Genomic DNA, 103,049 nt, shown 5'->3' with positions numbered 1-103,049 from the left:
CATTTGTACAATCAGGATGGGAATTCACCTCAATCAACTGCTTGATCTTGATTTTAATTTACCATAAAAGTTGAGAATTTAGGTTTTAATTAAAAAAATGTTGAAGCGGTTTTAGTTAAAAATTATTATTTTCATAAATTTATATTAATTCCTATTTTCTTTTTTTTAAATGTTTTGGATTTTGACAAAGATCCGATATCGAATTGGTTCTAATCAGGATCACCCATGTCTTCATCTAATAAGTACCCGATCTGATAATATTTTAGAAAGTATATAAATTGTATTATATACTTTTTTTTTTTTATCAAGAATATTAATTGTATTATATTCTCTCTCTCTCTCTCTCTCTCTCTCTCTCTCTCTCTTATCGTGGGTATCCTCACCTTTTAGGTGGGACTAATCCCACGGTCACACGCACCGCCCCCTTAAAAAGTCCTAAGTGAAGTAAATTGAATCAAGAGTCAATTGGACCTAGATAGTGGTCCCAAAGAAATTTTGTGGGGTTTCAAACACTTAACCTATTCTTCCTAACGAGCTTATCAAGGCTCAGCTTGCCACTAAGCCAATTCCTTGGGATTGTATTATACACTCATATTAATAGAAAATATGGACACACAAAAATAATCACAATTTTGAATAATCTTGATATTATTTCAATCATGGAAATAATATTTCTCTCCCTTATCCCTTAGAAAGAAAAAGAGAGAGAAAATCTAAATATAAGTGCCTTGTATCTTTTTTCTAGCATCTATAAAATTCTTGCAACCCAACCAAAGGAGTCAAAGATTCCAATTGACATTGAGGTTAGAATGAAGAGTCCCCACGTGACACACTAAATCAACTCTCTTGACGTGACAAGTTTGAGAATAATAGATCTGTACTTCTCGAGATACACATTTTTATGGGAAAATACAATTTTGTATCTTGAGATGTACAGATCCAAGGCTCCCGAACTTGTCACATTAGGAGAGTAGATGTAGTCAGATTATCACGATTCTAGAATGAAACATAACCAATATCTCAGATGTGTGCATGGAACTGATCCACAAAGGCGAGATCCAAACAAACATTTTGAAGAAAACTGAGCTGATTGCTAATTTCTAACACTTGGATTTGAGAAAAAAGTTTCATCATGAACAACCCAATACGGAAGTTTTCAAGTACACGGTGAAAAAACATATTATTACAAATCACCAATCAAACTGAATTTGTGGTCCACAGTAAACATTTTGTTCTTAAAAGAAGAGATGAAGTTCCAATCCAAATCCTTTAGAAATACAAGTTTGACTAAACCTTCTGGTATTATAACCATCAAACATTTAATTAATCAAGACCATTCCACAAATAGACATAAATCATATGATAATGGTGTATAAATAAGTTTCATCTAATGATTTCTTCAAAAGAAACAATTCCAATCATATGATAATCATGATCGGGATACTTTTTCTTTTTGATAATCCATTGATATATTGAAATTATTTTGGAGGTTAAATCAGATACTCTGTTTTAATTTTGATGTATATTCAAAATAGATAAAATAAGATAAATTCTATTGGCACTCCAACTTTTACTTATTACACCCCAATTACACCATTTAAAAAACAACTATGAAAATGAAAATCCACCATCTTAAATAATCCCTTTAAAAACCATGTTGACATCAACTACGATTGTCTACTTCAAGCTCTTGATGTTGATGTCGAGCTCCTCGCTCTTTGATATCTCTCCATCATCAAAGAGCATAAAATATCGTTCTTCCTAAAGTGAGAAAGATAATCATTTCTCACCCTATCATTTTTTTTTAATATAATTTAGTTGAGATGTAATAAGAAAAAAATGGGGTGTCAATAGAAGTTTTCTAAAATTAATGGAATGCTCAAAGGTGTAGTAAAGAAAGAAGACAAAAAGATCCCATTTTCGTTCATCAAGACAAAGTAAGGGATGGTTGCATGTATGTACGTAGGGCCATTCAAAACTAACTCCACACATATATGTGACTAAACAGACCAGACTAAATAGAGGGGCCAACCCCATGTTTTCTTTTTCTAACACTAGAATAGTCGTAGACCACCAAACACATAAATAAAAACAAATTAAATAAGATTTTAAAATGTAGTTGAAGTGGGTATCTTCAACCAAAATCCAAGCCCTCTCAAAATATTTATTGAGGTTGTCATTCTATTCATCTTGAATATATAAGATGGGAAGTGTAAGAGAGTAACATTAGAGATGTAACCTTAGATTATTATATTATGTGATAAAAAGTTATCAACTTTCCTTTCATGACCAACTTATAAGTTTTTCTTTCTTTCAAAATTACAAGAATGTGAAGATGGGCTTCTTTCAGTTCACAAGTTTTGGTCCTGTGTTGACAATCCCATTTTCTTCTTTCTCTTGAAGTGACAGCAAATGGATTAGATTCAGGGGATCAATCAAGACAAAGTGGATTTGATGAGCTGCTCTTAGACAATCTAATCTGTGGCCTTTATGAATAAGATTGATTTATAGGCTGCACCCAATGTGGTTGGATATAATGATACCCTAAAAATGGGTATGAATTAACCTAACTCTTCTTATAACTATTATTAATAATAAATAAATTAAATAAAAATTCAAATTAAATAATCAGATTAGTGTCTTTTACTGCTCAATTTTTGTTGGTAAGATAAACTTGAACCCAACACATCAAAATCAAATTGAGCTAGAAGGGGGTTCAAACTTCAAACCACTATATAGATATTTATTGTATTCTAGTTATGGAAATCAATTAAGAATTAATCAGGTTTCTGTGATTAATCAATTAAGAAAATTAGTCAGATTGGGATGCAAAAACAAAGTCCATTCTATCTTGAATCAAATCATTCTCTCATCTTATTTAGCTTTTAAAATATCCTCTTAATTTTGATACAACCAAGTGTCTAATGAGTTCACATTGTTACAGATCAGAAGCATATAAGTGCTCAAGTACCAATCATCTTCATTAAATTAAAAAAAAAAAAAAAAATCCATCTTCATTCATGATTTGAACTTGAATATCTCATGTTAAGAATGTGCAACAAAACCAATTGGATGGTGCAAACCCTAAATAAGAAGATATCCAAAGGAGTCGTGAATCATTCTTGTGAACTTCATTTCTCTCCATTCAATTTTTCTCTCTTTTTTTATTTTTATTTTTAAAACTTGAGTTCTTCTTTATTGAGGTTGTCCACCACTCAAACACATGGTAGATCCATTTGCATCGTAACCATTATAGTACGATCTACTCAAATCCACATCATTCATGTTAAGTACATGGATTTCATGCATAACACAGTTTAAGTCATTTATGAAATGATGAGAATTTACTCAAATACAATTGGAATATATAACCTGGACATCCAACAGAGGACAACATTGGATAGTATATCAAAATCATGTTTACACAACTTCTTTGAAGTATCAAAATGGCACCCATTTACAATATTAATTATTCACTAATGTTTTCACAGGCCTAGTAGCAATGGCAATAATTATCTGCAGTTGTAACACCAAGAAGTTTAGTTGACAGTTCAATCTCTGTGCATGAAGGGATCCAAGGTGCTTGATTCCATGAAATTACTTTAATAAAGTCTAGCAAGTCATTTGATATGCCTCCTTTATTAACCCTGAAACTTTATGAAAACATATTATTCCTCTTTTTGCTGATAGAGCAGCTCCAGGTCCATCTTGTCTCTTTTTTACAATTTTCTTTGTCAAAGTTATCCTACTTTAGTTGGTTTTACACTGCTTTGCGTTCAGAAAAAGGGCGTTACGGGAGAAGTTTTTAATCCAAAAACAGCACAAGGGGGAAATACAATATCTACTTGTTTTGTACCCATGTTTCACCAGGATTAAAGCACCATCAAAATGCTTAACAAGAGGGGAAAAAAGGGCGCCATCAAAATAATTCGAGTATAGAACTACGTTTATATGACCCCACCTTATAATGGAACATTTGACTAATGTGCTGTCAGGACGTCTACATCTTTGATCGACTTGCACACGGGCCATGTCAACCACTATTTTGCTTATGAAGAACTTGCTTGATTGGATGATCCCAGTCTTCCAATAATCCAAAAGAATGTGATGCATCAGATGGGTAGGATCATCCAATCAGGTCAATTCCTAGGCTACGTGATTTCCTTGCAGAGCAAATTGAATGGTAGGTCCCTAGGGTTATATCCGTCAAAGAAATGATGCGCCTTTTGAACCCCCATCCTAACACATGTGCAAGTATGATTTAGGGACAAATAATTTATTATTTCCAGGAAAAAAAAATTGGAGAAAACTTACATAATATCTTTAGAACTTGTCAAAGCATTAGCAAGTAGGAAGGGTGTTATGAACTGCTTTCATTGCCTCTTGTCGGATGCATGAAAGGTTCAATTTAATCTCCCTACAGAGCCTTCCTTCCACAAGGCTGACAGGCAACCATAGTTTTGGCTTGACATCAACCATGTAATAAAGGATTGTCTGAAATCCTTGCTCTACACAAGATTCAATGCCTTCATGTCTTTCATTGTAGGTCTGCTCCACCCATCCGACACTTAAAAGCATTAGTCCCGTGGATTGAAGCATGGTAAATTGAATATGAGAGATGGGTGTGCACAATTTCAAGTAACAAATGAGCATCATGACCAGAAACTGCAAAGAAAATTCCTTACCTGTTCTATGGACCATTTTCCTTCAAAGGTTTGGAAGTCACCCTGAACCATTTTGAATTCAATATCTCGTCTTTGACCACAAGGAATATTCTCAAGATCTTTCTCATAACAATCTATTATTCCTTTGGCATCAAATTTCAGGCCAAAGGCCAAGTTCTGCTGTCCTATCTGTTTTAAAGAAAACGAAGTTTTCAGCTTTCACATAGAGGAAGAAATTGCAGGGGACAAAAAAAAAAAAAAAACAGAGAGGGGGAAGGATATATAAAATAATAGCAAATACTCCAAATAACTCTTCCTTTGAAAAAGCATTTTCTATACCTGTCCAAACTTGACAAGTTTCTTTTCAACCAAAAGTGTTTAATGTAGGAGCATAATATTACATTAATTCTGAGACACATAGGATCAAAATATATGATTTGGAATCATTACCTAGATTTTAATTAAGAATCATTATTCAACCCTAGCTAGAATTTAATTATTACTAGCTAGATAAAGTTTGACAAGTTTCTTTTCAACCGAAAGTGTTTAATGTAGGAGCATCGTATTACATTAATCCTGACACATTGGATCAAAATACATGATTTAGAATCATTGCCTAGATTTAAATTTTAATTAAGAATTATTGTTCAACCATAACTAGAATTTTATGATTACTAGCTACAGAAAGTTATAAACTAGTTACATTGTAATAGGCATCTCCTATTTTATTGTGAATAGGTTTAGAAGAAAACTTAAGAGGGTTCTATAATACAGTTCATCTTCTATATCTTATCCCAAATATTGTGGCCACAAAATGTATCCTATTGGTCTTCAGCTCTAGCTTAAGCCATACCTTCAATTAAAGCATGTGTTTTCATACATTTTATACTTCTTCCATCCACATCATTTCAGCCTTCCACTAGGTTTCTTTAGAGCCTTCAATTTTGCATCAAAGCACTCTTTCTCACAAGTTTTTGTTGAGTGTACCCAAACCATCTAAATCAACTACCCTTTATTTTATCTTTGACTGGAGCTCATGTACTCATTTATGATTGTCTCACCCATCTCAACATCCTTATTTGCTCCTCTCATTTTGTGAAGTCTATAAATACATATGTAATTCCATTATGTTCAATCAGGATAGTGAACATTAGGTGGTCAAGAAGCATCATTTTAATAATTTGAGTAAAGCAAAGATGAGAATGTTGAGAAGGATATGCAAAAAGACTAGGGAAGATAAAATTAGAAATAAATGCATTCAGGAAAATATAGGAGTAGCACCAATAGGAGGTGAACTAAGAGAAAATCGATTGAGATAGTTTGGGACTATTCAACGAAGGCCAATTCCAGCCCCAACAAGAAGAGATATTCAAGTTGAAGACCCTAAAAGTGCGAGAGGCACACCCAAAAGAACGTAGATGGAGTAGTGAAAGCAGATATAATTCATTTTCAATAATAGAAGACTTAGCTCTAGACATAGTGGAATAGAAGAACATGTTTCATTTAGCTAGCCCCAAATCTATTGGACTAGGCTTTGAGAATAGTGATCTTAAGAAGGGGTTCCATTCAAGAACTAGTCATTTCCATAAAAAAACACCATAGCTTGTTTAGATCCAATATATATATATATATATATATATATATATATATATATCTATCTATAAGGAGCTGTTCGGAGGCCCTAAAGAAATCCAAGTTTTTATGACCGTTGGATCTTGCAAGATCGAACAGTCTCGAAATGTTTGAACCAGTTGTTAACAGCTTTTTGTCAAAATTTTCAGATAATTAAAAGTGAACCCTACCACTTTTTTTTAAAGATCTCTCTCTCTCTCTCTCTCTCTCTCTCAAGTTACAACAAAAAAAAACAGAACCAGGGGTACGATCCTCGTCTTCTTCACTTTGCCTCACTCGAACGAAACTTTCATTTTCGCCACCCCTCCCTCACTCGAACAAAACCATCTTCTTCTCCACCTTCCCTCACTAGAACGAAACCCTCGTCTTCTCCATCTCAAGATTGAGTTAAGAGATCATCTCAAGATCGGACCTCTGTCTTTCTCGATCTCTCAAATATACAATAGAAAACCATGGATCAGACTTTCCAAAAATCGTTAAAAATCACTCCTCAACCGATCAAGCTTTTGAACGGTTGACCGACAAAGGTATCTTTCTTGTACTCTCTTTTTAGAAAGTTGGTTATGAATATTTTCTGAGTAATTCTTCTTCTTTATATTTTCTTGGTGAGGAAAAGATTTTTGTAAATAAAAGTGGAGTCCAGAACTTATCAATATTGCATGAATTTCTTTCAACTTCAAAACATCATTTTTTTCATTTATGCTCCACTTGAAACCCTTTTTTTTATTTAAGTTTCAAAGCCTACCATGAACCTTTCTCCTGCATTTATGACAAATTTACTCTAATACACCTTAATCAAAATTAGATGATGCAGATCCGTCCTTATTAAACTTAAATCACTCATATTTGGGTTGGTACTTCTTATGTTTCACTATGGATAATCCATTTTCTTTCTGTTATAATCTAAGCATATCATCTATCTTCATTTTCACAAAAAATTATATGGAAACAATGGCTGTTTGTTTCATCCTTTGATTCACATAAGTCGGTCATTGAGATAATAGAAGAACTGAAGAAACTTTAGCAGAGTACTGAACTCTAACACCCTTCATTTATTTGAAATATTCTATTTTACAAGTATTTAGGATGATAAAGTTTTATATCGTTTTTGTTGGGAGTAGACCTGGGATTTACACAACGTGGGAAGAACATCATAAGTATACAAATGGATACAGAGGTAGTTGTTTTAAAGCGTTTGACACATTTAAAAAAGCTGAGAGGTATTTATTGGTTTACAATCAACTTCACCATGGAAACCCAACACAATTCCCTGAAGACAGGCAAGGGGTAGGGAAGAAGTCACAAATCCTTCAAGAAAGTCAAGGGCCAACAAAGAGATTGCATAACTGTGAATGTCCGTTGCTTTACATAATTTTTCTTTTTGTTGTGTTTATGTTTGTGTTAATGATGTATAAATTTATCCAATAGAAGTTTATTTGTTGGTAGTGCTATTTAAAAGACTAAATGTGATTAATCTTTTGTCATCCTAAATACTCTATTAATGGTTCAATGAATGGTGAGTCTTTTGTCATTATGAAATGGAGAATAATTTTACTATTTCTTTGTTTTTTTATTGCACTTTCCATATTTTAATTGATGGAATATAGGATGATCAAAGGGGAATGGACTGGGTTGCCTATAACATTTTTCTTTTCTTTTTAATATTTAACTTGGGGTGTAACAAGTAAAGTTGAGTTGCCAATAGAATTTTTTTTTTTTTTTTTTTAATATTTAACTTGGGGTGTAGCTTCTACCGAGAGACCTGGAGCTTTGCGCAAAAAAGATGAGAGAAGGAGATGGTTGCGAGAGAGACAGAGGTTCGATCTCGATCTGGAGAAGACGAGAATCTTGAGATGGAGAAGACAAGGGTTTTGTTCAAGTGAGGGAGGGTGGAGAAGACAAAAGTTTCGTTCGAGTGAGGTAGGGTGGAGAAGACGAGGGTCAAACCCCTGGTTCTGTTTTTTTGTTGTAACTTGAGAAAGAGAGAGAGAGGTTGAGTTAAAGAGAGAGATCTCTTTATTAAAAAAAAGTGACAGGGTTCACTTTTAATTATCTGAAATTTTTGACAAAAAGTTGGTAATAGCTGGTTCAAACATTTCGAGACCGTCTAATATTGCAAGATCCAACAGTCCTAAAAACTTAGTTGAAAACTTGGATCTCTTTAAAGCCTCCAAACGACTCCCATATATATATTTTTGTGTGTGTAGAATTTCTGATCTTAGATCCTATTGATTTCCCAGGACTTTAAAAAACCCACATTCCCTGTTTACACTTTCCTACTTTCTTTTTTTCTCTGGTGCACACTCCTTACGATGAACACAAGACTGATAGTCTAATCAATTTCAATGGTATTTTCCTTACAACAAAATTCAATGAAATGGGAAATTCTTGAGTAGTCTACTTCCCTTCAAATAAGGAATCCCCTTATCTTATAGGAATTCCTTGGAATCCATAAGAAATTTACTTGTCTATGTATCATTCCATTTGATCTTTTAGGTACCTACTTCACCTCGGCAGTTATGTCGTGATGCCCTTCAAATCAAAGCCTATATGCGATGGATAGACTCCTATAACCACTTGATCCAATACAGCATGTATTATCTATGGCGCTATTGTATCCAGCCAAGAAGTGGTTTGACTTTGTAGTCGCCGTTTAAAGCGAACAACCAGTTCTAGGATACTAACTCAACAAACCCAGGCTAAAGCACATGATTTGTTTAAGTTGTTGCCAATGCTTACAGTGATGCACTGTCGAAGTCCATTCAACGTGCTACAGTGATCAAATCGGATGATAATTGAATAGTAAAAACAACTAAGACAACCCCGAACAACAAATTTTTTAACTAATTTCTCTCACTTGGTTACAATGTAAATATGTGTTAGCTACTAAGAACAAATGTTCAAGTCGTACCCCTAGAATCTGAATACTAATTAACTGAAAAAAAGTTTCTCAAGACTTGAAAAATCCAAATTCAAAACCAAATACCCCAGAATTCCAATAGAACTAGATACAAAGAAAGGGCGGATAACTAATTACCTGAAAAAGTCTTGCGAAATTCTCTCTCTTTTCGAGTAATTCACTCACAGCCAAACCAGGAATAAAATCAGACAATCCCTCGTAATCCGTCAATAAGTTCCAGATAGTTTCAAGACTCGCATCAATGGTAATTTGAGAACGAATTCTGCGTGAGTTCTTGCCAAGCTTTTCGATTTTGATATCAAAACCATCGATGGAGATGGATTCGGATTCGGATTCGGATTCTGAGGAAACCAAGATGTCAGACTCGTCATAGTTATCATCATCGACCAAAGGGAGATGAAGCTCTGACGAATCAGAGATTGAATTAGATATAAAAAGAAGCTTTGTGTGAGAAATTAGGGTCTTGGGGTTTGAGAAGAAGCTAGGGTTTATGATTTTGATGGGAGAGAAAGGGGCGCGATAAGGCCGAAAGAGTGGAAGGGGTAAAGATATCGGAGATGCGTGCATTGCGTTTATCTGAAACTTATCAGTTGGTTTTAAACGGTCAATGGAAATATAATAAACCAAGGGGAAAATTGCTAATGAATCCGCATAGGGATTTCTTTCCAAAACTTCAGCGTTATGTTGATGGTCCATTTTAGAGAACATTTTCTTTCTTGACGCCACCAACCCCTTTTTCTATGATTAGTGAGATCGACAATTCAAATTGTTAAGATCAACCATTCAAATCGTTGGTAAAAACCTTTGATCCAATCAATGAGAGCAAAGCTTTTATAACTGTAAATGGTTGATTTTGATGTTTTGTTTTGAAGATAAGCCATTAAGATCAATCATATTCAAATCATTGAAATAAAGAAAGAAAGATTTTAGTAAATAATTCGTTTAGATACCGCCCCAAAACTCAAGTCAGATCTAAAAACATGTCTTTTTAGTAGGATTTGTTAAGTAATCTACCCCTACGAAGTGATAAAAGCAAAAATAAGAAAAAGAAAATGCAACCTTTTGAGTGTGTATAACTTTTAAATGTTTGATTATCTTTCCTAACAACAAGTGACAACCACAACTCGACAACTTACCATTGTTCCCTCTATTTTAATTTAATGCTTTGAGAGTGTTAGGATACAAGCTTCTAGCCCTAGCATAGAATTGGAAACCTTTTTTTTTACAAAGTGGCACACCCTCACTTACTTGATGCGTGCGATGTGTAGGTGTTGTACATACCCCTGGACTTGTCCTTGGACAAGACCATGGTCTATGGACTAGGCAAAGCCCAAATACAAGTCGGGGTCATTGTCTACAGGGATACCTTGTCATAAAAAAAAATTAAAAAATAAGCTAGCTAGCACCTACATATCATCTATGCTACTCAAGTATTTGAACATATCATCTTTTTTTGTAAAATAATGCAGTCCCATAAAAGAAAGTACTCGGAATTTTTTTTTTTTTTCTATCTTCATTCTTTTATTCTTCTTCTAATCAAAGTTTTCTTCTCCTAAAAGGTGGGTACTTGATAATTGACAAAAGATACTCTAATGTCAAATTTAAAGGCAAAAATATCATGGTGATCAAGAAAAATATTATTGATACAAAATGGTTAAACAAATGGTAATAAAAACTTCCTAAATTGGAGGTAAGGGTAGAGTCTATAGAAGAAAAGAAAAAGGTTTAGCTTATTTAAAATGATGAATTCCTGAGCCCCTAGAAAATTGGGAATCTACCTGAAACATTTAAAGATTCTTTGATAGATATTATATAGGGTGTCAAAAAAATATAGGAAAAATTACTTAAAGGACCCTAGCAGAGGGATTTCTTTTTAATTACCCCTAAATTTTAGAGCTTCTCTTAATAGTTCATTTAGGAACACTTTCTTTTCAAATCATTCCCTAAACCCCATTTACCACTTCATTTCTCAAAAATTGAATGTCCTAACCTTTCAATCTCACCGTCTTCATCTAAAAAATTCGATTTTCGACATCCCAACCGAGTTTTGGAGACTCCATTCCTCGGAAAAGATTTAAGAAGGAAGAAGAAGTCATTGAAAGATTTTTTTAAAGCTTTTTGAAGGTGTATGTAAAAGACTAGATTTTTTTCTTTTCAATTGAATTAAAGTCAATCAAGGATGGTTCTTTTGGTTTGAAATCATCTAGACAAGTCTTTAACTCAAATTTTAGTTGATATTTCCATGTATTTTAGTTCGAAAAACAAAGCTAGGTGAGTTTTACTAACGTCAAGTTCATAACTTTTTATTGTCGAGCTGACATTTTTAAAAAATTGTTGAATTAAACAATAATAAAATGTCGAACTTGACAATAAATAAAAGTGGTAACTTCTACAATAAGTAAAAAATGGTGAGCTATTTAATTAAAGTAGTTAATTTGACAAAAAATTATTGACCTCGACAATAAATTAGAAGTGGTGAACTGGCCACTAATGAGGAACCATTAAGAAAAAAAAAAGTTTATTAAATGGACTATCAAGTTACCTCCTGAAACTTATGGACTATTTAGAAAGCCTATGCCTGGGAAATTTTCCCAAAAAAAAAAAAAATAAATAAATAAAAGAAACTTCTGAAATTTTATGATCGTACCACTCATCCCAACATACACTTAGGTCTCGTTTGATAACGCTGCCAAAATTTGTTGTCAGATTCTATTGTAAGAAACAATTGAAAAAAGATAGAACACTAAAAAGCTTATTTGATCGAGTATTGTAAAAGTATTGTACTGTTTACCAGAATTTGATAATTATTATTTGATACAACTGTTTGATTCTACTGTATTATAGTAAAATGATCAAAATACCCTTAATATTAATAATGCACCCAGAATGCACCAAAAATGACCAGAATACCCTTATAAATATATATTTATATTAAATAAATATAAATATAAATATATTAAAAAAATAATTTTTTTAAAAAAATTTAAATCAATTTATAAATTTTATAATCCTATAGAAATTTCGACAACATCTCTTCTTAAAGATTGACACATGAAATTTTTCTGATAAAGAAAATATCTACATAACACACAATCCAACATCCACATTACATCATTTATACATAACATATCCATATAACATTTCATTTATATTTTGGCATCATTTAAACATAATAATCATGGTTAATATAAGTAGTAAAATTGAAATAAATAAAAACATGAAAAATATACATCCAATAAATGCATACAAGATATATTTTTCATTCTTTTTATTTACCTTCATTACTTTATCTTAAGTCAAATGATCAGAATACCCTTAATGTTGATAATGCATCCATAGTGTACCAAAAATAACCAAAATACCCTAATAAATATATATTTACACTAAATATATATAAATGTAATAAACTTATATTAAAAAATTATAAAAATAATTATTTTAATTTAAATAAATTTTATAATTTGATAATTTTATAGAAATTTCGACAACATCCCCTCTTAAAAATGGACATATGAAATTTCTTAATAAAGAAAATACCTGCATAATACACAATCCTTTCTTACATCGATGACAACTTTTCTTCCAGTTTCATGATAGTCGCGAAATCTCTTTCTTACTATTTGCCACATTGAGACCCTTCCGATTGGTCACATTGATAGTTTTCTTGCCCAGTATATATATCCCTAAATGCACATTTTAATCTTTTCCTAAGTAACATCGTTAGAACTTATATACTAGCATTTAATATAGTTCTCTTACATGTTTTTACGCTAAACTTTGGTAATCACACATCGAATAACATTTTTCACAGTGTTTAAGAATCAAACAAACATAATCAAACATTCAGACCCATTCTTTTGCTGGACATCCAATCATTAAGTCGATTCAAAGCCCTTCATCAAAGCCAGCTTCTCTTTGGGCACGCCTCATTTCTCTCTGAGACACACCTAATATAAGTATATAAGCTTTCATTACAATGAAATTACACAGAATAACTAACTACATCCACATAAACAAAAATATGAAAAGAAAATACAGTTGTAAGCGAGAGAGAAATGTCAATGGGCCAAGGTCGATCAAACTTCGCATCGTCGTTGTCAATGGGTTCGATCGGAAAAGGGATCGTTGTTGTAGTCAATGGGGTCGTCGTTGTCGTCGAAATCGAAGGTTGACGAAAACAAAATGAGAACGAGAGAGATTGAGTTAGGTTTAGTCGATCGGACTCTCCTTGAAATAACAAAAATGAAAGGTATTTAGATCATTTCAATTCAGCTACTTTCTTATCAAACGCAAATAGCGGCACAAAATCTCTTTTTGAAACCAAAAAAGTTGTGAAAAGCCGCTTTTTGAAGCACTATCAAACACGCACTAACTTAATTTACTAATAAAAAAATCCCTCAAATAACCACATATATGTATCTCTTGGTATTTTTCAATTTTATTTTTAGTTTCATTTCCCTACCATGGAAAAAGGTGTATTTTGGTGATAGGTTCTATTTTTAATAACTTACGTTTTTATTTATTTATTCTTATTCAAGAAATAACTGGGAATGACCTTTTTATTTATTTATTATAGAGCTGCTATTGGCACCCCAACTTTTACTTATTAAACATTTACACCCCAATTAAAGATGAAAACACACTCTCCAAACATAACTAAGGTGTGACTCAAATTATAAACTCAATATTATAACACCTTCAAGCAATTTTAATAGTAATCTGGATTTATTCATTTACTGCTTGTTCTACTAAATTCGATAAGATATTACGAAGTGTGCAGACTTCTACACAAACAAGGTGATATCTTCGAGGAACTAAACATAAAACTAACAGGACATTGTAATTAACATCTGTAATTGCAGTCCATCAGGCTTGCACAAAGAATTTAAACCTCATTAGTTCTCCCTTGCCTTCTTTTGTATAACCAACACTTCGACGAACCCCTAAGTATCCTTAAAAATACTCTATTAAGTTATACAGCCTATTCTATCATACCATATGGAATCATCTACCATTACTTTCAAGCATGAAACCTTCTTTAGCACTACTAGATAGTGCATGTGCGTTGCACGTGGAATATTATATGTTTCATTTTTTTAAAAGGTAAATAAATACTTAAAAAATAATTTCATTTATTTTACTGTAGTAAGTTATCACGGCATGCAATATTACACATAAAGCCTCAACAAAAATATCAATAAGATTTTCCTTTTTTTTTTTTTTTTTTTTTAAGTTACAAAACTTTTAAAGTGAAAATAAAAGAGATTTTTTCTCTGTCAAAGATTTTACAGATTGAGGATGTAATATTCCTCTGCATTCTTATACCTTTTGCCTGTGTTAATTACAGAATACATAAAGAGTATGTTACGACACGTAATTTTATATAAGGTTGAATCTTAGAAGATATTTATTAATCGAACATGAAGTAATGCTTCAAACCAAAGACACAATTTTGTGTGTGTGTGGAGAGAGAGAAAGTTTTGAAACATTGAATGAAACACGATCAAGAAGATCTTGAAGCAGTAATTGATACAAGTACTACATAAAACTCAAATGATTCTTAATACAAACAAAATAAGAAGTTTGAACAAAGCTCAAGTAAAAAAAACTTAAATGATTAAAATCAAGTTAGTTAACCTATCAACAATACAATTTAAAGAAATGTAGCGCCCAACAAAGGGATGTTATCAAGAATCAAGAAAAAAGAATAGGGGAATTTTTGTGCAGAAGAAAACATGACTAATGGGCAGAGCTTAAAGCATTCTACTTGGTTGTAGATTCTATGACAGTGTGGTGGGGCACTCGCAGAAAAATGACTTGGAAGAAAGGGCAACACCAATGAGTCACCTAATTCTTGTTTTTCTTTGGGGGTGGTAATGCCCCTTCACTACTCACAACCTCTCTGTCCCATAGTTTCAACCTCCTGCAATAAGCATCTAATAATCTACTACTGCTTCTTTTCTTTCTTTTTTTTTTCCTTAAGCTGAATGAATTTCATCAAAACAATTATTTTCCCAAGAAAAATATGGCAAGTTCTATAAACTTCTCAAAAAAAGAAATCCGTTATAAAAAAATAAATAAAAAAGAACCAAAATTAAAATAGACTATGGTGAAAAATACATCATACAATATTTCAATAACCCAAGTCCAATTGGAATTGGATTGGTCGCACAATAGTCGGCATGCAATATGGAGAAGGGACATAAAGAAAATTCTTAATGGGTGTTATGATCCTTTGAAAAAGGAGTAATCAAGGTCACGTTTATTATAACTCATGAGTTAGTGACGATGGGCTTTAGTCAAGAAACTAATCCATGCAAGTCTAAGATTTTTTACTAATAAAAATTAATCGCACAAGATAATATGAAAAATATCCTTGTATTAGTTCACAACTTTTTGCATAACACTTTCCTTACTAACATATTAAGATTTTAAACTTTACTAAGGGTCTTTTGCTCAATTGGATTACCGCATCAACAATCCAACACCACAACACTAAGTTTATAGAATTTTGTTCTCTAGCAACCGTGAAGCATTAGATCATGTTTTTATATGCCAAGAGGCATGCACAATGACCCTTAGTAAGGGTGAAATCCTTACTAACTTGGCAAGGCTTGTCAGACTCCCAAATTTTTTTTTTTTTGTTGCTTAGTCCATGAGTTTGGTGTAGATCACAAAATGTCTAGTTAACATATTTTCACTTCTATTTCATGTAACTTCATTCTCTTGCATGACATACCATCTATTTCTTTATATGAGATAGATTCATCAGACCCAATTATCATTTATCTACATTTTATAGTTTCTACAATTATTATTTATTTATTGTTCATAAGTTTTAAAGGTTAGTTCTTAATATATTACTCATCTATATATAGTAAAATATACAATATGGTTTACAATTTGTGACATATGACAATATGCCAGTTGGTTAACCAAGAGTTCTTTTTCAAGCAAAGAAGAAAGAACTGCTCCAATTTGCACAAATTTTTGGGTTGAAATTAAATGATAATATTGCAAGGTGATTAAAAACCTCTGTTTCTAGAGTTCCTGTGCATTTTGTCATACAATTCTAATTATATACATTTTTATTTATTTTCAATGTAAATATCTCACCTCGAGTGCCCCACTAAGCATATTTGCTGAACATCTTCACAGTCTGTTGAGTAGGCCATGAGAATACTGATGTCTTGCTTATGTTTGCTAGATCATTTTTTCCTAATTCATTATTTTTCTAAGTGTAGAATTAATTAGAACATAAATCAAATACAAAAGGATTAAGGGTCCAAGAAGACCAACATAAGTAGTACAAAAAGAACCAACTAAACTACTTACCAACCCAATATCGATTTTCCATATAAGGTCCTGCTTTGTATCATTGAAAAATCCCCCAAAACAAAAATTTGTAGCCCTCTTGGTGCTTGGTTGCCCCTTTGCAAAATAACAAATTTTGTAGGTGCTTGATTGCCTAAGTATGGTGCAAATCAATGGAATTTTATATGCCCTTGTACAAATAGTCTCAAAATCAACTGTTGCAAAGAATTATAAATTTATAAATTTTATAATTTTTAGAAACTCGCAAATTAAACAACCAACTTTGTTCACAAAGACCATTCTAGGATCTTAGTACCACAAGTGCACTACAAATACAGTTGATGAGATTTACATGTCATCCATGTGGTCTTTTAATCTTTATTATAGGACTGGCTAAGAATTCTTTTATTTTTGAGATAAGATACCTTGAAATGAATAGTACATCTTTGTATTAGTGGTGCATTCTACTCCCAAATTGATAGGTTCATATTTTTATTTTTTTCACTTGTTTATTTTTTTTATTTTTTGTCTTAACTTTTCCAAGTACATATAATGAATAAATTTTGGATCCAATATCTGAAAAGTTTTTGGTGATTTAACATAACCTCCCAGATCTTGTGAATATTGGATATACCTATGTTTCCAAACTGATGAAATGTCCCTTTCTCTAATCAATTATTGAAAAATGACCTACCCTTGTTTTTAAATTGATGCTAGCAAATTCAGCTCAAAACCAACTAATAGAAATCTCATGTGAGACATTTTGTTATGTAGATGGATCTCTATCCTTACTCACTACAATCATGTGATTTCTTTATTGAAAGTATATGTGTCCAGCTTTTAGTGTGTTAAACAAAGGCATAATAAATAAATAAATGAAAAAGAATCAAATACAATATAAACAAGGACAAATATGATGACATACAAAACAGATTACTTGCATAGGTTGATCATTATTATTTCAGTTCATTTCAAACCATATCCAATATCAGCTAATGACAACGATGAGTGGGTACATTGTGACAACTATAACTCTCCAAAAATGAAAAAAATACATTTGATCTGGTAGAAATCAGGAAAATATAAAAGAAAAATAAGGGAAACACTTAGTGACTCAACCTATCTTTGCCTAGAATCTTGGAATAAAAATCCTAAGTACATAAACAAAAAATAAAATAAAATAAAATTTGGGGAGAAAATAAATAAGAGAACAGTAATCGACCAGCGAAACACTCTAGATTTGTAAGAAAATGATCCAAAATCCCAAAGAGCAGATCAAGAAAAAAAAAAAAAAAAACGTTAATGGAAGAAGTTGAGACTGAATACTTTTGATAATTTTTCTTTATGAAAAAATAAGCAGTTGTTTTTTGATAAATACAAGACCCACTCATTTTACACCTTGCTATTTCATTTACAAGAAGGACCAAGAAATAAAAACGGATCAATGATAAAAAACAATTCAAACAATAGCTTGCAATCAAGAAACAAGGATAAAAATTTGAAAGAGAATATTTCTCTGATGAATCAGATTGAAGCTTCAAATAAATTAATATTTTAAGAACCTTGGGATTAGACCCATAGCTTGCAAGGTAACCTCAAGGTCGTGGGTTCAAGTCCAGCTTACCAAATATCCTATAACCCAAATAAGAAAGAAGAATGAGTTTTTTTTAACTTTACCTCAAAGCACTCTAAAGCTTAAGAGAGAAATAGAAAGCCAAAGTGAAAATGGGGAGCCCCTTTTCAAAGATGAACCTTGGCTAAATACTTTAGGAGTACAATTAATGGTCATATGCTGCAGTGTTACCAACAGCTAATTTCTGTTTTGTTCACTATTCGTTATCTACATATTACATATCATCTAGTACCTAAAAATAGTTTCCTAGAGCTTCCCGTCTTTAGATGCACAAATTCTCCTAATTTGTCCTTTTTTATGTAGAATTTACAACAAGGAAGCATGGTGTCTACAAATTTATTGGATATACAGATTTTCGAAATGGGTCTTTGTGTGATTGCCAGTAGAAGAGCGATGAATCTCATAATCATCAATTCTCCACAAGTTAAAATTGGTTTTATTAATCTTTTAAATCCCAAATTTTGGGAAATCAGGAAAAAAAGTTTTAAGTTACAAGCTCTCCACAAAACCCTTCCAAAAATTAAATAAACACATCAAGCAGTGAATTATACCTAGTAGAATTTGGAATTTCTCAAAGAAGATGGTATTGGAGGTTTCTTCCACTTTGACTGTTGCCCTCCATTGGAAGATTCCTTCCCCATTTTTCAGATGTCTCCGACTTAATTGATCGAACTTTTCATAATAGTGGATAGCAAATATTGTTGGGGGGAAAATAGTTTGCTTAAACACAAATACAAAATTAGATAAAATTGGATTTTTGCACACTAATTCCTCCACATACATTGAAATGCCTAAGTATCTTAACAAAAATTAACAAATTTGCAAAGCAGACGAACCTGATAGTTATGGTCTCAAAAGAAGAAAACCCAAGCCTAAATTTCTTCCAATCAATGAAACCCTAAAATCAGATATTTATGCATAATCATGATGATAAAACAACAAAAATTGCAACTTCTACCACCAATCGATACCAACTTGGAAGAGATTAAGAACAAAGAAAGCTTGGAATTGAAGAAAACAAATTCAAATTTGAAACTCACAAATATTAAACAAAGTGATTGGCGAACAAATGAGAATCTGTCAATGCAAAAATATCAAATTTGAGATTTCTCAATGATCTTTTGAATATCTAAAGATCTTAGAAATAGAGGAAAGAAAAAAGAGTTAGAGAACAAACCATTATCGTTAATTTCAAGTGAGAGAGAGGGAGTATCTTGGAGAAAAAGACCTCTCCTTATTAAGAGGGGTTTCCCCAACCCTTCTTTTGAATCCAATTATGGTAGTGGGGTTTCTGCATAAAATGTAACCCACGTTGAGGAGAAGTCGAAGAGACAAACATTGAAGAGGCGCAATCGTTGAGAAGTTGAAGAAGCAAATGGATATAAAAGGAATATGTTGGAAAAAGAAGGATATTTTTGGTCAACAAAAAAAGTGTACCAATGCAGATGCTAAGAACTTTGCCATTGCAGTCTCCGCGTTCGGTAGTGCAAATGCTTGAACAGTATCGGTTCCCAAATCCCAATACTGTCTTTACGACAGGTAGTGATGACACCATCTTAGCGATGTCATTCAAGACTGATGTCGCCACCATTAAAGTGATCAAGGCTGGATTTGCAATCAAAGCCAGAATTAGAGCTCCTCACTATTTGATCTTACCATTGTTGCCTCAACTTTCTTGAAGTGAGTTATTATCGTTCACTCTTTCAAGATGTACTACTAATAAAGTTTATCTATTGACACAATCATGTGTGATGGTTCCAATCATTCTATCAGAATCATTGCACGTTTATTATACTAATTTTATATGTTTCTCCTACTTCTGAATAAACACAAACATAAATTATCGAAATTCAAGTTGATAATATTCCATAATTTTTGGATGGTTCAAATATTCCGGTGAAGATACAGAGAAATTCACATATAGATTCAAGGGATGTTATCATCTGATCATGCTCACTTTTGTTTGAGCACACACATAAAAAAAGCCACCTTTGAGGGCAACTCGCATTTTGTAGTTGCTGCACAGCTACTTATTTACGTGGGCGCCATAAATGTCTTAATCGTATTTGTTGTGATGTTCATGAATGGTTCAAAATATTACAATGATTTCCATCTTTGATCTGCATCCTTGGACCCCACACCACTATATGAGGAAAGGAAAGATACTCTGACCTGTCCAAAGTCTTATAGAACTCACTAATGGAAAACAAACCCTTACTATCAGTGTCCCACCACCTTTCATCCTCTAGATCTGTCCCCAAAGGAACACTGTCTAGGCACTTTAACAAACTTGCAATCTCCGACATCCCCCAATCGTTAAGAGATCTCCTAAAACCAAGTCTTAGCTAAAGTCTTCCTGATTCTGAACCCGAAAGCAAGAGATTGGAAGGTTCCTTTTTCTTGAGATGACAAACACTGAAGGAGACCATAACCATGGGCATGAGCAAGAATTTAAAAATAAAATAGAAGTTAACAGCTCCAATAACTCAATTATACAGAATGTCATAATATGTTCCAATGTTTTAAAAATCGGACTGGTCATTGACCCATATGATTAACCAGGTCAGTCCAACCGTTGGGTCAAACTAGTCATACCCAAAATTAAATATTTAGTAAGTGTTTTTTTGGTTTCTTCCCAAAATCTAGTAACTTCAACTTCAAAAACATGATACAATGCCACAACAATTAGATTACAAGATTTTGAGTCCTGGGAGTACTAAACACCGCCTTCTTCCATAAGGCCTATTCCAAGATATCAGATTTTCCTTTGTCTAACCGAGTGGCTGATCCCTTAGCTTCTTGGCTCCCATCTACTTAGAGAGCTATTTTACTCCCGCATGAGCCAATTGCATATTATTATCAATGAAGATGCCTTAGGCAAATTCTATGAACAATTGTAAGTTATTTATTCCTGTGGGTTAGGGGCCGCTTATCACCACCCTCACCTTTCAAAAAAAAAACTTATAGAAAAAAAAAAGAATTGAAATTTTTTCACAGTTGGATTTGGATTTGGGTTTGAATTCGAAATTTAAGAGTTTAGTGGTTGTTAATTTTCAAAGCATGGATTAAGAAAAAAAAAAAAAACATATGTTTTATTTATTTTAAATCTGGTCTAAGCATGAATTTTATGGGGTTGTAGTGTAATTTTACCAATGTAGCAATCCATTTGTGCCTATTAACTACAATTTTACAAAGTTTGATCATTTTCCATTTGTTTATAAGAGAAGAACTTAGGTCAATGGGTCATAGCATCGATTTCAAAAGACAAGGGAATCTCAAATATTCACCAAATTGTAAAGGGGTATATAATAATTACCCAAAAGTTGGACTGGCCCTTTCACAAACCCAGTTGAGTCACTGGTTAAACTAGTTGAACTAGACATGCCAATTGATTTTAAAAAATTGGGTATTTTTGGTTGACTCAACTCGTAGAAGCTAACGGGTCTGGTCTAATAGGTCGGTTCGATTTTTAAAACTGATATGTTGTTCACTCCTAGAGTTTCAAACTTCGTAAGAATCATTGACCGCTTACCTCATTATTAGTTAAATAATACTGAATCAAATAGCAATGCGAAGTTGTGAACACATAACAAAAAATAAACAAAAAACAAAATAATTGTAAAAATAGGCTGGCTCTTATATGGAAGCGAGAGAGGATCTGGAAATTTAGGCCTTGGGAGCAAGACCAGCCTTGATCTTCTGAATGGTGGGTACATCAGTTTTGAAAGCCTTCGCAAGGATGCCATCATCAATGCCAGTAGAAAACACAGTGCTAGGAACTAACACGGTTCCGGCATTTGCACTACCAAAAGCAGAAATGGCAGTAGCTGGTACCGTTGCATTGGCATTGTATTGATAGTGCACAAGTCCCTTTGGAAACACAAATGTGTCTCCTAGTTGGAGTGTTTGAGTGTAAAGCATGTTAGTGGTGTCGATGACTCCAACTTCAAGGATGCCTGCCATGACGAATAGTACTGTAAAATTCATAGTTTTTTATTCTTATTATGTTGAGGATAAGATTTGAACTCAAGATCTCTTGAGTGTTACTTGTAAAAGAGTAGTATTTTCCTTTTTTGGTGAAACATAAAAGAACTTTTTCCTTTTTTGTTTTAGTTGAAGTCAAAGATTCTCTTTACTTTATTGATTTTGAAAGTTGTAAAGACAACTCTTCTTTCTTTAGTCCCACATCGGGTAAATACAAGGAAAGTTCTCAACTTTTATATAATCCCTCTTTCTTTATTGCTCGAAAAACTGGGCCTCGTGCGCACATGGGGGCCCAAGGCACGGTGGGACTACAGCCCATGGTGTTTGGGGCCAACCTGTCAGAAAATCTTAGTGCGCATACGATGCCCGTAGGGGGGTGCAAATCTCGAAATTTAAGCCTCACGTGATAGGCCCGATTATGCTAAACTTTTATTTAATCTCAACCGTTGGTTTGTGTTTTTATCACAATCATTGATCTGCGAGTTAATGTTTTTACCGTTTGGTATTCTTAAGGCCCAAATGACGTGTCTTCATTACATTGTGAACCGTTGGGCCTGTTGTGGACCGATGGATTACTGCTTATAAAATTAGATTGTTCCCCTTTGTTCTAAAAAAAGAAAAAAACATCAAACTTTCTGATCTCTCTTTTTCTCTCCGATACAAAAGTTTGCTGCTTGTGCAAAGTTCGATATAATCGAACTCATCGTAGATCTGCTATTTTCGAGTGCACGGTTAATAGACAGTGATTGTTGAATCTTGGAAATCAGACACCTGAAACTGACTACATTGAGGATTCAATCCTAAGGGGGCGAAATTGATTTTAAGGATAGCGACTTCTCCATGCCTTAGTCACCAATAAGTTCTTCCAATTTCTTTGAGTTGTTTACATTATTCTGTTGCTTTTAATTCATTGTTTCAACAAATCAGAATAAGAATTTTCAACAATCTTAAAACCAAATTTTACCTATATCCTATTTTTGTTTCTGAACTTTGAAACATGGATTTCAAACCCGAACATGTGAAACTTGACTTGTTGAAACCAAAACCCTTTCATAAAATTTTTTACAGAAGATGGAGCCAAAAAATGCTCTTTTTCCTTGAAGCCCTTAATGTACTGCTCATACTCAAAATAGAAAAACCTACAGAAACAAACCCTAATCTGTAGAATTGGATCAAAACAGATGGAATTTTGTAGGAATTATATTGTAACTACGTGGTTTTCGTCATTACGACGGCCACAACTACTAAATATTGGAGTCGCCACCATTCAAGTTGGAAGTGGGTGTGAATGGTCACCCGAGATACATTTTTCAAAAAATGGTATTTTTGACATTTTAGTGACTCACAATGGATAAGGGGTGGTCAAACCGTGAGGTTCGGGTAAGCGACTCGGTTGGAGAAAAGGGAAGGTGTTAAGCACCCCTTTCTCCCCACCACGTGGCGGTAACCTCAAATAACTCGGCCGTTTTGATTTAAAAATTAAAAAAAACAAAGTGCCATGTGTGTGTGTGTTTTGTACCCTAGATAGGGATTCATTTTCGGCTTGATCATAGGGTCATTTCATTAATGGAAATGACCCTTTTGGACCATTAGCCTTGGGGTCCATTCATATTCAACTTGTTTAAAATAAAATGAAAAGAAAAGGGATGGTAGGAGAGGGGAGAGAAGAAGATTAGAGAGAAAGAGGGGAGGGGGGGTCTTGAACCCACCTTGAATCTTCAATGTTCTTCTTTCTTCTTCTTCTAGATCTTCTTAAGTCCTTAGTGAAGTGTGGGAGTCATATCATTTTAGAAGGTGATATAGGAGAGTAGTAGTGGTGAGTAGAGAAGATAATTTTTCTTAATGAGACTTGGTAACCCTTTTTGGGATGAGAGGGGAGGTATTTATAGATGTTTGGAGGGGGTTTGGGGGTATAATGGGGTGAAGAGTTGAGAGGATAGAGAATGGCATGATTTTTAGAGATGAGGGTATGAAATTTATAGTAAATTTAGGGGTAATTTCGTAAAGAATGAAATTGATGCTACCCAAATCCATTTGGGTAGAGTGTTGGGTGGGATGAGATGAGTGATGATTGATGGGAGGAGTGGGAGTGTAAAAGAGTTGTTTAGGAGAGGAGTGTTAGGTTGATGAAAAGGGTAAGGTGGAAGGATAGGTAATGTAAGAGATTGGTTGGTTGGTTTTTGGGAGAATAAAGGAGATGATGCCATGTGGCAATCATGATGAGAGGGTGAGGAGTGAGATTGGTTGATTGGTTGATGGGGGTTGTTTGATTAGAGAAAGAGAAATGGGTTAGTTGATTGATGATGAATGAAGTATGGGTTGAGTTGATTTTATTGGAGTGTTTTAAGGAAGATGATGGGTAAATGTATGGGTGGTTGTAGACACCCCAATTTGCACGAACCCATTAGAAAAATCCGAATTTTTTCGAATTGATTCCAATTTAGAACTCAAGATTTTCGACGAACCCGCATTGCCACGTGTCATCATTTTTCATGCATACATGTATACATGCATCATACCACATAATTTTGCATACTCAACCTTGTCCCTAACCCGGTCTAAATCCGCTTCACCTTTATATTCCAATCCGGATCCGTAACCGTTCTCCATTTACCGCCCCATCACCTATACCACAACTAAGGTCCATTTCCTAATCCAACCTAAGCCCAAGACAAAGCCTACCTTCTAACCCAAATTCAAGTCCATTCTTTTAGCCCATCCTTAAAGCCCATAGTCCATAACCCAAGTCCATTACCTAAGTCCAATACCAAGTCCATTCTTTCACACCCCCTCAAGAGATGACACATGTTGATATCTCATAAGCCCCCAATACCCAATGCATTATCTAATTGGAGAGTCAACTCTTCCTTGTGAAAATTCAAGAATGCCCTTCCCAAAAAGGTTGGTCAAATAAAAAAGGTTCTTGAGTCTTTGGTAATAATTTATAAAGTTGAGAAAACTTCCAATCATCCCCTCAAAAGGTGGGAATCTTCAAGTACATACATGGAGTTCTCCCATTAGTCCATTTCAAAATTATACTTCCACCCTTGCTTTATTTGTTATTTACAAATGAACCAAGATCTACTTTTTACCTACCATTCCACCTTTACACATGTCATTCTCCTACTCACCCTTCCAAAAGTATTTGTGTTCTCCCATTGGTCCATTTCAAATATATACATACACCCTTACTTTATTTGTTATTTACAAATGAACCAAGATCTACTTTTTACCTATCACTCCACCTTTACACATGTCACTCCCTTATTCACCCTCCTAAAAGTACTTTTGCTCTCTCACCTCTATTTATCAAAAAACCAAAGATCAAAGAATCTTTTAGGATTTCTTCACAAATGTCATCTTTACCCTCATACAAATGAAAAATCCAAAAATAAATAACATAAATCTCATGTCCATTTTTTTTATTTTTAGGGTTGGACCACTTTATCCCCAAAAGTTCTCCAAAAACTCTATAAATACCTTCATTTTCTAAGAACAATTCATGCTCTAAAGCCCCCATCTCTCAACCTAAAATTCTACCAAAATCTCTACTTATTCTCTCATCTTCTAAACTTCAACTCAACCATCAACCATCTCATTCAACTATCAAGCCTACTTTTCAAGGTTCAAGTTCACCAAGGGACAATGTGAGGTCAATAAGTAGTTTATTTAGTTTGAAGCTTGCATCTTCTTCTTCTAACCCTCTACTTTAATTTCTTTTTTAGAAATCCTTTAGGATGTAATGTATACCTTCTCCCATCCCCGGTAGATTGGACTAAGGTTCGATCGAAAAGATGGGGGTTGAAGCCCCTTTTCACCTCAATCATGTATCATATTGTACACAATGCACACACTCACCTATGCATGGCAATGATGAAGAAATGTGTCACCCTCTTGATGGGGTGAAATACTAAGTTTCTAACCATGCATACATGCATCAAGGTTGTGGCCTCAAGGGAACTCCATCATGGAGTCTCTCTAAAAGCTCAAACCTACATTCATATTTATAAATTTAATGTGACTACATGGGTCATTCTTTTCCATAGAATGCCCCTAATGTCATGTTGAAAATCAAAACCCTTTATTAAGGGGACATTTCACTCAATGCACACACCACCCTTATCATGCATTTTCATACATTTTAGTATTTATTTTCTTAAGATTTTTATAAAATAAAATGACCAAGCAAGGTAACAACCTTTGGTGGAGAGGATGGGGTGCTTAACACCTTCCCCATCCTCTAACCGGACCTCCTTACCTAGATCTTAGGTAGACCTTGCCCTTTCTAACATATGAGAGTCACTACAATGCTATGGAAAAATGGTTTTCAAAAAAATCAATTCGGATGCCCATTCACACCCATTTCCAAAAAAGAATGGTGACGACTCCAAACAATGTGGCATTGAGGTTCATGACGAACATTTCATGTCTACAGTGGTGATGATGTTAGATAATGGTGATGGATTAGGGTATGGGTGGAGATGTGGGTGGTTGATGATGTTAGAGGATGGGGATAGGTTAGGTTAGGGTAGGGTATGGAGAGAGGTGAGATGGGTTAGATGAGTTGTTTAGAGGATGGTGATGGGAGTGGGTGATTGGATGAGGGAGGTGAATGGTGGTGATGACAAGTGTCATCTTTTGATGTTGAAGGGTTGATTGGTTGATGTGGGTAATGGATAATGGGTTAAGGTTATGGGTTAGATAATGAGTTGGGTATGGGTAATAGTTAGTGGGCTTTTAAGTGTTGGGCTTGGGTTTAGGAAGGTTGTGGGTTATATTAACTTGGATAGGGCTTGTTTTGGATTGGGATTTTTGAGGGTAGGTTGGTTTTAGGTTTAGGTGGTGTGGAGTTGATTTTGGGTCAAGGATAGGGTTGGGAAATGGGTTTAGGAAAGAGTTGAGGCCTTGTGGGCCTTAGGTGGGTTTAAGATTTTTGAGGATTTCAAGGCGGAGTGGTGGATGATAGATGAAGGGTAGGTCTCCCAAGTCTCGCCTTTTTAATTTTTTAATTTTTTTCTTGAAGTTATTGATTTGAAAAAAATGCCACGTGTGTGGCAATTTGGGCTTTTTGGGCCCGTTGGAAAATTTTTTCGATTTTTTTTGGATGTGAACATGGAGCGGTGATGTTGGACACATGTGGGATGGGTCGCACCCCTTCTTATGGGCCCCTTAGACCATTGGGAGGTCTTAGGGCATTGATTTACTCAAAATTGCCATTTTTAACGTTTTGGGCCCTTGAGGCCCGTTGGCCTATTTTGTTGGAAAATTGGTATCTCAAATGAGCCAGGGTAGATGGGAGTGTGCCGAATCCTTTTAGTGGACCTACTGTAAAACCCCGAATTTTTAATTCTTATCTCGAGGAAAAAATAAATAGTGGAATTTTAAGAAAATCTTGAAAGTGGGACTTAGGGTAAAACTGTGGGACCTTATTTTGATCATTTTTAATAGAATCTGACCTCACCATTAGATTCAAAATGATCGAAAAACATAGTTTAGCCTGTAAGCACGCTCAAATGCGAGTCCAAATATAAAAGTTGTAAAATCCTCGATTACCGGGTCGGACCAGGCTAAAATAGTAACTTTTTGTTGGAGTAATAATTTTTAAAATTTGATCATACCATTGGGTTCATAACGAAAAATTATTCAACATAGACTATTTATTTGTCATTTTTGGACATCAGGAAGTCGAATTATCGCCAAAAACGAAAACGACATCAAGTTTAGGGGTCACGTCAGGCCAAAAATGTAAATTTTTGATGGAGATATAATTTGTAGAAATTGACTATACCATTAGATCCGGAACGAAAAATTAGGCGAAATAGAGTATTCGTTTGTCAGTTTTGGAGACCGAATGACCAAGTTATCATCGATCAAAACAATAGGCGAAATACCGAATTCGTCCCAAATATTATTTAAATAATATTTTTAATTTTTTTTTATATAACTCATCTTCCCCAACGCGTCATTACAGCCGAGCCAAATAAAAAAAAAAAAATTCGATTTCTTCCGATTTTCCACCTCAGATCTCTCGCAAACGGTCCACTTTCGACGATCGCCGCAGAAGAGAAAAAGATCCGCAGCTACGTTCTCTACAAAACCCACCCAACCTTTCTTCGTTTCACTTTCTATTTCACCCGATATCGTCAAAAATCAGCCGTATTTGGATACGGAAATTTCGAAACTTTGACCGCGGATTTCGTCCTTTTCGGGATCAAATCGCTTTCCGACGCAGAAGGGAGAAACGTCCGCAGCCTCATTCTCTACATAACCCACCCAAATTCCTTTCGTTTTCTCGTCTTTTTCACTCCGTATAGTCAAAAATCAGCCGTATTTTTATACGGAGATTTCGTAACTTCGACCTCGATTTTCATCGGTTTCGGGGTCAAACCGTCTTTCGCCGTAGAAGGGAGAAGAGACAAGCACATCGAGATCTTCGAAACCACCAGGTCGGTTTCGAAAATAGGCCACTTTGAAGTTCGATCCGTCTCGATTTCTGTGCCGATCGTCTCGATTTCCGCGCTGATCGCCTCGATTTTCGTGCACACGCTTCGATCCTTTCGCCTAGAAATTGTAAGGAACTCTCAATTTCTATTAGTAATCGTAGATTGTGAAAATTGCATTTAGGATTTTATCAAAAAAATTTGGATGTATTTCTAAAATATAGAATTATTTTGTTATTTGAAAAATTCACGCCAGAAATTGCATGATTGATATGTTTACTTGTATTTTTAACAAATTATACGTGGGTAGGGTATTTTAATGGGTTATTTCCATAAATTGGGTCTTGTGCACTGTTCGGACCCCGTTTTGATATAAAATTTATTTTCTTTTTCGATATTATTGATAAAAATAATTCTTTAATTGGAAAATGTGATTTAATATTCAATGAACTCATATTGAGTTGATGAATATCAGAAAATGGATGTTTTATTGAAGAGATTGAAAATTGTAAAAATCGAAAAAAAAGAGAAAATGGTATGAAACGGTAAAATGTCAGAGTCACACCCGAGGGGTGATGTCTGCATTTTACGTTGTTGTGTTGTGTGTAGGTTGGTGAACAGATATCTAGGGATAATATTATTGGTTGCATGTTTATTTCCTTTCTGTTAGCGCGAGGCGCTCCGTTATGTTATTTATTTTAGGCCGGGTGGCCACACTTGCATGGTAGGAAACTGGATATCTATTCTCAACCTTGTATTGTTAATTTCTCTTTTGTTTTCAAATGAAAATAATATATATATATGTAGCTATTTTGTGAGCTGTTAAAGAGTTTGTGAATGCCTGAAGGGATAGTGCGTCATATCATCCGGAGTAATGTACTATCCTGGGATGTACGGTAGGGACCACCAAACTCATACGTGGTATGGGACGCGTATGAGAGTGGAGTCACAACTGGAATCCGGGATATTCCTCTCTATCTTTACCAGTGAACTTGTAATGTAAAGGTGGTCGTATACGAATGGTTTGTATATTTGGGAACACATGCACGCCTGATAGGCATAGACGAAGATGATTGGTCAGTGATCACTAACAATCTATAGTAGTCGAACGTTCTGACACATCGAAAAGAGACCCATTGCTTACGGTCACGTCAAACGGCCAGCCTGAGCCGGATAAATGGTCAACCAAACGTGGTAAGGGCAGCGACCGGCCACAAAATCAGGAACTAAAAGCCAGAGAGAAATTGTAACATCATGTCCCGACTGGGAGCGATCCAGTCGTGAATCCCAACACTCTAATTCCAATACTCCACCATTGTGTATTATGTATCTGCTGCTTTACTTTGATATATAAAATGAAATACATGTTTATTGTTTCCATTTGATCAATTAGATTTGTATAAAAAGAGAATGTTATAGCGAGTACTGCTAATCGATGTAATGTGAGTTTTAAAATGTTTAGTTGCTCATCCCTGGCTATATGTACCAGTTAATCGTAGTTTTCTTCTGTAAAATTTTGTTTATTTTAAAATGATTCAGTATGTTTATTCGTTCATGTTAGGAGAGATTATTGGCAGAAATTGTTGCTTCCTTACTGGGTAACCCTTGTTACTCATCCTTTCTTTCTTCATTTTTTAGTTTCAGATCCGAAGTTTGGCGAGACAGATATAGAGCACGAGTGAGAATCATCTGGTGGGTCAGATAGACAGCCAGAGTTCGTCACTTGGCTAGTATTGGGGTTATTACCCCTAGTGGTGTCGATTTATCCGAGAGTATTATACATGTTGTTCTGAGTGTTAGGATTTCTGTTAGAGTGAGAAATTTTGTATAATCCTGTATCCTGGTTATTCTTGCGCACTCTGATCTATCGAACATTATTAGACGTATACTGGCTTCCGCTAGTATTATATTTTGTTTATTATATGCAGGATTGTATGTCGTTTATCAGGTGCAGGTTGAACGCCTTGGAATGCTAACATAAACAGAGGAGACCATGCCGAAATTTCGAGGTGCTACATAATACCTTGAGATCTGACATGGGGATTTGTGTTAGCGTCCGGCGGGGCGCCACACCTACTAACCCATTGAGAGGTGTTAGAGGCCTTGATTTTGGCGAAGATTGATGATTCGGGTCATCAAGGCCTGTTGGACAAATTTATTGGAGCATTACTATTTTTGGGCCCTTTCGAGTGAGGGCCCATTCAAATCAAGGTGTCTACATATATTTTATCTTATCTTGTAAACACTTTGTGTGTTATTTATTGTGTGTATGGGACTTCTATAGAATTGTGGGGGGCATTATAAAAGAAATATGTAATAGAAAATGCAGGTGTCAAAAAATATGTAGTTAAAACATTCCTATAATTTTTAATTGTTGATGGGAAGTCAATTGTTGACCAAGTGAATGAATTTCAAAATATTATTCATGAGTTGATGTATGAAGGCATTAAATTACCAAAACAGTTTGTAGTGTCATCTCTAATTGAGAAACTTCCCGAAAACTAGAATGAATACAAGACTAATTTGAGGCAGAAAAAGAAAGATAAATTTCTTGAAAATCTCATTGTCCACATTAACATAAAAGACACTAGTAGACAAAGAGAGAAAAATGGTAAGATTAAACAAGTTGTCACCAAAGCCAATCTCATAGAAGAAGATTCTCAATCAAAAGGTTCAAACTTAAGAAAGTGTTTAAAAAAGAGGAACCAAGGACAAAGAATATTGTTGGCTTCAAGAAGTTAAAAGGCAGTTGTTTCGTGTGTATTAAACTTGATCATCATGCAGCTGAGTGCAGATTCAAAAAAACCAAGAAAAAATCTAAAGGGAATCATGTAAATCTAACTGAAATTAATAATGACACTATTATTGCAGTTCTCTCTGAAGTCAATCTTGTGGAAAACCCTAAAGAGTAGGCAATTGACACTGGTGCTACAAGGTATGTATGTGAAAACAGGGAGATGTTTACTTCCTACAATTCTGTGGGAGACGAAGTAATTTATTTAGAAGACTCAAGAACATCTCAGGTTGTTGGAAAAGGCAAAGTGATCATTAAGCTGACTTCCGGGAAGATGCTAGTACTCACAGATGTTTTTCATGTTCTTACCATTAGAAGAAATCTTGTTTCTGGGTTTCTTTTAAATAAAGCTGGAATTAAACTTGTGTTTGAGTCGAAAAAACTAGTATTGACTAAAAATGGGGTCTTTCAAGGAAAAGGATATTGTAATGGGGGTTTGTTTGTACTTAATATTATGAATGAAATTGCATTTGCTTCTGCTTATCTTGTTGAGTCAATTTCTTTATGGCATGCTAGAATAGGTCACATGAGTTTAGGAAAATTAAAGAAATTGAAGAACTTAGGTATTTTACCTAGTTTTGAAATTAAGGAGTTAGATAAATGCGAGATTTGTGTAGAATTAAAATTTACACATAAGATACACTATAACATATCAAGAACATCTTCAGAACTTTTTAGTCTTATTCATACTGATCTTGGAGATTTTAGAAATCTTGAGTTTAGAGGAGGTAAAAGATATTACATTACTTTGATAGATGATTATTCTAGACTTACTAGAGTTTATCTTCTTAGAAATAAAAATAAAGCAGAGGATATGTTTCTAAAATATAAAAATGAAGTAGAAAATCAATTAGATAGGAAGATTAAGAGACTAAGATCTAATAGAAGAGAAGAATATGATTCTAATATCCTTAGTCATTTTTGTGAACAAAATGGCATTATACATGAAGTCACGCCTCCATACTCACCTGAGTCACATGGAATAGCGAAAAGGAAGAACAAGTCTTTAAAGGAAATGTTAAATGCTTTACTTATAAACTTTGGAATGCTTAGTAATATTTGGGGAGATGCTATATTGACTGCATATTTACTAATAAGATTTCCATAGGAAATTAGGAAAAACTCCTTATGAGCTTTGGAAGGGTTATGCACCTAATTTAAGTTACTTAAAAGTGTGGGGGAATTTATGTAAAATAGGACCCAGAAACCAAAAAGAGGAAGATAGGACCTAAAAACAGTTGATTGTGCATTTTTATGATATTTTGAAAGTAATACTTCATATAGATTCTTAACCTTAAGATCTAATGAAGATGGTATTGATAGTAATGTCATCATTGAAGCTAGGGATGCTAAATTTTTTGAGGATATTTTTCTTATGAAGATTAAAGTTTCTTTAAGTTCTAATGACAAAAAAAAAATGGTGAAAGAAGGAGAAACGCCAATTCTTGAATCTTTTCCTAAAAAGATAGATCCTAGTGATGTAGTAGATGAAATAAAGCGTAGAAGGAGTAAAAGAGTTAGAAAAGAAATCAATCTAGGAGATGATTTCTTTACTTATTTAGTAGATGATGATCCGTTATCTTATCAAGAAGTAGTGACACCTCATGATGTTGTTTTTTGGAAAGAAGTCATTAACAGTGAATTAGAGTCAATCATGTTAAATCATACTTGGGAATTAGTGGAGTTACCTAAAGGCACCAAACCTATTGAATGCAAATGGTTATTTAAAAAGAAATTAATATCAGATGGATCAATAGATAAGTTTAAAGTAAGGTTGGTATCTAAAGGCTTTAGACAAAAGGAAGGGATATATTACTTTGATACGTATTCTCCAGTTACTAGGATTGTTACTGTTAGAGTTTTAGTAGCCTTAGCTACCATTTACAAACTAATAGTTTTCCAAATGGATGTCAAAAAGACATTCTTAAACGGGGATTTAGAAGAAGAAATTTATATGTTACAACTCGAAGGATGTGTAGTTTTTAGTCAAGTGAATAAAGTGTGTAGGTTAGTAAAGTTCTTATATGGACTAAAACAAGTACCTAAACAATGGCATGAGAAGTTTGATTGTGTTAAAGACTAGTGGTTATATTTTTAATGATTGTGATAGGTGTGTGTATAGCAAATTTAGTGGCAAAACTGCTGTAATCATTTGCTTGTACGTAGATGATATGTTGATTTTGGGAACAAATCTAAAAATAATTAAGGAAACTAAATCTTTCTAAAAATACAAATTTGAGATGAAAGATTTATGAGAAGTTGATGTCATGTTAGGGATTTAAATAGTTAAAAAAAATGAAGGATTTGTATTGTCTCAAAGCCATTATGTAGAAAAAGTTTTAAAGAAGTTTGGACACTTTGAGAGTGTACCTGTTTTGATTCCCTTAGATCCAAACATGAAGTTAAAAAATAATAGAGGTGATAGTGTGTCACAAAAAGAATATGCTAGGATCATAAGAAGTTTGATGTATTTAATGATTGTACTCGTACAGATATAGCTTTTGTTGTGGGGGTGTTAAGTAGGTTCACTAGTAATCCTAGTAGAGACCATTGGACAACATTAGTAAAAGTTCTTAGATATTTAAGAGGAACCATGGATATGGGCTTACATTTTAGTGGGAGTTCAAATGTGTTAGAAGGGTACAGTGATGCGAACTGGATCTCAAAATCTGATGAATCCAAGTCCACTAGTAGTTATATTTTTATGCTAGGTGGAGGGGTTGTCTCTTGGAAATCATCCAAGTAGACATGTATAGCTAAATCTACAATGTAATCAGAGTTAGCGGGAACTGAGGCTAAATGGCTAAGAAATCTATTGATAAGTATTCCTTTATGGGAAAAACCAATGCCATCAGTATTTATACACTGTAATAGTCAGGCTGCTATAGCCAAGGCTAAAAACTATATATACAATGGTAAGAATAGACACATTCATCTTAGATATAATGTGGTCAGACAATGATTAACGAATGGAGTGATTGCTATTGACTTTGTAAGGTCAGAAAGCAATTTAACAGATCCGTTAACAAAACCATTAACTAGAGGGTTAGTGAGTAAATCATCGAAGGGAATGGGACTAATGCCTATGTAAATAATTAGTCTGAGATGGAAACCCAATCTACACGACTGGAGATCCCAAGAAGTAGATTCAATGGGTAATAACAAGTCATTGAACTAATTGATGAAGCACTAGTGAAAAAGAGTTGACAAATTCTTGGTTCCTTTCCTATGGTGTTAAGTAGTGGTTATCTATGACGAGTTAAGGATGAACAAAAATTCTTAATATATTCCATAGTCTTATTGGGTGGTGTGTAATAGTCATAGAACACACTTGATGGACTTACCTATGTGAATGTGGAAGTGGAGCTGCTTCTTATGAATACTATGGGCATTTATTCTAAAGCATTCATGAAAGGTCAAGATTCGACACATGGCCGAAAAGTGTCAAACCATAAGAACTCGATCGGTCTTAAAAAGAAAGATATGTATGATATGATAGTTAACTTAAATTAAAAGGGAAAGGTAACTTAGTTACACCAGGCCCTTGTGAGTTCTGTTTATCTATACTAAGTATCGATTAAGTCCAAAAGACATTGATATTAAGTATCTAGTATTTCACTTTGTACGAGCAGCATTCCTTTTCTTCTTACTATGAATTTGTAGGGGATTATTGTAAAATTCATAATTTTTTATTTCTTATTATGTTGAGGATAAGATTAGAACTCAAGACCTCTTGAGTATTACTTGTAAAATAGTAGTATTTTCCTTTTTTGGTGAAACATAAAAGAACTTTTTCCTTTTTCCTTTTTTGTTTTAGTTGAAGTCAAAGATTCTTTTTACTTTATTGGTTTTAAAAGTTGTAAAGACAACTATTTTTTCTTTAGTCCCACATCGGGTAAATATAAGGAAAGTTCTCTACTTTTATATGATCCCTCTCTCTTTATTGCTTGAGTGTGTGAGAGATAGAGATTGGGCCTCGCGCGCACATGGGGGCCCAAGGCACCGTGGGACTGTAGCCCATGGTGTTTGGGGCCAACTCGTCAGAAAACCTTAGTGCATATACGATGCGCTCAGGGGGGTGCAAATCTCAAAATTTAAGCCTCACGTGGGTGCGCGTGATAGGCATGTTTTTGCTAAACTTTTATTTAATCTCAACTGTTGGTTTGTGTTTTTATCTCAACCGTTGATCTGCAAGTTAATGTTTTTACTGTTTGGGCTTCTCAAGGCCCAAACGACGTGTCTTCTTTACATTGTGAGCCATTGGGCCTGTTGTGGACCGATGGATTACTGCTTATAAAATTAGATTGTTCCCTTTTGTTTTAAAAAAATAAAAAACATATCAAACTTTCTGAGTGCACAGTTCGCCGTAGATCTGCTATTTCCGAGTGCACACATCAAACTTGTTACTTGTGCAAAGTTCGATCTAATCGAGTTCGCCATAGATTTACTATTTTCGAGTGCACAATTAGCAAATAGTGACTGTTGAATCTTGGAAACCGGACGCCTGAAACCAACTACACTGAGGATTCAATCTTAAGAAGGCAAAATTGGTTTTAAGAACAGCGGCTTCTCCTTGCCTCAGTCACCGATAAGTGCTTCCAATTTCTTCGAGTTGTTTACATTAAACTATTACTTTTAATTCATTGTTTCAACAAACTAGAATCAGAATTTCCAACAAACAGGAGCTCAACAAAGTGAGGGTGGGTGTGAGGCAGGGTACTAAAGTGCTGCAAATGAGACGTTTTGGCCATTGAGAACTGGAAACTTGGCCATGCTGGCTTTTGTCACCTTAAAGGTTACTGGAACAGTATTAAATATTCCACGCATTTCTGGATGGGTTAAGAATGTCCCATTAACAACATTAGAGTTCCCTGGAACAATGAAGTCCGAGGTGATATCTGGATCGCTTGCATGGGACATCGGGGAGGTAGCCAAGGCAACAAGTAGAAGGCACAAGTCAGCTTGAGAAATTTCAAGGCTATGGTTCAAAGGATATGAGCAGATACGAATATCTGAAGAAAGTAGTGTTTGTTGAAGGTTGTTGGTTATAGTTATGGATAGCTTCGATTGATCTTCTATTTATAGTGTTGGGGGTGTTGAGCTTTGCTTTTTATGGATGTTATAATATTGTAACAGACAGATGTGACGGTAGGTCGAGGTTGAAGTTTACTAGGCTGTTTGTTTCTCCTTTTCCTTTGGTACCATGTGAAGTTCTGGACAAAAAAAGAGAATTTAGACAGCTAATGATATATTACAATAAGATCCCAAATTATTGGGATAAGATTTTTGACTAATGAGTCTTGATTGCATCAAGTTGAAGATCCTTTTCAGTCCTTGTTTGAGTTTTAGACTTCCTTATCATTAACCTAATTTACTAATAAAAAATCCCTCAAACAACCACATATATGTATCACTTGGTTTTTTTTTAGTTTCATTTCCCATATCAGGGAAAAGGGTATTTTGGTGATAGGTTCTATAGTTAGCAATTTATGTTTTTATTTTATTCTTATTTTTGAAATAACTGGGCATGGTTTCTTTTTTTTAAGAGCTGCTGTTGGCACCCCAACTTTTACTTATTACATGCCAATTTCTTAAATTATTTATCACATCCCAATTGAAGATTAAAACACACTCTTCAAACATTACTAAGGTTTGGCTCAAATTATAATCTCAACATTATAACACCTTCAAGCAATTTTAATAGTAATCTGGATTTATTCATCTACTGTTTGTTCTACTAAATTTGATAAGATATTATTACAAAGTGTGCACGCTTCTACACGAACAAGGTGATATCTTCAAGGAACTAAACATAAGACAAACAGAACATTGTAATTGCCATCTGTAATTGCAGTCTAACAACCTCATGAGTTTTCCCTTGCCTTCCTTTATATAAACAACAACCTATTCTATCATACCATTTTCGAGTCATCTACCATGTCTTTCAAGCATGAAACCTTCTTAGCACTACTAGCTGTCTTTGCCATTCTCAAATTTGCAACTGCAGGGGACCCTGACATCACCACTGACTTTACTCTCCCCTCAAATGTCACTGCAGTTGACGCCAACTTCTTCACCAACACTGCCTTATGGGTCCTTGTTGGGGGCAGACCCACCCACAACATTTAAAGTCTTGAAAACTAGCTTGGCTGAATTCCCGGCTCTCGATGGCCAGAGTGTTTCTTATGCTGTGCTACGATATCCAATGGGCACCATTAACCCTCCTCACACTAATCCCCACTCCGCTGAGCTACTTTTCCTTACTTGGTGGTTCTCTTGAAGTGGGCTTCGTCAACGCAGATAAAAAGCTCTACTCGCAAACACTCCAAGCATGTGACATATTTGTGTTCCCTAAGGGGCTCATTCACTTCCAGTACAATGCAGATGCTAAGAACTTTGCCATTGCAGTCTCCGCGTTTGGTAGTGCAAATGTTGGAACAGTGCGGTTCCCAACACTGTCTTTACCACAGGCATTGATGCACCATCTTAGCTATGTCTTTCAAGACTGATGTCGCCACCATTCATGAGATCAAGGCGGGACTTGCAATCAAAGCCTAAAATTAGAGCTCCTCGCTATTTCATCTCACAGTTGTTCCTTCAGCTTATCTATCTTGTGGATTTATTTTTCTTTCAAGGGTATCTATGTTAGCTTTCACAAACAATAATCTAGTCTTTGCTAACCTTTTTAATGGATTTATTGAATTTTTCTTGCCTTCATCCAAGATGTACTAATAATAAAGTTCATCTATCGACACAATCATTGGTGATGGTTCCAATCAATTTAGCCTAATTATTGCATGTTTAATACTAATTTTATGTGTTTCTTCTACTTCAGAATAAACAGACATAAATTATCAGAAGTCAAGTTGATCATGTTTCATAATTTTTGGATGGTTGAATTATGCCGGTGGAAGATCCAGAGAAATTACATAACCAGGGATGGTTTTTTTTTTACAGAAATGGTTATGAACTATGTAAAAATTACATAACTGGGGATGATTTTTTTATATATACAGAAATGGGTATCTACCCATTTTCATAAATAGTTTTTTAACGAATATCATGTATTTATATTGAATAACAATATTGTAATTTGTGATGTTTGTTGCGTTAATTATTTTATGAAAAAAGATGATGAGGAATGGAGCAACACTATTGGTTGTTGCCAATACACATGAAATGGACAGCCTCTTAATGGTGTCCATGAACCCAAGAAATATTTTGCTCAGTGTCACAAGGATCTCCACTGTGTGACACGTAAAGCCTAAACGAGGGTAGCTTTATAATTTGGGGATGCCCTCAATACACGTGGGCTCATGTGATTGATCTATATCCCAAACCTTGTGAGCACTGTGAGCAAACCTTATTTTCTGATGAACCCCAATTCAATTGAAGTGCTTATATGGAGTCAATTGCATAAGAATTGGGATTGCAACACTGATGCCAAATAAGTTTGATCAATTGCGCCAAGCAGAACTCAATCTTGGGTTTCTCTTTTTGTAGAATAGTTAAGTGGCTTCTACACCTTAATGTACTTGTTTTCGTATCCCTAACAACAATAGCTCCTATGCGGGTGGCAATATAAGTGCAATACAGACACTGTAACAGTTATGAGCCAGAAACAAGGCTTTTCTAGCTTGTCATGTAAAAGGTTGGGGTGTTGGTTTTCAGTAGTCCATGCATGTCAGTTACGTGAAGAACTTCCCTTCGACGAAGTTAATAATTTGTCGAGACAACCGTCAGGATAAAACACATCCCAAGAATAAGTAAATTCCTTGTCGGGATTTTTAAAATTTTCCATGAGTACCTGTCACCTGATCCCGACCCTTTCATATTTATATCTAATTATTTATTTAAAAGATGCATGCATGTAAGCCTTATGCGAGGTGCGTAGAGGCTTTCGATGCTTATAGTACATAAAAACATTATTATAGATAACTTAGCTTGGCCAATGATCGAGTATAGTTCTAAGGTTAAGGAAATTTTAAGCTTTGTTTTAAAATTTGTAGACAAGGTGACCGACTATAGGTCGAAGTTTATTAGGCTTGTTTGTATGTTTCCTTCTTTGGACCCAATAGGTGTTGTGGCCATGCAATAGCTGTTGCTTAGCTCATGCTTGTCTCTTCCTTGGTTTGATATGCATGCCACTTTCATAGCTTTTTTTTTTTTTTTGAATCGTGTTGGAGTGACCTCAAGATTGGACCTCATATTGCACGTCAGGGTGTGCCATGTGAGGTCCCCCGTCCTCTTAAGTCTGAACCACATCATGGACCCTATAGGGTTGATGTGTTATTTGCCAATATGACAGTCCACACGACCCCACCACCAATCTCAACAATCCAGTCAACTAGCTTCACTCAATATTGGCTATCTAAAAGATCAAAATAGCCTTAACTTAATTACTAAATGACAACACATACACTTCAAAATTAATTTGTGTTTAAATTTAAATACATTAGATATGGGAGAGTATTTTAGTTCATGACTCTAATTTCCAATTAAACCTGCCAAGTTAAATGCAAAGACTTAGAATTGCTCAATGATCACAAACAAAACAAAAAGAGGGTTAATTACTTGTTTGCTTTATTACAACACATACATTTCGATGTTCACCCAAATCTTGAAATTTGCGGGTGTAAACATCTGAAACTTTGATTAATATGAAGCAAGCTTGAAAAAAGGTCTAGGCCATTCCATCAAAAAGAATACAAACTAGCTCATAGGTTGGCCCAATGAACATAAAAAATTTAGGGGAACCCATTTGTTGGAAAATTTAGGTGAGCTTTGCTTCTCATCGAGCTCTTTTTCTTTGATCATAGTCAGAGGAAAGCCTTCTGGCCCAAAGACTTTCATTGGGTGACCATGAAATTGGGAACCCAGCAATTGCACACCATCTAAGGTTCAACAGGGCAGCAGCAAAATTCTCCTCAGAATCCCTAAAGATCTTTATTATCCGTAAGTCAGCTTTGGAGTCTTCTGCGAGGATAAAATCATCCTCAAACTCTTGCCTCTTTTCTTGAAGAATGTTGTCGTCCTCGGATATCATTCGCATGCTAAGAACCTGCAATGCCTCCATGCCCGTGCTGAGAAAACTGCTGTCAACGTATACGGAGAACACATAAGAACAGGTTGATGGATCGGGCTGGATTTTCTCTTGGTGCATTCGCTCTAAAATAAGCTCGAGTATGTCAATTCGGCCCTGACAGAATCAAGTTAGCATAGAGGGTAAACCATCAAACAGAACTTAAAGGCTGGTCAGTCTAAATTATTAGCAGACATATGCATAGAATGACATGAGTCTCAGAAGTGTAAAATGGGCTATTGTAGTATGCCCTTATGTTCGACTGAATGGTTATGTTTATTTCCAAAAGAGTTGTGCTGGAATAACATTGAATTTGACATCGATTCACACATTGCTAATGTGGAGTCAAAGATGCTTCACTCGTATCTCGATGAAAACATCTATGACTCCGTACATACATCCACGTCAGGAATGTGTGAATTGATGTCCATTTCGATGTTACTCGAGTATTTTCCTTTCCAAAATAATATACAGAGATACGAGTACCTTCAGAGAAGCCTCTAGAAGAATGGTGTTAAATAACAGCAAATCTAACTGAATCCCTTCCATGCTCACTTGTTCCAAAAGATGCAATGCTTCATCAAATTCTTCATTTGCCAACACAATCTGGGGGAAAAAAACATTTTGTCTCGATAAGCAACACAATTCCATTAATCAGGAAACGGGGGGACACAAAGAAAAAAGGAAATCAAAACAGAGGTCGAGAGGAGCACCAAAAGCAACCGAAAGATTAGAATAAAGAAAATTAAAGGAAAAAAAGCACACACAAAATAACAAAATCCAATCTCAAGGGTAAAATCACCATAATATGCGCAAAACATTAAATTCGGTGGGTGGAAAAGAAACGGCTCCAAAACTATGTGATTTATTCCAACAATATTAAGAACAGATCAATTATCTCATGTCACATCATATAGAATGTTTAACAAATTACACTAAAAGAAAGTGGAAAACAACTCCTATTAGATACATAAGCTTCAAAATGGTTCTAGACCAAAGAATCTTGAGAAGAATACCTTTATGAGAGCAGTATAAGTACATGTCTGCGGACAAAAACCATCACGCAGCATCATAGAAACAAGTGCACAAGCAGATCTGAAACATCTTATAATACTGCAGCAATCAATCATGATATTGTATGTTGCGGCATCCGGTGGCAAATCAAACAATTTCATTTTTTTGAAAACTTCTATGGCCATGTGACTCTGCATTAGATGACAAAGGGAAGGATAGTCAAGTGGCACTTCATAAATAATAAAAAAGTGCCAAATATATATATATATATATGGACAAAGAAAATGAGAAAAATGTTTAGCTTCATTATCGGAAACACTTACTTCCTTAGCCTCAACAAGTGAATGCATTACGGTATTGTAGATAGCTGTTCCTGGATCACTGTTTGTGCGAAAGAAATGGTTTTCTGCTACACCAAAATACTGGATTACCTCTCTAGTCATGCCCTCAGCTCCAAGAGCTTTCAGCTGAAAGAAACCAAATATAAGATAAATGTTATTTTCCAGTGTTATCAAAGCCAGAATTGTACCAACATCTTAAGAAATTTGAAACATGGAGGCCACGAGCTACCATAATTTTTCTATTTATTAATGTTATTTATTTAAATATATTATATTATGAATTTACAAATTTCATTATGCGAGGCTTATGCCTTATGCCCTATGCCTCAGCATCTGAAACATAGGATGGATTAATTCACAAATTGAATGAACAAAAGTGTCCAGTGACCAATGAGCACATACACCTACTATTTTCTCTCATTTGAGGGGTTTAGGGATCCACTATCAATCTTTTGGACTAAAATATATGCTATCAGCTATTACAAAAGGAAAAAAAAAAGAAATATAAACAAACAAAAACAAATATTTTAGACGTTAACTTAACATTATTTCTCTACACGCCAGTACAAAACTGGGATAGAAGCAGGGGCGGATTTACAGTGGGGGCACTTGCCCCCACAAGAATTTTCAAAGTCTATTGATTAGTGAGCTCACGGCTGATAAAAAAATCTGCCACCATTGCCCCCACAAAATTTTCTACTCTTGGTTGCCCCCACATGGGCAAAATGCTAGCTCCACCCTTGGATAGAAGATGATAATATGAAAAAGAGGATTACCAAATTCAGCATGGACAGATGGCTGTGCTGAACTCCATTTTGCATCATATCCACTTCTATTGCATTTATCCTTTTTGCAGTATCTACCTGTGACAACATATTCCCCTCCTCGTAAGGGGCATTGACATTGCCAAACAAGGAGAAGAGCAGCTCATATGTCCTAATATCTGACTTGACCTTCAACTGCTTTATTTTAGCAAATACCCGAACTGCACGTTCAGGTTGATCCTGCAACATAACAATAGTTCAAGAATTCCATTATTATAGAAAAACAAGTAGTAGAATGGGAACCTAAAGTCAGATGTCATTCGTTACTAAAATAATTTGTTGTAATTAATTTTTGAATGAAGTTGAAGCATAATCAGTAAAACCAATTCCATGTTGGTTCTTATTTGGTAGATCTCTACATACTTATGACTATTAGGCTTGCCTTTGAACCACTTCTATTGTACCATCGAACGAACAAGGCCTACTTCTTGAACTAAAAGCATCAAAATTCATTTTGAATTGTTCTTGGCAGATTCGTTTTCATTCTGATTATTAAAAAAACTAAAAACAAAGACTGCTGAAGCTAATATAACACAGTTAAAGGAGATAATGATAAGGAATCTCAAGTTTTAGAAGCAAATACTTACCATAACATCACACGCAGCAAGTAATGCATTAAAGGGGTGAACATATTGATGTTCAACCATTTGTTCCAGCAGAGCCTCGGCTAAGTCCAGTTCTAAAATTTTGCTGCAACCTATGGAAAGGGTTGCAAGAGTGGCATTATAAGGCTTCAAATTCATGTCTCCCATTGCTTTTAGCTGCCAAAACATGAAAATAAGTTTGGTCGAAAAGAATATGCCTTCTTAAAAGCAGAAAAAAGAAAGAAAGAAAAAAAAAAAGCCATTTACTCGAGAAAAAAGTCGTATTTGCAAACTGAAGAGAATGCAAAAGAATTTAGATATTGATATTTTATGCGAAAACTGCAATCCATCAAGACAACTCACCACTTTCATGCCATCAGTAACACCTCTCTCAGAAACAACAGCTCTGATGAAGCCATCATATGTGTGGCTAGATGGTTCCAACCCAAGATTGCACATCTACATTAACAGGAACCTAAACTTAGTGAACCATATGATGGAAAACTAAATAAAAAATAATGAAAGTGCATATAAAAATAACTAGTAAAGCATACAAGTCAATAGGATGAACATAGCCTCAACTATACATAAGGGACAGGAAGTGTAAAGAGACTTGAAAATACTGTGAGTCTGTATCATTTTCAAACCCAATACCGTAATTTTCACGAGGTATAAGCAGAGAACTTGATAAATTTTAGAAGGAAAACAAAGGAAAAACATCTCCTCTACTGTACACAGTAAAATGTTTGTCTCATTGAACTTTCACCATGTTCAGTGTAAATATTTAGATTATTGCCAGACAATTTTTTTTTTTTTTGATAAGTTGAGATATACACATATACTAGAGTTTGCCAGATATAGAAATTGATAAGTTGAGATATATTGGGGTTTAGGGGGTGGAAGAGGAAAAACAATAAATTTGGAAGGGTATTATTAGAAAAAAAATGAAAAGAGGAAAAAGAATATAGAAAGAATGTAGGGGAGTTTTTGGAAAGGTGTAGAAGAGAAAAAGACGATAACGTTGGGGGTGTTCTTAGAAAGGAGAAGAAGAGAGAAGACAAAAGAGGAGGGAGAATCATCCTCAAGATACATTGTTTATGGGGTATATCAGTTTAAAATGTAACAAGATCCTAGAAAACATAAGAGGACTTTTTTAAGTGAGTGTATGAAAACTACCTGTAGCAACAGCTGCTCAGCCAGCTCACAGTTTCTAGACTGTGCACATGCATGTATCACATCACTGAAAGACCATCTTAAGACTTTCATAATTGGTATGGTTTCAATATCTTTTCTTAGCCTGTTAAAGCCGCCACTCTGAAGTTCTAAACCCAAAGCACTGCCCTGATTAGCCACAGAAGACAAACTTCTACAACCTTTATCTGCCTCAACCAGCGAACTGTCAAGACAATTGTACATGTCATAGGGCACTTGGTGTGTCTTATTAGATGTATCGACGTGGCTGTCTCTTAGAATTCCTTCTGTTCTTGTCGAACCATCTTCAAATAGAGAATGAGGCGGACGGTTTCCATTGCCCTTCATGCAACATCTCTTAATTCCAAATTCACTATTTGAAGGAATGGGAATATCCAATCTTGAAGAACAAATTTTTCCTCCAGAAGATCTTTTAATAGAGGCACTTCTCTGGAAAGCCAAAGCCACCATATGTTGTAAAGCTTCACAAGCAGATACCAGATCTCCTAATCTTGTAAACGACCAAATAAATTTTCGAAGTGAAATAATGCTTGGGTTATAGAATTTGGTCAATTCTTTCCAGATTTCATGGACTGCAGACAGGTTTTGCTGCCAAACTGCAAGCTACAAATGAAGTAAAATAAAACTGGCATTAGAATATGCATGTATATTGCAGAATTAATCAAAACTCAAACATAAGACTCATCCAAAACTGAAATTGCTTTCCACAATATTAATCTAGTTTTACTATAAATGAAACAACAAAACAAGACCAACAAAGGAAAAAAGACTAATGCTAAGAAAACTTGTAAGGGAACCAAAAGAAAGATAACTGAAATGAATGAAGTGCCTTCAGTGGTGCAATAACAAGAAGCTAGGCCTCTGAGCACCACAAACCTTGACAAGCTCCCAGTATGTTACTTCAGATTTCCCCATCAGTCGGCTCTCCATTAAGCCCAAACAATTGTTGGCATGAGCCATGCTTCGCATTTGAGCACAACCATTCAAGAAAACATTATACATGGGCAGCACAGAATCAGTACGATGGTTTTCCCCAAGAAAAGTCAGCCAATTGAATGCCTGGAAGAAGAAAAAAAAAAAGATAATTTGTTGGTAAAGACATGAATAATTTAGTTCCAACTACAGTTCAACCAAAATAGTGCAGAATTTACAACTGCTGGACCAATATTGGTGAACATGACAGTGCCCAACCAAACAACAACAATAATAACATGTTTAAATATCATTTGTGCTCTATCCAGATAGAGGTTTATTCATCTGAAAATAGCAAAGGATCCAATTTGTCCCATCAAGTCACTCAACAGAGACCACCAGAGGAAATGATCATATTCTTACATTATTTTATATAAGTACGTTCTTACAATTATTAAAACGAAAAAAAGGTAACCAAAGCAAAAGCAACGACATCAACTTGTTTACATATAGAATTAAAAACAATCAATTGATCACTGATTAAATGTGATTAAATTAAATGTGATTAAATGTCCACAGAATACAAACCCCCCCCCCCCCCAAAAAAAAAAAAAAGAGGTGCTTCATATGTCATGGATTACAATATTTGGTGGATTTCACATAGAGGGAGGCACGTAAACATCACATTTTGAGCTCTCTGAAGCTACAAGTGCCTTAGATATGGTCAACTAGATCTACCAGATAACAAAAGAAGTGCGTGCTACGTCAAAAGAAGAGTGATGCGTATATGACAAAACCGAGAACTAAAAATAATACCAAGTAGGATGGAGCATAAAATAAATGTGCCACTCCATTTCAAGGTTGTCAAGGGATAGCCTTGAGATTTGAACCTGGTCTAGGGTGTGGACCTAATGATAGTTCATATAAAGTCCGTTAAATTTCTGGGCAATGGAGTTCCTCACTACAAAACCAAAGTGGTATTTACTACCAGCCTCCACTCTCCCCCAATCTTACCTCCTATATTTTCAAATTGATGGGATGCCCACCCTGACCAATGTCTTCTCTCATAGACTAATAAGAAAGAACCTAAATGCCTTTTTCTTCAACCCATGTAAAAAAAATCCATAGATTTCTTTCCCCAAAAAACCAATCATCTCCAAGCTCTTCAACTTCTATAATAAATAATTTTTAATATATTGAACCTCAGCTTCAATCGCTCGTTTTCAACATTGCCTTAGTCCCTTATAAAAAAAACTCACTTTTTATGCCCAAAATCCCAGTATCCTCTACTTAAAAAATCCTAGATTGTTCTTGAGGACACCCTGTTCTTTTATTAATAAAATTTCAGTTATCAAAAAAAAAAATATATATTGTTCTGGAGGTGAAGATTTAAGTAGATAGAATCTTAAGGTTGAAGAGGACAATTTTTTTTATCCAAGATGGCTTTTTTTATGAAGGTAAAGCAAAGATTTTATCAATAAGGGAAAAACAAGGTAAATAAAACAAGCAAAGGTGGTCAAGGCAGCCACCACACAAGAAAAACCAAAAGCAAAAGAAGGCAAGCAAAGCAACAAAAGCCTCAAACTCAGTCTACATATAAACCATCCCATCTGTACACAAAATCTTCAAAGATGGCTGGTTTTGGGAAGAAAAAACCTAGGGTTTTCTTTGGTTAACAAGTTGAAGACGAAGGCACACATTAGTCATTCATAGTCTATTAGAGAAGATCAAGGTCAAAGGGGGTATGTCATCAATTTGAGACCGTAGGGGGATATCACAAAAACTCACCAAAATGTGGATGGATTTGTCAAACTCAACCCACAAAAAATTCTAGTTTGGTATGGGTTCGTTGTATTCCACAAAACATTTTCATTGTTCGACATAGTAGGAATGAATCCAGTAACACATGTTCAGACTAAGGTCTTGCTATAGTCATGATTGGGTTGCTTTTCATGGTTAATATCTTAAATACCATGACCAGTAAACAGAAGCCGAGAAAGAAAGAAAGCCATATGAAGTTTCCAACAACAGATAAAGACAAAAGGTCAGAATGGGCTACCTCATTAAGATAGCCTCCCTTCGTGAGAGATTGAATGATAAACATACAACATCTCTTGTTCAAACCTATCTCTTTTTCTTCCATAATTCTCCAAGTCTCCATGACAAACTGCACAAGAAAGAGTCATCTGCAAAAATGCAACATTCAAAGAGCATCCTCTTATCTAATAAACACTAGGGAACATAAAATAAGCTGAACAGGCAAACCATCTTCCCACACATAGTGGATGTAAGGACCCATGGGTACTAACTACCAATGAGGAGATTCTCCTAGCCAAAAGTTACAACTTCTAAAATGACCCTAAGCATCCAATCCAAATGAATATTTAATAACTATCCAAATGAATGTAACAGATTCACTTTTTAGCATCATCCGAGTTGGTTAATTAAAAAAAGAGAGAGAGAATGGGTCAGTTAGGCCTTGAGATTCCCCGAAAGGACTAGCCAATTTGTTCACAATCAACAGCATTTTTATCGACAGCCGATCTATTTCACAAATCAAAACATGTTCCAAGGACAAAAAAACACAAACAATGGAGATTATGCTTATCAAGTTCATGTTATTTCACAACGAACATGTTATTTCTTGATTGCCCACATTCAATTCCATAAAACATAACCAGTGTTACAGTTGTCATATAACATTTTCCTTTTAATTTGATCCGAATGCATCAGCACATATCACACCAGAAGCACACCCCACTTCAACCATCCAGCTCTAATTCTATGGGCACCATGCTTATCAAGCTCTACATTTTTATGGATAACAGAAGTAAGGAAACGGAAGTCGCTTTGAAGTTTTTCCTATACATCAATTTGTACTGGCCCTAGCTTATGCGTGTAACAAAAGTTGCAGTCTGTATTAATGTATTATAAAGCATCAGAGAATTACGCCTTGAGGTTCATCTCACATAAACGCCTTAAGACTTAAGGTAAGGGTCATTTTCCCCAAAATCTTATGCCTTACTCAAAGAGATGTTGAAGAAAACTTATGCTTTAGAGGACATGTATGCCTTTTGGCGCCTATTGATCCTTAACCCAATGACTTGGGATAAGGCTTTGTTGTTGTTGTACAACATTTAATTAACATAAAGGTCTACACTATTGGTCCTAATCTCTACAAGGATTAGTCAATTTGCAACTCCATCAATCATTGGATCATCATTCTTTTACTTTTTCTTTAAATTATTTTTTCTCTCCTATTTTTTTTATGCAAAACCTACTCTACATCTTTATCTAATCTTAAAGTGTTGCTATAGTTTCTTAGTTAGAGTCATTGCTACACTTAAGCATTGTGTTTTTTGTTTAAGTAATTAAAACTTTGGAAGAGTGAAACAATGGGTATGGTACAATTTTAATTTAGTTTCGGTGAAAATATAATTTGGTATTGTGTTTTTTTTTTTTTCTCTCTTATATGTTTTTATTATTTATTTTTTTATATTATGCGAAAATAATCTGATTCAAGATGACCGTCATAATATAGTATAAAAGAAACTTAGCCTCCTTTTATTTGAATTTGTGTTATTTACTTATATATTTATATTTATCTTTTTTAAAAATGCATGCCTATAAAGCTTATCTTGAGGCCTTGGCTACTGAAAAGCATCATCTTACCTCTTAGCATTTAAAAACACTGCTCCATATACTTGCTCTTGAACCTAACTTTCTTGTAGTTGACTTAAGACAACCTAGATTGACAATGTAGGATCACGTTAAAACTCGATGTTGATCAATAATTTCAAGAAGTTATTATACTTACCAGCGGATCCGGTGATCTTGCACAATAATCGAGTATATAAGTAAAGTCATCAACTCCTAAAGAATCATTCCACCGACTGAGATTCAAAAGCAGATTGGAAGCTGTCTCTTTCCCCTAAATGAAGGGCGTTAACGATTTGTACCTGCATTGACATTGCTGCAACCGATTCTGCTCCAATGCTAAAATGTCTGATACCTGTGCAACCGTAAGGAGGCATCATAAACCTTGTAAAGTACTTGAACACTTAAGAACACTGATAATTGAATTAAAAAATTACAAAAAATAAAAAAAAATAAAAAAAAAATATAAATATAAATATAAAAATATAAAAAATAAAAAATAAAAAAACCTTTGGAATTCGAAAAGGTTCGTGAGGATTCGGTTCTCTCAAAAGCATTCTTCTTCCCCTGAAAAAAATTAATAATTGACTTAAAAAACGTGAAAATTTCAAGTATTGAACATTAAAAATTAAACCTTTATACTGAGATTAAATAGAATTCTGTTGAAATAAAAAATTACGCAAAATGCTTTTTTTTTTTTTTTAAATTATCTCTTAACAACTTCTTCCGCCCCTGAAAAAATTAATAATTGAATTAAAATTTTGAAACTTTCAAGTCATAATCAGTAAAAATTGAATATTTTACTGAAACTAAGGGTATGTTTGGTAACACTTCTGAAGTCTGAAGTCTAAAGTTTGAAATCTGAAGTCTGAAGTCTGAAGTCTGAAATCTGAAATCTGGAATCTTGTTCTGGAAAAGTTGTTTGTTTATAATTTATAAGAGCTTCTGGTTACAAACAGAATTTTAAAACATAATGATCATTTTGACAATATTACCCTTTTGTAATTATAATAAATTGTTAACCAAAAAACATGCATAATGATGGTAATTTTCAAATTGAATTCTCATTCAAAATACAAAAACAAATCATTTATATATAAAATAATATAATTTTTTTTCCAATTTTCTATTTTTCGTCTCTCTCATTTATATTATTCTCTCTCTCTCTCTCTCTCAAATTTATCAAAACCAAGAAAATACAAGAACCAAGTAAAACACAATAACCAATTAAACAAATCATACACTCTAAAGAATCCATCCAATGACCAAAGAAACAACTCATACACCCTAAAGAGTCCACCTAAGGACTAAGGAAACAACTCATACACCTAACAAAACCTATCCATCTCTCTTTCTTTCTCTCTCTCTCTCTATTCGTCTAATGACCCAACTTTATGCAAGAAGAAAAACAAAAAAGATAGAATGAAAGATAAAGAGAAGATGAAGAGAGAAATAAGGAAAGACGTTGAAAATGGTTCGATTTCTCCATAATGGGTTCGGTTGGTTATTTGAGATTTTAGGATTTTTGTTGAAGTTTTGATTTTTGATTTGGTTGTTTGTTAAAGTTTTGATTTTGGGTTTTTGTTGAAGTTTTGATTTTTGATTTGGTTGTTTGTTAAAGTTTTGATTTTGGGTTTTTGTTGAAGTTTTGATTTTTGATTTGGTTGTTTGTTGAAGTTTTGATTTTGAGATTTTTTCAATATGAGATTCACATGCTATTAATCGATCAAGGAATAATAATAGAGTAGTAGATGCACATACCTTTGTAGATCTTGAAAGCCGAGTTGGACATGAAGGAGATGTAGAAGAGAAAGGAGAGGTAAGGGTTTAAAGATTTTTACAAAAGAGGGATAAGTGATGGAAATAATTATTTTGAGGAGGGTATTTTAGGTATAAAATATTATTTCAGATTTCAGAACTTCGTCCAGCAACTTTTTATGGCTGATTTTTTTCGACTGAAAATGTCTTCTTGTTCTTAAATCTGAAAATAAACAAACAAGATTAAGACATCTGAAATCTGAATTTTAATGGTGGACCACCTCCATTCAGACTTCAGAAGTATTACCAAACACACACTAAATAGAATTGTAAAAAATATGCGAAGTGTTCTTTTTCGAAAAAAAAATGTACCTTTTTGTGTGATTTAGCTCTACAAAATGAATCTGCAAATAAGCGAAGATGAGCCCTCGACCTGCAAAACGATATATGCATGCTTTGAATTTTATTCTAAGTGAACATTGCAGAGAAACCCAAAAATGGGTTTTGTTTAGTGTTTGTGCCCTAATGGCCAATGTAGGAGAGTGTTTTTTTATGTTTCAACCCTCGTAACACTACGAGACTGTCTCAAATTGTTGGCAACCGATTTGACTTGCATGTATCAATGTATGATGCTTTTTTTCCCCTCTACGGAGGCTAATGTAGACAATAGGAACACCTTTTTTTTTAATGATAATCTGACTATCCACCTGGCATACTCAATGACTCTCCTGATGTGACAAATTTGAAAACGACTGATCTGTACTCCTCGGTATACACAATTACACTTTCGCATATAAAAAAAAATGTGTCCCGAGGAACCGTGTATCCCAAGGAGTACAAATCTACGATTCTCAAACTTGTCACGTTAGGAAAGTCAATTTTGTATGTCACGTGGGATTATCAGATTATCACGACTCTTATATTTATGGTTATGTGATTTTTCTTTTTTTTCAACAAAAAACTAATTCAAAATTTCACAAAATCCAAGAGAGCCAATGGCACAAAACTTAACGAAGGTACTTTTCTAAATTGGGGATGCCGCCAATACACATGGATTCATGTGATTAATTGATATAAGATTATGTAAAATCTCAAATCAATTACACTCTTTTTCAATTTATTCTTTTTATCTCAATTTTTGTTTGATTTTTAAGTAAATTACTTAAAGGACCCTCACGGAAGGATTTCTTTCTAAACAGTTCCTAAGTTTTGGTCAGTCTATAAATAGTCTATTTAATAACTTTTCTTTTCTTAATAGTCCATGAACCTCATATCCCACATTTTTTACAATTGAATGTCCTAATTGTTTGAATTCGTCGTTTTCATCTAAAAAAGTGGATTTTTAACATCTCAGTCAAGTTTTGGAGACTTCATTCCGTCGGAAAGGATTTACAAAGGAAGAAGTAATTTTCAAGGGTTTTTAAAAAAAAAATATTTTGAAGATGTATGCAAAAAAAAAAAAGGATTTTTTTTTTTTACTTTTTTGGGTAGAGGTTGAATATAATGACATTTAAGTCATTTAAAACCATCATTAAAAAATAGATTAAAAATAGAAAATCATATTAAAACACCCATTTGAATATGTTTTGGCACATGACTTTCTCTAGAAAAAATTGAAATATTTGATATACATATATATATATATATATATATATATATATATATATATATACATATAGGGTCGGGTTCCATGTACACACATATCTACTCATATATCTATAACGTGTTTTGTTCTAGTGGCTAAAAGTTTCGGATTTAGCTGATTTTTGGTGAGGATGATCTCTATGATGAGGAGATCATCAGCTCAATCCGAAATTTTTTACCTCGTCAAAAGTGATTTACAAAAAATGGACGGTCCCCAATTCTTCAACTCATAAATATGAGGTTAGAAGTTTTAAAATTAGCTGATTTTTTTTGTAGGGATGATCTCCTCGTCATAGAGATCATCCTCACCAAAAATCAGCTTAATTAGAAACTTTTAGCCCACATAGGACAAAACATGTTGTAGATATATGAGTAGATATGTGTGTACACGGAACCTAATCCATATATATATATATAGGGAAATGTTCAACACCCTACACTTTACCCTACGCTTTACCAAATGTGTTTTGTCTTACATGGGTTAGAAGTTTTGAAATGGGTTGATTTTTGGTGAGGATGATCTCTACGATTAGAAGATCCTCCTCACCAAAAATCAGCTCATTCCGAAATTTCTAACCCCATGTTTACAAGCCCTATGTTTACAAGTTGAAAAATCGTGGATCGTCCATTTTTTGTAAATCATTTTTTATGGGGTTAGAAGTTTTGGAATGGGCTGATTTTTGGTGAGGATGATCTCCTCACCATAGAGATCATCCTCACCAAAAATCAGCCTATTCCAAAACTTCTAACCCATGTAGGACAAAACACATTTGGTAAAACGTAGGGTAAAGCGTAGGGTGGTGTACGGGACCCATATATATAGTACGGGACCCATATATATATATATGGGTCCCGTTCGCCACCCTTAGTTTTACCACACACTTTAACAAACGCGTTTTGTCTTACATGGGTTAGAAGTTTCGGAATGAGCTGATTTTTGGTGAGGATAATCTCTATGGTGAGGAGATCATCCTCACCAAAAATCAGCTCATTCCAAAACTTCTAACCCCATCAAAATTGATTTACAAAAAATGGACGGTCTACGATTTTTCAACGTGTAAACATGGGGCTAAACATTTCGGAATGGGCTGATTTTTGGGGAGGATGATCTTCTAATCATAGAGATCATCCTCACCAAAAATCAGCTCATTCCAAAACTTCTAACCCATGTAGGACAAAAAACGTTTGTTAAAGTGTGGTAAAACTTAGGGTGCTGAACATTTCCCTATATATATATGGGAAATGTTCAGCAACAAACATTTTGACAAACATTTTGGCAAAACATTTTTCAAAATATGGGTTAGAGGTTTTGGAATGGGCTGATTTTTGGTGAGGATGATCTCTACGGTGAGAAGATCATCATCACCAAAAATCAGCCCATTCCAAAACCTCTTACCCATCAAAAATGGCTTACAAAAAATGGACGGTCCACGATTTCCCAACTTGTAAACATGGGGTTAGAAGTTTTGGAATGGGCTGATTTTTGATGAGGATGATCTCCTCACCATAGAGATCATGCTCATCAAAAATCAGCCCATTCCAAAACCTCTAACCCATGTTTTGAAAAATGTTTTGCCAAAATGTTTGCCAAAATGTTTGTTGCTGAAAGGGACCCTATATATATAGGGTCGGGTTCCTGCAACACACATATAGACAACGTGTTTGTCTTATATGGGCAAAAATGTTTGGAATGGGCTGATTTTTTGTGAGGATGATCTCTGTGATGAGGGGATCATCCTGGCAAAAAATCATCCCATTCCAAAACTTGTAACCCCATCAAAATTGATTTACAAAAATTGGACGGTCTATAATTTTTCAACAAAATTGGACGGTCTAGAAGTTTCATAATGAGCTGATTTTTGGCAAAGATGATCTCCTCACCACAGAGATCATCCTCACAAAAAATCAGCCCATTCCAAACATTTTTGCCCATATAAGACAAAACACGTTGTCTATATGTGTGTTGAAATGGTTGTCGTTTGAACCTGACCCATATATATATATAGGGAAATGTTCAGCAACAAACATTTTGACAAACATTTTGGCAAAACATTTTTCAAAATATGGGTTAGAGGTTTTGGAATGGGCTGATTTTTGGTGAGGATGATCTCTTCGGTGAGGAGATCATCATCACCAAAAATCAGCCCATTCCAAAACCTCTTACCCATCAAAAATGGCTTACAAAAAATGGACGGTCCACGATTTCCCAACTTGTAAACATGGGGTTAGAAGTTTTGGAATGGGCTGATTTTTGATGAGGATGATCTCCTCACCATAGAGATCATGCTCATCAAAAATCAGCCCATTCCAAAACCTCTAACCCATGTTTTGAAAAATGTTTTGCCAAAATGTTTGTTGCTAATAGGGACCCATATATATATATGTAATATATATATATATATATATGGGTCCCGTTCGCCACCCTTAGTTTTACCACACACTTTAACAAACGCGTTTTGTCTTACATGGGTTAGAAGTTTCGGAATGAGCTGATTTTTGGTGAGGATGATCTCTATGGTGAGGAGATCATCCTCACCAAAAATCAGCTCATTCCAAAACTTCTAACCCCATCAAAAATGGTTTACAAAAAATGGACGGTCCACGATTTTTCAACGTGTAAACATGGGGCTAAACATTTCGGAATGGGCTGATTTTTGGGGAGGATGATCTTCTAATCATAGAGATCATCCTCACCAAAAATCAGCTCATTCCAAAACTTCTAACCCATGTAGGACAAAAAACGTTTGTTAAAGTGTGTGGTAAAACTTAGGGTGCTGAACATTTCCCTATATATATATATATGGGTGGCGTTCAAGGGCCAACTTTTTAGCAAACTTTTTGGCAAAACATTTTTCAAAACATAGGTTAGAGGTTTTGGAATGGGCTGATTTTTGGTGAGGATGATTTCTACGGTGAGGAGATCATCATCACCAAAAATCAGCCCATTTCAAAACTTCTAACCCCATCAAAAACAGTTTATAAAAAATGGACGGTCCACAATTTTTCAACTTGTAAACATGGGTTAGAAGTTTTGGAATGGGCTGATTTTTGGTGAGGATGATCTCCTCACCGTAGAGATCATCCTCACAAAAAATCAACCCATTCCAAAACCTCTAACCTATGTTTTGAAAAATGTTTTGCCAAAAAGTTTGCTAAAAAGTTGGCCCTTGAACGCCACCCTATATATATATATAGGGAAATGTTCAGCAACAAACATTTTGGCAAAACATTTTTCAAAATATGGGTTAGAGGTTTTGGAATGGGCTGATTTTTGGTGAGGATGATCTCTTCGGTGAGGAGATCATCATCACCAAAAATCAGCCCATTCCAAAACCTCTTACCCATCAAAAATGGCTTACAAAAAATGGACGGTCCACGATTTCCCAACTTGTAAACATGGGGCTAGAAGTTTTGGAATGGGCTGATTTTTGATGAGGATGATCTCCTCACCATAGAGATCATCCTCACCAAAAATCAGCCCATTCCAAAACCTCTAACCTATGTTTTGAAAAATGTTTTGCCAAAATGTTTGTTGCTGAAAGGGACCCTTATATATATGGGTCCCTTTCAGCAACAAACATTTTGACAAACATTTTGGCAAAACATGGGTTAGAGGTTTTGGAATGGGCTGATTTTTGGTGAGGATGATCTCTAAGGTGAGGAGATCATCCTCACCAAAAATCAGCCCATTCCAAAACTTCTAGCCCTATGTTTACAAGTTGAAAAATCGTGGACCGTCCATTTTTTGTAAACCATTTTTGATGGGTTAGAAGTTTTGGAATGGGCTGATTTTTGGTGATGATGAACTCCTCACCGTAGAGATCATCCTCACCAAAAATCAGCCCATTCCAAAACCTCTAACCCATATTTTGAAAAATGTTTGCCAAAATGTTTTTGCTGAACATTTCCCTATATATATATATATATATGGGAAATGTTCGGCATCAAACATTTTGACAAACATTTTGACAAACATTTTTAAGCCGTCGGATATCGTATAATCGGATGGATCAGATTCAATTTAACGTATAAATAGTAAGTTATATAATATTTACAGCGCCACCCTTCTTCTTTCATGTATTTAGTGCCCCATCCCTATATCTTTAAAACCATAAGTAATTTTTACAGAGAGTGAGAACTCTCTCCTTCTATTTATCAAAAAAAAAAAAAAAAACTCTTTCCTTCTCTCTCTCTCGACAGACGCCTTCTCTCTCACTCTCTCAAACCCTCTCTCGATCTCACTCTCTCCTTCTCTCACTCTCTCAAACCCTCTCTCGATCGATAGAACTCCTCTCTCTCACTCTCTTTCACTCTCTCTCTCTCTCTCTATCTCTCTCTCATTTTCTCTCGGTCTCTCTCTCATTCTCGCTCGGTCTCTCACTCGCTCTCGATCTCGCTCTTATTCTCTCATTCTCTTTCGTCGATGGAGTTGCAGAGAGGTCAAAGTTCCAGGCGTTCGTGCTTCGTCGATGGAGTTGCAGAGAAGTCGAAGTTGCAGCCGTTTGTGCTTCGTCGATGGAGGTCAGTCGCTCGTATTTTGTGAGAGAATCAAAGAATCGCCGAACGAGAGAGATGGTGCTGTCGAGGTAGTTGCGAGAGCGAGAATGAGAGAGCTTGAGCAAGAGGGTTTCATGAGAGAATCAAGGAATGAGAGAGTGAGAGCAAGAGGGGTTACTACTTGATTCTGTCGAGAGAGGAAATGAGAGAGTTCTCATTCTCTATTTTTTTTTTTTTTTTAAAATTGACAGGGAGGACGCACTAATATACAAAATTTTGAGGGATGGCGTTGTAAAATCCTTCACTTAAACCCGATCACCCGTTGTTTGAATCTCGACCGCCCATTTCGTTGTTATCTAACGCACGAAAAATGTTTGCCAAAATGTTTGTCAAAATGTTTTGTGCCGAACGGGACCCTATATATATATATAGGGAAAGGGTTAGCAGCCAAAATCTCAGACTAACATTCATACAACTTATCGTGATCGTTGGATCACGATAGATCTAACGGCGCAAATCGGATTGAGAATTTGTAAACCCACGTGTATATAATCTCACTTAAAATTTCTAAAAATTATAAACACCTCCCCGAGCCAAAATCTCGTATTTCTCTCCTCTTTCCTCTTTTCTCTCTTCTCTCTTCTCTTTCATTTTAGGCTCTAACTCAAACCCTAATGCCTTAAACGATCGAAATCTCAAATTTCTCTCCTCTTTTCTCCTCGTTTTACCTCAAACCCTAACCCTCTTCCTCTCTATTGCGACAACGACAACTCAAATTTCTATTTGGATCTCTTCTCTTCTATAAGCCCTAACCCCAAACCCTAGTTTCGTTGTCTTCTCCACTCAATGACGACAATGGAGATGGCTTCACCTTAGATTGAGGGTATTTGCAACATCGGCTTCTTATCCTACGCACCCATTTCAACGCTCCTTTTTTACTTTCGAAGGTTAGTTCTTTTGCCCTTTCGTTTTTAATTCAAAATGTTCATGTTTTCTCCATTTTTTTTTCATTCAATTCAATTGAAGAACAAGAATTTTGAGAATCAAAAGCATCCTAATCAGATAAAGGTGAATCGATGTCCATGTCAGAACTCCAACTCCAGAACAGGAATTTTTATTTATTTATTTTATTGATAACTATGGTATTCTGTAAGAATCGATGTCTATGTCAGAAATCCAACTCTAGAACATGAGATTCGATAGTGATAAATTTCTTAAGAAATCGACAAAGAATTAGTGCACATCTTGGGATGCCGTTAGTAGAAGTTGATGTGGCAATGGAAGCTCTCTTTATTTTCATTTTTCTTTTAGGGGTGGGGTTAATCTTATCCCAATTCATATGTAATCAACAACGAATTTGCTAACAAGATCTCCTAACTGAGGTTAGCCTGTCTAAAATTTTCAATGTTTACATCTTGTCTTAAGTATTTTCTTTACACCATAGAACCTAATGATTTGTGTGAAATCATGTATATTTGATATACATAGGAGGTATTTTATTTCTTCTCGTTTGAGTTAAATAAATTTATTTTAACTATAATTTGCAAAAATTTTTAGCATATTGTCTATTTCATTCTTTTTATTTATAGATAAGAGTGTTATCTATTCCAGATTTCACTAATCTGTTGAATTGTGCCAATCTGCTTGATCTTATTATGACTCATGACCTGCTTATAATCCATTGTTATGAATGATATGATTTGTTCTGTTGTAAGGCATTCATTTGTGCTTTATTGCCATGGTTAGCAACATTATGAGGTTTTACTTAGTGAGTGACATATACATTAGAAGGTCTCTAGGCTCAAATTCATTTTTTAAAAATTGATAAACTAATACCATTGATGGGATTCATCCCCAATTGCTTCTTATATGGTTTCCAAAGTTTCTATCCCAATATGGTTCCTAACCCATGAAAGAAACTGCAAGCAATAAAACTTTATTTCCCAATTTAACTTCGATTAGAGTTTCCAATAGGATTGAAATTTAGAAAGTCCAAGTATTTCTAGAAACCCAACTATGTGAGCCACATACCAGAAAAATCTTACAGTTTAATCTAAGAATTGCTAGTTCCAGTTATTTTATTTCTATGATTGTGATCTTTGACTCCTGCAATATAATTTTCATTTTTCTTCATTGTCCGCTCTTTGAGTGGAATAACTTATTTGTTTGTTTATGGATACCATAAAATCAAATAAATTATGCTACTTGTTACTTTTTCTGCCTTCGGAAGTTTTACTTTGTGCTGAACTGCATAATATGATTAGCTCATTATGAAATCCATGGATTAGAGGTTTATTATTCAGAATAAATTTATTATTCTTGAAAAGTTTATATTTCGAGAAAATTAGTTACTTGAAATAAAAGGTAGAATCATATTAGAAGTCTAGAGTCTATTTGAACCTATGTAAGGGTTAATTTTCATTATGTTTTTCAGATTTTATTATGAATTTCAGGGTTATTTCTCTTGTTTTGCTCTATGGATGCAAGGTTACTTTATCCAAGGAGAAAGACATTGAACTTCTCTTTCTAACCACGATTCCACTATGTCACACATGCATACACACAACCTCCCTCACTGTGACATAACAATAAGAGAAGATACACAAAAAACATTATCTCTAGACACAAATGATGATGAAAGAAAAAAAATCATATTCATGAAAGAAAATATTATCACTTGTAAAATTTTCTTATATGTATTTTTTTTGTAATTTTTCAATGCAGACACCTTTACAAACTCCCATTCAAACATTCTTGCTGGGAACTGTAGACACTCGTATTACATTCCCACACCTAGTGAATATTTTATTGTAAACGATAATGGCGGTGTGACCGAGGTGAAACCTGGAAGGCTTGCTTCATATATGGTAATTTTTTATCTTTAATGAATATTTGCTCCTTTATATGAAGCAAAATATCTATTTAGTTGTGGAATTAATGATGAAGTAAATGTTGATATCTGTACCTTGATTTCGCAGCAACCATCTTCTCCTTGGATAAACCAAAAACCTCTTGGTGTTGATGTTAATGTCCGTAAGTATAATAGGCTTGACTAAAGAAATTACAATGGTTTAATTTTTTTAAAAATAATTGGGGACAACCAAAGTTTTTTTACCAATAGGGTTTGCATATTGTAGCTTATGTGGAGGGGCGGGATAAGGTGGACAAAGGAAGTTCTCATCAATCGATGACATAGGTGGTCCTTTTCCTTAGATAACATTGAGAAAGAGGGAAGAGTTGCTCCAGGTACTGGCCAGAGATATCGACCTCAGAGATTTGATTACCTAGCTCTCAAGTATGCTCTTAGATGGAAACGTTGTGCTGGTAAGACAGTCAAGAGCGAACTGTCAAAATTTGAACTGGGCTCGTGGATCTCGGAATTGGCACTAAGTGCTTGTTCACAGTCTATTTATCTTCTCACTTGGGGAGGTTTGATATTGATTTGTAGGTTTGCAAGGATACCTCGAGAATAATCCTGGTGGTACACCTTCCTTTTTTCTAAGGCAGACATGTTATAATGATGTAAACTCTAACTGCAATCTACATTTTAAGAAAATAAAGGCGCTTAATTAATCATGTAAGCTCATATCCCTGTCCAACTCAAGTCAATCTTACATAAGTACTCAACTTTTCAAGGCACTTAATCATTTATGAGCCAAACTTGAGTTTGTTTCTGACTACACAAGGCAGAGTCAAACTTGGGCATGTTCTGAACTTGATTTATATGTTTCTGCAATAATTCTTTTTTTTTCGGTCATTAAATTCATTAGAGAATAGAATTAGGAATGGATTAAGTTGATTACATTGTAAGCATTGCTCGATTTTATATCCAAAATAATGTCAGTGTTTAGATCAAAGGGCAAAAGAACTCTATATGTGAAAATTTGTTGGTTGCACTACATTTATGATAACCAAGGTTTTAGAATCTTTGATTCCACTCAATAGCTCATATACCTTTAACCTGCTGGAGTTGATACAAGAGTAAACTTTCGTGTTCATAAAACATTGATCCTTCGTTTTAACAGAAATAATCATATTGACTAAGTAAAGGAAAATTACATCATCCCATAGCACATTTATTTTTATATACATAATTATAAAGTTATCAGTGTTTTTTAGAACTAATTGTAAAGGAGAAACCTCAATTTGCATTATATACACGACAAAGTTAAATTCAATTTTCATCTCGATTGAAGTGAAGTAATTGTTGATATAAGGGGAATGATTTATCTGATTCCAAGACTGACTGTACAAGTGACTGAAGTGGCACTGATTCTTCCTCCCTCCAATTTCAGTCTGGCTAGCAACTTCGATAAAGTGACGCCGATTCCTACCTTCCTTGCAAGATTACCCATGACTTCTTTACTCATCATTGTTTATTTACATCGGTGAACTCACCTTGAGAAGACTTTTCTAACCTCAAACAACTCCAAATAAGACTTCCAAGATCACCAAGAAAATCACAATCACAAAGGTGGCTCTTCTCAAGTAGAGCAACTTAAACACACTACCATCATACATACATGGAGAACATCAAAACCTTTCTGAATAAGGTGATCTATTAAGTGATTAAAATCACCATTAAATATTTTCCATATAATCCCATCATCGACAATGTCAATCAATCGCATAAACACCCAATACATGGAATTTTAAAGAACATGCAGTGGACGATTTTATTTACAATAAAAAAAAAGTGATAAAAGGAACACACCTCATCACAAAGCAAGAAATATGGTGTATAAAGTTTCCTGATCAGGTTAGTATTGTACTAATCTTCAATAAATCCTTTGTAGATAGACTCAACACTAAGGAGACCCCTTTCTGAATTCACTCTTCCCATAGTTATCCAAGATTTGTTAAGTGAAAATGAGTCGTCCAATCCATAAGAATTCATCCAAAGATCTCTAATTAATAATATAATTAGCATAGGCATGATTCATATTGAAAGATCTATCCCTTGAAACAAACCTTGGAGAAGAGAACGTCCTTATGGCGATCTCCATTGGAAATATTCTGAAACCCGTCTATATAACTAAAATTGGTTGTTTTGTCGGCATTTTGTTCTGGAACAAGTTGCTGCGGCAAGTGTACTAGCACAGTGTAAATATGAAGCATACATCTAGACCAACTAATGGTGGGTTACTCTATGCTTATTCTACTCCTACTTATAACGTCCACACGAATATCTTCTTAGATTTTCTTATGAATTGTTCATACTTTGAAGACCATCCTCACAAAATCTGAATCCATTCTGACATAATTATGATTAACAGAGGTATATTGATACACCAATACTTATGTAATAATATTGCATTAATTCTTAAATGAAAATTAATCATGAGAGGTATCATACCATATGAGAGGACCATGACCATATCACTATCTATAACAGTTGGAACTCTGTGAGCTATGATTATCACAGTGCAATTTGAAAATTCGTGCCTAATAACTCTCTATAGAATTGCATTTATTGTCAAGTTGATATTGTTGCTTCATTTAGGACAAGAATTCTATTTATTTTAAGTAGTACTCTTCCAAGGCAGAATAATTGACGCTGCCCAGCACTCCAATTGTCCCCTTCATCACTTACTATTGGACAAACCCAAATGAGAATGAGAGCTCTACACTGCTTACAATACTTAGATTGATCAAATAATTGTCTTTCTAGATTAATAAAATTCAATTCACTTGAGAAGTCAAGAACGATTGGAAGTTTACTAATTGTAGTCTTTAGCTGGCATTTCTCTATAGCCTGTAATGAATAATCGAATGGTCCTCAGTATTTGGATTTCTAATTGTTCTATTTAATTAATCTGAATTGAATGGTTCTTCAATATTTATAAAGAACATGACATGACGATTACTAGAAGATTAGAATCAGTTTGTCTTACCTCCCATATTTGTTGGTCAGAATAGAGGCCTAGAGGATCCAAATTAGTTCAAACCGTATCCTTGAAAAGAGTTGGTTCTTGAGGAATGATGCTAAGCTTCAATCTCAAATCTCTTAGACCCATGAAGATTTCTAAGCACCAGTTATTTTTGTGAAACAATGAAATATTATCTCAATCAACTTTAATAGCTCTGTGCTGATATTGGTAAAATACTTTACAATATTTATAATCTAAAAAAGTATTAAAGTGCCACCTTGGTGAGGTGGTAAAGTCTGTGCGTGGTAATACCATAGATCTAGGATAAAAAAATCTGCCCTCACACTTACGCCTACCAGAAATATAATAATATTAATATAAACTGAATGCAAAAGTTAGTCATAAAAATGGTGGAAACAACTACTAGGACAATAGCGAGGGTGAAGAATCCTCTAAGATAAGTATTAAACTGATGGGATGAAATTTATTTATTTATTTATTTGAACAAATATACAATAGCTCAAAATAAGACATGAAGGATTATATTGTATAAGAAGGCCATAGTATGAGCAGACACTTACTCGAAAAATTGTAGTAGCTTTGGAAAGTAATAATCGATGTTCTGGTGACTCCATTTTCCCACTTAAAAGTTGCCATTGTACATCATCTCCAACTTCATCAGTTTGGCCTTTCTCAAGAAGCTTCATATTTATTGTATTTGAAAGTGAAGCAGGAATCACCTTTGGCCCACTAAATTTTTTGTCTTGTATGTGACATGAACAAAATTCCTCCTAAGTAATTATCCCATCACTCTCGTCGTAACCCATTGCATTAAGTACCATTCCTTGACTAACTTTTACACCTAACATGTACTTCAACTTGTCTATCACTCCATGTAAGAACCAACAACCAACAGGCCATCCATAAGTCGATATCCCCTTAAACACCAAATATGGAAAAGATTTCGAAAGTACTGCACTCTACAAACAAAGAAAAAAACATAAATAAGTATTAGAAATAGTCATAATTCAATGAAAAATGTGATCAAGAAAAGAAAGCGTCAACTTGAATTGTGAACTTTGCGAATTGTTTTTTCTCCAACCCGTAAGCATTCAATGGTGTTGTACTCCCTGCAAGATAAGCCACATTGTTTCCATTGCAGTTAAATCCGAAACCAAGCCTCTCTGAGATTTCTAATCCCCTTCCTTCTGATTGAAACAAAATATTGGTTGTACCAAATACCCCAACTACGAAAGAAGAATTTTAATTTTTTTTTACTTTATATCAGAAACTAAATTAGTATTCTAAACATGTTATAACAAAGGAAGATCATTATTTATTTTTTTTAATTTTCAAAATTCTATCTATAAGACAATTTTCACCAATCAAAATCGTCATGATGAACTTTGTGCACAACGCAAACTAATCAGTATGGACATTTCTAACCTTATAAAATGTGAACAAGCACTTAGTGCCAATTCCGAGATCCACAAGTCCAGTTCAAATTTTGACAGTTTGCTCTTGGTTGTCTTACCAGCACGGCGTTTCCATCTAAGAACATACTTGAGAGTTAGGTAATCAAATTTCTGAGGTCAATACCTCTAGCCAGTACCTTTTGTTGCATAATTTAAGAAAATTACAAATTAAATAATGTGATGCAATAAATACCATAAACATCATAGCAAAAGATATTAAAGAAAACACGAATGATTACCAATTGTTTAATGCAAAGGAAATGCCTCGTGATCACTTTCCATATCCTGGTCCAATTCTTATATATCATCATTATCTAAGGAAAACATAATAAATAAGACTGTTTGTCCTAATTTATTCGATTAGTTAAAAATATGAAACTAAGAATTTAACTTAAAAAAAAGAATTACAATTACCTTGGATAGTAGAATTTATCTTTTTTCTCTTTGGATTTGTAGGAAATATTCGTTTGTCGTATCCAAGTTTGTGACATAGTGATCATTTTCTTTTCTTCTTTTGTTGGCTCAACTCAATACCACTTTTCAATCTACTCGTACTATCAACATTTTCCTTTCCTTTCTCATCTTTCTTCCTACCCTTTGTTTACGAGATGTTTGGGTCCAGAAGTAACACTTTTTTTTTCTTCTTCTGTTGGTTCAACTCAATACCACTTTTCAATTTACTCGTACTATCAACATTTCCCTTTCCTTTCTCATCTTTCTTCCTATCCTTTGTTTGCAAGATGTTTGGGTCTAGAAATAACAATTGAGATGGGTGTTTATTACATTGTGCATGTCTGCTTTCAATTGCATGAACCACAATACTTGACATTTCTTCATATTGAATTTCGTAAATTTGTTGAGATAATTCATTTAAAGTATTCATGAACAATGTATATGCTTTCATTGAAGGTGTTGCAAAACTGGCCAATTTAGTAGCTTGTTGATACATATTGGCAAATCTCTATGTGTCTGATAGTTTTTTCCCATCGCTCGTTATTTATGCATTCATCATCCTAAATTTGTTAGTCCCTTGTCGTCATCTTTCAAGAATAAAATGTGACGGTATATCTTCAATGTCAAGGTGTGCAAATACCTTTAAAGAATGTCGACAAAGAATTCCAAGAAACTCAAATTGTTTACATTCGCATGTATCCTTGTAGGTATCCAAATTGAATTTCAAAAGAAACTCTTCATACTCGCCACACTTAGTTTTCACTAAAAATGTTTGAAATCCATGTTCCATTTCTTTTCTTTCAACTTTATACCGAAAAACTTGGACCCATTCTTCCTTAAATTTGTCAAACATAACTTTAATATAAACTTTTGAGGCATACTTCAAAAGTAACTCGTTGTTATTAACATATTGAAACTTGTACTCTGTCTCATAATCCAAATTACTCTCCTTTTTCATAATATGCTTGAGCACTTTTTCATACTTGTCAATAAATTCTCCGAAATTTATTTTCGAATTAACAAATCCATCAAAGAATGCATTAATTCTTTCGCTACGCGTAGTGGTATTCATACTAGTAAAAAAAGTGCTCCGATTATAAGTAAGCACCTAAGATTCCCGTATCTGAAATAATTGTTGAAGCCATTCATTTCCTTCTAATCCATTTTTCTCAATCACACTATTCCATTGCTTTTCAAACTTGTCTCCTGTGTATGTCGATCAAATACATTTTTCTGTCTCACTTCTGAAATCAGAACCTTCAAAGTATTTATGAGATAAGTTCTCTACAAACTTCTTCCTGATGTGCCAAATACATAGGCAATGACTTGTGTTATGAAAAACTTTGGCAATTGCATTTCTCATTGCTAAATCTTGATCTATGATTATCGAAATTGTATGTCATCCTCTCATAGCTTGAAGCCAAGTCTCAAATAACCATATGAAAGTAGTTTCTGTTTCATCTTGTAGAAGAGCGCATCCAAATTGGATAGATTGACAATGATGATTTACTCAAGTAAATGGAGCAAACAACATCTCGTACTTATTTGTCCTATAAGTCGTATCAAATATAACGATATCACTGAAATACTCATATGATAATCTTGACCTAGCATCCACCCAAAAAAAGTTTATCACCCTCCTATCATCATCGTACTGTATTGCATAGAAAAATTATAAATTTTCATTTTATTTTTTCATGAAGTAATTGAGTACAAAATTTGCGTCTCCTTTTTCTAACTCCTTATGCCTAACATCCCTTAGGTGGTTGTAACAATCTCTTTCATTGAAACCAATCAAATCCCCACCAAGAATTCTTAAAACTTTATTAACTTGAATATTTTTCTCTTTGTAATATTTTAACTAAATCTTTAGTTATTTTCGGCATACTTCAATTTGATCTCATTTTCATTATCCTCATTGGTGTGACTAACTTGTGATTATGACTGTCATTGAAGAAAGACACTTTCTATTTTGTTGTATATTTATCGAATACGATGCGCATGTATGCCTCACATCCACATTTAAAAGTTGAACAAATTTTTGTAATCTTCTTTTTGTCCCATTCATTTCCATGTGTTATCGTCTCTTCTTGCACCTTCGAGGCATGTTTACATTCGTGTATACAAACATATGTTACTCCAGTCACCTAATTTGAACCCAGTAATATTTTATTTATAGTTCGTACACGAATGCAAAAACCTTCCTGACGTGCATAATCTTCATAGTATTTTTTCGCTTCCTCAATAGTATAAAAGAGTATTTAACTTTTCAACATCTTTGCTAGGACTTTAGAATTGAATATGTTCCCCAATATCTACTTGGATAGCCGATGATGATCCTACGTTTTCATCAATAGGGACACTCCCCAAATTTTCACCGATAAGCAAATTCCCCATATCTTTATCGATATGCACATTCTCAAAATTTTCATTGATAGGCACACTCTCACACTTCTCAACGTCAGTCGTTGTAGACACCCCATTATTGCATCTGCCTAATTCGACAATTCATCACCCGATTTTGGTGGATTCCTAATGATGAATATAAAAGAACTCGAAGGCTTGTGAGTATTTCTTGATTCGTTCCGTTTCTAGTCTTTTCATCCCCCCTACTCGTTACTACTCGACCTAGAAATTTACGCACGCTTAGGATCGCTACACCTTACACCCGACTTAGTAAGCACGTACGCATAGGTTCGTTACACAATTCGATAACTTAGAGACCTCGCTACGCTAGAAAAATATAATTTTAGAACTTAGAAATACTCACACAGTGACTGAAAGAAACCTTACGATAAAATTCAAAAAAAAATCTGTAAAAAAATCATCAAAATGATGAAAATACCCTTCATAAATTTTGGATCTCCGAAAAGTCTCGAAAGTACCTCCATTGCACTCAGAATGTGATTTCGAATCTAACGGGACCCAAATCGATGAAAGCAGAGAAATTTATAAAAATTTGTAAAAAATCATCAAAATGACGAAAATACCCCTCTTATACCTCGAACCTCCGAAAAACCTCGAAAGTATCTCCATTGCACTCAGAATATGATTTCGAGTCTAACGAGACCCAAATTGATGGAAACAGAGAAGATCGAGAAAAATCTGTAAAAATCGCCAAAAGACCAAAATACCCCTCAATATCCAACTCTACAATTTAGAGATCCCGATCCCTAGGACAATGTAATCAAAATTGAAATCCAATCTAAACTAAAAATAAAATTAAAATTAAAAATTAAACAATTCAAATTAAAATCAAACAATTCAAATTAAAATCAAACAATTAAATTAAAATTGAACAATTAAATCCAATAAAAAAATTTCAAATTAAAAAAAATAATAATAATAAAAAAAATTCGATCAACCAAAATAAAAATTTCAAGTAATCAAGCATCAAAATTGAACTCAAATTCTATCAATAAATTTAAAATTTAAAAACGAACCCAATCTAAAATCAAATTAAAACTCAAAACTTAACCAATCGAAACAAAATCAAACTGACCAACAACCAATAATAAAATCAAAATTCAAATTAAATTTTAATCGAAATTCAAAATTTAAAATCAAATACAAATTCAAATGTAATTTAAAACATCAAATTGAAATTCAAATCAAAATGTCGATTCAAATAAAAAAATTTTGAAATCAACCAATCGGAAGAAAAATTAAATCGACCAATCACGACTCATTGGCGGAGAGTTACCGTAGTACGAGTAGCGTAGGATCCCCCTCTCTCATTCTTTAACAAAATAAAAGAAAAAAAAATTCAAAAATAAAAAAAGAAGAAGAAACCACGTTTCTTCTTCTTCCCCACGTGTTCCACTTCTTCTTTTCCAACTTCTCTCTTCACCCACACAACACCCACTTTCTTCCCCACTCCTTCTTCCTACTCTCACATTTTGATGAGGAACACTATTATAAAAGAGAAGGGAAGCAACGAATTAGAAGAGAGATTTTTTTTGCTTAGCTGCCATTGAAAAAAAAAAACCTGCAACTTTTTTTTCTCCATTTAAAAATCTGTTGTGGCCTCCCTCATCTCCACGCTTTCTTCTCTAACATTCCTTCTTCTCTCTACCTTGCATTTCTACCCTTCTCTATCTTTTCCCTCTCCATAAATTTAAAAAAAAACATTTTTTGAGCTGCCTCCATTAAAAAACAGCACCCCTTCATGTCCATAAAAAAAAAAACAGCAACTCTTCTTCTCCATTTTTTTTTTAAATCTGCTATAGCCTATCTCCACTTCATCTCCCTCACTCCAAATTTGTCTTTGCTGTCCCACATTTTTTAGAGAGGAAGAAGAAAAAAAAGAAAAAAAAAAACCTGCAACTCTCCTTCGTTGCACCATTAAAATCAGTCACATTTTCTCCTCCATTAACGCCCCCATTGCTGCCCCCTTGGTCCTTCAACATCTCAGCAACATTGCCACCATTTTCTCCTCCATTAACAGCCCCTTCTCTCTCATCTTCTCCATTAAAAACCATAAAAAAAACAACCATTCAAAAAGAAAATAAAAATGTGTCTATTGTTGCCCTTCACCACCTTTTAGACATTTTCTTTTACTTTTTTTTATTCTAAAAAAAAAAAAGAGACATTCGTTTTAGATTACCATTATCAACTCCAATAGCTACCTTCGGATTCTATTGAACTCGACGTTCACGCTTAAGTCATCGCAACACTTCATTTGGTTCTTTTTTTGAAGGAATCCACGCTTCCGAAATTATTTGGCAAAGGTAAACTTTTTTTAATTTCATTTTATTTTATTTATTTGTTTATTTATTTTTACTGTTTCTTGATTTAGTATGCATCTAAACTAATTCATTGATTTTTGGGGTATACGTGGCACTAATGACAATTTTCGAGTTTTTGAAATATTAGTGTATCAATTCGCCCATATTTTTTTGATTAATAGATCGATTGAATGAATTCACATATACTAAGTTGATGGACCAGCTCATTGGGTGTTAATATTTATCAGATTGATTCGTCACTTTTTGATGTTGTTGGGTCAACTCATTAATGTTGATATTAATCGACTCAATAAAAATTAATGGTGTACATGAAACATAAAAATAAAAAATCGAATTTCACAATAAAAATTGCGAGTCGATTCGCTAATTTTGGGAACATTGAAAATTCGAATATATTTTATTTTAGATTAGGCATGTGGGTTAAATCACCGATTTAATACACGTGGCGATTAAAAAAATATTAAGATTCTTTTGATTAACAAATTGCGAGTCGACTCGCTGATTTTTTGGTACATTGAAAATTTGATTCGATTTTTTTAGAAATTGTGCATGCGGGTTAATTCACCGATTTAATACATGTGGCGATTTTGAAAATAATCAAATATTATTTTGATTAACAAATTTTAAGTCGACTCACTAATTTTGGGGACATTGGAAATTTGATTCGATTTTCTATGAAATTGGACATGTGAGTTGACTCACTGATGTTAATACACGTGGCAATCCAAAAATCGTATTTCTTTGATTAATAATTTGTGAGTTAACTTGCTAATTTTAGGATGTACGTGGCAATTCAAAAATCGGATTTCTTTGATTAATAATGTATGAGTCAACTCACTACTTTAGTGTACGTGACGATTCAGAAATCAAATTTCTTTGATAAATATCATCAATGAGCCAATTCATTAATTTCATGTACGTGGCATTGAAAATCCTTTTTCTATTATTCAAAGTATGATCGAATTGATCCATTAATTTTTGGTGTCATGTATACCTCATTAAATCATGTAATTATTTTAACCGTAGGATTTGTTTAGTAAATCCGATGCAATTTGATGATGATTGGACCCTAATTTGACCTTTAGTCTTTGAATGTTGACCGTAGGATATTTTTGGATCGCAGTAGATACTGATCATCTTGATCAGGCGGGTTTGGTGCCTAACACCTTCCGAAATCCGTAACCTGACCCGTTACCCATCTCTATGATCTACGGACCAACCCATATCCATTTGGAGTTAATTTTAGTTCCTAGACCTAAGCTAGGTGGCGACTCTCCATTTCTTAAAAAATCCCCGAGATACATAGAACGGACCCCTAATTCGCTATTTAGCGGACGACAGCGGGGGTCGAGGCGATTTCAGTCGTATCCATGATAACTCCTAGGAAATAACCAATTATCTTAAACAAATATATAGGGATAAATAAAATTTATTAAATGAGTCAGTAACAACAATTCTTTAAGGGTACAATTGGGAGAATATACCAATTCATAAATCGGATTGAAACTAAGGGCGTGTTTGGATACCAGGAGTAGAACTACTGTTCCAAAGAGCAGGAGCTGGAATACTTTGTGGTGGAGCTGGAAAAGTAATTATGTGCAGAAATGGTGTTTGGCAATAAACTCTGTGAAGTACTTTTGTGCTGGAAGTCTATTTGGGAACAATACTGACTTTTCATGCCTTCTAGAAAAAAGACCAGAATACCCTTATATTATACTAGTTACTGTTTTTTATTTTTTAGTATCATAATATGCCTTCAAACTATACTGTTTTTGACATTTTAACTATAAATATTAATATAATATAATATAATAAATATTAATATAATATAACATAATATTTTAATATTAATATAATGTGTTTAAAACGGGGTATTTTCGTAGAAAATTAATAAAACGGGGTATTTCGGTAAAATGAGCCGTTAGAATATTACTCCCTGCAAGATGCGAAATTGAGAAGTAGGTTTTAGTGACTTTTTCATAAAGAGCAATTTTTTGCTCTTGCGTGGAGTAATTCTTCGAAAGAGTTGTTTATCTAAATTATCTAAACGACTTCTAACTCCCCGCAAGAGTCAGAAGTAGCCAAGGAGTCCTATCCAAACGCCATCTAAGATTCCAAGCATCAAGAACTGAGTCAGGGAGAAAAGGATACATCAAATAAATAGTTAACATATTAATTTGCTAAAGTCAAATCTACAGATACAATTGAGGACATAAATCTTCAAATTTTATAGGGATAAATATAATCTATTAAATGAGTCAGAAATGTGATTTCAAAATCTTTTTGTTTGTATCTCTGACAATATTTGAAAATATTTAGTCACTACTCATTACTAAAGTTAGATTTAAGGTACTTTCGATGGACAATTAGGGTTGGTATTTAGTACTTAGGTGGTAGTGTTTTTGTTATAATTCATATGAAAATTATAAGGAAGACTTGACATTGCGTAACAAAATTTTCAATTAAGATTTTGGTTCTTTTAAGAAATTGTAGCTATTACCGTGAAATCCTCGTGGAATATTCATATGAGAAGAAGAAGATGAACTAAATTTATGAAGAGAACCATCAAACCCTAGAAATATGTTAATCAAATGAATATAAGGGTTTTATTTTTTATTTTTATCCATCAAAAGTTCAAGCAAGAACAGAAAAAAAAAAAAAAAAAAAAATAATATATATATATATATATATATATGGGTCGGGTTCTTGCAACACACATTGCGACACACATATAGACAACGTGTTTGTCTTATATGGGTAAAAATGTTTGGAATGAGCTGATTTTTTGTGAGGATGATCTCTGTGATGAGGGGATCATCCTGGAAAAAAAATCATCCCATTCCAAAACTTGTAACCCCATCAAAATTGATTTACAAAAATTGGACGGTCTATAATTTTTCAATAAAAATTGGACGGTCTAGAAGTTTTGGAATGAGCTGATTTTTGGCAAGGATGATCTCCTTACCTCAGAGATCATCCTCACAAAAAATCAGCCCATTCCAACATTTTTGCCCATATAAGACAAAACACGTTGTCTATATGTGTGTTGAAATGGTTGTCGTTTGAACCTGATCCTATATATATAATATATATATATATATATATATATATATATATATATATATATATATATATATATAAGGATAATACCTGATTGAGAGTGAAATTTCTAAAATCCTTTGGATAAAATTTTTCAAATCCTTAAAATCGTCACCTAGGATTAGGTCGCAAGAGAAAGAGATTGAGATGAAGAAGACGAGATTGAGATGGGTTTTTTGTCCGTCGTTGTCGTTGAGGTTAGAACGTCGTAGAGATGGAACGGCTATGTTCGTCTATACGTCTCCGTCTTCTTCGTCATAATGGTTGGAACGGTAGTGAGTTATTATCGTTGCAATAGAAAGGAAAAGGATTAGGGTTTGAGGTAAAACGAAGAGAGAAGAGATGAGAAGGTAGTTGATCTACGTTTAGAGTTAGGATTCTAGTTAGAGAAGGCAAAACGAAGGAGAAGAGAGGAGAAATATCTTATATGAGTTTAGTATTTGTTCGGGGAGGTGTTGCAAATTTCTAAAAATATTAAGTGAGATTATATACACGTGGGTTTATAAATTCTCAATTTGATCTGCGTTGTTAGATTTATCGTGATCCAACGATCGATAAGTTGTATGGATGTTGGTCTGAGATTTTGACTACTGATCCCTTCCCATATATATATATATATATGGAATTAATTTAACATAGTGCGATTCCGACATTGTTATCCTAAAACATGGTTTATCTTAATATTATCTATTTTATAGTTATAATCAAATAACAATGGAAACATCAATATTTTATTGACCAACATTCATAATTCTTTAATCATTAGTACTTCTAATTTCGTATTATGCGATGATAATTGTACAAGTAAAAGAAAATTTTAAAATTAGATATGAAAATAAAATTTAAAAATAGATCTATTGAATCCATACACTTTTGCCCCACCTAGGTAATTAAATTCCTATCTTGACAAGATTTTGTTACATTTTATGATGATAACTAAACTAACAAATGGGACTTAGACTCAAAGCCTAACTGATTCGACAAATTACAAAGTAACTTCGAGGTTGTGGTTTCAAGTCCAACTTACCTCGAAAAAGACTACACCAATAAAAAACCTAAATGGGTCTTAATATTTACCTTGTATAGAGAGTATTTCATGGATCACATATTTTTTATTTTGGAGATGCCATTGCAATTAGTGTGTGACTAAATTTATTTAATATCAAGATAAAATTACTTACAACAATTGAGTTATAAATGTTTAACTAATCATCTCTTCGATTTCGTGTTCATTCACTAAAAAAAATAGTTATTTACTTTATTTTTCATATGTTGATAATATATTTTTATAACATCAAAAAATAAGATTTATTCAACCGATTCACACACTTAAATTTTGTATCCATGTCATGGTAATCAATTACCTTATTAATTCTAAAAATATCATGCTTTTATTTTATTAAAAATATTTTATGCATTTCTTCTCATTTTATCCTGTTAAACATTTTTTTTTTCAATTTAAAGAGAGTTTTTTTTTATAAGAGAAATTAAAATAACATATTTATAATTAATTTATGTTTTAGGATTATGATTTAAAAGATCAAAACAAAACTGAGATGTTAGAGAAAATTGATTGAAAAATAAGGTAACGTTACCATTATATTTACTTCCTCAATCTGATGGTTAATATGACCAAATAAAATATAGATTATAAATTAATATTGGTTGGTTGAGTAAGGATACTCTTTAGAATTTACCATGGTATATTTATGGTACACTGAAGTCTTTTTTTTTTAAATTGAGAGTTCAGTCATAATGTTTATTAAATTTGTGAGATAGTAGCTACATAGTAAGTAAAGAATTTTAATTGCTTTTTTCTTTCACTGACCTGTATTTATTTTATTCAAATCTAATTCTTACATGCACCTTTTTCATATTATTTATTTTCTTTGGTATATTGTCTATCCATTCATGTTTTATTTTCTAATATAATTTATAGTGCATAATCACTAAACTTATTAGTTATATATTTTTCTTTTCCTGATTTAATATTCAATAATTTTAAATTTCTTATGATCTAATATAATTGCTTCATTTATCCAAACAAGAGTGACTATTCCTTTTAAATACATTAAAAATATTAATTATTCATTTTGTTTGATAAGAAGTCGATGACAAAAAATGAAATAACTTCGATTTATAAAAGAAACTATAGTGAGAAAAATTCAAATAGGGTGAAACAGACAATAATGAAATTAGTAGTGAAGGTGTTAATTAATCAGGACAGTAGAAAACATTATTTATTCTTCGAACAATAATGGAAATATCAATATTTCATTTATCCTAGTATTATCTATTTTTTGACTGTAGTAAAAAAATAATGGAAACATCAATATTTTATTGACCAACATTCTTAATTCTTTAATCATTAGTACTTCTAATTTTTTAATATGCGGTGATAATTATAAAAGCAAAAGAAAATTTCAAAATTAGATACGAAAATAAAATTTAAAGATATATCCACCAAATCTATACATGTTTGCCCCACCTATGTAATTAAATTTCTATCTTGACAAGGTTTTATTACATTTTATGATGATGACTAAACCAACAAATGGGACTTAAACCCAAAGCCTAGTTGGTTCGACAAATTGCAAAGCAACTTCGAGGTTGTCAAGTTCAGCTTACCTATCAAAAAAGACTACACCAACAAATGATCTAAATGAGTTTTTATGTTTACCTTGTATAGAGAGTTCTCAATGGATCACACATTTTTTTATCTTGGAGATGTCATTGCGGTTAGTGTGTGATTAAATTCATTTAATATCATGATGAAATTACTTACAACAATTGAGTTATAAATATTTAGCCAATCATCTCTTTGATTTCATGTTCATTCATTAAAGGAAATAGTTATTTACTTTATTTTTCATATGTTAATAATAAATTTTTGTAGCATTGAAAAATAAGATTTGTTCAACCGACTCACACTTGAATTTTGTATCCTTGTCATGATAATTATTTAGCTTATTAATTTTAAAAATATCATTTTTTATTTTATTAAAAATATTTTATGTATTTTTTTATTTTATCATGTTAAGCAATTTTTTTTCAATTTAAAGAGAGTTTTTTTTTTTTTTTAAGAGAAATTAAAATAATATATTCTTAATTAATTTGTGTTTTAGGATTATGGTTTGAAAGATTAAAAAAAAAATTGAGATGTTGGAGAAAATTGATTGAAAAATACGGTAACGTCGTCACTATATTTACTTCCTCAATCTAATGGTTAACATGGTCTAATAAAATATAGATTATAGATTAATATTGGTTGGTTGGATATGGATATACCATATTTATAGTACGCATACATTTTTTTTTTTAAATTTAAAATTCAATCATGTTGTTTATTAAATTTGTGAGACGATAGCTACATAGTAAATAAAGAATTTTAATGATTTTCTTTTTCGCTGGCCTGTATTTCTTTTATTCGAATCTAATTCTTAATGCATCTTTTTCATATTCTTTATTTTTTTTTTGGGTACATTGTCGATCCATTCATGTTTGATTTTCTAATCTAATTTCTAGTGCATAATCACTAAACATATATATATTTACTACCTATGAATTTCTTGTGATCTAATCTAAATGCTTCATTTATCTAAACAAGAGTGACTATTCCTTTTAACTACATTAAAATTATTGGTTGTTCATTTTATTTGATAAGAAGTCGATAAACATAAATGAAAAAACTTTGATTTATAAAAGAAATTATAGTGAGAAAAATACAAATAGCGTGAAACGGATAAGAGTGAAACTAGTAGTGAAGGTATTGATTTATTAGGACAATAGGAAACATTATTTATTATTCGAACACCTATATTCTTAATCTATTGAATCTTGATTATAAACATACAACTTAAGTTTAAAGTTCTCAACATGATATATTTTATCCTTTAAAATCACTAATAATATCATTTACTTAGATGATCTAGTAGGGGTGTCAATGGGTATCCATTGTTAGACATCTTCTCTCTCACTCACTCTTATAAATAAGAGATACTAAAGAGTCCAAATATTTTATAAATGATGAGATATTAATATCATTTATGTAGATGATCTAGTATAATCTGGGCCATTGGATTTGATTATACTTATGTAACAAATTGAAAAGGTGACAAATTAGCTACAAAATCAAGTTGATTTTATCTTGGAAAAACAGAGAAACAACGGGGGAACAGTTCCCAAAAGATAACAAGCAAAAAAGTCCTGAATTCTAGAAAAATTTTTGGAGAATATATTTTAAAGGGTTAGGATCCCTTGACTCGTCAAGAATGAAGAATGACTTGTGAAAAAAATACATGATCCCAGTCATTTAACACACAAAATCTAATGGTTAAGATTTATCCTTTATCTCCTAGATTTGTTTTATCAATATACACATAAATCTCAACTGTTATAAATGATTGGGATCATGTGTTTTCTCATGACACATTCTTCGTGAGTCAACTGATCCCAAACCATTTTAAATAATAAATAATAAACTTCAAGTTTCATATAGTAAATCATTAATCTATCCGTAAAATAATTCATAATATATATAGGGACGGATAAAGGGATATATGTAAAAATAATCATTTTTGAAAATAAGGGTTAGAAGTTTTGGATTGAGCTGATTTTTTGTGATGATGATATGTATGATGAGAAGATCATCCTTACAAAAAATCAACCCAATTTAAAATTTCTAAATCCATCAAAAGTGATTTACAAATTATTGGTAAAAAAATCGACGGTCCACATTGTGGGTTCCAACGACAAAAATAATTGTTTTCGACTATAGTGGAATTCTCATAAAAAAAGTTCACAAACATTTCATTGTAAGGCCAAGATTAAGAATCATGGGAATAGATTAAATATTAAAATCGTAATTATCTTTATTCACAATGGAAATAATTTTGTAATTTTATTTAAACTTCGAATTATAGAGAAAGGGTGGGGCATAACTCTTAAATCAAATAGATATGGCACAATTATTAATTATTTTGAAGAAGGAAAAATGGGAAACCTGAGGTTGTATATAATTTCTTGGGGAAATTATTTAAAGGACCTTTGCAGAAGGGCATCTTTCTAAATAGTCCCTAAGTTTTCAGCAATTGCTTGACAAGACATTTAGTAAATTTTTTCTTTCTAAATGGTCCCCGGACCTCATCTCTCACATTTCTCACGATTGAATACCCTAACCATTCAAACCCATCATTTTCATCCAAAAATTAGATTTTTGACATCTCAATCAAGTTTTGTAGACTTTCCGTCAAAAAGGATTTAAGAAAGAAGAAGCTATTTTCAAGAAATTTTTTTTCCAAATATTTTGAAGATGCATGTAAAAAATAACATGTTTTTCACTTTTTTTCTTTTAGTTTTTGGATGAAAATCGATCAAGAATAGTTCTTTTGGGTTGAAATCATCTAAACAAGTTGTTATCTCAAGTTTTTAGTAGATCTTTCCATGTATTTTTGGGGTTAGAAGTTTCAAATTAGGCTAATTTTATTTAGGATGATCTTCTCATCATAAAGATCATCCTCACAAAAAATTAGTTCAATTTGAAACTTTTAACCCATATTTTGAAAAATGATTGTTATTACATTGATTTTACATATGTCCCATGATCCGCCCATATATATGTCAATAGATCATTTATAAAATATAAAATTTTCACGTGTCAATACTCAGCTGATGTGCAACAGACATGGAACCAAAGATTTTATTCCTCGGGATAGACAACTGTACGATCCCCAAAAAAATCTATGATTCCTTGTCTGTGCCTCGTCAGTTGAGTATTGGCATAATCAAGACTTGCTGGTTAGATAATCAGTATTCTAATTAAAAATAGATCAAGTGCGCTGATTTTCTAATTAAAAAATCTGACTTAACGTGGCACATAGCCATAGATCCTTTTCCTTATGATACACAACTACACATTCCAATAAAAGATCTATGATTTCATGCCATGTCAATCGTCAATCGAGTGAGAACTTTTTAGTTAGAAAATCATTATTCATAGACTAATGATAAATCGACGTGGCAAAACTTATGAGGTTGACGTAGCAAGGGCATAGAACCGTTGACCTTTTTTCTTATGTATTCCGAAGAAAAAGATCTATGGTTCTTACCCCTTGCCATGTCAATTGCGATAGGCGTGTATGTTTTGCCGCATTAATTTATCACGATTCTTAAAAATACAGTCATGGTAAACTGATGTGCTAAACATTGACACGAAGATACATAGAGAAAAAGATCTACGGTTCTGTGCACTTGCCATATCAACCATATACGTTTTAGCGCATCATCTTATCATTAATCTTAAAAATACACTTATATATAATTGAACATGTGTTAATTAAAGTATGTCGTATGTGACCTATATCCTATAAATCGGTGGAATCAATAGTAGCAGACCTAGACCAAGAGGACTCGTTCAAGTCATCTCAGCCTCAAATGGATTTTAAATCATGACTTATTTTAACATGAGTTGCGATATTAGCACCCACTTTTTCAAACATCTAGACCAACTTAAATATAAAAAAAGAAAAGAAAATGAAGAATGGATCCCATTCGTAGTAGTATTTGTACACACCATAATAACTAAACATTTGAAATCTAAAATCCTAAATTTTTGCTCATGCCATTGGGAAAGATGAAGGGAACTCTCAATTCTTCCATTTTTTTTTTTTTTATTAATTTGAGGGTTCAAAAAGATTTTCAAAATCATTATTTTGATGGATTACAGTAATGGAATATATTACTATTGAAATCTCATTCTATTTTTAGGTTTTCTCATTGATTTATTTCATTTGCTTGAAATTAAATGAATGACTCCTACGAACTTAATTTAAAAAAGAAATAACTCAATCAAATGACCACAATTACAATGCATATGATAGTTCAAAAATTGTAGATAAAACTTGTACTTTACCATGTATCTATTGATTTTTTTCTTTTCTTATTTTACGTTTTACAGAAAAACTATGTGCCAACAAGATGCATCTGACATGGCTTAAGCCATGTCACCCTACTGATGTCAACATTGAAGCCATGCCACTCGTGTCCTATCAATGTAGGGTTATAGTTCAAAAAATATGTCGAACAAACACATCTGACATAGCTTATCCCACGTTGCCCGTTTCTTGTCTACAAGGCTTAAGCTATTTTGCTCGAATACCTTCGACATGACTTAACACATGTCGACCTTTCTAGGTCGGCAAACAAAATAATGATATTTTTTTATTTTATAGATTTAATGCATTATTAACAAATTATTTTATTAATACTTTCCAAAAATATTTGTCAACGTTTTTAAGCATTCAAATGTTGAATATTGGAGTTTTAAACCCTTATCTAAATTAATGCCTACAATTTGTCCTATTTTCTATCGTTTTCCCCATCACAAACACATTGTAAAATAGAGATGATAAATAAACAAAAAAAAAAAAGTTAAGTTTGATGCCTTGTAAGGTTTAGAGCAACTCTTTGCCAAAGATAAAGCTCTCTATGGGATGATGACATTGTGAGGAAGAAGTTCGGGCATAACTGACAAAAACGTATTTGTTGTTGCATATACCATGTGTGCGTATTGACAAATTTGTTATAAATTTCAGAGGTGCAACTGCTAAGTGGGTGTAGATGTCTCAAAAAGTGGGTGCTAATATTGCGACTCTTTTAACATTGGGAGTATGTTACACCACCTTTCTTCTCATTCAAAGCCAATTTACGATAGAAAGTTGCAAATCTCTGTATTTTGTTTTAGATCCACTTATTCCATTCACCTAGTCAATGTTGTTGTTAAATAATAACAATAATAATAATAAAGGATATTAAGTACCTGCAAAATTAGAGTTCAATAAGTTCAAGTATGATATGTAGCTCTCTTAAAAAATTTGCCTAAATCTCTCCATGGTGAAATAATTTGAATAACTATTTTATAATTCGAATAAAACGCGACATGACTTAACTGAACATATGGTTCTAATTTCTAATAATAAATCTACTTAATTAACTAATAAGAAATTAAGAATGTCAATGTAATGTAAAGGTCAACGTTTCAATCCATTTTAATTGTCCATGCCTTGAAGACCATCTTCCCAGAATTTCAATCCATTTTTTAACACACTAAACTTGAATTGATTTTGGAGAATCTGTCATTTTAAAACCTTAATTTAGGGTAGATTTTAAATTAGTAAGTAGTGTTAGAATGTACTGATTTTTGATGTCGATGATCTTCATGTTGAAAATAACTCAATGTGAGGTTTGGATAGTCTAAAATTTTCTCTGTATGGGCCATTAGAGATAATCTTGAAACATTTAATGTTTTGGGGTCACTGTTTTTTGTTGTGGTCTTGGCTAAGACACTCTGAGATGGTATGAAAAAGTAACCAAGGGCATGAGCAAAGGATTTCAAAAAGAAATTTTAACAACTCTTATAACTCAATAATATAGAATATTATAATATGTTCTCTCACAGAATTTCAAAAGAAAATTGAGAATGTCATTAGCATTATTACACACTTAATTCATTATTAGTTAAATAATACATAATCAAATGGCAATGTGAACATATAAAAATAAAATAAAATAAACACAAAACAAAATACTTGTAAAAATGATATAGCTATTATACAGAAACTAGGGAGGATCTTGAAATTTAGGCCTTGGGTGCAAGACCAGCCTTGATCTTTTGAATGGTGGGTACATCAGTTTTGAAAGCCTTGGCAAGGATGTCATCATCAATACTAGTAGAAAACACAGTGCTAGGAACATACACAATTCTGACATTTGCACTATCAAAAGCAGAGTTGGGAATAGTTGGTATCGTTGCATTGGCATTGTATTGATAATGCAAAAGTCCCTTTGGAAACACAAACATGTCCCCTAATTGGAATGTTTGAGAGTAAAGCTTGTTAGTGGTGTCGATGACTCCAACTTCAAGGTTGCCTTCCACGACAAACAGAAGTTCTACAGAGCGAGGGTGGCTGTGAGGTGGCTTGATGGAGTTTGCAGGGTTTTGGAGTACAATAAATGAGACGCTTTGGCTATTGAGAGCTAGAAATTCAGCCTTGCTAGCTTTTGTCACCTAGAAGGTTATGGGAGCAGAATTGAATACTCCATGTAATCTAGTGTAGGTAAAGAATGTTTCATCAATAACATCAAAGTTTGGTGGAATAATGAAGTCCGCGATGATGAATGGATCGCTTACGTAGGGACATTAGGGAGGTGGCCAAGGCAACAAGTAAAAAAAACAAAGTAAGCTTAAGAAAGTTCGAGGCCATAGTTAAAAACATATGAGTAGATATGAATATCTGAAGAAAGTGGTGTTTGTTGAAGTTGATTGGTTATGTTTATGGATAGCTTTGATTGATTTTCTATTTATAGTGTTGGGGGTGTTGAGCTTTGCTTTTTATGGATGTTATAAAATTGTGACAAACATGGCACCCGGTTGAGGTTAAAGTTTACTAGGCTGCTTGTTTCTCCTTTTCTTTTGGTTCCTTGCGAAGTTTTGGACAAGAAAAGAGAATTTAGATAGCTGTAGATACCCCATTTTCACACTCACCTGATTAATCAACTCGTTAACCCAATTGCGACGATTCCCAATTAAGAACTTTATTTTGGTTTATAAAATTTATGAGGGCCTCATTAAAATTTTGATGCCCACAAATGCCCCCTCAAGGATGCATTGTCAGATGCGTAGCTGAAGGTGATATATCATTGAACTTGTTGAGAAAAAGTGGCATGCTTCGATGTAGATGAAACTTTTCTACTAGCATTTCCATGCTAAACCCAATTGAATCATTTGGATTTATTTATTTATTTTTTTCATATATTTACTTTGTTACTTGGAGATTTATTTGACAAAGATCAAAGTTTAATGGATGCACGTATTTTCTTAGAATCCGCAAATCTAAACCTTTTAATAGCAATGTAAATTAGTATTTACTGCTCCCTTTCCATCACAACAATAAACCTTGAACCAACTTGATCGACATGGTGCTGGTGATAAGCATATTCAACAGCTTGACATGTGATCTTGTTCATGTTTGGCTTGATGATAATGAAGCGACACCCTTGTGGGTTGTAGAATTCTAATGAGTTCATGACCATGGTTTGGAATTATGTCCTTGAAAAAACAAAAGGATATTACATACTCAAGAAGACAATCTCCCCATCTAATTACTCAAGCTATGTTGCTGACTCATCCAAGCTATAAATTTAGGCTATGATGATGGTCTTCAAGCTCTAAATGAAGGTAATGATAACATTTAAGCTTATGTCTTATGTGAGTAAGTTTTGAGGACCACCTAGGATTTTGAATAAGATCAATTCCTGCATGAGATGCCTTCATTTCATCGTCCCAACTAAACAACACCCTTTTTGTTCACACCTAACCAGTCAACTCCTTAAAAAAAGGTAAAATTAATTACCTTCAACCCATTATTATTTTTTTAAGTCTTGATATTCATCTTCTTAAACAACAAATAATAATTGATTCATGAGATAGTATCAGGCAATGGAGCTTTGGGTAAAAGACATTTTTCTTTTAAAGATATTAAAAAATGGATTGGAAACGAGATTGAGGAATTTAAAAATGATGGGTTCTTGGATAGGAATCAATGATCTACTTCACGAAGTTGAGGTTAAAAGACTGGTTTTGGAAATGATGTAAAAGGAACTTAAAATGGTAAATTTATGGGTAGAAAAATCAAGGGTCCATGGTTTTTTAGGCCAATTTCATCCGACTGAAACGAGTTTTTTTTTTCCGGTCAACCTAATCTTTGAGTTGATCAGTTTCCAATGAGTTTTGTGATTGATTCACCTCAATATCCAAACCCCAAATTTTATTGTGACTGACGTGTATACTCAATACTTAATGTAGTTGAGATGTACAGGATCAAACCCCAAAACACCCAAACATAAGACTTTTATACCTGAGTTGCATGGGATCGAAGCCACGTTCTTCTTTCAACTTCATTTAGAACTGTTGAGGTTTAAGGAGTTTGACCACGGCACAGATTTGGAAAGGCATTGGATAAGAGTTCGATTAAAACTCATTCTTTTTTTTTTCACTTTGCCTCCACACGTCCAAGACGGGTTCAAGAAGGACTCCTACAAGTCGATGGAATTAGTTCGGTGAAGCTTTTTCAATCCTTCCCAAACACCAATAGCTAATTTCAAGAAGGATTCCTCTCCTATAAATAGAGCATGTGGCTGGTATTGTTGATGGTTGATTGTTAAAGGGATTTGCAGCAACAAATTGTTTCTTGAAGTGCTACATGCCCACTGTTAATGACTGATTCTTGAAGTATAACCCTCAACATTTGATGCTGCTGACATTGCCTAGTAAATTATTTTCCTTTCTTCTTCTTTAAATTTTCTTTATGGCTATTCCTTTCCTCAAAGCTTTCTTCTTTCTCTCTCTTACCCTCTCGACTGGAGGATGGTCTTCAATTGGTGATAACCTCTTTTTTTTTTTTTTTTAAATATATACATATATATAATAGGCTTGGTAAGGTTGGTCTTAATTCTTCTTAAGACTTAAGAGAGACCGTAATGGGCTTGGTAAGATTGGGACTTAGTCCGTGAGAGGGAAACTCACAATTAAGTCCAATTTCTTTCTTGTTTCACGTATTAGATTTCTGAACCATGGGTTTTATTTTAACAGAAACGCACATGAACAACTTTGCTTCTTCAGCCCAACATACTTGAGAAGGACTTCCCAAACTTGAATGTTGCTTCAACATGTCGCACGAGAACAACTCTCATTCTTCAACTCAAATTCTATAACGTGATCAAGGAAGATTCTCATCACCCTTTTATAAATAACACCCGCAACAATGGTGGGTTTTGCGATTAGGTGCTTCAACGCCTTGGTTTTTCATCAATAGATCGTTGGCCCTCCGATCAAGTAAAACTTCTTTCTTCCCTCTTCTTGATTTTTTTATATAAAAGACATGAATCGATTCTCATCAGTATTTCTGTTCTCAATGGATTCAGAGATTGTATCCAATGCCATGGAGTCTATCTTTGAATTTCAAACTGGGAAATAAAATTTTGAGAGAGGGGAAGAAAGGAGGGAGAGATAGAAGATGCTCCCTTCCTCTTGTTTTGTTTGTTCTTCAGATAAACAAATCAACTAAATGCCTTTCTTCCCTTTCAATATTTCTCTATTTTTTATTAAGAGCTTCAATAGTTCGAATAGCTGCATTCTCTGTTGATTACAATGATCCAAGATTTTCATCTATTTTGAGTGAAATCTATAAACCCTTCAACAAAAGGCTTTTTTTTTATAAGTTCTGTTAATGCACTGACTTTTATTTGTAATACACCAAAAGGGGTGGCTATTTACATACCAACTTTTACTTGTAACAAACCACATTTTTTATTACTTAAGAAACCTTTAGGATTCTTTATTAATTTAAATAAGACTCTTGAATTGGAATCCTTTGCTGACTTGAGTTTAAACCTTCATATTTGTAAGAAATGTTATTTTCAAATTAAAATTTCCCAGGCATCATAAACTTGAAGATGTTGTCATTTTCTTTCACTTTGTTTATACATATTTTTTTTTGCTTGATTCAGGTTCTCTCTTGATTCTTAGAACGTGAGAGGCAACTAAGAGTTTTAATCATTGTTATTATTTCTCAGTCACTTAGTTTCTCGACAACTTAAAGTTTCAGTCTTTGTCATTACCAAAAAAGTAATTTCCCAAACTTTCAAAAAAAAATTTAATACATTTTGTTCTTGTATACAATGATTTGCAACAAGATACATTGATCAAAAAATTAGGAACTATTCTTTTTAGTCAGCTTCCAGAGTAAATATTTATTGGTCTTGCACTAGAGGTTACAATACCAACTGTTTGAAGGTGTTGAGTGATGAGAAATGTACACGTAGAAGAGCCATGTGACGATATATTTGTACAGCAAGTTGGCCAATCTTTAAATTAATTGTTCATCGATAATGCTTAGGAGTAGACAATGTTAACTGGCTAAAAGAATCATGGGACGCAAGATTTGTACACGCAGAAGAACTATACGATAAACTATGTGTACAGTCGGTTGGCTAATTTCTAAAATAACTATTCATCAATAGTACTTAGGAGTGGACAACATCAATTGGCTACAAGAATCACGACACACAAGATTTGTACACACAAAAGAACCATGCGACAAATTATTTGTACAGTCAATTGGTCAATCTCCAAAGCAACTATTCATCAGTAGTACTTAGGAGTGGACAACGTCAACTAGCTAGAAGAATTACAGTACACAAGATTTGTATACGCAGAAGAATTATGCGACGAACAATTTGTGCATTTGGTTGGCTAATCTCTAAAGTAACTATTCATCAATAGTGCTTAGGAGTTGACAACTGTAGACATGAGAATGTTCATCCTTGAACCTCAATGCTACATTGGTTTGGAGTCGTCACCATTCTTTTTTGAAAATGGGTGTGAATGGGCACCCGAATCGATTCTTTTGAAAATCATTTTTTATGACATTGTAGTGACTCTCATTCTTGGAAAATGTATGGTCTACCTAAAATCTAGGTAAGGGAATTCAGTTAGAGAATGGGGAAGGTGTTAAGCACCCCATTCTCTTCACCTATGGTGATTACCTTTAGATTTGACCATTTTTTAAAAGATTAACATGACAAGTGAAATGCATGAGATGCATGAAGTGGGTGGGTGCACATAGTGTGTATGTACCCTTTTTGAAAGAGGATTTAATGTTGGTGTAGACATGAGGAATATCCTATAGGAGAGGATATCCCATGAAGCCATTACATTTTTACATGAATTGGAATGTTGGTTTAGGATTTTAGAGAAGTTCCATGAATGAAGTTCTCTTAGATCTATAATTTTAATGCATGCATGCTTAGCTAGAAACTTAGTGTTTCAACCTCATTAAGAGAGTTACACATTTCTTCATCATAGCCAAACATGTGTGATGTGTGTGCATAGTGTACATTATGATGCATGATATGAGAATGGGTTAAAAAGGGCTTCAACCTCCATCCTTTCCACCAAATCGCCTCAAGCATTCCATGCCCAAGGTTGAGGTTCAATCTACTTGAAATGAAGGAGGGTTTTCCATCACATCCTAAATGTTTCTAAAAAGAAAAAGAGAGGGATAGAAAAAGAAGATGCAAGTTAAAAAAATGAATAACAACTACTATACCCACCTTGTCCCCTTAGAGGTCTTGAATGAACTTGAGCTTGAGAAATGAACTTGAGAGTTGAAGGATGTAGTTGAGGGTTGAGAAATGAGAGATGAGTAGAAATTTTAGTAGAGTTTTAGGTTGAAAGATGAGGGCTTGAGAGCATGAGTTGTTCATAGAAAATTAGGGTATTTATAGAGTTTTTTGAGAACTTTTGGGGATAAAGTGGTCCAACCCTAAAAATAAAGAAAAGGGACATAGGGTTTAAGTTATTTCTTTTTAGATTTTTCATTTGTATGAGGGCAAATATGACATTTGTGAAGAAACCCTAAAAACATTCTTTGATCCTTGATTTTTTGGTAAATAGAGGTGAGAAAACAAAAGTACTTTTGGGAGGGTGAATAAGGGAGTGACATGTGTAAAGGTAGAGTGGTAGGTAAAAAGTAGATCTTGGTTCATTTGTAAATAACAAATAAAGCAAGGGTAGAAGTATAATTTTGAAATGGGCTAATGGGAGAACAAAGTACTTTTGAGAAGGTGAATATGAGAATGACATGTGTAAAGGTGAAGTGGTAGGTGAAAAGTAGATCTTGGTTCATTTATAAATAACAAATAAAGCAATGGTGAAAGTATAATTTTGAAATGGACCAATGGGAGAGAACTCCATGTATGTACTTGAAGATTCCCACCTTTTGAAGGCATAATGGGAAGTTCTCTCACCTTTATGGATTATTACCAAAGATCAAATAATCTTTTTGATTTGACTAGACATTTTGATAAGGGTATTATTGAGTTTTCACAAAAGGGAAGTTGACCCTCCAATTAAATGATGCATTGGGTATTAGGGGCTTATGAGGTATAAACATGTGTCATCATATAAAGGGGTGAGAGAATGGACTTGGAGTGGGCTTGGGTTTGGGTTAGGATGGACTTGGTTTTGGGTTTGGAATATGGACTTGGGTTAGGATATGGGTGATGGACATAGGTTTAAAGTGGATTAGGGATAAGGTATGGGCATGCAATGATATGAGATGCAATAAGTATGTATGCATGCATGAATAATGGTGCCAAGTGGCAATGTGGGTCCATTGAGAGGTTTAAGTCTAACTCGGAATCAATTCGAGGAAATTTGGATTTTTCTATGGGTTTGTACAAATGGGAGTGTCTACAGCTGCCCTCTTTGCAGGAATTGTTTGCAAAGAACTGTAAAGAATAAATTAGACCATTTATTTGTACGAATCCAAAATAATTTATTGCATGATGATTAAAAACGTCGGATGGGTTGAGGAATTTTTTTTTTAGAATGTGGCTACCCAAGCACGAGGTCTGACAGGGTTAACCTTTTTGAAACCCTTGATTTCGTGGCACGGAGCTCGTTTGAAATCTTAGATACCATTTTTTTTTATGATTTTTGAAAGTGATCGACGTTTTAAACCATGTAATGCAATTTTGAGATATTTTTTTCTTTTTTCCTCGTTGATTTTGCATTTCGAACTTAGTTTTCCCTTCATGGAAGTTATAAGATCATCTTGAGAGAGCTTAGCGTAGCGTGACCGTCCTTGAGAGAGACTTGCATAATGGTATGATATTTGAGTGTTTGGTGTGTCATCATGCCTCGGATATGGAGAGAATCATTGTTGACCAAGTCGTTCAGATCAAAGCCTTAGAGGATGACTTGATGCCTACTACGCTTCCCAGGAAAATGCTTGAGTGGCTCTTTGCCCGTTTTTCCTTATTGTACCCTGCTTTTAATGAGAATGATGTAGTACTATTTGAAATGAATGAAATAGGTTTTTTACGTAATGGCCTCAGACATATCTACTGCTTTCGAAAATACTTGATTTTAAGAAAAGTCCTAGATTCTTCGTCATAGGCTAAAAATAATAATTTTGATGATGCATTTTTTTTGTTTTAGGTTTTAAAAGATTGCATTTGTCGAATAATCTATGACAGACTGTGTTTGAAAACTCTGAAAGTTAACGATCATGGTGCCTTTGCCAAATGTCGAGAATACAAGTGTCAACTAATCCTTATCCTCTTTAGAGTCATCCCCGAGATTGAGAATTTTGACTGAGTTATCTTAGTTGCATCTGTTGGAACATTGAGGACTTTGAGATTTTTACCGTTCACAGTTTATACTCTTGCGGGCCAGGAGTTTTTTTTCTTATATATTTTTTTTATTTTTTTTTCATTTTTTTTTTGTTTTTTGTTTTTTTATTTTTTTTGTTTTTTTATTTTTTTGTTTTTTTTTTTTTCATTTTTGCCCCTGGCGCCAGTTACGATTCTCACCGACCTGATTACCACATTGTTGCGCATCGACGCCCTTTCTGGGTTTTCATCGTGCCGGTGATTTTGATCTTGCCATAGATTGATCTTTTTACTCACAGTGCCCTTGCGGGTTTTCACCATACCCTTTTAGTCTATGCTTTCTTTATAGATTTTCACTTTTAATACCTTTTCGATTTCTGTGTGCCCCTTGTGGTTTGGTGACTCAAGTTGAGCTGCGAGATCAAACACTCTACTCTTCTAGTGGCGCTCTTTCTTGAGTAACAGATCTGGACTCCCATCTCGAGTTCCTCCGACGATTTTCATGGTTCGGTGACTCAAGTTGAGCTTCGAGATCAATGACTCTACACTTTGAGTCGCTCTTTTTTTTCAAATATTCGATCTGGTTTCCCTTCTCGGGTCTTCCAACGACTTTGGTAGCTTGAAATCCGAATTAAGTAGCAAAATCAACTATACCCTAACGATGTTTTTCATGACATGCTTCCACCGTGATCGAGTTACCTTGAGCCATTCCTTGGTCTGAGAGGATTTTAAATAGGATGAAACGTAGGCTTAGGTTAGGGTTATGAAAGGATAAGAAGGTTGAATCTAGATTTATTTAGGTAAAGGATGGATGCGGGGTTGGTCTATTTTTGTTTCGAAAATATGATATATGTCTCCTCCTAGCGTCTCACGAACTCATTTAGGTAGGAGATTTGGGTCGAGCTTAGGATCAACTATTCGAGTTTTTCGACTTTTTTTATTTTTTCTGTACTTTTAGCCGTTCACAGTTTATCCTCATGCGGGCCAGGAGTATACTTTGATATTTTTGTTTTGACTTTTGATTGCCCACTTTTTTTTTTTTTATGGTGGTGACTTGCCCCGGTCCTAGGTTAAGAAATGAATGTGATGGCTCAAAAAGGGTTAATTAAGGGTAGATAGTTGTTCAAGTAGTAGAAAGATGGCCTCTATTCATTTCAAAGGATGACTTCAGGTAAAATATTTTTTAACGGTGTCAGCATTGATCGGTTGCGGAAAGATTTCCCCGTCCATCTCTGTGAGAATCAGCGCTCCTCCGGACAGTACCTTTTGGACGACGAATGGCCCCTCGTAATTTGGACGAAACTTTCCTCTCGCATCTTCTTGTATTGGTAAAATCTTCTTTAAAACAAGATCTCCTGGCGAGAACTCTCTAGGTCGAACCTTCTTGTTATAAGCTCGTGCTATTCTCCGTTGATAAGTTTGCCCATGACAGATTGCTAAAAGTCGTTTCTCCTCTATTAAGTTCAACTGATCGAATCGGGCTTGGACCCATTCTGCCTCATCCAATTCAACTTCTTTTAATATCCGAAGTGAGGGAATTTCGACCTCAACGGGCAAGACTGCTTCCATTCCGTAGACCAGTGAGTAAGGCGTTGCCCCAGTCAAAGTTCGGATTGACGTTCGATAAGCATGTAGAGCGAAGGGTAAAATTTCGTGCCAATCCTTGTAAGTAACGGCCAGTTTCTCGATGATCTTCTTGATGTTTTTGTTAGCGGCTTCAACTGCTCCATTCATTTTTGGTCTGTAAATGACTAAGTTATGATGGGTGATCTGAAAATCCTTGCACATCTTAGACATGTCTTTGTTCTTGAGATTTTTGGCGTTATCGGTTACTATTCTGCTTGGGAGGCCGTACCGACATATGATGTTGTTCTTCACAAACTTCAAGACATTGCCCCTTGTAACATTGGCGTAAGATGCTGCTTCTACCCATTTCGTAAAGTAGTCGATAGTGACTAAGATGAAGCGATGCCCATTAGAAGCTTGAGGATTGATCTGCCCGATAACATCTGAAAGCGCCCTCGATCCGCGGGGTGCGCGGATCCGCTTTTGACTCTTGAGGTTTGGGAGTCGCCACCTAGTTATTATGGTCTAGAAACCAAACTGACTCTAGCATGGATAAAAAGAACTAATCTACCACAAAAAATCTGAATTCGGGGATCATGTTACGGGGTTGGAAGGTGTTAGGCACCACCCCGCCCGGCCAAAGCCGGTCTCTACTAACTTCCCAAATATATCACATTGCTAAAAACCTAGATAAAAATAAAAAAATTACATACCTTTCCGATAGCAAGGATTTTGTTCCCTCAGATCTGACAAAAATAGCTCCTTGTACTGTACTCCCTTGCTTCGTTCTGTCTCCGGATTTGACTTCGGATCTCCTAGATCAAGGTATCTCCTTATTTTTGGATCTGAACTCTTCAAGTTTGTTACGGATTTGGGGGTGTTTTTGGAGGAATTTTAGATGTTTTCTAGACTAAAATTGAAGGAGGGATGTTAGGTAAGGAGTTGGGGCTCCAAAACTAGGGTTTATGGGGGGCTAGGGGAGCTTCTAGACCTACTTCTCTTAGGGTTTATGATTTGATACGAAAATAGGGTGTGAGCACCTCTATTTAAAGAATTTTTTTAGGGTTGATTTGGATAGAGTTAGTGTTTAATTAGAGATCTTTTAATTAGAGTTGTGTTTTAGTTAAAATTGTTTTAGGTGGAATTATGTTTTAATTAGAATTGTTTTAGGTAGAATTGTTTTTAAGTTAGAACTCTATTTGATTGAGTTATTATTTAATTAGAACTCTATTATGACTTTTGGTCTTATTTGATTAACTTTTAATGTTTTGACTTTAGTCTTAATTGATTGACTTTTAATATCTTGACTTTAGTCTTGTTTAATTGATTTTAATTTTGACTTTAGTCTCACTAGATTGACTTTAATACCTTGACTTCAGTCTTGCTTGATTTAATTTTAATTTTTGGAGAACCCCCTTCCATTATTTCTTTAATTCTTTGGACCCCCAAATGGAGGGGTCCTTAAAGAAATATCCCACGAACCCTCAACAATTTTGCCTGAGAGTCCGATTAATCGATTTTTTAGGTTCAAAATTTTTAAATTAATTTCATTAATGTTTCACTTTAATTATTTAATGTTTTATTTATTATTTTAAATTTTTTAATTATAAAAATTGTGAAATTACCGTTTTACCCCCAGAGAGGACTTTTCACGTTTTAAGTCGGTTTTTAATGTTCTAGGATGTTTTAGAATCGATTTTTCGTAAGGAATTCAATGGAAATATTAGTTTTATTATTTATGAATTTTTTTGTATGAAATGGTTATGAACTTTATGAGGGGCATTTTCGTAATTTCGTCAAATTTTGTTAAAATTAGTGAAATGATTTATTTGGTTTCGATTTGTTGTTTTATGTGTTTGAGAGAGTTTTCCTAAGCGTAACGTAGGCTTTAGGGTTGTTTTGAGGTTAGGGGTATTTTGGTAATTTGGTCAATTTTTAGTGATTTTTATCGTGAAGCTTCTTTTTGGTCTGCAAGATGATGATTTCTATGTTTCTGGAGTCGTATTTTCCTAGCGTAGCGTGGTTTCTAAGGTTTTGTCAGTTTGAGATACCTCATCCGGATTTCTGAAATACATCTGGTAACAAAATCAAGCAATGGAATACACATCCATCATTGGGAATCATTGCGATCGGGTTGACGAGTTGATTAATCAGGCGGATGCAAAAATGGGTTGTCTACAACATCCATGCCCCAGAGTGAGAAGGACCAGGGAGAAGTCATATTGTGCAATTATGAAGGTGGCGCGTTGATCTTGTTGGAATAGATTTGACACAAATGACACTTCCGAACATGTTGGTACCCGTCGTTCTCCATAGTCATTCAGTAGTAACCCATTCTCATAATCTTCTTTGCGAGCATATGTCCATTCATGTGAGGTCCACAGACTCCTCCATGCACAGTCTCGATTAAGCGTTGAGCTTCTGTTTGTGTTACATACCTGAGGAGGACCTCGTGATACAACTTTTTGTATAAGACTCCGCTACTCAAGAAGAACTGTCCTGCCAATCTCTGAATAGTCTTTCAGTCCGTCGTTGTGGCATCGGGTGGAAAAGTTCGATCCTCTAAGAATGTCTTGATGTTTGCATACCATGGTTTTTCCTCAGGTTCTTCGACCCCCACAGGTAAGCAATATGCAGGCTTGTCTTGAATACCGATCTCAAGAGGGTCGACTATGGTGTCTTCGGAGATGCTGACCATTGAGGCCAGAGTAGCCAATGCATCTACAAACTGATTCTTAGCCCTCGGCATATAAGTAAAGGAGATTCGAGTGAAGTTTGAACTTAGATCTTCGAGATACTCGTGATACGAAACCAGTCTCTGCTATCGGGTTTTCCATTATCTCGTTGTCTAGTAAACTACCAGACTTGAGTCTCCAAATACATCTATTTCATCCACTTCGAGGTCGATCGCTGCTTTCAACCCCACAATGCATGCTTCGTACTCGGCTTCGTTGTTTGAACACTAAAACATTAATCTGACTGCAATGGGGATATGCGTTCCGTCTGGCTTAACCAAGACTGCCCCAATTCCGTTTCCCTTTTGATTTACTACTCCATCGAAGTACATTTTCCAAGTAGATTCTTCATCGTCGCTCTCAACTTCAACAAATAAGATGGCTTCATCAGGAAAATTTGTCTTTAGTGGCTCATAGTCAGGCAAAGGGTGTTCTGCTAAGTGGTCAGCAGTGGCTTTTTGAGTGACATAGGTGATGTCAAACTCATATAATAGTAGCTGCCATTTTGCAGTACGTCCCGTTAGTGCCGACTTCTCAAAGAGATACTTCAAGGGGTTCATCCGAGCAATGAGCATAATCGAGTAACTGAACAAGTAGTGGCGTAACCATTGTGATGCCTAGACGAGGGCACAACATGTCTTTTCGAGGGTTGAATAGTTCACCTCGTAACTTGTGAACTTTTTACTAAGGTAATAGATGGCTCGCTCTTTTCGACCTGTTTCATCATGTTGCCCTAGTACACAACCCATGGAGTTTTCTTGTACGAAAAGATACATCAGTAGAGATTGACCTAGTGTAGGTGGAACTAAGACTAGTGGATTAAGTAGGTATCTCTTAATCTTGTCGAAGGCTTCCTGACAGTCTTCATTCCATTCTTTCGGCTCATTCTTCTTTAGTAATTTGAATACTGGCTCACAAATCGGAGTTAGTTGTGCGATGAACCGACTAATGTACTAAATTCTCCCTAGGAATCCCCTGATCTCTTTCTCTGATTTGGGTGGCTCCATATTTATGATGTATTTCGTTTTAGCTGGATCGATTTCGATGCCTCTTCTACTGACAATGAACCCCAATAGCTTTCCTGACGTGGCCCCAAATACACACTTTGTCGGATTAAGTCTTAAACTGTACTTTCTTAGTCGATCAAACAGTTTCTTCAAGTTTACTAGATGATCCTTATCGAGATTGGATTTAGCTATCATGTTGTCCACGTATACTTCTATCTCCTTGTGGATCATGTCATGAAATAAGACCGTCATGGCTCGTTGGTAAGTTGCCCCAGCATTCTTGAGACTGAATGGCATAACCTTATAGTGAAAGGTGCCCCAAGGTGTGATGAACGCAGTCTTCTCTTGATCTTCTACTGCCATTTTTATCTGGTTGTAACCCGAAAAGCCATCCATTATGGAGAACATACCGTGCCCAGCTGTATTATCAACTAGAGTGTCGATGTGCGGTAATGGAAAGTCATCTTTAGGACTGGTTCTGTTCAGATCACAGTAGTCCACACACATACGCACCTTTCCATTTTTCTTTGGTACAGGAACGACATTGGCGAGCTACTCCGAGTAAGTGGACACTGCGAGAAATCCTGCTTGGAATTGCTTCATTACTTCGTCCTTGACTTTAAGTGTCCACTCTGATTTTAACCTCCATAATTTCTGCTTGACTGGCTTACTTCCCGATCTAATAGGTAATTTGTGAACGACTAGATCCGTGTCTAAACCAGGCATGTCTTGGTAGGACCATGCGAAGACATCTTGGTATTGCTACAAGATCCTTGTCATTTCTTCTTTCTATTCAATCGTCAATAGGGCCCCGATCTTAACGATCTGTGGGTCATCTTCGGTGCCTAGGTCACTGAGTTTATATCCTCTATATTTGGCTGAACACCTTTCTCGTGACGTTCCATGAGTTCTTTGATTTCTTTTGGAGGATATTCAACCTCTTTCTCTAACTCTTCTTTAATCCGCATGAGATCAAAGTCGAGCTCGAGGTCAAAGTCGTATTCTTCTCTTTCATACTCTGTTCTGTCACAAGATTCATTCAACTGAGAAAATTCTTTGAAAACCTTAGGTATTTTGAAGATTTCTAATTTTTTTGAATTTTGAAAGATTTTCGATTTCTTTGAATTTTTAAATATTTTTGATTTTTTTGGATTTTGAAAGATTTTTTATTTTTTTGAATTCTGAAAGATTTTTTATTTTTTTGGATTTTGCGGACTATCCGTATGCCTGAAACAAGATGAAGAAAAATCATGCAAATTCATTAGCGACGAAGGTGAGCCCCCAAAATAGTCTTGCCCCGAGGACGAGGGCTCATTATGGTCCTTGGGCAGATGAGATTTTTCTAATGACATTTTTTTTAAGGCTGTAGGGATTCTGGACCCCATGGCGACCTCGTAAGTGATTGGGTATTCCTCCCAATTCTTGAAGACTTGCCCTTCTTCTGCAAGGCGGATAGGTTGAGAGAGTGGCTCCCTTGATGGGTCAGATATGACCATCACTTCTGGATGACTGTCGTCAAGTCTGGGTAATTGTAGGGTAGGTGGAATTACGACAGATCCCCAATCGATTTGAAAGGGGAACAGTGATCTTTCTTCTTCGCATATTGCAACTTCCGCCTTAGTGGGCTCTCTTTCTTCTTTTTGACTTCCTTCGGAATCCCCTCCGAATAAGATGTCCATGCCATCTGTAAAGGAATGTGGGGACTCAACGAATGAGTCTTCTTGCGATTGAACGGACTCAATACTTACAATGTTTGGTTCTCCTGTGTGGTTTGTCGACAATGGTTCTGACAGATCATCTGGCCTTTTTTGTGATCGTGGGAAGCTGACGCTGATGTGTGGCACCTTTCCCAAGTTTCATAAGTTAGGCTCACGACTCTGTCTTCGTGCAAGTCGAAGCTCTCTCTTCTTATCATTCATGTCAAGGATGTCCTTCTTTGTAGGCCTGAACCCGAGGCCGAAGTAGGGAGTATGTTTTCGGGTACTGATCAGAGTGGCCCTCCCTTTTCCTTTAGGTCATAAACCTTGTTTCTGACGATATCCCGCCTTCTTCATTATTCGTCCGATCATTAGGTTCGTTTTTGAAAATTTTGCCTTTGTTTTCTCCTTTCCTTTTGGGATATGATTGATAGATGTAAACTGAAAAGCGTGAAACCCCTCTTTATCCCCGGTCATTTCTATGTCAATATATGGTACATCTGGTGATAGATCGATTGGTATGAGATTTTTTGCAAGAACCGATATCACCCTCTGTCCCATAATGAATTTGACTCGCTGGTGCAAAGAAGAAGGAACTGCCCCTGCGATATGGATCCAAGGTCTTCCTAGAAGGAGATTGAATGCTAAGGGTATGTCCAGAATTTCAAATGTCACTTCAAACGTGCATAATCCGATGGTGACTGGAAGATCCAGTTCCCCTAGCGACTCAGTTTTTCTACTGTCAAAAGCTCTGATGGTCCTCTTAGTCGGCCTGAGGTGAGACAAATCTGCATTTAGCTTTTGCAGAGTTTGTAGAGGACAGACATTTAGAACCGAGCCATTGTCGATCAATACTCTAGCAACCATCATACCTTTGTACATTACTACGATGTGCAATGGCTCAATGTGACCACATCCCCCATTGATAAATTCATCTTCCGTGAAAGTGATTGGATTGGGGGTCATGATCTGTCCCACTATTTTTTCCAACTCTTCTGGTGAAGTGGTCTCAGGTACGTGTGCACTACTAAGGACCTTAAGTAATGCTTCCCGATGATGCTCTGAATTTAATAGTAGGTCCAATATACTAATCTGAGCTGGCATCCAATTCAATTGCTCCACTATATTGTACTCACTTTTTTTGATGAGTTTAAGGAGATCGGCTGCTTCTTTGTCGGTCACTTGACTCTTCTTCTTCTCCGGTTCTCTTTGTAATGTTTGCTCCTCCTCTACCAATTTTCCTTTTCCCTTTTTTTTCTTCTATCCTCTTCCTCGTTCTGCCTTTTTTGTTCTTATTCTGATACTTTGTAGCATCTCCCTGATCTAGTCATATGACCAATGTCCGTGATCATCGCTTCTTTCGACTTCTCAACCCCGTTGAGGGTCCGATTTTAGATGAAGGATGAAAGGTGGTTGATTGGGCTTGACGATTGATGGAGTGGTGTTTGGGATTTGTGGGTTGGTGTAAGATAGGATGAGGGGTGGTCGGGAAGAGAAGCTTGAAGTTTGAGGGGTCGGTGTAGTGTAGGATATGATAAAAGGTGGTCGGGAATGAGGGCCTGAAGTTGGTATGGTACAAGGTATAATGAGAAGTGGCCGAGAGGAAGAGCTTGAAGTTGGTGCTGTGTAAGGTATGATGAGAGGTGGTCGTGAAGGATTTGAGGTTTGGAAGTTGGAGTAAATGGTGAGATTGGTCAAATTGATTGGAAGTTGGGATGATGATTGGTTGGTTGTATCTGGTGGCAATGCATTGATGCTTGATGATGTTTGTTCCTTTCTCAGATTGACTCTAACCTTAGAGCCAGTTGGTGCTATCAAAATTGAAGGATTGAAGCTCGTTTCATCCCTCTCTATGGCATTGACTATCGATCCATTACCTCCTCCATTGTGTGTAGGTAATGGGTTCTGATTGATATTCTACTGCGGCACTTGGGGTGCTGGCCCATCCAGGACTATTGTTTTCCTATCTATCAGGTTTTGAACTGGATGCTTAAGTTGTCAGCATTGGTCGGTGGCATACCCTGGTGCCCCCATGTGAAATTTACAGAATTGATTGGGGTTGTACCCTGGTCCCTTAATCACCTCAGGGTTTGGCTGCCTTTTGGTAAGATATTCTCCCCTGAGTAGTATTGGGAGTAGTTCTGATAGAGTCATAGGAAGGCGAGTGAAGATCGTGAGATCCTGTTGGGTTTACACTGCTTGGTTTGATAAGTTTGGACAAATTGTGGGTTCTGACCAAATATCGGATTTTGCCCAAATTGAAAGGCTTGCGGAATAGGTGCTACTTGAGGTAGATTAACTCTGAACGGGACCTGAGGAGCTGGCGACCTTTGGTTCGTTGTGGCTGTAGGGATGAAAAGAAGTCGAAAAAGTTGTACGTTGTTAACTTGGGCTTCATCCTTCTTCTTGTTCACAACCACTGGATTTCGTTGGGTGAAACCCCCTCTTGGTGCCCCTAGGTTGGACAAGTCATAAATCAGACCTGACCGGATACCATCTTCCACCCGATCAGCCACTTGGACCAATGACGAGAAGCTTGCAGTTGTATGACCTACTAAATGTGTGTAGAATGAGTGGCCCAGAGTTGAGATGAATATGGTGTTCATCTCTTGTTCAGTCATTGGTAGCTTCACCTTGGAGGCCGATTTCCGCCACCTTTGGGCATATTCCTTCACGCTTTCTTTCGGTTTTCGGGTCATTTTTGCCATATCATTCCTGTCCAATCCCATATCTATATTGAATTTGTACTCCTCCGAAAAAATTATAGTTAGATCTTGTCAGCTCTTAATTCGAGAGTGGTCTAATTGAGAGAACCATGAAAGGGCTGCCCCTGTTAAACTCCTTTAAAAGAGCTGAACCAACAACCTGTCGTCATCCCCAAATTGGTACATGGATCCACAGTAAAGCTTCAAGTGTGACAGAGGGCATCCGATGCCGTTATACTTATCAAAATCAGGACACTTGAACTTTGGTGGTAATGGTGCATTGGGGTATAGGCAGAGGTCTCTGAACCTCATTCCGCTTATCAAGTCCTTGCCTTTCATCTTTCTAATCTCCTCATCGACTGTCTCAAGCTTGTTGGCAAGTTTCTCTTCTGTGGTACTCCTTATTCAGCCGCCCTGAATTCACATTCTTCCTCTAGAATGACCTCAGGTCGTTGTGGATTACAATAGATGTGAATTGGGGGCCCCTGATTGGCGGGGGCCATGGGTGATAAGGTATTCTGCACTGGTGGTAGTTGTTGTGGTTGTTCTGGCATGGCCTGATTCGAGCCGGATGCTTGATGTTGTACAGCTTGAATGATGCTTGGATTTGCCATTAGTAGATCTAGAATCTTGTCGTGTTTTTTCAATGCCTTCACCATTATATCTAGCTTTGAAGTGAGATCTGTTATTACTTCTGTCACTGTTTGTTGAGATTGCTCTGAAGTGCTCATGATTGGTTGCGAACGTAGAAAATATGGAGGATTGTCAGGTGGTAAATACTTCTTTCTGGGTCATTTGGCCACCTGTGGATAAGAAGTTAGGCGTTAATATATCATTTACATAATGAAGATGCATGATGATTTATTAGGTCAGATTGTATTAATTGGTAAAGTTGTATTAAGACAATCCTAGATTTGGTTGAGGTTGGATTTTTTTTGTCAGCACGGAGCTGGGGTTTGTTGGCACGGAGCCAGATATTGATTAGCACGGAGTTGGGGTTTGTCAGCACAGAGCTGAAGGTTTGTCAGCACGGAGCCAAATATTTGTCAGCACGGAGTTGGAGGTTTATCAGCACGGAGCCGAAAGTTCATCAGCACGGAGCTGGAGGTTTGTCAGCACGGAGCTGGAGGTTTATCGGCACGGAGTCGAAGGTTCATCAGCACGGAGCCGAAAGTTTATCGGCACGAAGTCGAAGGTTTATCAGCACGGAGTCGAAGGTTCATCAGCACGGAGTTGGGAGTTTGTCAGCACGAAGTTGGAGGTTAATTAGCACGGAGTCAAAGGTTCATCAGCACGGAGCCGGAGGTTTGTCAGTACGGAGCCGAAGGTTCATCAGCACGGAGCAGGAGGTTTATCGGCACGAAGCCGAAGGTTTATCAGCACGGAGCTGGGGGTTTGTCAGCACGGAGCTGGGAGTTATCGGCATGGAGCCAAAGGTTTGTCGGCACGGAACCGGAGGTTTGTCGACACGGAGCAGGAAGTTTGTCAACACGGAGCTGTAGGGTCATCGGCACGGAGTCGGAGGTTTGTTAGCACGGGACTATGAAAAACATTTTGAAAAGACGGATTACTATAGAAAGATTGAGTCGGAAAAACCATTTTGTTAGTCCATCAATTCAATTCTCTGAAATCAAGATCAGTCAGTCAAATCCCCAAGGAAAAGGTGGCGCACAATGACACGTTTAAATCACCTCATTTCCTTGAATAGACGTAGTATATCCCCCCTCGTATCAATAGGATAGGATCGTTCTTAGGCACCGACTTTGATCAAGAATTGTGATTGGTGCTTTAAAATCATTTATTTTATTTTTATTTTTATTTTTATTTTGCTGGAAAATGGTTGGATTTATTTGAATTAATCAAGAGATTGTTGATTCTGATGGATTATATACGAATTATGGTTTGGGTTGAAATAGGAGGATGAGCCCACTTTGGGCTGAATAGGGATCATTGACCGATTCGAAAATAGATATGGGTCGTAAACCCAAATTAGATTGGATACGGGTCGTAGACCCGGTTCGGATTGGATATAGGTCGTAGACCCAATTCGAAATGGATACGGGTCGTGGACCCGATTTAGATTGGATATGGGTCGTAAACCCAATTCGAAATGGATACGGGTCATGAATCCGGTCCAGATCGGACGTGGGTCGTAGACCCAATTGAAGTGGATATTGAAGCGGGTATGGGTCGTGGACCCATTCGAAATTGGATATGGATCGTAGATCCCATTTTGATCGAATATGGGTCGCGGACCCAGTCCGAAGTGGATATGGGTCGTGGACTCATTTGGATAAGATATGGCTCGTGGACCCATTTGGAACTGGATATGGATCGTGACCTATTAGAAACGAATATGGGTCGTAGAACCATTTGGACATGCATATGGGTCGTTAACCCATTTGGGAATAGATCTTGAAGCGGATATGGGTCGTGGATCCATTTGAATATGGATATGGGTCGTAGACCCAGTTGGAAGTGGGTATGGGTCGTAGACCTATTTAGAAACGAATATGGGTCATGAACCCATTTGGAAATGGATCTTGAAGCGGATGTGGGTCGTTGACCCATTTGAAAGTGGATATGGGTCGTAGACCCAGTTGGAAGTGGGTATGGGTCGTAGACGCATTTGAAAACGGATATGAGTCGTGGATCCATTTGAGAATAGATCTTGAAGCGGATGTGGGTCGTGGACTGTAGACACCCTATTTTTGCATCCGCCTGATTAATCAACTCGTCAACCCGATCGCAAGGATTCCCAATGATGGATGTGTATTCCATTGCTTTACTTTGTTACCAGATTTGTTTCAGAAATCCAGATGAGGTATCTCGAATTGACAAAACCTTAGAAACCACGCTACGCTAGGAAAGTATAACCCTAGAAACATAGAAATCATCATCTTGCAGACCAAAAAGAAGCTTCACGATAAAAATCACTAAAAATTACCAAATTATCGAAATACCCCTAACCTCAAAACAACCCTAGAGCCTACGTTACGCTTAGGAAAACCCATTCGAACACATAAAATGACAAATCAGAACCAAATAAATCATTTCACCAATTTTAACAGAATTTGACAAAATTACGAAAATGCCCCTCATAAAGTTCACAACCATTTCACACAAAAAATTTCATAAATAACAAAAACTAATATTTCCATTGAATTCCTTACGAAAAATCGATTCTAAAACATCCTAGAACATTAAAAACCGACTTAAAACGTGAAACGTCCTCTCCGGGGGCAAAACGATAATTTCACAATTTTCATGATAAAAAATTTCGAAATTAATAAATAAAACATTAAATAATTAAATTTAAACATTAATGAAATTAATTTAAAATTTTGAACCTAAAAAATCGATTAATCGGACTCTCAGGCAAAATTGTTGAGGGTTCGTGGGATATTTCTTTAAGGACCCCTCCATTTGGGGGTCCAAAGAATTAAAAATATTTTAGAGGAGGGGTTCTCCAAAAATCAAAGTAAATCAAGCAAGACTAAGGTCAAGGTATTAAAGTTAATCAAGTGAGACTGAAGTCAAAATTAAAGTCAATTAAGCAAGACTGAAGTCAAGATATTAAAAGTCAATCAATTAAAACTAAAGTCAAAACATTAAAAGTCAATCAAATAAGACCAAAAGTCATAATAGAATTCTAATTAAATAATAACTCTATCTAATAGAGTTCTAACTTAAAAACAATTCTACCTAAAATAATTTTAATTAAAACACAATTCTACCTAAAACAATTCTAATTAAAACACAATTCTACCTAAAACAATTTTAACTAAAACACAACTCTAATTAAAAGATCTCTAATTAAACACTAACTCTATCCAAATCAACTCCTAAAAAAAATCTATAAATAGAGGTGCTCACACCCTATTTTCGTATCAAATTATAAACCCTAAGAAAAGTAGGTCTAGAAGCTCCCCTAACCCCCCATAAACCCTAGTTTTGGAGCCCCAACTCCTTAGCTAACATCCCTCCTTCAATTTTAATAATCAGAAAACACCCAAAAGCCTTCTAAAAACACCCCCAAATCCTCAACGAACTTGAAGAGTTCAGATTCAAAAACAAGGAGATACCTTACCTCGGAGATCCGAAGTCAAATCCGAAAACAGAACGAAGCAAGGGAGCACGGTACAAGGAGTTCTTTTTGTCAGATCTGAGGGAACCAAGTCCTTGCCATCGGAAAGGTAATTTTTTATTTTTATCTAGGTTTTAGCAATGTAATCTACTTGGAAATTTAGTAGAGACCGGCTTTGGCCGGGCGGGATTGGTGCCTAACACCTTCCAATCCCGTAACATGATCCCCGAATTCAGTTTTCTTGGTTTTAGATTAGTTTTTATCCGTTTAGAGTCATTGTTCGGTTCCTAGACCATAATAACTAGGTGGCGACTCCCAAACCTCAAGGGTCAAAAGCGGATCCGCACACCCCGCGGATCGAGGGCGCTTTCAGTGGCGACTCCGCTGGGGACATTGAGGATCAGACTTGAAAAGCCCCAAGTATGGGAGTATTACTAAAATTACCTAGAATGTTTTAGTTATTTTGTT

General features: G+C 34.8%; 2 protein-coding genes, 1 long non-coding RNA gene and 3 pseudogenes across 8 annotated transcripts; 2 read left to right on the top strand and 4 right to left on the bottom strand.

Annotated features, from left to right (window-relative positions):
• Positions 1-3,343: 3,343 nt before the first annotated feature.
• On the bottom strand, positions 3,344-10,141 carry LOC147396281 (Polyketide cyclase / dehydrase and lipid transport protein). 6 transcript variants are annotated; one of them, XM_086451121.1, is made up of 4 exons: positions 9,334-10,141; positions 4,686-4,853; positions 4,315-4,548; positions 3,344-4,191 (listed from the first exon to the last, which is right to left on the bottom strand). In XM_086451121.1, the coding sequence occupies exons 1-3, from the start codon at positions 9,922-9,924 to the stop codon at positions 4,342-4,344; spliced, it is 966 nt and encodes a 321-aa protein (XP_086307247.1). In that variant the 5' UTR covers positions 9,925-10,141; the 3' UTR covers positions 3,344-4,191; positions 4,315-4,341. The 6 variants fall into 6 exon arrangements, with proteins under 6 accessions (XP_086307247.1, XP_086307248.1, XP_086307249.1 ...); XM_086451122.1 differs by having other exon boundaries at positions 3,344-3,653; positions 9,334-10,140; XM_086451123.1 differs by having other exon boundaries at positions 3,344-3,516; positions 9,334-10,140.
• An 11,688-nt stretch (positions 10,142-21,829) lies between these two features.
• On the bottom strand, positions 21,830-37,223 carry LOC147396280 (putative germin-like protein 9-2; annotated as a pseudogene).
• Positions 37,224-37,315: 92 nt separating this feature from the next.
• LOC147396279 (germin-like protein 9-3) lies at positions 37,316-37,939 on the top strand (annotated as a pseudogene).
• A 1,982-nt stretch (positions 37,940-39,921) lies between these two features.
• Positions 39,922-51,388, bottom strand: LOC147396278 (pentatricopeptide repeat-containing protein At1g76280-like). The gene is given in 15 exon segments (XM_086450860.1): positions 39,922-40,580; positions 40,950-41,069; positions 41,480-41,668; positions 41,801-41,944; positions 42,595-42,822; positions 43,230-43,403; positions 43,590-43,685; positions 44,403-45,041; positions 45,315-45,497; positions 47,410-47,517; positions 49,168-49,273; positions 49,275-49,362; positions 49,517-49,574; positions 51,138-51,200; positions 51,331-51,388. Coding segments are annotated over 15 exon segments (2,655 nt in total). The 5' UTR covers positions 51,382-51,388; the 3' UTR covers positions 39,922-40,172.
• A 6,111-nt stretch (positions 51,389-57,499) lies between these two features.
• LOC147396277 (uncharacterized) lies at positions 57,500-60,482 on the top strand. Its single transcript, XR_015180642.1, has 4 exons — positions 57,500-57,853; positions 59,631-59,773; positions 59,885-59,939; positions 60,044-60,482. It is a non-coding gene; the product is annotated as an uncharacterized LOC147396277 (long non-coding RNA).
• A 20,704-nt stretch (positions 60,483-81,186) lies between these two features.
• LOC147396276 (putative germin-like protein 9-2) lies at positions 81,187-93,099 on the bottom strand (annotated as a pseudogene).
• Between the last annotated feature and the right edge of the window lie 9,950 nt (positions 93,100-103,049).

Source organism: Akebia trifoliata, chromosome 8, assembly GCF_017979445.1.
Source record: "Akebia trifoliata isolate Shusen 1 chromosome 8, ASM1797944v1, whole genome shotgun sequence".
Classification (NCBI taxonomy): Eukaryota; Viridiplantae; Streptophyta; class Magnoliopsida; order Ranunculales; family Lardizabalaceae; genus Akebia; species Akebia trifoliata.
The sequence above is the reverse complement of the archived record's forward strand: the minus strand, read 5'-3'. Positions and strand labels throughout refer to the sequence as shown.

Bases quoted from the DNA above. Each gene is read 5' to 3' on its own strand.
- LOC147396281 (XM_086451121.1), bottom strand. From the start codon at position 9,924: ATGTTCTCTAAAATGGACCATCAACATAACGCTGAAGTTTTGGAAAGA. The intron at 4,854-9,333 runs GTAATTAGTTAT...TCTTTAAAACAG, and splicing joins ATTTCGCAAGACTTTTTCAG to ATAGGACAGCAGAACTTGGC. The intron at 4,549-4,685 runs GTAAGGAATTTT...TGGGTGGAGCAG, and splicing joins GAAAATGGTCCATAGAACAG to ACCTACAATGAAAGACATGA.